Source organism: Lissotriton vulgaris, chromosome 8, assembly GCF_964263255.1.
Source record: "Lissotriton vulgaris chromosome 8, aLisVul1.2, whole genome shotgun sequence".
Lineage (NCBI taxonomy): Eukaryota > Metazoa > Chordata > Amphibia > Caudata > Salamandridae > Lissotriton > Lissotriton vulgaris.
In genome coordinates this window covers 1,264,868,754-1,265,012,932 of record NC_141696.1, presented here as the reverse complement: position 1 = coordinate 1,265,012,932, position 144,179 = coordinate 1,264,868,754, and the positions used below count along the sequence as shown (strand labels likewise).

The window sequence follows — 144,179 nt, the reverse complement described above, 5'->3', positions numbered from 1 at the left end:
TTCAGGCTTGCCCCTACCCCCGCCTGCCCCAACATTGCCCAGCAGCCCGTGCCCCCGCCCGCCCCGCCCCCCGCCTGCCGCCTGGCCTGACCCTCGTGTGGCCTGAGTCAATCCCCGTCCCCGTTCCCCGCCTTCCCCGACCCCCGCCTGCCCCGACATTGTGTTTTGTAACTCCCCGTTCCTCGCCTGGCCCGACACCCGCCTGCTTACCTCAGCCGCCGCTCCTGAGTTGACAGCTCCTCGCCGCTCTGCTCCTCACCGCTTGTCCGCCGCCGCTCCTCCCCGGCGCCATGTCTGCCTCTCCGCTGGTCTCGCACCGCCGCTGGCCTGTCCGCTGCTGTTCACGTGACCGCTCCTCCTCCGCGCCACGTCCGGAGCTCCTCTGACGCTGCTTTGATGCCGCTCCTCAATGTGAGCACGCACGTCGTGGCCGGCACTACTTTGGGGGGGACTACTTTGTTTTTAATATACATTTTTTAAATCCTTCAAGTTATTGCATCTTTCCATATGAATGTAGTCTATCTGCAGCACCTCAAACGGATACGTTGGAGGAGCAAAATGACCCGCTGGAGTTGGGGTTCCCTTTCCAGGATTATGCATCAAGCAAATCATGCAGTGTTTAACCAAATTCTCAGCACACCTAGGAATTCCACCATTCTGCCATACCGGAGTCATCAACTTACATATCCCTTTTGAACTAATGTGAGCAAACCCATGAGCCAAAGTAACTACCGGAAGCACATATGCATCCAGAAACAACCATCGCTGGTGCTCTGACAACTCAACCCAACAGCCTGTTGAATCCAACATTCCCGTACTCTCTCTCCACATACTCAATTCTTTCTCAGTAGCTTCTGCCTGAATCATCTTCACACTTTCTGTTGTATCTTCACACATTCCTCCTTCCACAACCCATCTGGCAGGACCTGCAACATACATCCGGCTCGTCACATCTTTCGCCGTTTCTCTCGCTACTTCATCTGCAAACGCATTCCCTCGACCCACATCATCGGTAACCTTCTTATGCGCACTACACTTCACTATTGCAATTTGGGTCGGCAAAGTAAGTGATTCAAGAAGTTCACTCACTAATTGTCCATGCTGAATTTTCGTACCATGGGAAGTAAGAAATCCTCTCTCTTTCCACAAGCGACCAAAACTGTGAGCCACGCCAAATGCGTATAGGCTATCAGTATAAACATTCACTCTCTTTCCTTTTGACAACACACACGCTCTAGTCAATGCTATCAACTCCGCTGCTTGCGCTGAATTCTGTGCAATACGTGCTGCTTCAACAATCGTGTGCAAAGTTGTGACAGCATATGCTGCAGTCGTCTCTCCATTCGGAAGCTTAAAGCACGAACCATCTACCCATAGGGTACCATCAGGATTCGAAAGAGGAGTATCTTTCATATCAACTCTACCCTTCGTTTCCTCCTCTGTCCGGAGAAAAGAGTCATGCTGTTCCTGAGCATCTGTCTCTACAAAAAGCTGGATTCAATGTGTTGCACCGCTTGATGTACACATGGCTAGCCAAAAGCGTCAACTCATGACCTGACAAACGCGCACTGGTAAGATGTTGAGTCTTCGTTCTATTCAATATGGTATCCACTGCATGTTGGACCATCACAATCAATGTATTATCCAATACAAAACCAGCAGACTGTCGGATAGAAACAGCCGCTGCCGCTGTAGCTCTTAGACAACTAGGTAACGCCCTAGCTACCGGATCTAAAGTAGCTGAAAAATATGCACATAGGCGCTGCTTGTCTCCAAATTGTTGCGTCAACACTGACAACGCACAACCTTCTCTCTCGAGTACATAAAGTGTAAAAGTTTTACTCTAGTCGAGGGTACCCAACACCGAAGCAGAATACAATGCATCATGCAATTCAGAAAAACTCTTCTGACATTCGTCAGACCAAGGAAGTGGGTGTGGTGTGTCCTTAAGAGTAAGTGCCAACAAAGGTTTCTCTAGCAAAGAAAAATTTGGAATCCACTGTCTACAATACGAGGTGATCAAAAGAAGGCACGCACCTCTCTCTGTGTGCATGGCACAGTCATTTGGGCAATCGCTTGAATACGCTCTGGGGTCAATCGTCTTCCCTCCTTCGACAAGAGATGACCTAAGTAGGTCACTTCTTGGCGGCAATACTGCAACTTCGAAGGTGACACTTTATGATGAAGGTCAGACAGGTGCTGCAACAAAAAAAGAGTAACGTCTTTACAAATCTCTTCATCATCAGCAGCAACCAACAGATCATCAACATACTGGATAAGAGTAGCACCAGAAGGCAATGCAAGAGTATCAAGCTGAGTTTTCAAAGCCTGACTATAAATGGAGGGACGCTCACAATAACCTTGAGGAGCGCGCTTAAACCGGAAACTGCGGCCTCCTAAAGAGAAGCCAAAAATATCCCTACTTTCCTCAGCAATCAGAATACTGAAGAAAGCGTTCTTCAGATCAATAACAGAAAACAAAGCAGCTGAGGCAGGGATCATAGTCAATAAAGCAGTAGTGTCCGGGACAACTGGAAACTGTGGCACAACAATCTTATTGACCTCTTGAAGGTCGATCACAAACCGATACACAGGTGGCTGAGAAGAGTCAGTATGCTTAAGGACAGGCAGAACAGGACTGTTACACACATTACCTCTCGTTTCTTCAACCACACCTTTCTCAATCAAATCATAGATAATCGCTAAAAGAGCTCTTTCGCCATCACTGGAACGTTTGTACTGAGGAATGCGAGGTAATTTAGCATTCGACTTAAGGGTAACAACATAGGGTGGAATCTGCAAGAGACCAACATCATTGGGACCTGTAGCCCAAAGTGTATCAGGAAGAGAACGCAGTTCCAGTGGAAGGCGATCCTTAGACAGATACATCGGGGAAATTACTTTCTTACCCACCGTAAGATGTACTCCCGAAGGAGAACAATGTAATGTCGCATGCAATCTTTTCAACAAGTTCAAACCCAACAGATTCTCGCCACAGCCAGTCGTTAGAATAAGGGGAGCCTCGAATTCACAGGGACCAATAGAAAGGGGCAAAGGACAAGAAACCGGGTTACGAACTGGGGCTCCAGAAAATCCTACTGAAACATTAGTCAAGCCAGACAAAGGTGCGCCAGGGTGTTTAGAGTGCATGATAGAACTCTTTGCTGCACCAGTATCCAAAAGAAAAGGTTCTGCCACACATGATGTAATCACTTCAACATAATGCCCACTCTGGTCTACTGGAACTGACACTACTCCCTCCCTTTGTCCATGGCTGTCCTAACTATCATTAAAACCAGCACTCTCCCTTCCAACATAATAATCATCAGTGTAGTACTGAGCAGACTGGACGGTCGGAACATTCTGTTGGTCAAAATAATTCATAGAATTCTGAGGGGAACAGGAACATTCATTCTGGGGAAACGTACCACGTCCCCTACCCCTAGGTACTTGTTGGAAACCACCACAACCTCTCAGACCAGACATACCATTTGCACGCTGTAGCAAGATCGGGCAACTATTCTTGAAGTGACCTTCTTCTTTACAATAAGCACACTGATTAGGGCCTAGCGGGAGTCGCGAAGCAAAAGACTCAGGCTTCTGCAACAGTTTCTGAAACTGTGGGGGTTGCTGAAACTGGGAAGGTTGCTGAAACTGACGCTGATTAGGGCGAGGCGCAAAAGCCTGCTGCAGAAGAACTTTCATTTTTAATTCTCGTCTTCTTCTCTACTTTATCCTTCTCATCTTTATCTCTATTCTCATAGTATTGTGCAGTAGCCAATATCTGGGCCGAAGAAGAAACAGCCCATGAACTCTCAGAGTCCTTTAACTTATTAGAAAGTTCAGGAAGTAAATTAAAAACAAACTTATCTACAAACAACCTCTGACCACCTTCTGTACTCATGTCCTGACCACTAAGATCATTGAATGTTTCCTCAAACCTAGTGAAAAAATCAGACACACTCTTGTCTTTCTTTTGTTTGCATGCTGCTAACTTGTCCCAATTCACCCGCAGAGGAGGCATCATAGTTTTCATTAAATTAAAAATCCTACCAGGTAGTTCTGCAACTAAGGGTTCAGGTTTGGCACCTCCTACCTGCCTACCATCTGCAGCAGTAATATTAACCCACGTATTTCCTAACTCGGGCGCGTGATCCTCGTGATGGATCTTCGCCCACAAGGGTTGAGAAACTACATTACCCATCAACATATCTATGTCAGCTAAATTCATAACACACGCATCAACTGTCTGAGACAACTCCTTGTAATAACCAGCAGGATTTTTACGGGGATCCGGCAAGGTCTGCTCAAGAGCCAGGACCTCAGCTCTCTTCCAAATGACATGCACCCACACTCGCTGAAAATGAGCCGGTGAAGCCGCAATACCATGAGCGGCATCAGCCACAACTGCCTGTCTCCATTCAGGGGGAACCTCTCTCATAGGAAACTGCTTCACTTTTCTCCTAATAGAAGGGTCAGGTTCGAACAATGACCGAGGTGGACGTCTAGACCTAAAAGTGAGTAGTGTCTCTACCTCTTCCTCAACATCGGAACCCACTATCGTCCTTTTAGCAAATTCAGACTGAACATTAAGCAATTCCAGTGGAATTGAACCCAATTCATTATCTTCCCACTCCTGACGAAGGAAGGTACACATGACATCAAAAACATACCTTTGTTTTGGTGCTTCCCACTGTAGGAAGATATCCATAACCACTTGTGGACTGTACTTGGAGGTATTCGAAACCCATCTACGAGCAAACAGATCTAACACTGCCCGCTCTTCAGGACCAGGGAGCTGACTACGTCTCTGCTTACGTTCAGAAACAGGGGTCATATTCAGTGACCCAAAGAAAGGAGACAAAAGACTGCTGACAGTCTCAGTCATTCGTTGCCGAGCAGAAGGAGAAGAAGTTGACATGAGGACAGGAGACAAAGTGTTTTGAGGTGACAGAGATGTAGGGACAGAAATAAGAGAAGTCGAAGATAAACGAGTGTAAGGCAAAGGAGTTTGAGGCAAGGCTGGTGGCAAGGCTGGTGGCCCTGGAGGGGGCTGAGCCGGGGGAGGAATAACCACCTGTGAAGCAACGGGTGGCTGAACAACAACAGGGGGTTGAACGACAACAAGGGGCGCAACAACTGGAGGTAACGGAGGTGCAGTAGCACCCTGCACATAAGGGGGTGGTAATCTCAGTAAATATGACATCAAAGGATCCTTTTCAGGGTCTTCAGACACATTTGAAAGGAGGGTGGCAAAGCTGGGTAACATTTGTCAATGGCCATGCAATGTTGTCTATCTGACACTTCAATCGCACAATCTTCTTCATCTTCCTTGCACTGCCTAGCAGCTTGCATTACCGATATAATCCTTTCCTTTCTATCTCTCTTAGCCTGCTTAATTTCTCGCTGTTTGGTTTCCTTACGCCAAAGGCGGAAAGAGTCAAACATCGCCGGCCAGGCTTTCTTCTTAAATAGCGCAACTTCTAGGTTATCTAAAACATCTGATTCAAAACTACCATGTTGGGTCCATCGTAAAACACCATCTTTCCTTGTATAACGGACCCATACTTCATTAAAGGTAATGGGACCTACACCAAGCTTTGAATAGAGCTCATAAGTTGGAGTTCCAACCGGAGGTATCGTACATGAGTCCTCCAATCGGGAATCCTTATTACAACTACAACAAAACCATTTCCAAAATTTGCTAAAACCAGGCATCTTTTAGCTCACTAGTCTTGCTTCAAACTTCAAGGGGTTATCAAAAATGAAACACTTGCAAATATACGAACTCCTCGGCTTCGACTATTGCAATGGCCGAATCAAAACCAAGAAACAAAACAAAGTCGTGGGAGCAACCCACTTATACTTAACCAAAATGTCTGTTACGCCACCAGAAGACCGTCTAACGTCTCGCCTTACAAATCATCACAAGAGGGTCCAAGACAGGGCGACAGTCAGGGCAGCAGTCCTTCGCAGCAGTCGGAAAGGGGAAGCCTCGCAGAAAAAAACCTTCGGTCCACGTCGACATGCAGGGGTGGATGAAGTGGCGGCCGTCCTCCAGAATTTCCTCACCGGGCTCCTCACAATCTTCGGGCTTGGACCAGTACCGCTGAAGTCGCCCCACGTTGGGCGCCAGTTGAAGAACCGGGGTTTAACCCAGCGGCGTCAGGGGCACGCCTAAGATCTTCGAGTTCACCTGTCTTGGTATACAGAGACACGGAATACAATACTTCTGGATGGCGTCAGAGACTAAGTTTATTAGCTGCAGCTAGTAACAGTGATCCTAGAAATACATCACGTGTAAATTCTCAGGAGACTGCTCATTATACTAAGGCGAGACGTCTCCTTTTATACCCAATATTCACATTATAAATGTACACCCACTGCACAAAATTCTAGCCAATAAGGTACATTTTCAAACAAAGTATCACATAACAAAAACTCAATTTACAGTATCCCAACCCAAACGTTAATTATTAGGAATGTCCCAAATTCAATCTTCACAAGCCGGACAAACCTATAATTGAAAGCATAACCCGTGTAATGAAGAAACATAAAAAAGAAACAGTAACAGATGCTGAACAAGATAAGGCATGTGCAAGAAAACTAATAGTTAACGATGTCCTGAACATTGATTGGCAATCCCAGACAAAGATCGATCAGGGAAATTGGCTTTGCGAGGTCAGTTTCAGGTGAAGAGGTCAGTTTCTTACAGTTCATTTCAGAGTCAAAAAGAAACCTAGTTAATGTATACATTAACTAAGAAGGCCAGGCCACTTTGTTCGCCAGGCTACCTTCACAGGCCTACGTGAGGGCAACACAAAATGGTGGCACAGAACAAAATGAAGTCAGACTCGAGAATTACAAAACCTCAGGTCATATATAAAGCAGTGTTATATTCTCGAGTTAGGCCCATGTAGTGAAGCAGCTTATTTCATACATTGTCCTCAAAATAACATTTCAGCTGTGAACTTTTGCACATATGTGCATGCACGACAAAGTTGGATCCGTTTTCCTGAAATTAAACCTGTATTCACATCTCACTTCACACAACATTATCACAATGCCCTGAACATTATGTACAAGATGTTTTTTCGAACTATGTGCAAATGTCAACTCTATATTCGTCCACAGGGCTATCTACATAACCATAACATCACTAATCTATACGCACATTGCAAGACTGCTTTCTATTATAAAAGATGAGCATCCCAATAGATTGGTAGAGGAGGCACTTCAGCTGACACCGAGGGTCCCTGCATGCTGAGACTCCACCATGAAGCAGTCTGACATCTCGTGAGGAGTGTCCAGTTCATGACCAAGACGGGGTCCTTCATTCTCCCCCATCAGGTAATGGGGTTGGATCGTCCCTGGGTGGATTCTTGGCTCCACACCAACACACACTCTAGGTACACTTAGGGTAGGGTTTGCATAGTAAGAGTATACTCGATTACTGCCTTGTTTTATTTGCCTGCATATATACATTATTTTAGCACCAGGTTAGAACTATATCTACTATTCACGCTTTTGGTGCTCGTAATCACTTTTATTTGGTTCTGTCTATTAATTATTGCAGCACATGAATTTTATACAAGAATTATGTTGGTTCAATAAAGTTATTGAAAACGTCCCACTGTGTATTTTCTGTATACTTCTCTGAGAATAAGTAAGCACAAGTGACTGAGCGAAAGGTTCTGTACTGTTTCCAGGACCCCTGAGGGGTCACAATTGTGATGTTTGTGGTTGCCAGAAACCATTCCCTCCCTGATAAGGTTCTGGGGGCTTACGGTGGCACTGTGAACTAGGTGGTCTACATGCTGACATATTCTGTGGGGATGTCCGGAATCAGCATGGACGCCATGTCCCTAACTTATGTTGTCCAACTTCCGCGCAGATCCTACCATTTAGTGGGAAATACCAACTGGACTATGGGAATGCTCTATATTTGTGACTTCCTGACTATCTGCTCAACAGACTTCAGGTAATCCAGAATATGACAGCCCGCAATTTCTTTAGCCGGCCTCCAAGAACGCACATGTCCTGGCACCTGCATGCTGTTCATTGGCTTCAATAAGGAAGATAAATCTCTTTAAAACACGTAGGGGCATATTATCAAGGCTGGCTATAAAATTATCGTCAATGAACATGGGCTTCTATGGGAATTCACAAGGGCCTATTATCAAGCCCATTATCGCCGCTTCAGCGTCAGTTTCCTGCCGCTAAAGCGGTGATAATTTTATCGCCGGGCTTGGTAATATGACCCTAGTTTTGGTCCACAAGGCACTTCATCATATGGGTGCAGGCTACCTTAGAGCAAGAATCAGCTCTTACATCCCCTCTAGAAACCTGCGGACTGCTCATAGCCTTCTGGCCAGGATCCCTAAGATTTGCCGCATTAAAACTGGAGAACGAGCCTTCTCCTATCTAGAGCCATCTACATGGAACAAACTCTTTCGTGAGCTATTATCAGTGGATGCTATTTCACTACTCAATAAAAAGCTGAAAACCCGGGTTTATAAACAAGAATAGACGGTACAACTGTACTTTGTGGAGTAGCCGATAAGTGCAGCGCCTGGGCACTTCGTGGAGTAGATGTGCGCTATAATAGTCGCATTTCATTTCAGTCATTCATTAATTTCAAGATCCTTTCTTTCTCAGACTCAACCAAATGCAGATCTTGTGCTTTCATGGTTTTGCATCCTCTAACATAATGTCCCCTTTTTCAAAACTGACTATTGACATTTCACTTTAAACTGTTATACGAATATTACAATTGTCCCACAGTAACCAGAATATCAACACAAAAACACACCACTATATAAGATGTATTATGGAACAAGGCACTTTAATTAATAAAATGTGTGCCTATCATCTCTGACAGGCACAAGTATGGTAATGTCACCTGAGATGCGAACAGTGAAAACCTCCAAAATGCCTCTAAAAATCTCTGAAGTTATAGGAATGGTGTGCCTATCACTGCTGACACTACATCAAAACACAAGAGCAACCCATAGGTCCATATGAACTGGGTAATAGCAAATCAGCTTAAGCACAATCGTTCACAAGGAGCTCATGTCCATCAATACTTATTTTTTGCAAATATATCACTTTTTGCAATAACCTTGTTAAACCTAGCAGAAAAGTGTTTCGACAATATGTTTGGAATAATTTACACATTGTAATGTTTAACACAAAGAAGGTAGCTACAAGAGTAGATCATCAACACTCACTTCAGCCGAATTGGGTGATGTTTATTTACTCATACAAATTTTCTTTGATAAAAAATAGAAGAAAAATTCACATAACACATAAATATTGGTACTATACACACATATATCAAACAGTAAGCACGTGACTCAATATAACCCCAGTGAGGTGACCATAACCAACAAGTGATAAAAAAGAGGTGATTGTATAAAAACACAGGTTATTGGAATATCTACGGATGTCCTTAGGAAAATTTAAATAATCTTTTTAGAGCCAGAACTTAATTGTGTTCCGGTATTTTCAGGACTATCATGTATTAGTTGTCACCGATATTTAGAGTGGCCACTGCTCGCCTCCAATAGCTCGCTCAAGTGGAAATGCTCAATCTGAGTATTTACGCTTGAGAGAGATATCGGAGACGAGCAGCGGCTGCTCTAAATATCAGATACGGAACTAAAGTGTAGGCAGCCGGATCAGCGGTTTGCCTTGCTACTCATCCTACCCTGAACCACTGCCCCGATCTATAGGAATTAAATTGGGCATTAGGCTGGTTCAACCGCTAAAGTAGCTATCCATTTCTACTTGAAAATGAGCCTCTTTGGCCGGCCAAACAGTCCTGCGCACTTTGCCTCTTCCTCACCAGGCTGCATTACACAGCCTGGTGAGAAACATGCAAAGTCTCCCATTCCCCATCTGAGCGCCGAACCATAGCACTCAGACAAATCCCAACACTGCATTGCAGCATAGTGATTGGCTCAGGGGAGCTTGGGAGCCGGGTGACTACACTTTGGGAAGCCGGGTGCTTCCTGCTACCTGCTGGGACTGCTGAAAGAAGTAAGGTGACGTATGACAGAGGAGAGGGGGCGGCCGGCCGTTACAGGTAAGTGATTTTTTTCTTCGGTTTTTTTCATTTTCCTCCCCCACCCGCCCCATTACCCAGCTCTCAAATGAGCTTCACTTGGCCTAGAACCTTCCATGCTGCTCGTGGCCCCTCACAGGCACTCCGATTGTCACCTGAAGGTAAGATGAACTTTTCAAGTGTCCGTGGATTCATCAAATCATCCGGTGGTCTCCAGCCTGAAGTATCAGGAGCTCATCGCCAGTGTTATACTCTCACTAAACAAACAGCAGTTTCAGTTCAGGTAAAAATATGTATTGAACATAGTAAGCAATGTTAAAGCCCACCAGGTACCACTAAGCCCACCTCCAACTAACTGCCAATATTAGAAAGTATGCTCCTGTGACATGCCCATGAGTCCTGCAGCAGGCTCTCACCATGGTATAGGCAAGATTCTACAACCAGAGTACTGAGAGGACAGTAGCAGTACAACTAGGTTATAACAGATGTCTTATCCCCGTCCTTCAATAAAACTCTATGGGGATGCTCTTTTGCCCTACTTACCATTGTAAATGTCTCCATTACTCAGGACATCTACACAGAAGTTCTCAACACAGGTCAGATCCTCCCACTCTCAAAAAAGGCATCAGTCGACCCTTATAACCTCGCCAGCTATCTGACCATCACTCACTAAACATTAATGTGCAAGAACATTGAAAAAGCAGTCTATCTTTAATTCCAAGATCAAATCAATGCTAACAATCTCCTGCATGACTACCAGTCTGGCTGCCAATCATGCTGCAGCACAAGGACCGCTACCTTACACATCATAGATGATGGCATTTGACCACAGACGAAGATGACCCCTGCCTCCTGATACTTGATATTGCAAGACCTCTCAACTGCCTTCAACACAGTTGACAAATACACCCTCATAAGCACCCTGAATCTCAAAAAGGGTTTACTGGCAGTATCATTTTCTCGTTCTCTTCCTGCTTTTCCAACTGACACCAGTTTGTTCACATGGGCACCTCCAAGTCACAATTCATCTCTTTCTCCTTTGGAGTTCCCCAGGGTTCAACACTGTCTGCTGTCATCCTCAACCTTTAGAGAACCTCTTGGTGCTCTACTCATAGATAAAACCATCAAGATTGGTTACTATGCCAATGACACACAACTCTGCTTCCAAGCCTCCTCTGCTTATTATTATTATTATTATTAATTGCGTTTTGTTAAGCGCAAACAACCCGGAGGCCCCGTAGCGCTGTGTTGTCTGACTGGAGTGGGCTGAGAAGACCAGGTTTAAATAAAGAGAAGAGTTTTCAGTTCCTTCCGGAATTTCAGACGGTTAGATTCACTGCGAAGGGTAGTAGGCAAGGAATTCCAAGCCTTGGCGGCGTTCCAAGAGAAGGAGCGCCCGCCCCATCTGGTCCGTTTGATTTTGTTCATCGTAGCCAGGAAAGCTGTTCTAGATCGCAGTGATCTATGTGGGAGGTAGGGGGTCGCCAAGAAACAGATCATCGGTGGAGCGGTCTTCCACATAGTGTAGAAAAAAGGTAGGGCTAGGACCTTTCTCAAGTTTTGCCCGGCGCTAACCGCCCTTGTACCATTCAAATTTACCAAGCAATGAGGCAGGCGCCGGAGACCAGAAGGCAGGAAACAGAAGTTTATTCCGACGGAGCAGAACACATCAGATCAGACAACAAGGTATCGTCTCGAGGTGCTCTAACAGCCTCTCAGAGGCCTGGCCTCTTATACACTGGTTTATGGCATGTGACCTTCCTTTATTACAATCACAACTTTGTTAGGCAAGGAAAAGACATCCCCGTAATCCTTGTGTTAATCCCACCCCCATATACCTTCACAATAGAGGTCCTCAACCTGCTGATAAGAGGAGGGGGTCATCACGCAGCTGAGTGTTCCGTCGAGTCTTAGGATGTGTGCGCCTGATCATATCACAGGGGGTGGGGAGGCCTGGATCAATAGAGGGTCCTTTGAAGGAGAGCGACCTCATACAATAAGGGGCAGTAAATGGTATCTCCCGGCTTAGGCAGTGGCCTCGGACCTGTGTGGACAGTCGGACACGGGGTGAGGGGCCATCAATGGAATGGTATTCATGCCGCGTGAATAATCCAGCGCAGAGGGGAGGTTTATCAACAGAGGGGCATTCATGGGAGGAGAGGAGGTGTTGGTCAGGCGCTGGCGTGACTCCCAAGGACAGGGTCATGCAGAAGGGTCATGCTCATAAGGAGGAGGGAGGGGGAGCCAGGGCGCGCGGAGGATGCTTGCTGGGTCACAGGGGCGCGCTGGCGATCGATCGTGGACAGGGAGACCATGATATCTAAAATGGCTGCCGTGCGTGTAGTACATAGGTGACAAGCTGGCGCAGATGATGTTCAGATCGCAAACTAAAATTCCACAATAGCCTTGTGCATAATGCACATAGATTTGAACAATACTCTGGCCTTAATGGGAAGCCAGTGAAGTTTCTTCAAAGCCGCTGTGCCTGATTCTCGCCGGTTAAGGCCCAGCAGAAGGCGGGCTGCCGCATTTTGAGTAATCTGGAGCTTCCTTATTGTAGAGACAGGAGCCCCAAGGTATAAGGAATTCCCATAGTCTAGGCGAGACAAGATAATGGCTTGCATCATTATTCTGCGAGCTTGAGAGGGAAGGAGTGGCAGCACTTTCCTAAGCATGCGCATAAGGCCGAAGCAGGTGGCGGACAGAATGGTTGCTTGCTGTGTAAAATTTAGATTTGCGTCCAGCCACATGCCCAAGCTCTTTATTTGGGTTCTAGGTTGAGGCGGGTTTCCCATGCATGGGGGCCAGTCCGACAAAGGGCTAGAAATAGGTAAATTGCCCAGAATCATAAGCTCCGTTTTCTCACCGTTGAGCTTCAGGTGCGAAGTGGTCATCCACTGATTGATCGCTACCAAACATTTACTAAGGTTGGGGGGGGTGGTATTGGACTGGTTCATAGATACAACCAATTGTGTATCGTCGGCATAGGTCACTATGTCTAGACCGAACGAATGCACTATGTCAGCAAGAGGTTGCATATAAATATTAAAAAGGGTGGGGCTCAGAGCAGAGCCCTGAGGCACACCTCGGTCAAGGGGCCAGATTTTTGAGTGAGTGGTGCCCTCTACTACCTCAGAGGAACGATTCTCCAGAAAGGACTGAACATCTAATGCCTTAAACACCATTTGGGCATCATCCAGACTTGGATGGCCAGCGCCTACCTAAAGCTCAAACCAACCAAGACAGAATTTCTATAATTTGCCAAGAACAACAATCAAAAACAGTACAAACCTGGATCAATTACATAAACCTTGACTGCTTTGAACCCCAACTTTCAGTATATGCCAAGTCACTTGGATTTACCCTCATCAGCAGTCTCAACTTGAAGGAACACATTGCTAAAAATACAAAGGCGGCCTCGTACTCTCACCTCTGGATGGTGCTAATGCCCTGCTCCATGGCCTCCCAGACTCCACCCAAGCACCTCTTCAGGGCATTCTTCATGCTGTAGCCTGAAGAAATGTGATTGCATCAACCCACTGCGATGAAAACCCATTGGCCTGCTCCAACTTCAGCATCATCTGCATCAATTACAAAGCTGCAACGACCTGTATCCCTGCTTATCTTGCAGACAAACTCCCCATCCCGGATGGTTCTCACCCCGCCCGCAGACAGGACACCATCAGAATGCAGACTAAGAAGGATTGTTATCATCTTTGTACCTGGGATCTGGAGTTGCCCCAACGCTGCTCCAATTTAGGAAAGAGTTGAAGAGGCACCTCTTTAAAGCACACTAAATTACAATGCATGAACCACCTCCCACTCCTTGTTGACTTTATGCTCCTCTTTGGCCTCACAGCTCTCTGATGGCCTTCGGCTAGGTTCACATTATAGCAATTCCACGAAAGGAACCAGGTTTGATTCCATCAGGCTGCACAGCCACATCAATATTTGAATCCAATGAACCAAATTCATGTGCTTCACTCTTTTCTTTTCTCCAATATTAAACGTAACTTTTCTTCCATGCTTTTACTTGTGGTGATTCAATTCATTTTATTCAATCATTTTATTCAATCATTTCTTCATGTGTGTATTTCGTTGGTAATCAAAAAGACTCAGGAGGTCAAAGATGGGTTCCACATGCCATGATTTATTAAAAATAACCCAATGCAAATGATGGGTTAATGCAGTATTTAGCTTGGTATCTAGTTAGTGAACAAATACAAAATGAGGAACCCACTTTTTAATTTTGTTTCCTTAGCATAGGCGCATTGTTGGACTGGCCAGGGGAAGCCCTAAGGCCAAGCTCATGAGGATGAATGTATCGAATATAGCACCACTTTCCACTGTTACTATTTTTATACACCGGGTTGTATGCTTTTGTAGTTCAGTTTAACGATAAAATGTCACCTAGATGTACAAAATGCCCCAAAAGCACGAATTGTGTAATGGTGTTGAAGGTCATGTGAGGTTGGGGAGAGTGGAATGATCAAGCAATCCGTTTTGCGAGTCTTTAATAGCGATTCCTGAAAATTCGCTGTTAAGGTCTCGCAAAACATGACTTTGATGAATCTGGGGGTTAATGAATTAATAGCGGCAAAAGTGGATAATATTAGAACTGTTTGTACAAATTTACATCATGCTATCCTTTGGTCTTTTTTAGCTGGAAACTCTTTCTAAACCTAATTGGTGAGCGATACCCTTTCTATTCGAATTTGTTTGGTAATCATTCAGCTAAATGCTTTAAATACTGCTCAGTCACATGATCTTTTTATTTGCGAATCCAATCACGATCCATGTCAGCTTTTTAAGAATATTTACGTATTTTATGACAAATTGATTTCTTCAAACAAAAATGTGCCTCTCTGCTAAACACCACCCAAGTCAATTTCAAAGGAACTACCTTTCCAAGCACATTAACTCAAACAAATTTGGTGTCCTGAAAAGGAAAAAAGCCTAAAGCAGTCTCATAAATTCGTAGAGTTTCAGCATCAATTTAACCCTCCCCCCACCCCTCGGTCCCCCCAAGTTCCAACTCTCATCACTGCCCTTTTCCAGGCTTTCCTGCAGAAACCTTCATCCTCTTGTACGCAGTGCTATATTGATTTCTGTTTGCAGAACTGAAAAGGCCTCTAGGAACTATTCCAGTAGCGTGAAATCTAAACAGTGTGTCTGCTGCAATGTGCACGCTTTTTGTTATCCTCCCGCCTCCGCATCGACTCGCACAATTTTACACCGAATGTTTTTCATATTTACCACATATGTTTCTTATGAATGTACATTGATGAAATCCACTGCATGGAGAAACTGAAGGAATCTGCCAGGCCTTTGGGTGGAATGTATCCATCAATTGCCGGATCTGCTGGATCATTCCACTCTCCCCAACCTCACATGACCGTCAACACCATCTCACAATTCGTGCTTTTGGGGGATTTTGTACATCTAGGTGATATTTTATCGTTAAACTGAACTACAAAAGCATACAAGCCGGTGTATAAAAATAGTAACAGTGAAAAGTGTCGCTATATTCGATACATTCATCCTCATGAGTTTGGCCTTAGGTTTCCCCTGGCCAGCCCAACAATGCGCCTATGCTAAGGAAACAAAATTAAAAAGCGGGGTTCCTCATTTTGTATTTGTTCACTAACTAGACACCAACCTAAATACTGGATTAACCCATCATTTTTTAAAATAGTTATTTTATCAGTATTTCTTTGAAAGTACAAATAGACATTGACATGTAGATATCTAGGTTAGTAAAGACATCTATGTATGTGCAAAGGTAACTGGGCATGAAGCATTCATGTCAAGTTAAGTTAAGTTAGTTAAGTTAAGTTAAGTTAAGTTAAGTTAAGTTTAAATTTGTAAAGCGCACTACTCACCCAGAGGGTCTCAAGGCGCTTGAGGGAGGGGGGGTGCTTTACTTATCTGGTTACATTGTTGAGCCACTGCAGGAAGAACAAACAACGAACGTGTATAACTCGCATCATTGTACACTATCTATTGTACTGCAATAACAACTCCCATTTTACATTGTTAAGTCCCTCCTCTTACATGTCTATATCGATGGGTTAGTATCCCGCGCACTTGCCCAGGCCTAACAACAAAAAAGCTAGGGGTGAGCGGAACTCGCAGAGTTTCACTCCATGGAATAACGCGGAGTAACTTGAAAACTCCACGAGATTCCGTTGAGTTCTGTGAATGGGCGTAATTAGGCTCGATGTGCTGCTCGTGCTGATTCTTAGCGCCAGGAGCTCGTTCTGTGTTGAAAAACCAGTGTGAACGGTATGATGCAGTGCTCCAGAGTTGATTTTCTGCTGATTTTCTGCTCGAGCGACAGCTTTCTGATCCCCAAACGGTTGTGACAGCCTGTGTTTCGGAAATCTCGCCAGGTACCCTCCTAGCAACTGAAAATTGCACTAGGGGATGCCAAATCTCGGTTAACTTTTGACAGTCAGATCAATGTCCTTACGGCAAGGTTCTGGGCCATACTTAAGTTGATAAGAAAGATCCGAGCTTTTATTCCTCCTGAGACCTTGAAAACAGTGGCAATTGCCCTTGCAATATCAAGGTTAGACTATGGTAATGCTCTTTACCTTGGGATCCAAAATCAATATTTGAGCAAGCTCCAACGTCTGCAGAATGCGGCTGCCAGATTGATCTTGAATATTCCTAGGCATGAATCAGTGGCCCAGCGACTGGTGGCACTTCATTGGCTACCTGTCCAGAAAAGAATAGCTTTTAAGGCACTTTGCATCACGTTTAATTCACTTCATGGCAGAGGTCGTCTCTATCTGACCTCCAGAATGAAGTACTATGCTCCTTCCAGGAATCTCAGATCGGTTCAACAGAAGCTGCTTCAAGCACCCAGATTTAAGCAGGTTCGCTGGGGTGGCAGGTGTTTTCTGGTAAGAGTGACTAAACTCTGGAACAGTCTACCCATTACGAGTAAAAACAGCATGAACCTCACTATATTCAGGAAATCTTTAAAAACCTGGCTCTTTCAAACAGAAATCTAATGCACCTGCTTCCGCTCTGACTTTGATCTTTTAGTGTTAGCGCCAAGACGCCTCCGGGCATTCGTTGCGCTGTATACGTTTTAAAATAAAATCAAATCAAAATCAAATCTCTCTCGCTAACTTACCATTGGCAAGTCGTGCGTGACAAAAACCTCTGCCACATAGTGGTTGGCAAAATTTGTCCGGAACTCCGCGTTACATGTATGCATTGCTGTATGTGCCTGGGAATGGATGACATAAGGAGAAATTGGTCACATTGAGGATTTATTCCACTCATTCAAAATAGGACACCTTGAGTAACCTGAATGGTATGCCTAGGCAACAGGGAGATTGTTGTACATAGTAATATGCTAATGTAATAGAAACCATGGTTACAATGATGCCAGTCCAGTATCATGACTATCCTGACATCGTTCTTTGTGTACCTAAATGGTCAGCGGACATGACCCAGCATGAGGAAGACTGAGACACGATATATCACTGCACGTCTGGACTTGATATAACCTACATAGTTAGGCGACATAGTACAGTTACAGACAATGGCGGACACTTTGACCTAACTCCCCTGATGCGTTCCCTTTGTGTTCGGTTTAATAATGAGTCCGGCTGGGTGTGCACAAGCTACTCCAGCACCTGCTGTTGTTGGTTGCCAGCTGCGAAGCAGAAACAGGATGAGCCCAAAATAAGGAGTGGTGCACCACCCGTTAAGTGAAGATAGTTTTTCAATAAAGCATAAAGTCTTGATCAGATTGTCTCAATAGACCCTTTATTTTCATCAGAATCCAAATACAGAAAATTGCCAGCCAGCGCGTTTCGTTCATATACAATGAACTTCTTCAGGGCGAAAAGTGATGTGGTCTACTTGGATAAAGTAGTAAATAGCTTTATTCGATAAAAAACATATCATAAAAGCATTTCTTACATCTTTAAAAAACATTTTTTAACAGCAATCATCAACATAAAAACATTTTATATACAAAGCAGCATATTGGGTGGGGGGGCTCGGTCACTGAATTAACAGTTTTCTTGCAGTTCTTAGACGCCAGGCCCAGCCCAAGAATTTTGCCATGCAAGTGGAAAAGAAGGGTCTAGCATCTGTACGTAAAATACGCAGGGCTTCTAAATGAGAACGAGTTCCCAGACACCTGCAAAGGGGCTTCAACCACCTACGTCTCGGGGCTGCATAGACACTACACTCAAACAACATATGGGACACGGACTCTACCCTTAGGTCACAAAAGGGGCAGTAAGGTACGGTTTGAGCGGGCGGTTTCCAAGTGGACGTGAACTCACATAATGGAAGCACCCCCACCCTAAACTTAATGTACAGTGATCTGTCCCATGAGCTCTGAATGGTGTCTAGATAAGGTTCCCTTAACGGTGACTCTTTGACCGACAGAAACAGGACTACAGATTTACAATGATTTGTACTTCGAACCCTCTCATTGTCTACCCATGCCCAATAAGCCTTCTTTAGCTGTTGTTTCGGGGGTGCAGATTTGTTGGCCCAAGCCTCTCCTAGTCCTAGTTTATGGAGCAGCTTTTTGACTTCCCTAAGCCAGATGATCTTATGTGCACCCGGTAGGGACATAATGTCATTCAAGGCTTCTGCATAACTTCTAAGTTCCTGCACATTCCAGATTCTGGACCATAACAGAAGTGGGCGTAGTTTCGCTTGATCGCAGATTGCCCGGGTACCTGCGTCTACAGCAGTGGGATTGTTGGCGTGCTGTGGGGCAAACCCATTAGATCTTTATGGAAGTTGTTCTCAAGATGAGCCAGAGTATCAACTCTATGAGTGCCCCACAGCTCGGCACCGTAAAGTGCCGCGCTTACAACCCTTGCCCTATAGATATCTAGGGGTGCCCCAATAGGTTTTAGTGATGAGGCTCGCTGTTCCTTGAGCAAGGCACCTGACACCCTTTTGTGAGTCAGGAACACTTTTTGGTGGTGTGCCTTCCAGCTCATGGTGTCACTGATGCGTATACCCAGGTAGTCGAATTCTTTGACGCGATCAAGTGGGACAGAATCTAGGACCGGGGGAAAGACAGATTTTTTGGGCGGGTTAAGGACTAAAAACTTAGTTTTGCCTATGTTTATAGCCAAACCCCTTCCATCACAGAAGGCCTTGAAGCTGGAGAGCAACGATTGGATGCCCATTGGTGATTTCGAGATTAGGAGGGTATCGTCCGCGAACAGGAGCGTTGGGATTTTCCTTCCAGCCAGGGTGGGTGCATCTGATGGTTGTTGGAGAAGATGCTCCACCACTCCGTTAATGTAAAGAGAAAACAGAGTGGGGGCAAGCACACACCCTTGGCGGACGCCCCTGTCCACAGGGATACAAGGTGTTTTCTCTCCCTGTGCACCCCATCTAATTTGGGCAACATTCCTGTCGTGAAATTTTACAAGCAGCGACAGCAAATAGGGAGGGAGGACGTTCCATAAGAGTGCGCGTGGTACCAGGTCGAAGGCAGTCCGCAAGTCAATAAAGACTAGATACAAACTGCCCCCTCCCAGCACCACCACTTTCCAATAGATCATTAGAAGGCGGAACGTCTGCTCGATTGTGCCTGTTCCTGTTCTGAAGCCCGCTTGAAGATCTGACAGGATATGATTTTCATCTGCCCACTGGATGATCCTGCCCAATACCACCTTCCCTGCTACCTTTTGAGAAGAGTCCAATAAACTAATTGGTCGGTAGTTCGCTGGGTCGTCCCTAGAACCTTTTTTAAAAATAGGTACGACTTCAGCGCCCCTCCATGAGTCAGGAAAGACTCCACCCAACAATACTTAATTCAAAAGCGAGGCAAATAATCTACTCCAAGAAGATGGATAATTCTTGATTAGGTCTCCTGGGATTCCGTCAGGACCTGCCGCTTTATTCGAGACAATACATTGGGTTGCTCTCTCTACTTCTAAGCTGGTAAATAGACCATCATAGCACGGGGGGTCAGTTATAGAATTAGGCAATAAACCCATGGGTGGGCAAGCTAACTGGGATGGACCTGGAGGAGCGGAGTACAATTTCGAAAAGTGGTCAAACAATACGCCCCCTGGAATGTTGCAAGTTAGCTGCTGGTCAATGGGCTTTTCCCTAGATCTTAGTAGGTCCCAGAACCTCTTGGCATCCTTCCTAATGCTTGCCTCTACTAGATCTCCCCAGAAATTAGAATCATAATCCTGCTTGGCTTCGGATATGGTTTTTTTGTAAATTTTTCTAGCAGCCCTAATATCAACTGCGTCTTTGGACTTTAATGTGACAACAAGTTCCCTCTTAGCTGCACGACATTTCGCAGTATACCACTTATCTGTCTGTTTAGGTAAGATTTTCGAGGGACCCCTACGAGTGGTTTGAGGAACAATAAATAAGTCGCTCAGTGCCAATACAGTCTCAGTGAATAGGGGTAGGATCTTATTATCAGTTAGACTTAAGGTGTCCATCCGAGGCTCCACTCCTTCCAAAATAGTCCCGGCTTGGGCCATCCTTGTTTCATCGGCTGAGACTTTTGCCCACTTCAAGCGCCTGCTACAGTTTGTGGGGGCTAATTCATGGGAAGATTTCTACTTATAGCCGGGTGGGCCTTGGTTTCCAACCTGCCAAGGAGATGAAATAGTTAGCGATAAAGGGTTGTGGTCGCTATCACCCGACACTATAACCTCCATGTCTAGGTGGTGTTGCCAGAGGTTATAGTTAAGCATGATGAAATCAATCCTAGATGTATGGTCTAGTCTGTTGTATGTGTGAGCACCCATATGGTCAGATTTGGATCGGCCATTTGTCGGTCGCAAATTGTGCTCCATACAAAGTGCATTGATCTCTATTGCGTTTTGCGACCATTTAGGGATCGGGTCAAGGTTCAGAATAGGAATACCTCTCCTGGTGTCCTCCTCAAAAGTGTCCAAGATATCTTCTCTGGCCAGGGGCTCAAAACAGCAATTGAAGTCACCTGCAAGCATTACATGGGAGTCCGCACTGCAGGCAGCCAGGTTGCGGTTTAGGCCTGTAGAAGGTAGATGGGATACACCGCCTTTAGCACCCCTCAGGTAAATATTGAAGACTTCCATGCTTCTTCCCCCTTTGTGGGTTATCGTTAGCCACTGGAGATCAGGTGACTGGGTGTTTCTTTCTTTTACCCTGAAGCCTAGAGCAATACTAATCCATATAATAAGGCCGCCTGAAGGGCGACCTTTAGATCCTTGTTCCTGGGCGGCGGGGATAAAAAAGGTGGAGAATCCCACTCGGTGTCTAGGCTCCAAACACCAGGTTTCCTGGAAAAGACAGATGTGATAGGGTTCCAGAAAGTCATTCCATTCGGGGATGTCAAAGTTGCGACCGAGACCAGCCACATTCCAACATAGAATTTTTAGAACAAAGTCACCGGGTGGAGAAGCCTTGGTAGAGGCAATAGGCATAGGAGAAACAGTTGTGACCACAAGTTTAGGAGACCTCACAAGTGGCTCGGTTTGCTGGTGATTAGAGGTCACATAGGGGGAAAAGCAGGTAGGACCAGATGGTTCAGTAGAAGTAGATGCAGGGGGGGTCATGCAGGGTAAGTGTAACCAATCTTCCCTGCTAGGATTTTCTGTTGTGTCGAATGTGGATGGCTCCCCATCAGACCATGGACTGTTTGGTCGTCCTACTCGGCTTATTGCAGGCTCAGGAGCAGGGCAATCAATGGGATGATGCCTCTGCGATGTTAAGATTTCCCTTCGGGGTTGTTTGGCTGGCTGCGCAGGGAGTCAATCCACCTCCTCTAAGCTCCCGAATCTGTTATAGGTAGAGAGACCATTCCAATGTAGGAGGGTCTCCTTGTGACCCCGGGACTTATTCAGCCATGGATGGTGTTGAACCAATGTCCAATTATCCCCCTGGTTTCGGCTTGGTCGAGGAGGATAGAAAAAGGATAGTGGTTTCGGTATAACTAAGGAGTCATCATTACTGGGCCAAGAGCAAATGTGGTGCGCCGTGTGTGGATCCTCGAAGGTCACTACTATGCAGTCCCCCGGACTGGATTTCAGCGTTGGACCTACCCAGGGAGTTCTGCGAACCATCAGTACGCGACTTCTTCGACCATTGGGGATTGGTCTGTTGACATTTAACCAGTGCATTATTTTATTTTTCAGCGACCAGTGGTTTTCAAATTGGCCATTACCTATCGTGGGAACACCCGTCAGAACAACCACATAGTCGTTTGCCTCTGGGGGAAGGTCAATATAGCCACCTCTAAAGTTGTCTTTAACTGGGGGGACCTGGGTTTCACTGGGAATCGGTCTGTTGGGTATTTCATGTTTGGAGTGTTGCGGGTGGCGTGTGGAGCCCCGTGGGGGAGCCTTTGGTTTAACACGAGCTTGCTCCACCGTAACGGTCCTTGGTTTAGGGACGGGCTTTATTGTGGGTGGTACTGAAGAGGGAGCTTGATTAGTTTGGGGTGCGGTAGGTTGTGGCGTTGGGTCAGCTACAATAATACCCTGGTTTTCAAGACTTTTCAACCCAAGAGTGGCCAGAGCAATAATGCTCTTCTCCATTTCTAACAAGTTATTTTCTATCCTTGATAGTCTTACATCTAGGGGTGACAAAAGTTTTTTAAGTGTGTCCCAAACCACCTCTATAAATTCTTTGTTATTTTTGGTTAACCCGTCTACTTCAAGGTCCTCACCTGCTGGGGTATTAAAGAAGGGAATAGATGAATCCTTTCCCTGTCCCTCACTAGATGGCTGTGCATTAAGAGTATGCTCTGCGCCAGCATTAGGTGCTGTGATGTTAGTCATTGGCAGATCTTTGGGAACAGCAATTTTCGCTTTTTTGCGGAAATAGGCAGAGCGAGAATTGCGTTTCCTCTTTGGTTGCTTGCCACTGGAGATATTGTTAGACAAATTTATCGGAAGAGATACAATGGGGACAGGGTTGTGCACACTAAGTGGTGTCGGTGGAATTACCTCATCTTTACCTCCTAGGGCAGGTTGGAGAGTAGCTGGGGTCGGTGAATGATGGACATCGACCTGAGTGACTATACAATGCGGGCGGGCTGGGCGCTCAGGGGTGACAGAAGTGGCTATGTGGCCTAAAGAGGATTTCTTGGAAAGTGCAATTACTTGGGACACTCTTCTGGCGGCTTCTAATTCTAGCGAGACCCGGGTTTGGAGTTTAGATATCTCTTCGTCTATGGCTATGTTGGTGCGGGTAATAAAGTCATCCATGGGGCCACTGATTTGTGACCCACCTTTAGAAGTCTTACTACGGGTTACCCTTGAATTCATAGCGCTAAGGGCACAGTGACGAAGGTAGGTCTTTTTCCCCTCAGTTATTGATTTGGCTCCCAAGAATATCGAGCGAAAAGGGGTGGGCCAGTCCAGTCCTCTCAGTCCTCGAACGGCCTCAAACTGCCCGCTCTTTGCCCGGTCTTAGCCCCGGACGCTCCCGCGCGCTCCCGCGCTGCGTCACTCTCCGATATTTATGGGCCAGAGACCAATGGGCCGTGTTGTAGGAGGTTGGGGGCGGGGCGTTCAGGGAGAGCGGGGCCAGGTGACTCAGCCTCCGGGACCGGGACTCCTGGGAAGGTGAGTCCCGGTTCACGCTCGCAGCCCTGCAGCCTCACACGCCCCCACAGAAGCAGCCAAGCAGGTAGCCAGAAGGAGGCGGTCAAGCTGATGGAAATCCGAAGCGGGACCCGCGGAGCGGGTTCCGCGAGTCGTAGGTGCAGGCAGCCCTTGGACACTCACAGCGCCGACCAGGTCAGGAAAACAGCGTCCCACAGAGGAAGGATCCAGGCGCCTTTTTGAGTTGTAGGAAGGTGGGGGCGGGGCGTTCAGGGAGAGCGGGGCCAGGTGACTCAGCCTCCGGGACCGGGACTCCTGGGAAGGTGAGTCCCGGTTCACGCTCGCAGCCCTGCAGCCTCACACGCCCCCACAGAAGCAGCCAAGCAGGTAGCCAGAAGCAGGCGGTCAAGCTGATGGAAATCCGAAGCGGACCCGCGGAGCGGGTTCCGCGAGTCGTAGGTGCAGGCAGCCCTTGGACACTCACAGCGCCGACCAGGTCAGGAAAACAGTGTCCCACAGAGGAAGGATCCAGGCGCCTTTTTGAGTTGTAGGAAGGTGGGGGCGGGGCGTTCAGGGAGAGCGGGGCCAGGTGACTCAGCCTCCGGGACCGGGACTCCTGGGAAGGTGAGTCCCGGTTCACGCTCGCAGCCCTGCAGCCTCACACGCCCCCACAGAAGCAGCCAAGCAGGTAGCCAGAAGCAGGCGGTCAAGCAGATGGGAATCCGAAGCGGGACCCGCGGAGCGGGTTCCGCGAGTCGTAGGTGCAGGCAGCCCTTGGACACTCACAGCGCCGACCAGGTCAGGAAAACAGCGTCCCACAGAGGAAGGATCCAGGCGCCTTTTTGAGTTGTAGGAAGGTGGGGGCGGGGCGTTCAGGGAGAGCGGGGCCAGGTGACTCAGCCTCCGGGACCGGGACTCCTGGGAAGGTGAGTCCCGGTTCACGCTCGCAGCCCTGCAGCCTCACGCGCCCCCACAGAAGCAGCCAAGCAGGTAGCCAGAAGCAGGCGGTCAAGCTGATGGAAATCCGAAGCGGGACCCGCGGAGCGGGTTCCGCGAGTCGTAGGTGCAGGCAGCCCTTGGACACTCACAGCGCCGACCAGGTCAGGAAAACAGCGTCCCTTGGATAAAGTATAGCATATACAGTGTGGCTGCGTGGGCCTCCTTGATAAGGGCCGGCATCTGTCTAGTTAGTCACACTAACTAGACGGAGCTAACGGCTGTAGTCTCTCTTCACTTAAAGATTTGTCCTATGCTGGCCTTTATCAAGAAGGCTCACGCAGCCACACTGTATATTCTATACTCTATCCAAGGAGATCACATCACTTTTCGCCCTGAAGAAATTCATTGTATATGAGCGAAACGCATTGGCTGGCAGTTTTCTGTATTTGGATTCTGATGAAAATAAAGGGTCTATTGAGGCATCCTAATCAAGACGTTATGCTTTATTGAAAAAACTATCTTCACTTAACGGGTGGCGCACCACTCCATATTTTGGCCTCACCATGGTTAGGAGATATCTATGACAAATAATTGCTTGACATCTGTAAGCATTTAGCTATGGGGTTCTGCCTAGAAGTTTGATCTAGTGACCACCGACTCATACTCCTGTAGGGACGTCTTTACATGTATATACGTTTTTCTGCTTCTCTTTTTCTCCATAGACCATCTCAAGCATCAAAATAATAAAACAGGTGCAATATCTACCACAGATCCAGGATTATCCTGTACCAGGGTGAGTAATTATGATAATGGGTCTTACTTGTCTGTATAATACCGACAAATGGGTGAATGGCACCACATCCGTAGCATGTGTTTGTATGAATCCTTGAAATCTTGAATAATCACTATTAGTGGATATATGTTATTTATTTGCAACGTTTTATATAGCGCTGGCTAGACCCGGAGGTATCAGAGCGCTTCACATGAGGATCCGCAGGTTACTGGTTACGTAAGTTACATCAGTTACAGTTGCAGTTACAAGTATAGGCTGAGGAGAAAAACATGAGATGACACGATAAAATAAGTTATTAGCGCGTAGCCTAACCCAAGACTCGGGTCATATGGGGAAAGGAAGGAATGGGGGAGGAAAAACAGGTGAGAGGAATGCAGATAGTGTCAGGAAGACCGAAGGGGGGATAGTACTTCAGGGGGAGTAAAGCATTGAAAGCAGTCTAAGAGGCAGACTGATAAAACCGTGAAGAACCGTGAGAACCAATGTCCGCTGTCCGGCTGGGTAGGTGACGGCCGAGGGGGTGAACCATAGCCAGACTCCTCAATAGCTGCGTGGGACAGCTCCACCGGGCAACGGTCAAGGGTATGAGTGTGTAGCAACTGTTCATCTTTTTGTGAGTCATGGCAAAGATTTGATGTGTACGATACACATTATCACTTTGCATAAAGTTATTGTCACTAACACTGAGGTTCACTGTGTTATACATCAATACTTCTTGTTTGGTCCTGATTTAAAACATTTTTAATAATCAATATTAATGGACTGATGCGTGTGGGAGGTGCCAATGTTTTTTTTTTTTGCTAATGATGATAGCATTTTACAAAATATGTCTTTGAGGTGGCGAGTGAAGGTTTGATGTATATTGAGCGATTGTGATGGAACACTCATCCCTAACTTTTATGCCTCACTACTTTGAAATATCACCAGCCACCACTGTTCCAGCTCCTTTCAAAAACACTTCATTCCGTTTTAAACCATTCGGTATCCGAAGTCAAGGCGGTGCCTCTGTGCATAAATCACGAGCTTCCACTGTTTATTTCTTGGCATATTTTAGGGAGTAGGCCATTTAATATGCAAATAAATTAATAATTAGCATTCGATACCAACAGTCCATTTCCACACTATGCAACATGACGATTTTAATTAATCCCTTGTATTGTTAAAACATGTAGACACAAATCCAAGAGTTGGGTAGACACTTAACGGTGTTCGAAAGAGACCAAAAGGAGCAGATTTATAAGGCCTTTGCGCCACTTTTGACATTTTAAAAATGACGAAAATGCTAAAAATTACTCAAAAGTGGCGCATGGGCCTTGTAAATAAGTCCCAGTGTTTGAAGTAAACTAAATGGAGCAACATTTGACGTATATGTATAAATAGCGCTCTGGGGGTTCTAGAGCTGAGCTTAGGGGTGCCGTGTCTGCTCATGAGGGAAACCTCTCTAGGGGTGTCCCCCTCACCCCCTGCCAGCGCTCTCGCCACGGCCCCTCCAGCACGCATGCTCCCCTCTGTGCAGGAGGGGGGAGCCGGGCGCCTATGATAACAGAGGGAAAAGCCAGACAGAGCCACTGGTGTGTAACTTTCCCTGAGCAGGGAGGAAGGAGGGGCGGAGGGGCGAGAGAAGGCCCCGGCTCCTGCACTCCTCCTGCAGCGCCTGGCTGCCGCTCACTCACTCCTCTGGAGGCTCGCAGGCTGCACACCGGCTCCAGCCCTGAGAGCTGTCACTCACACGCCGCAGCACTGCCGGGGGAGCGGCGGCGCCACAGCCCGGGCAGCGGAGCGGCTGGGCGCGCTAGTGGAGGTGGGAACGAGAGGCGCGCACCTCCGGTACACGGAGCATGTGGAATGAGGACCGCGCTACCTGGACTGTGATATTGTTCTTCACGGTGACTATGTTAAGAAACCACGACAAGCTGAATGCTGCTGGGGGTCGAGTTTCCGTTCCTGTGCCCACTGTGGCGGAGAGAAGTGTTACGGAGGCGCCAGGAGAGCAAAGGAAAGTTTTGGAGAACTTGTGAGCGCTGTGCCCAGGAGGAGGCGGCGAAGCTTTGAAGTTCTCGTTCAGGAAGGAGGGACTTGTGTGTGCGCGCCGGGAGGGGATGGCGGGGAGCTCTGCTCCAGGATGTCTCGGAGGAGCCGGTGAATGACGGGTGGGGGCTGCCTTCTGGGCTCTGCTGCTCGTTTCCGGGGTTCCGTCTGTAGGGTCGGAGTAAAATTCTCTGTGGGGACTTTGGGTCCAACCTCTCCTCAGCTAACATGCAAGAAGAAAAGTAACAGAAAGAGAGAGAGGAGCATCCCCAAAGCCCTGATATAGGGCATCCTTCTCAGGGGAGACCCCGAGTGACGTCACAGCTGCAGCGGGGATTTGTGGCGAGCCCAGCACACCCCAGACCCGCATGTATTGAGGGATTACATCAGATCCCTACTCCGAGAGAGAGCCTGCCAGGCTCTCCTGTCGCCCCAGTGCCCTTCACAACTCAAGTTTTACCCCTACGTTGGAAACTGACGCTGCGATCAGAGACCCTACAAGTGTAACTTTTGTGGACCCGCTCACACCGCAGCAACTGGGATTTGTGTTCTGTGTGGCCCGTGCTCAGGCCGCCCTACTATCACCAGGACGTCCGAGGCAGCAGAATCCACTCCCCCGGTGCTCTGCCCCGCTCTTGGACTGCACCAGCGGTGCTACGGACTGCAACGGAAGCTCGTGAATGTCGTCCTGAACCACTAACGTGGGCTTTACACTACTTTTGATCTCATTTCCTGTAAACGCCTGATGATTATCGATCCCTTTAATCGTGTACTACCCCTATCACAGGGAGCGTAGTTTCCATTGGTGCAGCAGGTGCAGTGGCACCGATGCCACGAGGCTTGAGGAGAACAACAACCCTGCATTTTGCTAAATTTTACTATTCGGACCTCAACCAGAGGGACAATTTCCTTCCTTGAACTAGGGCACATGGTACTCTGGCTACTCCACTACCCCGTCACTGAGAGCAGCCTCTAGTCTACCTGTACCGGTGCCAACCTGTGCTGCGCGCCGGGGGAGCAGGGCGTCCTCCCCGCAGCATGCCTCCCCGGGCGCAGGGGCTGCTGATGCTCCTGGCGCTCCTGGTTGTCCCGGCCCTGGGCTCTGGGGAATACTGTCACGGCTGGCTGGACCCGCAGAGTACCTGGCGAGACGGCTTCCAGTGCCCCGAGCGCTTCGACGCAGAGGACGCCACCATCTGCTGCGGCACCTGCGTGCTGCGCTACTGCTGCGCCTCGGCTGAGGCCCGCTTGGACCAGGGCAGCTGCAGCAACGACCGCCAGCAGGGGTCGCCGGAGCACGGCCGGACTGACAAGGACGACCAGGACTCGGCTGCAGGTAAGGAGTTACAGCCTGTCATTTGGCGACTGCAGTACCTAAATCGACCTCGAGATGGCGGGGGAGGACGGAAAACCCCAGCAAACTTTACTGGCGCTGCACAGGAGGGCGAAGCTGTGCAAAGCAGAGCTGTGGTTACATGTTTCCATTTCTGCCTCAAACAGAGGCAAAACTTGTTTGGGTCAAATGCACCTAATTTAGAAAGCTACTGTTAAGGTCTCAGCCTGGAAACAAACAGGGCCGCCTTTGCCTTCTGCGGCAATTAAAGTCCTAAAATAGTTGATCAAAAGATGTTTGCTGCATATCACGTAAACTATACTGAATTATGAATTCCGTAACTGGTTCATTTATAGCTTCAGTCAATAAAACCCACCGAGAGAATGTCCTGATTGCTTTTGGGTACATTTTAATCCGTTTATTAGACAGTTATCAGTAAATAGTATGGCTCTATTTACAGCATCTGTATTACAACGATTGGAGACCCCAGTAGGAGTTAAGTGCTGCTTAAAAGTTTTTATTTATTGACTGGAAAATGCCCCAGGAATTAATACATTATGTTATTTTGGTTCTGTCAAGAAGGGAGATGGGGATTGGCTTAGCCACTTCGTAATTGGGTCTGAAAAACAATAGCCATCTTTCAATTGCACTTGGCAAAGTGTTTTTTAAATTGGCAACCCCAACATCATTTCACATTTTGAAATTTTACATCAATTTTTTTGTCAATAAAATGAGAAATTGAGGATCAACATTTTTGGGAGGATATCCCAAGCCTGCCCAAGTCCTTTGGATGTTTTGTCCCGCTTGCTCACAAGGTTTTCTATTTCAGATTTCGGAATGATTGTGAGAACAAAGTAAACCAATTCCAATTCCAAAAATTCTTTATTTCGGCCACAATGGGCCATAAAAGACACAGTAAAATACAATACATAGATACACAATAAAATGGAATTCATATAGTACAGAAATATTTACATATAAAAGACTAGAGGATCTGCATGGGGTAAGGCACCAATTCAGGGGGTCATTTTTTTCCTTATTAACCAAGCTGCCATTAAGAATTTCGACACCGCAAAAACAATATGTCCCAGGGTATTGGTTTTCATAACCCTGTATGCTTGAAGGTACTCACGAAAACCCAGGTTCCGACACAGCGGAGCAATCCAACGCTTCCTGGGATTCCGGTATGCATGGCAGACAAACATTATGTGCAGGTCATCTTCGTTCTTGGTTTTACAGCAGGGACAGAGTTTGTCACCCCCAGGGCGCCATTTGTGTGTAAATACTTTAGTCGGAAGTGTGCCAAACCTCCATTGCAGAAACAATTTCCTCGCCAACAATGGAAAGATAAAATCCATAAAAGGTTCAAAAAGGTAAGAATTTTTGGACTCCATAAAACAACTCGTAAGGGTGCCGGTGCTGTGAGCATTAACCATATCAGCCAGATTTTTGTTTTTGTACAGCTGGGCAAGAGTTTTGCGTGTGATCCTTTGACACCCGTGAACTGGATCATCCCAGAGGTCTGACAAGTTCAAGCTGGACAATTCTGATTTAATAAAAGCCAGCCAGGGGATTTTGTTACTGCCATTCAACCTCAGTACATGGATAAGGTCCTGCCTATAATGATGCAGTTCTTCGGTGGACCATATCCGATGCCAGAACTTCACGGGTTTAGATAAAAGATCTTCAACGATGGAGTGCAAGCCCAAATCCATTCTTAGGGGGAGCAGTGGCGTTCCCTTCGGAAGAGCAAGCAGGCGTCTCAAAAATGTATTTTCCACCGCTAGCAGTGCCTTCCCTGCTTTGAAACCCCACAGCTCGCTGCCATACATGGCTGCTGCCTTCGCTTGAGTTCTATAGGTTTCGATAGCCGGGCTTACAGGCTTAAAGGTGGATTTATTTGCCACCTTCAGGAGTGCACCCGCTAGCTGGGATAGCTTCAACCTTGATCTTGCTATTTGGGAGTCCCAGGCCAGGTTTTCTTGTAGAGTTACCCCCAGATAGACAAAGGTCGAGACCCTCTCAAGGCTAACTTCCCCCAGTTTTGGGTTGGGTCTGGTTCTCGCTGGGGGATTGAAGATCATAAACTTAGTCTTCTCTGTGTTGACCTCCAACCCATGTTGCTGACAGAAAAGGCCAAAACCATTTACAATCCTCTGGATCCCCATGGGGGATTTGGAAAGCAGGAGGGTATCATCAGCAAACATGATTGCCGGAACCCTCCTGCCTGCCAAAACCGGGGCATCATTGTCCTCAACAGTGTCAAGATGTTGGATGACACTGTTAATGAAAAGGCAGAAAAGGGTTGGCGCCAGGACACAGCCCTGTCTGACTCCTCTGAGGACAGGAAATTTGCCCGAGAGCTTACCATCCCTCCCACACCTTACTTGGGCATAGTTGTTCTCGTGAAGCCTGATGATGGTACTAAGAAGGTGTGGGGGCACTCCTAATTGATGCAGAACCTCCCAAAGTTTCCCTCTAGGGACTAGGTCGAAGGCTGACCTCAGATCCACGAAGACCATGTACAGTCTACCGCCCTCTATGGTGACAGTCTTCCAATAAAGGAGAAGAAGGCGGAAGATCTGGTCCATGGTCGAGGTGTTCTTTCTGAAGCCAGCCTGAAGGGGGGTCATGATGTCATTTTCCTCCACCCAATCCAAGAGGTGATTAAGGATGAGGCGCGCAAAAAGCTTCTGGGGGACATCTATTAGGCTAATGGGCCTATAATTGGCGGGGAGCAGAGTAGATCCCTTCTTATGGATCGGAACAATCTCTGCCCCCAGCCACGACCCGGGGATTGGCATACCTCCTATGATGGCATTAAAAAGAACAAGAAGGTATGGGCCCCAGATGTCCAAATGGTGCCTAAACAAATCCCCCGGTAGCCTATCTAGACCCGGCGCCTTCCCCGGTGGTAGTTGCTTCAGGGCTGCCTCCACTTCCCCCAGGGATAATTCCAGTTCACAGTCCTGCATGCCAGAGAGCGCCTCCAGAGCTGTAACGGGACAGGGATTGGTTTCTTTATAGAGTTCCCCAAAGTGGGCCTCCCAGACCTCAGGGGCAATGTTTGGTTCTACTGCGTTCTTAAGTTCCCCTGTGCCATTGTTGACAAGGGCCCAGAATTTACGAGAGTCCCTAACTTTTAGGGCATCACAAAGATCGTGCCAGTGATTCCAGTCCCAGTCGGTCCTGGCAGACGCCATCACTGTTTTATAGTGTTTCCTAAGGGCGCGCACCTCAGCCTTGCTTGACCCCTCTTTTATTGCAGCAATGAGCTCAGACTTTGCTGCCCTACAAGAAGAGGTATACCACGTGGGAACACGGGTCTTTTTCTTCCTATTTGGCACCAGCGGGTGGAATACCTCAGCCAAATCTCTTACAAGACCCTGGTGGATGTCGCCCAGCTTCTCGTTATATTCCGGGGTTCTTGGTGCGTTTAGCAGTGCATCCACCTCCATAAACCTTGGGATTGCCAGCCCGTATAGTTTGCTAATGGCCTCTTCTGAGCTCACCAGTTTACCCCACTTAACCCGTCGCCTACTGGTTTTGAGGACCAAATCCCCCTCCTCTCCCCCAGAGTTTTCTACCACTTTTCCCACTGCATGGGGAGGCCACTGGATATTTAAGCATAGGGCGTTATGATCGCTATCCGACCTATTTATTACCCTAAAATCGTGGACCTTAGGCCAAAGTGAGATATCCACCATGATGTAGTCTAGCCTCGACTCATGACCCCTCCTATTAAAAGTACACACTGAGGGTGTATCGGAGATGGTGCGCCCATTACATGCCCTCAGTGCGTAGTTCAGGGTAAGGGACATGAGTTGTATTACAAGGGGGGACCAGGCTTTAGGATAAGGGGAGGACGATGGTGGGACTCCCCAATAATCATCTTCAGCCGTGAGGGCACCCTCTAACATACCCTCCAGGGGTTCAAAGTGGCAATTGAAGTCTCCTCCAAGCACCACCTTGAGATCTCCCGGCAACTGCCCCAGAAAGGAGGAGAGGTCGTTTAGGGTGGGGGATTCGTCAGGCGCAGCAACCGGCCGAGAGTAGACATTCACAATGGCCCATGATGGTTTGCCAGGCCATGTGAGCCGAACACACTGGATGTCCTGCGAGGACGTAAGTACCTGTTCCGCCTGACATCCAGTGTGACTCGCAATCCAGATCGCCAGCCCGCCCGACGGCCTCCCCCTCCCGCCCCATTTGGCAGGAATCTCAAATATGTCAAACCCACTCCTGGTTATAGTGTCCCGTGCCCAAGTTTCTTGCAGGAGTAGGATGTCGCTACTGGCCAGTAGCTGGTCCCACTCCGGTGTGCCTTCCTTATTTGCAATACCCGCTACATTCCAAGAAACAATTCTCATTCCCTGATCTATCGGTAGAGCGCCCTGGCCCTCAGTAGGGGATTGCATATAGTCGGTAATTGGGTGGATTCCTGGCTCTCTGGTAGGTGAGCCAGCCAGCTCGACCCCCCCGGGTTGTGGGATGTGGCCAATCCCAGCGTTGTGAGAGGTCCCCTGGAAGCCCAAACCATCACCACTGTTAGGTGGAGCGTGTTCTGTTGCAGGGGCCTCAGTCATTCCCACCCGACTTTGCTCTTTGCCTTTAGCATTGACCAGGGATCCAGGTCCAGCTACAGGGGTTCTGCTCTCATCCGCCCCCCTGAGAGCCTCATCTGCCATCTTCCCCGCGCCTGACGAGGTACCACTGCTCTGTAGTCAGTCGACCTGGTCTAGGCAGGAGAATCTATTATAATGTATGAAACTTGCCTGGGCGTGCGAAGGGTGGTGCCTTGGTCTGTAGCGTGAGCCATCCACGGCATAGCCCACCCTAGTCCACCCCTTCTCTCCCCTTGCCTCTGTGTTGTTTGCATTTGGGTAAAAGTACGAGAGGGGGACTAATTCTATGTTGGACTTATCAGGCCTAGCAAGCCAATTAGAAATATAGTTGGCTACGTGGGGGCTTTTGAAGCTTATGATGATGCAGTCCCCAGCCTTGTTCTTTGGGGTGTAACCAATCCAGGGGATCCTCCTAGCCATCAAGACCTCACCTTTCAGGTTAGGGGGCAACGGTCTGTTGATGCTAAGCCAGCTTATCACTTTGTTACGTAACGAGTCTTGGGGCTCCCTCATATCACCAGTTAGCTCAGGTACTCCCACCATAATTACCGTGTAAGGGACCGCTTCTGGGGGCAGGTTGACCACCCTACGCCTATCACATTGGGGAGCACGACCCTCAGTAGTGCCATTTGTAGGAATCTCGGCTCCCCCAGTCTGTGGCGCTGGGAGTTGCTTCGATCTCCTTGGGGCCGGAACAGGGGGCCTGGGCGCCGAGGGCAACGAGGGGGGCGCCTGGGAACCATGCGCCCCAGCCGTGCCCGGCAGTGCCGCGATAGCCCCCTGAGACGGTATACCGGGCCGCAGGCTATTCACCAAGGAGGCCCGGGGAACTGGAGTAGGATTGGTCATGTTTCTATCTGTCCCGGGGCTTTTCCTTAGGTGAGTGCTTTCCAGGGCCTTCAATCTGGACTCTATGGCGTCCAGTTTGGCTGCAATGGGAGTCAACAAATCCCTCATAATAACAGTGAGTGTATTAACTAGGGAATCAGTGCTGGTAGAAGTAGAAGATGACCCACCAAAGATGAAAGGACCCGTGTGCGAGGGTAGGGGGGTGGGAGCTGGAGAGCCCCTACAAATCGGCCTAGGCCCTGATAAATTAAGGTCAGGAGAGGCAGAAATGTCTATGCTGTCAGTCTGGTTCAGCTCTACTGTGTCCACTTTGGCCCTCTTCGCCTTCTTGGCCTTCCTAACCCTTTTCCTTTTAGGGGGGTGCTGTGCTATGCTACCCACAGCATCTATGGGCAAGTCAGCCTGACCTGCGTCTTGTAGGACTGTTCCTCTATTATCCTGGGTGGTAGCGTGATCAGAGATCCCAGATAGCCGGGGGGAGTTCCTGTCCCTCTGCCTCAAGGGAGTTCTTAATTGCTGAAGGACCGACTCAATCGTCTGATCAATGCTATCCATTAATAACATATGGGAGGCATCCAGTGTGAGCGGTGTACTCGCCTCTGTGGAAAAGGTGTCCCCCTGATCCAGAAACACACTTTCCGGGCCCATCTCAAGGTGGGCCTCAGGGATTGACGAGCATTTGCTAGCTAGGTTACTCGTCTTCGGGAAGAATTTGTCCAAAGTGCTTGTACCTTGTTGGGCAGGCTTGCTTCGTGAGGATCTGGTCGCCATGCTGGAGTATGTAGGGGGAGGTATAGAAGACCCGAGGCGTCAGAGGGGTGGCCCGGTCCGGTCTCTGCCGGCCTCTAACGGCCTAGAACGGCCCGCTCTTTGCCCGGTCTTCGCCCCGGTGGCCGCCCCGCGCGCGTCCCGCGATGCGCGTGAGCAGGTACACCTAAATATGACAAGGGGGCGTGGCACTGGGAGGGGGCGCGGCGCGGCGGGAAGAGGAACCAGCTGGCGATGACCGATGGAATGCTGGTCCTCGCAGTCCCGCTCGCCTGCGCCTCTCACCTCCACTGCGGCCGGACTGTCAGGCAAAGTTTCCCCACACAAACAGGCGTTGGCTCCCAGCCAGGACAATGGCGAGCAGGACAGCAGGACAGAGTTCTCCACACGAGCGGCACCCGCGGAGCGGGGGCCGCGAGGAGTTAAGTGCAGATTCAGGCGGGGGGGCGCGGCACTGGGAGGGGGCGCGGCGCGGCGGGAAGAGGAACCAGCTGGCGATGACCGATGGAATGCTGGTCCTCGCAGTCCCGCTCGCCTGCGCCTCTCACCTCCACTGCGGCCGGACTGTCAGGCAAAGTTTCCCCACACAAACAGGCGTTGGCTCCCAGCCAGGACAATGGCGAGCAGGACAGCAGGACAGAGTTCTCCACACGAGCGGCACCCGCGGAGCGGGGGCCGCGAGGAGTTAAGTGCAGATTCAGGCGGGGGGGCGCGGCACTGGGAGGGGGCGCGGCGCGGCGGGAAGAGGAACCAGCTGGCGATGACCGATGGAATGCTGGTCCTCGCAGTCCCGCTCGCCTGCGCCTCTCACCTCCACTGCGGCCGGACTGTCAGGCAAAGTTTCCCCACACAAACAGGCGTTGGCTCCCAGCCAGGACAATGGCGAGCAGGACAGCAGGACAGAGTTCTCCACACGAGCGACAAAGTAAACGGAAGTTATTTTTTATACTGTAGGTATCTAAAGGTTGTAGCGGCCCGACAGGCATAAGTGCATTTTTTTCTGTAAAAATTTAAATTGCCGAGCTCCAAAAACCCTTAGGATACAACTGGAGCCAGGAAAAACTGTTAGCGCCTGGCCATCGCATATCTTCACCAGGCGCAACAGGTCATGCCCACACCAGCTTCACTCGTAACTTTGCCTGTATTTTATACAGTGCTGTTCAGACCTTGAATGTTTGCACACTGAGTATTCACTGAGAACATCAGCATTTCCCAAAGAATCTCTAAACGGGGCAATGCGCCTTGTACAGAAGTACAGGGGGCCTGAATCTAAAAAAAAGGAGTCTGGAATCAAACACGCGTGAAGGTCACAACATTTTTCCTGGTTATATCTGTGCAAATATCGATTTTGCAGGTATAACTCTGAACAAAATATGAATTAATTTTTCACTAACAAAAATATAATCCCGTACTTTTTTGCATGTGTTAAAAAAAAGAGCAAGTCCAAACGCAATTGCTAACCATTCTTTTTTTTCTACAAGGGGAACTCATTTTCTTCCCCATAGAAAAGTCCTTCCACTACAACCCCACTACTCTTGGGTGTGTTCCTTCTCTCCCCACCCTGGAAAGGGATATACTGACCATTGCCAAGGTTTGAAGGGGCAGAACACGGCTTGTTAATACTTACAAATGTGCACGTCTGTGGGTTCCAGGGCATTCAGGCCCTTAAGCCCCACTCAGCACCCAGTGTAGAAGATGTACTCAGACAGAAATCCTCGTGTGAGGAAATCCTTTTTCGACTGCAAAACTAACTTCTGTGAATTGCAGGTGGTTTTACATTTGTAAAAGGCTATTTGTGCGTGCAAAGCAGACTAACATGTGAAAACAAGTTTTGTGAATGAGGCCCAAGACCTCAGGTAGAAGATACATTCTGGCTTACCAAAGGGTCATGATGGGACCAGAAGGGCTTTAAGATTCTGTTTTCTGTATTCCAGACACTAGTACACAGACACAATACAGTTTGTATTGTGACCCACTGAGCAATTATAGATTAGAATATGTGTACTCAGCTCCCTTTTTTGTGTGCGGGAACCAGGCCATTTCAGGCATAACAACAAGAAGGGGTTTAAGATTCTGTATGAACTTGCCAGTAAGTGTAAAGAAAAACAAATATTCGTATTATAAATTGATTATTAGCGTTTAATGGAAAATTTTGAATAAAAATTGGTTGACTGAGTCATGATTGGTGTGGTGAGTGAGACAAAAATAAAGTGATTGTATACAAACCATAGGCCCTTATACATTAGCACATTTCCCCATAGACTCAGAATAGTAAAACCCTTTGATACATCAGGCCCAAAATCACATATTATAAATTTATCCGCAGAGGCGTGCTGTGGCTGCCAGGGATCGCATTAACCAAATAAGTACTACGTTTGTGAGGGTTGGTTGTGTGTGTATGGCCTGAAGCCATACCATATGTCCAGCCCCCTCGAAGCCGCCAGCCCATGCCAGCTATGCCACTAAATAAAAATCCTGATAAATTCAGATAAAAATAATTCATAGATCCCTAGTGTAGAGTGTCACTGGTTTAAACCAATCTAGGGCATTGGCTCAAGTATGGAGGCCTACAGCAGAACAATAAAAAAAATGTTAATGACTTCAAAGACAACTCTGAGACCACACTTTTTAGTACTGATAGTAACCACAATGCTAGTAGATAGTTTTGCATATATAAATAACAAGGCCTAGTGTTTATGGCCTTCTGTAAAGATCTTTATGCGACCTAAGGCTCCCAAATAGAGCCTTGCTTTGTATGTCAACAACATTTGTGTAACAGCAGGTGAGTGGTTTCAGCTCCAATCACTACCCGGCCAACCCAACACTTGTGACCTCCTGCCCAACATCTTGACCAGTCACCAGTGGTTTCTCCTAGTACCAGGTGGCAACATCAGGGTTTTTGACATTGGACTATCTAGTCCTAATGAGATTAGAGACTTGAGTATCTGCTGCTAAAATCTGTGTGTAATTCGCAACTTTCAGATTTCAAACCCAGCAAGGTAGCTTCTTGTCTTTAGTGCCTGCTTTGAAGATCTACCTGTAACTTGCATCTCACACATTCCAATTTCAGTAATGTAGCTCAGGTGGTTTAGCAGCTGCTGTAGAGATATGCGCAACCTGTAGGCCACATAATCTAATCCTAGCTCGGGTGCACTAACGTTGCAAGGCTATATTTGTCACTTTATACCCAGTGGAAAATAAGGGAAGCCATAGTTGTTAAATACAGAAACCAACTCAAACGAGTATACGCATTTGGAAATAAACTGGACAGTTGGGGCACTTTATTCAGCTTTTACTGACCAGCAGTGAGGACCCACGGGTAGGAAAATCACAGGAGGTCTATTTCAATACCACCGCCAGCCCCTTCTCCTCTCTGCAGGCGCTAAACCTAGTAAGCTATTTTGCTTGGTTTGAAACCTGTGACATTCGGATTACATGTAGATATGGGATTAGATAGTCAAGTGTCAAAAACTCTCATGCTACCAGCTGGTTCCAGTAGAATCCATTTGTGACTGGTCAGGTACAATTCTGGCCTAGAAGTGGCAAGCGTGAAGCTGGCCTGGGAGTGACCACAGCTGAATCCAGTCACATTCACTTACACAAATGTTGTTTATGTAAAAACAGGGCTGTATTTAAGGGTCTCGGTTCCGTTTAGGTCTTTAAAGCAGGCCATACATACCTTATGCTGGTCTATGTATATATGCAACTTGACTTACTAAAACCGTTAATATTAAGAAGCACAGTCTAACAGTTGATTGTGAAATCACAATTATTTTGGGTAAATTGTTTTGCAAGCAGGCCCAGCACCTTAACCAATGTCATACAGAGAACACCCATGTGCTTTTAGCTACAACGGGACACTGACAATGTTAAGTCGCCTGCATTGGATGCGGACATTTGATGAATTATCTATGAGGAATATTTTAAAATATTTTTTCGTCACAGCTCTGTCTCTCTTCTGAAATGCCATTAGTGGGGTCTTTTGGCTGGTGTAGCGATAAAAAAAATACCCATGGCCACATTTGGCATGCAATTAGGCACGGCCGCTCAGAGAGAGAGGACAGGTGCAGGCTGACTGTCGAGCAGAGGCAGCTGTGGGGGGTAGGGGCGGGGCGGGGCTTACTGACGTATGCAAGAACTGTGACGTCAGAGCAGGAAGCCGGCCAGACCGTGGCTCACCAACCAATCCTCTGCGATTTCAGATTCTTCACCATAAAGTAACGTGTACAGCTGAAACTGGCGTGAATTAAGCACGACCACGCCCATTTTATTCATTACAAATGGCAATCGGAATTCTCAATCTAGGAGAGCATGTGAGATATTGATTTAATATGTACTCTGCACTAAATAGTCAAATGCTCGCTCGCTCAGAGGGTTGAGTGCATGCTGCAGAGTTTAGTCCGGAATTTACAACTCACCGATTGCAATCTCAATCAAGCTGCTCTGTTGGTTGATCACTTGATGCAAGGATGTCTGTTACTGTCCGAGGCCTTGCCTTACACTCTCCATAAGCTCAACAGGTTGCACTCATGCTGAAGAGATTTGCGTGTAACCTCCAAATCCCCAGTTTGAACCAATCCTTCCAGGTCGCTAAGCATGTTCAGCCCTTCTTCAAAGCTAGGTTGAGCAATTGCATAACATCTGATACCAAAGCGCCAAACTTTAATTTCGAGATGTGTGCTATATAATGGTCGATCGTTTTCAATTAGTATCCCAGGAAGTTTTCCAAGCCAAAAGTGCCCCGGCACTGCAGTTTCTGCGAAGCGCAGCTCGTTTCTATACTAAGGATTTTAGGTCTTGAGATCTGTACCAATCTCCGTGTACCTTGTATTTTCCCAGCATCAGAATACAGCATCAGTCTTCTGTCTTTGGTGGAGGGATTTATTGTAATCTTTATAAAGTGATACAAACTCTTGCGTTGCGTTCATGACATGCATATAAGCTATGCGTGCCCTCATAGTGGGTATGAACCCTGCACTTGGTGCTGCGTGTGGGAGACATGTTTGTGTCCTGCTTAGTCTCACCTAAGTGATTGAGAAGGTGCCCCCCCCTTCCTGCACATAAACAATCATTAAAAAAAATGCTCTTTGGAACTTATATGTCTGCTGCATTAAGCAGTACACACAGAAGTTAACAAAATGGCATTTAAAGATTGTTTATGTGCAGGGGACCTTCCTCCCCTGCACGCCGACACCCTTGCACTATGGTGCAAGGGTGCCTGCGTTGGCGCTAGGCTGCCAAGTGTAGCGCCAGCGCAAGAGAAAGGCAGGGCTGTACCATATTCTTGGAAATATGGTGCAGTCCTGTGTTTCTGAAGTGGCGATTGCAGCGTTAAGCCAGGAAGGCTAACACCTCACTCCGCCACTTCCCTTGTAAATATGCCCCTGAGTTTACCACTTCCTAAGAATGTGAGTTTTTAGATCTCTCCTGAAGTGAGTGGGTTCTTAGATAAAGTGCACCCATCCCAGTAAACGAGTTCTGGATTTTGAGTGGGGCCTCCGAGAAGGATTACTGAAGTGTTGCTGGAGTTTTTTGATGTTTATCTCTCCTGGTACAGGACAGTCTTTCCGTGCAGCCTTTTTGCTCCCACCATGGAGGGGTGTTGGGAGTTGTAATGGGAGCCGCTTCAGATACAGCAGGGCACCTTCAAGATTGGTTGTCCTTCAAAGGAGAGCTAGTGGGGGGGACTCTGGGATTGGGGTGATGTGATCTTTGTGGTGGGTTGGGTGCCCGAGATCTGGGGCCGCTACGCTCTCCACTGTTTGGAAGGGCACAACTGTGGTTTTGGTGGGGTGCCCCAGTGGGGCATTCCCACAGTTGATTCTGGTTAGGTTAGAATTTGTTTCCAGCCGTGATCTGATGGAGTACAGAGCCCTGGTCGAGCTGGGTGATCTTGGGCAAGTTCCTGCATTCCCGTGCCTTTGATTCTTCATGTAGAAATGTGAGAGAGGGACTTGAATGGCCATCCTCCCTGCCAATACTGTCATCCTTTTGTTGCAGGTGCGCTGAATTTGCTTTCAGAGGGCTGATCAGTTCCTCCCAATTAATAAAAATGATATTTATACAGCACAGTTTGCTCTTTGACTTCTGTACACCGACATGTAAAATGTAAATGTGGGTGTACTTGTAAAGCGCACTGCTACACCATCGGAGTGTCCTGGCGCTGAAGACTGCTGGGGAACCCGTCCTGGCTTTCCCTGTGAGATGGTCCCTACTGGGTATCTCCAAGTTGACACCAGGCATCCCCAGCGTCTGTGGGGGGCCGTTGTAGAGATGAGGCAAGCTAATGTTGCCCAGAGTTGCCGAGTATTTTCCCTGGTTAGAGTAGGCACCGAGGCGAGAATTATCGAGTCCGTTGACCCTGGTCGACGACCCTGCCCGTTGGGAATTGAACCCTGGTCCCGAGCCGTTCTCTGCTTATGGGTCTGCCTCCTCTAACCAGTGAGCCACACCACTGTGCACATTTTCTCCATGGTCACCTACTTGCACATTGGACAGGGAGCTCTGAGACTACTTTTCACAATGGGTGGGCCAGGCCAGGGTGGGTCTCGGGGGATGTATTTAGATGCAGAAGTTTGACAATTACCTGTGCATGTCACTTTTGCAACTCGTCTGTATGAAAAGTGGGTCACGCTGCCTTTGAAATAGTTTGCCCTGGATTTTTCATTGCTCAGGGAGCTGTCAAGTAAAAGAAACAGATCAGAGGTGCTTCAGCTTAAAAGGTACAAGCCCTGCACTAACAATACAAACATGCTTACATTCCTGCCGCTTACTTCTTTATTAGTATTGCAAACTTTTCACGGCATCTGGGTTTTTGCTTTTTTTCTCTTTCTATTCCCATGTTTTTAGGGCCTGAATTTTTTGTATAGATATTCGGCACTGGCCGCACCTGTGAGTTTGTACTGAAAAGACAAACCTTAATTTTTGAACACTTATATCCACGAACCTGTGAAACAGATTTGCACCAAACTGTAAGCTATCTTATAATTTGCAGCTGCAGGGTAAGATCTAACGATTTAGACGAAACCATTTTACAACTGTTATAAATGCAACAGCACTCAAATTAGGGGTGTGCAGACTGTTTTTATTCCTGAATGAATTTTCGCTTAAATCCTGTGTGTCGTCCTACTCACAATGCCAGAGTTTTCATCTTTAATCCTGCTAGGGACTGGAACAGACCACCCACCATACAGCAGAAAAATGTCCTTGCAACTGCTAGTTACTTCTGAGAATTGATGTGTCTTTTTCGGTTTTTTATGTGCTAACACATTTGATATTGTTTTGCAAATGAGGTTTGGAGCCCGCCCACTGCTTACCATTCGCAGGTTCATTGTCATTCTCATTTTCTGCCTCCTAATTGGGCAGCGTGTGCTGGCTTCACTTCCTCTTCTTTTGTCTGGAGCATGGACCAAGTACTGATTGCTTCATCTTGATTATGATGATCCTTCTGCTGCTGGTACTTTGATCGAGGTACTATTTTTCTTTCTTGCTAGTACAGTCGTCATTATTACTTATTCCCTCCCACCCCCTCTATTCGTGTTACTTCTTCCCTCCCATGCCATACCCCCTTTGCCCATGTTGCTGCTTCCCTCCCAACCCCCACTCTCCCATTGATTGTGTTGCTTCTTTCCTCTCACCTTAACTGTGCCCCTGTTGCCTCTTCTCTCAACCCCCCACCCTCCCATTGTCCGTGGTGCCTCTTCCCACCCATCCTCTACCCGTATGTTGTGTGTGTTGCCCCTCACCCGCCATAAGGGTAAAAAAGGTGCTATGACGTGGCCAGTGCTGACCACATCATATCTCTTTCTTTTTTTAGCTTCTTGTTACTGCGTCATTGCATTTAATTTTTTATTTTTTTTTGCCATGCTGCATAACAGCCATGACGCTCTTCACCGTGACTAAAAGACATTGGCAAAGATAATAGCTCTCATATAGGTGAGAACGATGGACTTTGCCAGTGCTTGTTTCTCACATGTTAAAACCATTTTGATTGCGACTATGAAAGTGGTCTTTGTTTCTAACATCTTAAAAGTGGGCCTGAAAGCACTGATTTGTTTTTGGTTGCGCTCAATCTAAGAACCCACTCACTTCAGGAGAGATCTAAAAACGCGCATTCTTAGGAAGTGCTAAACTCAGGGGCATATTTACAAGGGAAGTGGCAGAGTGAGGTGTTAGCCTTCCTGGCTTAACGCTGCAATCCGCCACTTCAGAAACGCATGGCTGAACTATATGTACAAGAATATGGTGCAGCCCCGCGTTTCCGCCTGCACTGGCGATACACTCAACAGCCTCGCGCCAACGCAGGCACCCTTGCACCATAGTGCTAGGGTGTCTTCTTGCAGGGGAAGATTGTTTATGTGCAGGAAGGTCCCCCTTCCTGCACATAAACAATCTTTAAATGCCATTTTGTAACTTCTATGTGTGCTGCTTAATGCAGCAGACATAGAAGTTCCAAAGAGCATTTTTTTAATGATTGTTTATGTGCAGGAAGGGGGACCTTCTCAATCACTTAGGTGAGACTTAGCAGGACACAAACATGTCTCCCACACTCTAGTTTTCTGCTCGTATTTACCTCATCATGTGAAGGAACAGAAATCATAGCAGTGTTCTATTGCATAATGACATGCCAACCCACACTGTGCCACCACGTGTCATATGATATCAGAACTCTTGGTGAAGGGTCGATGCCACATGGCAAACACAGCGTAATCTGGAAACCCCTGCATATAGAGGGTTTCCAGTTTGTGCGTGAGGGTTCTACAGGGTTATAAAACCTTCCTATAACCAGGGCCTTTGGAACTATGCTGTAGTAGAGCCCCGAAGTACGCTGCAGGGTTGAATAAATTATGTGCCATGAAAAGGCAAATTTTGCGGCATAATGCGCCTCGTTTTATGATAGTATTACTTCCTTATGTTGTCATTTTTTCCCATGTTAACAGTGCCTTGGCCAAGGTTTCACCTCATTTGTGCCACTTTAACATCTAAATGCGGTAATAAGCTACTGAAAGATGAGAAGTCAACCTTTACAAACGGCTTTCCATTGCACAGCAACAAGTGGAACTGTTTTTTTTAGGAAACTTTGATCAGTTAGACATATTTCTGTTAGTTAAAATCTGTAAATTATCCAGCAGATGATGAAGTATGTGAAAAAAGTGGCACATCCATAATTATGCGAAATTTGCCGCAGAATTGCGCGTCTCTGTGGCTCTGCCTATAACCTGCAAAGCTGTGTTTTGGGGGACAGTAGGTGTGTTTGTATTGCCACACAATGCCCCTCCCCTTGTCCATGGCTACACCCCCATGTCCAACAATGGCTACTCTTGCATTGATGGACTGTAAGCCCCACCCCTAACTGGCCCCTCCTCTCTCACACGGTGGAAATCTGACCATGGTTGGCAGGTCTGAATATACATTACTCACTCTTCCTGGCAAGGGCTGTGCAAAAAGGTTTATTTAGTTGTATATGCTTTTTTATAATTCCAAAAAGACACATGCTTCTCCCCTTTATACTTATGAAGTAATTTCCCCCCAAAACAAATGTTTGTTCTGCTTGTGGTATGTGTGTGCCACTGCCCGGTTGTGTCGACACGCATCTTTAAGAAAATCCTAGAGTGTGTAACAGTGACAGTTCTAAAAGTAGACAGCCTTTGCAGACTCTTCAAAATATCTATAACTAGCAGCCCGCCCCAGCGTTACCCGGGGCAGAAGGGGGCTGGGGCAGCATTTGAGGCTTGCGTGCACTAAGAGCTCCTGGCCGTCCCTCTGTGCGCACCCGCTCTCGCTCCCGCCCCGACCCCCTCCCACTCCGACTCCAATGTGTGCCTTTACCTTACCTTAGCCGCCGTTGGGGGCTGGGGGCAGCATTTGAGGCTTGCGTGCAGTAAGGGCTCCCGCCCGTCCCTGTGTGCGCACCCACTCCCGCCCGACCCCCTCCCGCCCCGACTCCAATGTGTGCCTTTACCTTACCTGAGCCGCCGCTCCTCCCCGCGCTCCTCACTTCACCGCCGCTCCATGTCCGCCGCTCCTCCTCGTCATGACGCACCTGAGCCGCCGCTTCTCCCCGCACTCCTCACTTCACCGCCGCTCCATGTCCGCCGGTCCTCCTCGTCATGACGCACCTGAGCCGCCGCTTCTCCCCGCACTCCTCACTTCACTGCCGCTCCATGTCAGCCGCTCCTCCTCGTCATCACGCACGTCGCGGCCAGCGCTACATCGCGGCCAGCGCAGTGTCTCGGCCGGCGCTACTTTCAGGGCACTACTTTTTTTTAAAACTTATATTTTTAAATTCACGTTTATTTTACATTTTTTATAGCCTATGTCCATCTGCACACCCTGACAATTTCTACGATGTATCGAGTGTGTGGATTGGCGCTGTGGTTCTCGAGTTTACCTGGCTCAAAAGTTTGTGTTCTCTTTTTATATTAATAGTATAGATTATAAAGATTCATGAGAGTACGGGGCTTCTTTTATGCTGGCCTTTCCCAACCCCTAGTCCAGTTTGCAAAAAGTAAGAGAGAGAGAGAGAGAGAGAGAGAAAGAGAAACAGACAGTGAGAGGGAGAGTGTGAGAGAGAGAGAGAGAGAGAGAATCCAATAGTGGCCACATTTTTCAGTCTTACTTTTGGGGTTACTGATGGAAATATTGGGGTCCTTAGGAGAGGGGTGGCTAGCAATTGGGAATGTAATGGATACCCAGAAAGTGGGAACTGTGCGGATAGTCACTAGCCTTCCTAATGATTAATTATACTCGCAATTGACTGTGAAAGGGTGTAAAAAAATACAGATTGTGGGGAAAGGGGAGAGAGAGTGGGATTTTCCTGTGCAAAATATTGTCCTTTGTAGGATAAAATAATAAACGTACATACGCTCAAATACATGCCAATCAATACTTAAGTCATGCTACCTGCGATCTGCTATCCAGTGGTTTATTATCAGTGCAGCAGGTGCAGTGGCAGCAAGAGCCCTAGGGACAGACATCAACCCCCTATACCTATCATTTACTACCCAACTGGGTCAGGGCAAATGGGGTGTTTTTTGTGCATGCATTAGTGCCCCTGGGATCCTTGCTATGGCACTGCCGCTATCACGTGCTACATTGGCCCTCATGCCAAAGTGCTTTGACATTATTATACAAAAAAGAGAGTGGGGGACCAAGGAGCTATTTAATAGGTCCAGTGTCCATGCTCCTTATTTTAATACTAATTTCCAAAAAAGGGACACTGTTCCTAATGCAAGGTGCTGAAAGTCACCAAATGCATGGGGGTGCAAAAGTCACCCATATGTGAGAAAAGGAAAGTAAAAGAAAGAGAAAAACAGAATCCTTAGGTAAGTGGACCCACAAAAAAATGGGGGAAACATTTTGTGTCCTCTGTTGCCCTCACACACCTCGAAAGATGTCATGCTTCATCATCGGGCAGTTGCTCCTCGTAGGGCCGGCGCTGCAATTCCCTACGGGCCCCCCGAAGGGTCTCTTTATCGGAGATCTTTTATAGGACTGCCGGATGGTGCATGCGGGTGTGCGGGGTAGTGGGTTAATTGAGGGAAATAAAAGGTGCGTGCAAGTGTAAAGTGAAATTCATACTGGGTAACCATGCAGCAATTGACACAAAATGTTTCCCCCATTTTTTGTGGGTCCACTTACCTAAGGATTCTGTTTTTCTCTTTCTTTTACTTTCCTTTTCTCACATATGGGTGACTTTTGCACCCCCATGCATTTGGTGACTTTCAGCACCTTGCATTAGGAACAGTGTCCCTTTTTTGGAAAAAAGTGCTTTGACAATCACCATGATAATACTATTAATATGGTCATCACGCATGACAGGAAACACTTCTTACACAGACCACACTACAAACCACCACCCTCCCAACCATACACACTCGAATGGAGTAGTGTGCTACCCACCAGCAAAGAGCTTTGACTCCTCACCAGATGTTTGAAGCACTATATAAATATAGGTATAAAACAATAAATGAATGCCTCACGCGTAAATCAAAATTATTGGAGGATGTAGCTTTACCAGCACTTGTAAACTTCTGTAGACCACGGGCAAAGAAGTCATATATGCAAACATTCCATCTGGTCGTTTTAGGTCTGGCTTGACCGTGGAGCTTCTGACTGCCCTATGGTTTTCAATGATTGAAAATGTATACAGGGGCTTATTTAGAAGCCCCTTGCGCCATCGGTGCATCACTTTAAATATGGGCAAAAGTGACGTACCGGCGGCGCAAGGGGCTCGTAAATAAGCCCATAGAGTGGCTTTTGAGTTCAGCCAGGCGAGTACTACTCTTTCAGGGGGCTCTTTTGCTTCTGAAACGTACAATAATTCATCACACTGTTCAAAAACATTCAATTACTTATCTCCTATGTGTATTATGTACAGAAAGCAATCCTTTTTTCCCACTTTCTCCCAGCAATGGAAAAATCAATAGAACAGGATTTAATGCCATAAAAACGTGTGTACATGCTACTGACCGAGTAAACTGCATGTGTGAGCGTCTTTGTCTTGCTTGTGTTGGCTCGTGAAAGCCACCCCTGCTAGCTTTGCTAATGCTGTTTATCTCTATCCTGTAAATAATGTTCCCAGGAATGAGGGGTTCGGGTGGCTTCTCGGATTTATGATAAATAGTAATAATAGTGCGCCAGACTGGACCCACGCGCACCAGCAGGATCAGCTGTCACGCGCACATGGCGCGAGCAGACTGGGCCGCGTGTCAAGCACGGTTGGTTTCACTTAGCGGCCTGTCCACCCTGCTGTCAGCGTCAGCATTCTGTAGCACTACGTATATATAACTTAATTGCGCAATATAATTGGTTCAAGATATTAACCACGACCCACGTACTCTCCTGAAAGTGCACACTGATCTAATTTCTGGAAGTGCTGGACTCCCGAAGGGAGGCTAATGAGGGTTCGTGTCTGCCGCAGGTCACACCGCGTGCACTAGGGTGACAGGGAAAAGATCATTCTCAGCGAGGCATCTGCCTCGTCCTCCTCAGCAGAGTCACTTCATACCCAGCACGGGGACGGAAGTCATTCACTCCACCTGACAGGCCAAACCACGGAACGTTTGATCTTGGGCCCCAGCAGTAAGTGCTGCTTGGAGGCCCCTTTCTGTAAGAGACGCCCCTCACAGCCCTGTACAGAATTGACAGCGAGTCGGTGACAGGGAGGCCACACACGGATTTAGAGGTTTGGAAGAGACAAAGTTTGGACACTAGCGGCAAAATGTAGGTGAACTTCAAACACTGATGGACTGTGGCACGAATAATCACATTCTGGAGATGCTCGGATTTTTTTTAATGTTGCATAATCACCATGCACGTCATACAGTTTTAGGTTTGTTGTGTTTGACATCTTATTATTGTGTTAATGAGCGGGTGTGAGTCGCCAGTCAGCATGTAATGCTTTCCCTTAGTGTGGCAATGACTGGGCTTCTGTATACCCATAAGCAGGATTTGGGCCTAGTCCTGCAAAATTGGCACTTGTGGTCAAGAACTGGATTGGAGGGCGGGGGAGGGGGCTGTGCAGTTCCACATGGCTAGCAGCAAGTAAGCTTTTAGAATGCTAGCCTGAACGCAGAGCTGGCTCGTGCATGAGAAAGAGTGCTGCTCCACAGGAAGGCAAAGTGTGATTGGGGGGGGGGGGGGGGGGGGGGAGGGGTCTGAAGTCATCCATCCATCCATTCATCTTTTGATTGGCCCCAAAAGTCTGCCAACCATGAAGTGAGCGCAGTAAAGTGTTTCCTGCTTACGAGGTACAGGAAGTCTTGAATTGACACCAATGACCCTAAACACTGTGAATATTGTTCAGAATCAGAACATCAAGAGTTATACACACAAACCGGGCTGTTTCTGTTTCCTGGTATTGCAGGGAAGCCTTTCTCATACATGAGTGGGAGAACCTTTTTTTTAGCAGCTTTTCACACTCCCACGATGAAATCTCGGCAGGATTTTTTCTGAGGGTAGGAGGTTTTTCTTTGTATTAGGGAGACCTATTTGGCACTAAAAAAAGACTATCCTCGCCAACCATAAAGGCATCTTGTAAAACACCTCTCTAGTGTTTCAGGATAGAGAACGATTTCCAAGGCCTCGTGTGTACAAGGATGGGTGTGAGCCGTCTAGTTCATCTGTGCAAGTGCGAATGTTTGACCCTTCCATTTTAGTCTGTTTATGAAAGGGTTTGTTTACATCCGTTTAGGTGTAGACTGCTGTGGCTAAGCCGGGCAGCTAGTGGCCAAACGTTTTTCATGAGGGAAATAACAAGTTGGAGGCACAGCTGCAACATGACCTAGGTCAGTGTCAGAATTTTCTCCTTACTATGGTGGAATATGGGGTCAAATGTTGTACTCCCTCTTTATAGGGACCCCAATCACTGGCAAGAGTTGGGTGAAGGAGGCACAGACGGAGCCAATGTATTCCTGTTGTTGGTAGAACGCCAGAGCCCTTAAAAACACATACTTTTAATTGAGGCCTAGGAGAAAAAATAGGTATGTATTTTGGTAAGCCCCCTCCAAACAAGCATTGGTGCAAGCAAGCATTGGTTGCCTGGAGCGCTTCAGCAGGCTGAACATGGCATTTGCGCCCATTATTGACTCATAAGTGCTAGTGACCTGGGCTGTTTGTTTCCTTGAAGGGCTGCCTTTTATTTGACGCTTCTTTTGGGCGTATAGTTAACATTTTTACTGACTACAGTTCTTTTCCATCCAAAAATGTTCCCAATAGATTCCTGTTTGCGCCAATAAGAAACATAAGAGTGTTTTTTATACTTAAAAGTGCAACCACCCTGTGAATGACGTGTCTCGGCGGCTGCAGCGCCAGGTTTCCAGTCATGGACGGATTACCTCTGGTGCTCCTTCAGAGGTAGTCTCTTTCCCAGGAGTCTGACCCCCGTGCGCTCAGTTTGTGCGTTCAGCAGAGTCTGCCAGGGGCGCCTCTCCGCCCGCCCTCTCGCTCTCGGCCCCATCGGATGCCGGGTTGTTTTAAAAGCGGCTGCAGTTGTGGCGCGAGCTCTTTCCCAGGAAAGCTGCGACCGCAGGCATAATGGACACTCGCGCGGCTCTTTCATGTGGTGAGGCGGGCATGCTTCAGATTGTTGAGGCGGGGCCGCGCACTACCGACCAGCACGACCAGGCGAGGGGAACATTCAGGAAGTCGCTGCTTGTAAACAGGCCCCCCACCCCGAAAAAAAGCAAGACGTGCTGTGATAGGCCCCGAAAAACAAGAAGTGCTGTGAAAGCACACCCACCCCAGGGCTTTAAGTGTGATGAAAAAACTAGGGGGGTGGGGGGGTCTCTCAAAGGGGCGCGGCCGATGTAATTACGGGCGTGCGTGGCTTAAAAACACATAAACTAAAAAATCTGTGCTTGCCTAGTGCGCCGCCCGCCTTGTGTTTTGCTGTTTCTGTCATTGCATCCAGAAATATGATACAAGTTACATCAAGGCAGGACTATTGGCTTTGTCAATGATTGTTAGTTGCATAAGCTAAATAAGCAGCCACAATGGCTTGTTGTATATCATATTGAAAAAGTTTCCACTTAAAGCCCTGCTGACACCACGACAATGTTGCTGCTCCTGAGTTTCAAAAAGAGAAGGGAAATCTAGAGAGAAAATGACTCTCTTAAAGGATTTCCCTTCCCCTACAACGCTCACCTGGCATGACGTCAGGCCGTAACTTCTCCAGTAGTGAAGTGAGCAGTGTGAGCACTCGCTCATGGATTTGTCTGCTGTCCAGAAAAAAACAGACCGCCTGTGCCAGGGCACAAAACAGAGCCTGATTGAGACCCACTTTGAGGACCCCTTAAAAAAACTGCCGGTGCTCAGACCCGGTGAGACCCGGCCCACTTAAAGCCCTGGCCTCGCCACCTCCCGTGCATCCTGCTGACTTTCACACAAGCACCTATACAAGGACTATCGGCCTGTACAATAAACATACTGTGCCGCGCGCAAGGCATTCTGGGCATGTACTAACACATCTGAATGGTTCTGAATTTGTATTAATTTTGTAACTGTGAGACGCTGTGGCAGTGTTAACCTGGAGGAACTCTCCATTAGCCCAAGATAGTGACAGTGATCTATTTGACACACAGACTGCATGCTGGCCCAGTGCAACTGTACCCCCTCTGCCCTATCTAGAAACGGAGGGCCTTTAATCTGGGTTTAAGAAAGATGAAAAAAGTGGGGGGGGGGAAGTTGTGTTCTTTAGAGGGGTGTGGCTTAAGAGCACCTAAGCTGAAAATCTATGCTTAGGTTTGTGGAATTTCGTTACTTCTGTATATATATATATATAATACACCAAGTAGCACTACACTTAGAACAAGCCAGTACTATTGGCTTTGTCAATGGGTGTTAGTTGCGTAACATGAATAAGCAGCAACCATGGATTCATAGTATAGAATATTGAAAATGCTTCAGTTCTGAAATGGTGAGACTGTGAAAGAACTATAAGGAGTCTCTTTGAAGTTACTTCGCAGGTAGTGAAGTGTGGCACGGCTGCAGGGATAAGAGACTTATTTTTTCATCCTGAGGCTGAAGGCCAAAATGGAGTGTCTGATAAGGACCCGTCTCATCACCTGCTTTTTAGAACTGCTGGTGCTGAGCACTGGCAGGACCCGGCCCAATTAAAGCCCTGCCTATAATGTCAGTGAAAAAGTACCCCCTCTGCCCTACCTAGAACCAGTGAGTAGGTAACACCAAGTTCAAGCGTACCCATGACGGAGTACCCCCTCTGCCCTATTTAGAATCTGGTAAGTAATGCCAGTGGAAGCGTACCCCCGCTTCAATAGTTGGAAATAGAGGACAGGTAATGTCAGTGAAAAAGTACCCTTCTTCCATATTTGGAAAAGAGGGCAGGTGATGTCAGTGAAAGAGTACCCCTCTTCAATATTCGGAAAATAAATAGCAGGTAATGTCAGTGAAAGAGTACCCCCTCTTAAAAATTTGGAAATAGAGCAGGTAAGGTCAGTGAAAGGATACCCCTCTTCAATATTTGGAATTAGGACAGGTAATGTCAGTGAAAGAGTAACCCCTCCTAAATATTTGAAAATAGAGCAGGTAATGTCAGTGAAAGAGTACCCCCTCTTCAGTATTTGGAATTAGGACAGGTAATGTCAGTGAAAGAGTAACCCCTCTTCAATATTTGGAATTAGAAGACAGGTAATGTCAGTGAAAGAGTAGCCCCTCTTAAATATTTGAAAATAGAGCAGGTAATGTCAGTGAACGAGTACCCCCTCTTCAGTATTTGGAAATAGAGAGCAAGCAATGTCATTGAAAGAGTATCCCCTCTTCAATATTTGGAAATAGAGCAGGTAAGGTCAGTGAAAGAGTACCCTCTCTTCAATATTTGGAAATAGAGGAAAGACGATGTCAGTGAAAGAGTACCCTCACAGCAATATTTGGAAAGAGAGTACAGGTAATGTCAGTGAAAGAGTACCCTCTCTTCAATATTTGGAAATAGAGGAAAGGCGATGTCAGTGAAAGAGTACCCTCACAGCAATATTTGGAAAGAGAGTGCAGGTAATGTCAGTGTAAGAGTGAGTACCCCCTCTTCAAGTATTTGGAAATAGAAGACATGTAATGTCAGTGAAAGTGTACTCTCTCTTCAATATTTGGAAATAGAGTGCAGGTAATGTCAGTGTAAGAGTGAGTACCACTCTTCAAGTATTTGGAAATAGAGAGCAGGTAATGTCAGTGAAAGAGTACCCTCTCTTCAATATTTGGAAATAGAGGACAGGCAATGTCAGTGCAAGAGTACCCTCTCTTCAATATTTGGAAATAGAGTGCAGGTAATGTCATTGTAAGAGTGAGTACCCCCTCTTCAAGTATTTGGAAATTGAGAGCAGGTAATGTCAGTGAAAGAGTACCCCCTCTTCAATATTTGGAAATAGAGGACAGGCGATGCCAGTGAAAGAGTACCCCCTCTTCAACATTTGGAAATAGAGGACAGGCGATGTCAGTGCAAGAGTACCCCCTCTTCAGAATTTGGAAATAGAGAGCAGGTAATGTCAGTGAAAGAGTACCCCCTCTTCAATATTTGGAAATAGAGGACAGGCGATGCCAGTGAAAGAGTACCCCCTCTTCAACATTTGGAAATAGAGGACAGGCGATGTCAGTGCAAGAGTACCCCCTCTTCAGAATTTGGAAATAGAGAGCAGGTAATGTCAGCGAAAGAGTCCCCCCTCTCTCCTATCACGAAGCAGAGCTTATGTAATGTCAGTCAAAGATTAAACCCCCTGCTCTACCTGCAAACAGAAATCCGGGAATGCCAGCGAATGAGCACCCTCTCTGCCCTCTCTGCAGAGAAGGTGATGCCTGTGAAAGCATACCTCCTCTGCCCACAAGGAGAGTGTTAGACGGACCGGGAGGGTCGGCCGAGGATAAGGGGAGAGGTCTCCGGGGAGAGCCGTCTCCAGCGATCGTACAGACAAGTAACTTCCCCCCCACAGACGGACACCACACCAGGTTAAGGTTTAACGATACTTTATAAGCAATTCTCTAAGTACGGTGAAATGATACAAGGAGGTCTGGACTCAGGGGTCCCCTCGATTCTGGTCTCTGGATGGGGAAAAGGGGTAGCGGGACAGTCTTGTTACCAAATAGATGGAATAGCTCTCAATCCTCGAGCTCGGCGTTCTAGATGGACGGGCCGCGGCGGAGCCAGCAGGTCCCGAGATGGATGAAGGAAGCGACGGTCCGCGGCGGAGCCAGCAGGTCCCGATGAAGATGGTGGTTACAAACGGTCCGCGGCCACGCCAGCAGGTCCCGACGACGATGAAGGTTTACGAAGGTTGCGGCAGCGCCAGCAGGCAGGACGATAGTTCGCAAGGCAGAGCTACGGCAGCGCCAATAGCCCGTCAAGGATGAGTTCTTCTCTGCGTCTCTCGACTCCAAGATACAACTGCCTTCCTGCTCTGGAGCTGCCCCAGTTATAGGGCTGGTGCCCTTTGATGTCCGGACCCTCGCACTTGGAGGTTGGGGGGTCCGGGATGAAGGAGTCCAGACACCCAGCAGGGGGTTGGAGCCAGCGCCCGGGGAGGTTGTGGCCGAGCGGTACCTGGCGGGGGAGAGCCATCGACACCTCTTTCTCCCATTGACCTGCCAAGTAGTCCGCTCACCTCCTGGGTGGATGGTGGTGCCGGGATGTCTGAGGCCTGGCCAGGCCCAGGGTTGGGGTCGATCGGGAGCCATGCGGCCTCGTGGTGGAGGGTCCAAGATGGCGCCCAGGCTGGGTGCGCGGGCCGGTAGTGGATCGGGCCCACGAGGTCGATATGTTCAGAGGCAAGGGTCCCGGAGGGGACGGAAAACGTGAAGTGGTGGTGTGTGACACTTGAGGGGCCGGGCTCGGGCCTGGTCGGGCAGAGGGGGAGCGGCCCTTCACGTGGCCTGTCCAACATGCGTCCCCCCCAGCTGAAGGCGGGGAGAGTCACCCATCCTCTTGGGGACTCTCCTCGTCGAGGCGGAAAAAGCGGGACAGGCCATCCGCGTTGGCGTGATCTGGCCCAGGCCGGTGTTCAACAGTGAAGTCCATCCCCTGTAGGGAGATGGACCAACGTAGTAGTTTTGGGTTCTCCCCCGCATCTGCATCAGCCACTGCAGGGGTCGATGGTCGGTCTGCACCCGGAAGTGTGTGCCAAAGAGGTAGGGCCGGAGCTTCTTGAGGGCCCACACCACAGCGAAGGCCTCCCTCTCGATGGTGCTCCAGCGTTGTTCTCGAGGTAGGAGTCGCCGGCTGATGAAGGCCACTGGCTGATCAAGGCCTTCGGTGTTCAATTGAGACAGGACCGCCCCAATGCCGTGGTCGGAGGCATCCGTCTGGACGACGAATTCCCGGCTGTAGTCGGGGGCCTGGAGCACAGGAGCGGAGCACATGGCGGCCTTCAGTTGTTCGAAGGCTGTTTGACAATCTGGGGTCCAGTTGACCTTCTTGGGTTGATTTTTGGACGTGAGTTCTGTGAGGGGCCCCACGATGGTACCATAGTCTTTCACGAACCGTCTGTAATAGCCCGTGAGTCCCAGAAAGGCGCGTACCTCGGTCTGGGTGGTGGGGGGCTGCCAGGACTGGATGGCGGCAACCTTGAGCTGCAGAGGGGCCACCAGGCCGCTTCCCACCTGGTGTCCGAGGTAGGTTACGGACCCCTGACCAATTTGGCATTTGCTGGCCTTGATCGTGAGTCCAGCTTGCTGAAGGGCCTGTAGCACCGCTCGGAGGTGGTGGAGGTGGTCGGACCAATGGTGGCTGTACACAGCGATGTCGTCTAGGTAGGCGGCGCTGAATCCTTCGAGCCCGGCCAAGACCTGATTGACGAGCCGCTGAAATGTTGCTGGGGCATTCTTCATGCCGAAGGGCATGACCTTGAAATGATAATGGCCATCAGGAGTGGAAAATGCAGATCGTTCTTGGGCCCGGGGTGTGAGGCCGATCTGCCAATAGCCCGCCGTCAGGTCGAAAATACTGAGGTAGCGGGCAGCTCCCATGCGGTCGATTAGCTCGTCTGCCCGGGGGATGGGGTGTGCATCCGTTTTAGTGACCGCATTCAAGCCCCGGTAGTCGATGCAGAACCGGAGTTCCGGTGTGGTGCCGGGAGGGGCTGCTTTGGGGACCAGTACTACTGGGCTGGCCCAGGGGCTGTCTGAGGGCTCAATGACCCCGAGCGTGAGCATCTTGCTTATTTCTTCCTGGATGCAGGCCCGTACCCGATCTGGTACGCGGTAGGCCCGGTGGCGGATAGGGGGGCTGTCCCCCGTGTCCACGTCGTGCACACACCAGGAAATGACACCTGGGGTGAGGGAAAACAGGCCGGCGAACTGCAACAGAAGGTCTCGACATTCTTGGCGTTGTTCCAGGGTGAGGGCCTCCGAGAGTCGGACCCCATCCACAGAGCCATCTTGCTCCCGAGTCCGTAGGAGGTCAGGGAGGGGTTCGGAGTCTCCTTCGGCTCCATTGTCTGTGGCCATCAGGAGGCTGAGTTCTGAACGTACAAAGTGGGGTTTCAGTCTGTTAGCGTGGAGGACTCGGAGGGGGTTCCGTGAAGATTCCATGTCGATGAGATAGGTGACGGGACCCTTGCGCTCGACTACTTTGAAGGGCCCCGTCCACCTGTCTTGCAAGGCGCAGGGTTCGGTGGGGGACATCACCCATACCTGTTGTCCGGGTTCAAATTCGATGGAGGAGGCATTTTGGTCATACCACTTTTTCATGTCCTCTTGACTGGCCTCCAAGTTTGCTTTTGCCAGCTCTCTGAACCGGCGGGTCTGGTTGCGGAGGGTTAGGAGGTATTTGAAGACATCTGGAGGGTTCTTTAGAGGGGGCATTTCCCAGCCTTCCTTGACTAGGCTAAGCGGCCCCCGTACGGGGTGTCCATACAATAGTTCAAACGGGCTGAAGCCGAGGGACTTCTGGGGGACCTCTCGATATGCGAAGAGGAGGCACGGCAGCAGCACATCCCACTGGCGACGGAGGGGCTCTTCCAACCCCCCAATCATCCCTTTGAGCGTGCGGTTGAACCGCTCAACGAGTCCGTTCCCTTGAGGGTGATAGGGGGTCGTGAATCGGTAGGTGACCCCACACTGTTGCCAGAGGGACTTCATATACTTAGAGATAAAGTTTGTGCCTCTGTCGCTGACGACTTCTCGGGGGAAGCCCACACGGGAGAAGATCCCCATCAGGGCCCGGCCGACCACCGGGGCTGTCACGGTTCGCAGGGGAACAGCCTCGGGGTAGCGGGTGGCGTGGTCCACTAGTACCAGGATGAACCGATGTCCTTGTCTTGTACGGGGGTCCAGGGGCCCCACAATGTCTATCCCGACCCTCTCGAACGGGGTGGTGACCACGGGAAATGTTTGCAGGGGGGCTTTTAGTTTGCGGCCGCTCTTTCCACTGGCTTGGCACGTGGGGCAAGATCGGCAATGCTGGAGTACATCATTCCTCATTTTGGGCCAGAAGAAGTGGGTCACTAGGCGGCTGTAGGTTTTATCCTGACCCAGGTGTCCAGCCAGGGGGACATCGTGGGCCAGGTTTAGCAGGAAGTCTCTAAAACGGAGGGGCACCACTAGCACTCGGCTGGCCCCCAGCTCAGCGATCCTTTGCTCACTGTATAGCAGATCATTGTCCCAGTAAATCCAATGTGTTCCGGAGGTATCCCCTGCGCTCTGGGCGAGGGCTTGTTGGCGGAGTCCCTCGAGGGAGGGACAGGTCTTCTGCTCTTGTCGAAACTGCTCCTGAGTGGGCCGTGGTGTTTTTTTCTACTGCTGCGATGCTTTGGTCGGTGGTTCCGATGGCCCCGGTTTCTGCCCAGGACTCTAGGGCATGCTTGAAATCATCTTTGGTACTGAGACCGGTGGTAGCGATACCTAGTTCGATGCAGAATTGTTTTAATTCACGATGGCTGTACTCGTCCAATTTCTCCATCTGAAATTTCTCGGTGGATCCGCTTTCTTTGGTTGTCATCGTGATTTCGTCGTGGGGTGAGCTACTTTCTGTACGATTATGCGGTGATTCGGATCGCGCCGCTGGCCACCAATGTTAGACGGACCGGGAGGGTCGGCCGAGGATAAGGGGAGAGGTCTCCGGGGAGAGCCGTCTCCAGCGATCGTACAGACAAGTAACTTCCCCCCCACAGACGGACACCACACCAGGTTAAGGTTTAACGATACTTTATAAGCAATTCTCTAAGTACGGTGAAATGATACAAGGAGGTCTGGACTCAGGGGTCCCCTCGATTCTGGTCTCTGGATGGGGAAAAGGGGTAGCGGGACAGTCTTGTTACCAAATAGATGGAATAGCTCTCAATCCTCGAGCTCGGCGTTCTAGATGGACGGGCCGCGGCGGAGCCAGCAGGTCCCGAGATGGATGAAGGAAGCGACGGTCCGCGGCGGAGCCAGCAGGTCCCGATGAAGATGGTGGTTACAAACGGTCCGCGGCCACGCCAGCAGGTCCCGACGACGATGAAGGTTTACGAAGGTTGCGGCAGCGCCAGCAGGCAGGACGATAGTTCGCAAGGCAGAGCTACGGCAGCGCCAATAGCCCGTCAAGGATGAGTTCTTCTCTGCGTCTCTCGACTCCAAGATACAACTGCCTTCCTGCTCTGGAGCTGCCCCAGTTATAGGGCTGGTGCCCTTTGATGTCCGGACCCTCGCACTTGGAGGTCGGGGGGTCCGGGATGAAGGAGTCCAGACACCCAGCAGGGGGTTGGAGCCAGCGCCCGGGGAGGTTGTGGCCGAGCGGTACCTGGCGGGGGAGAGCCATCGACACCTCTTTCTCCCATTGACCTGCCAAGTAGTCCGCTCACCTCCTGGGTGGATGGTGGTGCCGGGATGTCTGAGGCCTGGCCAGGCCCAGGGTTGGGGTCGATCGGGAGCCATGCGGCATCGTGGTGGAGGGTCCAAGATGGCGCCCAGGCTGGGTGCGCGGGCCGGTAGTGGATCGGGCCCACGAGGTCGATATGTTCAGAGGCAAGGGTCCCGGAGGGGACGGAAAACGTGAAGTGGTGGTGTGTGACACTTGAGGGGCCGGGCTCGGGCCTGGTCGGGCAGAGGGGGAGCGGCCCTTCACGTGGCCTGTCCAACAGAGAGTAGATGTCAGTGCAACTGTACCAGCTTTCATATTTGCACAGAGAGAGCAGGTATTCTCAGTAAAGGTGTACCCACGCTGCATATCTGCACACAGAACAAGTAATGTCAGGGCAAGGGTCCCCATCTGCCCTAGCTACAAACAGAGAGAAGGCAATGTCAATAGAAGTGCTCCTCCTCTGATCACACTGACAGTAGAAAATGTCAGTGCAAGTGTACCCACGCTGCCACATCCACACACAGAGAGCAGGTTTTGCCTATAAAAGTTTACCCACTGTGCCCTATCCGCATAAGAGATGACATAATGTCAATGCAGGTGTACCCAGGCAACTCTGCAAACAGAGGTCGGGTAATGTCGGTGCAAGTGTACCCAGGCTGCCTTATCTGCAAACAGAGGGTGGTACCCACACTGCGGTATCTACAGAGTGGGCAGATATTGTCAGTGATATTGTACCCACACTGCCATATCTGCAAACAGAGCAGGTACTATCAGTAGTGCAATCTCTTCTATGCTGCACTACCTGTAAGCAGAGAGTGCACAGACACTGCCCCCAATGCACAGGCAGTTCCAATCCATAGATGCCTCAAAGCTTTATGTACAAGAAAGCAGAGGGAGTGTCATTGTAAGTGTACACATCTGCCTTCTTTAAAAAAAGATCAAATATGAGTTAAAACGTGCCATTTGCGGTATTGCACCGTTACAACGCAACTTTTACAACGCACTACCATTACATCGCAACTTTTACAACGCAAATACCATTACAATGCATGCCATTACAACGCATGTCATTACATAGCAGATACTATTACAACGCATGCCATTACATCGTAAGTATAGGTAAGTATATAATTTTTATTTAATTTTATTTTACATTATTTTATTAATTTAAGTAATATAAAAATTAAAATAAAATATTAATATATTAATTTAAGTAATTTTGGGGTATTTTTAGGTTTTAGGGCTGGGTTTGGTTTTTGGGGTACAGGGGTATTTTTAGGTTTTAGGGCTAGGTTTGGTTTTTGGGGTATAGGGGTATTTTTAGGTTTTAGGGCTGGGATTGGTTTTTGGGGTACAGGGGTATTTTTAGGTTTTAGGGCTGGGTTTGGTTTTTGGGGTACAGGGGTATTTTTAGGTTTTAGGGCTGGGTTTGGTTTTTGGGGTACAGGGGTATTTTTAGCTTTTAGGGCTGGGATTGGTTTTTGGGGTACAGGGGTATTTTTAGGTTTTAGGGCTAGGTTTGGTTTTTGGGGTACAGGGGTATTTTTAGGTTTTAGGGCTGGGTTTGGTTTTTGGGGTACAGGGGTATTTTTAGGTTTTAGGGCTGGGATTGGTTTTTGGGGTACAGGGGTATTTTTAGGTTTTAGGGCTAGGTTTGGTTTTTGGGGTATAGGGGTATTTTTAGGTTTTAGGGCTGGGTTTGGTTTTTGGGGTATAGGGGTATTTTTAGGTTTTAGGGCTGGGTTTAGTTTTTGGGGTACAGGGGTATTTTTAGGTTTTAGGGCTGGGTTTGGTTTTTGGGGTACAGGGGTATTTTTAGGTTTTAGGGCTAGGTTTGGTTTTTGGGGTACAGGGGTATTTTTAGGTTTTAGGGCTGGGTTTGGTTTTTGGGGTACAGGGGTATTTTTAGGTTTTAGGGCTGGGTTTGGTTTTTGGGGTACAGGGGTATTTTTAGGTTTTAGGGCTGGGTTTGGTTTTTGGGGTACAGGGGTATTTTTAGCTTTTAGGGCTGGGATTGGTTTTTGGGGTACAGGGGTATTTTTAGGTTTTAGGGCTAGGTTTGGTTTTTGGGGTACAGGGGTATTTTTAGGTTTTAGGGCTGGGTTTGGTTTTTGGGGTACAGGGGTATTTTTAGGTTTTAGGGCTGGGATTGGTTTTTGGGGTACAGGGGTATTTTTAGGTTTTAGGGCTAGGTTTGATTTTTGGGGTATAGGGGTATTTTTAGGTTTTAGGGCTGGGTTTGGTTTTTGGGGTATAGGGGTATTTTTAGGTTTTAGGGCTGGGTTTAGTTTTTGGGGTACAGGGGTATTTTTAGGTTTTAGGGCTGGGTTTGGTTTTTGGGGTACAGGGGTATTTTTAGGTTTTAGGGCTAGGTTTGGTTTTTGGGGTACAGGGGTATTACGACTTTGAATAAATTAAATTAATTAAATTAATTTAATTAAATTTAATTAAATTAATTACAATATTTACAATTATAAAATTAATTGAATTACATTACTTAAATTAAATTAATTACTTTTTTTATTTATTTAATTTATTATAATTAAATATTATTATTTACAATTTTTAAATTAATTAAATTCCATTAATTATATTAAATTAAATTATATTAAGTATTATTTTAAATTTAATTAAATTATATTTATTGTAATAAATTACATTATATTATTTACTATTTATAAATTTATTATATTTCATTTATTATATTATGTTAAATATATTAAATGAATTACAATTTTAAGATTAATTATATTACTATAATTAAATTAAATTAATTACTGTTTTAAAATTTTTTAAAATATATTTATTAATTTAAATTAATTAAATTAAATTAATTACATTTTTAAAAAAAAGATATACTTACCTATACTTACGATGTAATGGCATGCGTTGTAATAGTATCTGCTATGTAATGCCATGCGTTGTAATGGCATGCATTGTAATGGTACCTGCGTTGTAAAAATTGCGTTGTAACGGTCTGCGTTGTAAAATAACGCGTTGTAACGTCATAGATCCGCCATTTGCTGCTTTGTCTATAAAGAGCACAGGTAATAGAAGCCCAGTCATGTCTTGAGTGTGCTGTCTGCAAACAGAGCACAGGTAATGCCATTAGAAGTGCACCAATAGTGCATGCTCTGCAAGTAAAATACAAGCACTATCAATGTAGGCATACCCCCACTGGGCTTTATGCTGGGAGTGCACTGTCCATGTTTCTGCAAGTGTACTCAGAGAGCAAAGAAAAGGTGTGGACATCATTTAGGGGTCGCCAGGTATTATTTTTGAGACCCCTGGAGTCAGCAGTGACAAGATCAGTGGCAGGAACAGAAGCAGCTCGTCCTTATGGATGTCGGTGGGGGCTTCACTCAACTCGTTTTTCGACAATTTTTTATTGTACTAATAGTGAAAAATATTACATTATATACTATTAATTTAATAAAAAATGGGGTACAGAGCAGGAATATGGCTTTCCCTGGCAGATGGTGTTATTCTCAAAAATGCTTTCAAATGTATGTATGTTGTGTGCATGCTTGCCGTTTTGAGTGTGCTTATGTAAGAGAGAGTTTATGCGTGAATGTGTGTGCTTGTGTAGGCAGAGTGCGTGTGTTTGTGTGAATGTGTGTGTATGCATGTGTATGTAGATGCATATGTATGTGTGAGTGAAAGTGAAGGTCAAGGCGCATGTGAAGTCACTTCCGCTACCGCTGGCATTTTGATGAATTGACGTCCATGGTGTGGTACCACAGTATTGACATACAACAATATCGACTTGCACAATATCGTCAAGGTAGGTAATTATGGCATTAGAATAGCACACTTATACTCCCCTATAAATGTTTACCTTGATGACGTTGTGCAAGTTGATATTTTGGAGTCTATATTCTTGAAGGTTGATATTTTTGTGGTCAATATGCTGACATACAACCCAACAAAGCAGACTACAGACCCTTAACAAGCTGTCATTGGTTGCATGACATGGTTGATTCTAGTTTAATATTGTCTTGTTACTTACCAGTAATCTTCATTACCCCAATTAAGGTCCTGCTCGTCTCAGCCCTTACCAAGTGAGGCAATCCTGCCTTACGACAGCCAATAGGAACACCAGTATTTTTTAAATTAAATAAGCCCCTCTCACCCACCGCAATGCCTCATCAACAAGTCCAGACACAAACACAGCGGGAGGGAGGGAGGGAGGGAACAGGACTGGGATGAGGAGGACCTTAATCGGGGCAATGAAGATTACCAGTAAGTAACAAGACATTACCCCTCATATGTCCTCCTCGTCCCAGTCCTTACCAAGTGAGGAACTCACAAGCAGAAAAATAAGAAGAAAAACAAAAACTCACTGCATTGTAGAACCCCTCTAAACAGCAAACACGGCACAGCACACCAGAGCACTGACCGACGTGTCGAGAGAGCAAAAAAAAAACAGGCATTGTGGTGGGTGGGAGGGACTTATATAATAAAAAAAATACTGGCGTTCCTATTGGCTGTCATGAGGCAGGACTGCCTCACTTAGTAAGGATGGGGATGAGGAGGACATGTGAGGGGCTAATGACCTTAACCTGGTATCTGTCCCAGGAGAGCCAAGGACCATAGCTTGCTCCTAGAACAGTGAGGCCCTCAAAATGGCTGAAATAGGTAACTCTGATGTGGTGGTCAGAGAGGTGAACTAACTCTCGTCAGGGTGGGGCCTTCCACCAGGTGCCTGGCTCTGGCTCAGCTCAGTCCCCCTGGAGCCTCATGCCCAAAACGGGTGATGATGTAGCATAGCAGCTACAGGTGCGGACAGTGCAGCATGGGAAGACAGGTTTGAGTCCCGGCCTCGCCTCACGATCCTATACATCTTCCTGTGCTGAAAAAAGAAAAGTGTAAGTAATCTAGGTCTGTTGTGAAATGCTCTTAAGTCCTTGGGGTTGTGCTGTGTAAAACTGTCAAAAAAATGTGCATTCAGTCTGTCACCCACACTCTAATCTCATCTACCAAGAGTTAATGTTTCATGTCAGAAAGAGAATGCCACCTAGTGGCTTAATTTGAAAGTGAAACTGGAAATTCTGGGATCAATCCTGGATTCACTGCTTGACCAAACTGTGTGAGCCTAGGCAAATATTATATTTCACGAGCCCTCTATTTGTTCATTATCACATGTTCGCAATAAAAATACTTTGTTTTGCTTGAATAGCCTATAATGTTGCTCCATCTATTTTAAGAATCGAGGCCACATAAAGGGTGCACAAATGACTGAGTAGAAGACGGAGGAAAAGAAACACAGAATATCCATCAACAAGGGAGAAAGCAGACACCTTTAAGAGTGAGATAACGTGGCAGGGAGTGACAGGCAGTGAATTAAAGAGGCCTGAGGTGGATTCGGGACTGTGCACCCTTGCTAGTCACGCTCTGACATCAGGGGCAGCTTTAGGCTCATGGTGGCCCTGGGCAGGGAGCGTAGGTAGGGGGCCCCGGAAGAGGGGGTCCTGGTGGGACGGAGCGCGGAGGCCAGTGAAGAGGGGGGGTCAGGGTGTTTGGAAGCGGAACAGAACCGGAGGCCGCCAAATCCCTGCCAGGGGCCGCCACGCAAATATGTATCCATCCTCAGATGATTATTATATTAAGGATATATATTGGTGTGGTGGCCCCTGGGGTTTGGTGGCCCTGTGCAGGTGCACAGCTTGCACATGCCTAAGGCTGCCGCTGCTGACATTTCCTAGCGCCTGCCGCGGGTGTCTGAGCCGCGCTTTGAGCACTAGCACCTATTATTTCACATATAAAACACTGCAGAGAGCCAACATAATTTACAAAGAGTATGTGAAGATTTGTTCATTGGTTTTTTGAGTGAGGCTGGGTTTTGCTGACTGACAGAGGGATGTTGTTCAGGACCTGGGATTTTTGTTAGAAAGGATGACAGAAACATAGGTTGTGCACAGCTATTGCACAATGGGTGATTGTAACTCCCTGACTATGACAGTGCCAGTTCCGCATCATGAGGAGGACATACATTGTTTATCGACTGGGAAGACTTGGGGGCTTATTTACAAGCCCCTTGCGCCGCCGGTGCATCACTTTTTATGATGCTCTGGTAGCGCAGAGTGTGGACCCATATCTGCGAGGCCACTCGAAGCCACTTTGCAGTGCTTTCATGGCCTCGTAGATATGGGGTAAGGCAACACAGTGCAAGTCGCTGCTTTGCCTTACACTGCATCAGGGAGGAGTTCCGTGGGTGTTGCAGTGGGTGTTCCCAGGCAACACCCATGGGTTTTGATGGATTCCCAGATTTACATGGATCTGTAAACCTGGAAAGGCATAAAAACGGTACGCCTCCCCAAACAGGACCGGGCGGGCCGCAGCAGGCACCGGGTATTTTCCCAAGAGACTAGAAGGGTGGGGGCCGCTTTTGGACCAGTGGGGGCCAGTTTTGGTATAGGGGGCCGGTTTTGCAGCGAATAGCAATATTGCTCCCCCTTGTACCAAAAGCAGCAGCAGTGTTTTCCACCAATCCCCTCTCCCCCACTCGGGCCGGTCAGACTTAATTGCCAGGGCCGGTTTGCATTCCCAATCCGGCCCTGTCCAGATGCAGGTGTTATGAGGAGAAATATCACACCGAAAGAGGAAAACACATCCATGGATTGTTTTTGTGCAGTTTTGTGGTGTCCCTTCCTGCATAAGAAACACACTGACAACAATGCAGACACCTTTGCACCATGGTGCAAGGGTACCTGAGTCGGTGTTAGGCTCCAAATTGCGTGGACAGGAATGCTCCGTATCTCGTAAATACAGTGCATTCCTGCCATTTCGATTTGGCATAGGGCAGCGCAGCAAAAAGACTTGCGGGGCTGCCCTACGCCAAATCATTGTAAATGAGGCCCTTAGTACAGTTTGTTCCTCATCTGTGCATATACATATGCATCCGTGCTCAGCTTCTACACTTTACACTTTTGGGGAACTCATGTTTTGCCTTGTATTACTACGCTGCATCTCCACTCTTCATTATTTGCCAGTGATTCTAGCCTGTGGTCATCTGCAAAGCTTTTTTGTCTGATTATTTTATGCCTAAAGCAGTGTGATGGATTTTCATTGCCAAATATTAGGTAGGGCGCCCTTACAGTATTCTGAGAGGGTTAGGCACCCAGAGGATATTTTGTCTATAGTGCAAGCACCCCCACTATGTCCTATCTTTAAAGGAGGCATAGTACAGACACTGCAAGCTTTGCCATACTGCCCTGTGTCCAAATAAGACACAAGTGCAAGTCCAGGCTTATCCGCTCTGCACAGAAGAAGAACACACAGTGTGCATGTTAGCATAGCCTCATGTCTTACAAACAAATATATGACTACTGGCTCATTTAGAGTGCCAAGTTACTTCTCGGTTTAGAAATGTGTGGGGAAATGTGGAATAACAAGCAGTACCACCGTTACCTTACACTTTTGCATATTTACCCCCCCACATAATTGCATTTTTAATTCTGAAGTTAAAGGAAATTGTGTTTTTTGTATGCTTGATGCAAGTTATCCACTTCTCTAATGTGGGAATACTACAGTACCCATAGCAGTCTTACTATTATAGTCTAAATGCTTGAAAATTGGAAAAGAGCTGGGTAATCTGGTTACAGCATATTTTTCCCTATTAAATTAGGTAACTATTTTAGATGAGATTGTGGGGATGATAGTACAGGTTAATTCTTAAAACTATTAAAACCTAAAAAGAACAGGCCACCCTATTCACCCACACCGTCCTATCCCTAAGTAGGATGCCACAGGGGCATTGTTGGGGCAAGCTTACCCATTCTGTATTCTAAGCCACCAAAGTGCAGGCAGTGTCAGTACAAGAGCACCCACATACCCAGTCCAGCCCTCTCTTGATGAAACGATCACGTAGGCGGTAGGAGGGAAAGTAGGGTTCTCCTGCTGCTGATCATACCATCGTTTACATGGTAGGAGGGAAGGTTGGATTCCTACTCTTGATCATACCACATCTTAGGTGATTGGAGGGAGGATAGAATTCCCCACTCTTGATTGGATCACCACTTAGGTGGTAAGAGGAAGGTAGTATTTCTTGCTCTTGATTGGACTTCCGCTTAGTTGATTGGAGGAAAGACAGGCTTCCCTGCCCTTGATTTGATCATCACTTGTGTGATTGGAGGGATTGAACCACCCCTTCGGTGTTAGGCGGGATGGTAGGGTTCCATGCCTGCTCAGTCTCTATTCTCTCTTCTGAGGCTGCCAGCTAGGGAAGTGGTGGGTGCCTATTGGGATAGACTTTCTTGTGAAATCTGTTATATTCAAAATTAATTGCATATTGTATTTTTCCAATTCTTCCCCTTCTTGAGCAAGATAAAAAAACATGCAGTGTATTTTTAAAAAAAATAGTTAATAAAACATTGGAACTCTCTAACGCCATATTAGGATTAGAGTTACAGTCCGATGACAGGGTTCTGAAAGCCCAATGATCCTAATGTGTTATCAAAGGGAACAATTTTAGAGGAATTTTCTTTATTCTACATGTTCGTTGGCTACTCGAGTCAAAAGATATCACATCTGTCGCGTGCCAGCTCTCTGCTTGAAATTGCGAGGAATCCACAGACTCGCCACAAATGCTGGCTCAGCACGTCATTGTAATATGTTTACTGGAAATGTAGTCTCCCTTACGTTTGTCTACTGTCAAACTTCAAAAGGCTGAGGATTCTTCGACGAAGTAAACTTTGCCATCATTTTGCTTTGAATTCACAGTCTTTCATCGCTGTCTTCTGTTTAAATTAGCAGCCTGGCCAAAGATTAGAGTTCATCTCAGCAATGTGACTGCTGCCAGACATCCAAGATGGCAGAAAGCGTTATTCAGCCGCATTGTCCTTATGGTATGGAAGTCCTACCCCACCTCATTATGCTCTTCTGCAAACGTTATAAGTAAGCAGAAAGAAACACAACGCTAATGAATGAATATCACATTTTGCAAATACCTTTGCCTGCCTTTGAAATAGTTACTTTTATGTATATTGTTTGCAGTTCTATATGAGTTAGATATCGCCCTTAGGCGCAACGTAGACTCAAAAGACGACTAAAATGCAAAGTAAATATCCTAACACTGTAGCCTTCAGCAATGTACAGAAGTACAGTTCAAAAGAGTTTGAAAGATTAAACTTAAGACAGTAGCCGACAAATGTGCATACATTTCTGAGCAGGTCAGCCATCATAACTATCATCAGTGGGGATGGGCTGTTGAACTCTACTGTTAGGGTATGACAGATAATCGGGGCCAAAAAGAACTGCTTTTGGATTTTTGTCTTCCTTTTTTGGGAAGGCAAATAGAAGTACAAGAGTGTCATTGGCTCAAGGATTCCCAGCAGTAACAATTAAAAACCTGTTGCTCAGGTTTAAATGTTGAACTGCTTTGTACACAAGTTAATAAATTGGAATAGGACATGCATTCACTTGTGACAAGTGCACATACTGTAATGCTGGGGAGATGAGTTTAAACAAGGAAGCATCCAAGACCATTTGATTCACAGAATATTGAATCCCGATCTTATCCGAAGAACCAATGCTAACCACATGGCCCATCATCGTCCCAGAAGAAACCGCCACCACCATGACATCCATCCACGCCGGGACCCCATCGGACCCCTGCCCCACCACGACTACTCCAGAGATCGACAACCCATAGCGCCATGCTCAGATCCATTCTAAATGCTTCAATCTCTTCTGCGACCTTCCCTGATGCTTGGAAAACACAACTTTAAGCCCACTGCTAAGCAAACCCTCTGTGAACCATTTAATGCTTGCCAACTACAGACTTATCTCCCTGCTACTAGTTCCAGCCAAGTCTTAGAGAAAATTATCAACAGACACCTCACCGAAAACGTCGGCATATACTTTAATTTTAGTCATCTCACTGATAAGCAACTCTATACTACTTTCTGCACTTAAGTCTATGGCTAAGGGCCCTATAAAAAAGGGCAAACCGTATAGGTGAAAGGGAGTAGCCATGTCTCGTTTCCCTATTATCCTTACAAGAACTAATATCAATGGAATTAATAATCAATCCAATATCAACAGAATTAATAATCCATCAAGCTTCACCTATTTACAATTGAGATATAATCTGTATAAAGCCAGTGTGGAAACTGCATTCGGTTTTTAAAGCCTGGTCTGGAGAATCAGAAGAGGGTTTTTGTATATTTTCCAAGAGTATCATGCTGTGGGTGGATATAATATTAATTGGTTAAAAACCGAGATTTTATTATGTAACTGCACGTTGGACACTTTATCCTCTGAATTTCCCCCTCTTGTTAACTCCAGTCCAAAGTGCTTCTTAAGGATTTATATGACGGTGAACATTAACGATCTATATGCACTAAAGAACTCCCCTCTGATTAGTAAAATTAAGGCGCTTTATATGAGATGGGTCAAACTACCAAATAGATAATGGGGCGTATTGCACTGATGCGTATGTCGATTCTACATCTGCGCAATTTCTTGTTTGATTCAATCCCATGTGCTTTTCAGATTACGTTTTTTGGTCTCAGGTATAATGTATGCATGGTGGGCGTTCCCACGCAGGAAAGCCTCGTAGAAGTGACGCAGTGAAATATACAAGATTTCACTGCACGACTTCTAGGATGTCACTATGTCAAAACCTTAAACCTGCTTGAAGCAGGTGTAAAGAGTGACGCAGTACAATGAGTATAGGCCTCCCCATGCATTGCTGGACTTGCGTCATGCTTAAGACGCAACTCCAGCAATGCGTGACCTTTATGCCAATAGATGTGTCAGAATTTCTGACTCATTTGTCAATCCTTGCGTGAAGGTGCGCTGTATGGTAAATACGGCACATCCATGGTGGCGCAAGGGTATCGCAGGCTGGCGCAGGGAAACTGACGTATCTCTACAAATGCATCTGTTTCATGTTAATCTGCCCCATATTATCTGGTCTGAAGTTTCCAGCCAGAACAGTAAAGATTTGAACTATCTCTGAAAATGGAAAGTTGTTCCCTGCTAAGCATGGGCGAATTTTGCGAATCTGGCGTTTGCAAATTTGCGTATTTGCGAACTCGCAATCTGCAAAATCCGTGAATTCTCGCGAATTTGCGGATTTTTTTGTTTTTATAGTGTTCGCAAGGGTTTCTGCCAGTTCGCGAGGATTTTGTACCAGTTCGCGATTGCGAACTTACTTGTCGGCACGCAACGGTCGCGACTATGTTGTTTCTACGTCTGGTTCATCATCACAGGTTCACAGCACCCTCTGTTTCAACACTGCCACCCTCTGTTTCACCCATGCCACCCTCTGGTACATCAATGTCACCCTCTGGTTCATCATCATCACTGTAGATTATGGGGGGAAAAAGCAAGCACACCTGCCCTGCTTCAACTGACATGAATTAATTTGGGGTTGATTTATTAATGTGTCACTGTTTTAAAATTCCAGTCTGGCACCTGCTTCCTTATCTGTAATTTGCTTTCTGTTGCAGTGCAATTTTTTTTTCCAGGACCTTTGGGGCCTACTTGTAGCTATTCTATGATCCGGCTGTGAGGGTCAGAGCAGGGTCATACAATTGTTGCAACTAGCAACTGAAATCTGGAGGGGCCCCAGTCAGGAAGCACTACAGGGAATGGTTACTAATGATGAATTTGAACTTTTGCACCTGCTGCTGAGTGCTTTCAGTTTAGCAAAACTCGTTTTTCTGCAGAACAGCAAATGTAATGCCCCAAACAAACTTACTTGTGAAAGTTTATTTCTAATCCAAAAGTGATCCAAAGAAAGTCAAAAGGCCTCAAATCCAAAAAAGGGCAGGCAAATGTCAACCTGAGGACTTATTCTGATAAAAATCATCATTTTCAGAAGGTCTATGCTGCTTGCTAGTGGATTTCTTGTGCAGAATTGCAAATTTTGTAATTTCGCGAGTGCGAGATTGTTGCTGCCCGCCACACCTACAAGTTCGCAATTGCAAACTTACACCGCACGCCGCAAAATTGTATCACCAAGAAAAAAAGTCAGCTGCGTGCGAATTTGCGGATTTCCGGTAAATTCGCGAGCGTTCGCGGATCGCGAATTTACCGAAAATCCGCAAAATCCGCGAGCGTAACGGATTTTCCGCCCATGCTTATTCCCTGTTTTAGATACAGAGAAAAACTGGGGCTTCTACAGAAAGGTCTTTACCTGGGTGATGGAGAACCCTAGAGGCTGGATGGGCCGACACTGGTGTCTAGGCCACTATCAGAATGCCATCCATAGAGCAATAGACATACACTCTTCTGGCAATACAGAAGCTCTGCCATCAGCAGCAGGACTTTACTGAAGAGCCTTAGGCAGCCTTCAAGTGACAGACATTTATACTGGTAACTCTATCCACCTCCATAAACATGAGGAATTTCTGATGAACGTAGCAAATGGAAAGATGGAAATAAATGTCCAAACAATCAGTCCACAGTGTGTCCCAGACCTTTCTCTTTTCACTGATGTCCCAAAGCCCCACTCAGAGTATCAAGGTAAACAAATCACAGAAAGGCTCCCTAAACAGGACAAGTACTTTCTAAATAAGAGAAACCATCCACAGCAATTCCCTTTGAACAAAATCCAAACAAAATTGTGTGCAGATTCTGGAATCACAGCTTCCAGGTCTAAAGAACAGAGGGAATGATCAATGGGAGCATAGGTAGCTCCACAATACCAGTGACGTCATCCCTATTATGTAGAGAGCAACATTGCACCTCCTGTAATATGTGATGCCCAAGATCAAGCTGCATAACAGTTTCTGAATTCCATTTGTGCACCAGTAAATATTTCAATTTGAGACTATTATCTTACAGGCAATTAACTTTGAGATGTAAGAGTTCACAGCAATAGCAATGCCAGTACCCACTCAAGCAGTTGAATTAAGTAGGTGTATACTCGTTTAGTATCTGTCAATGCTTATGTTATCTGGGCTCAGAAAATGGGGAAGGCACAATCCTCTCCACACTCTTGCAGTCAAATAAATATAACTATTGGGAGCAAAGGCAATAGAAAAGAACTAGATCAGTAACAGGAGATATGTTCTGCTAGAAAAGCGTTGTGGGCAAAAGAGATCCGTCATAATGCAACCAATCAGGTTTGCAGCTCAGGATACAAAGAAGGACACCAGGAACAGCAGCATTCTGTAGGTAAAGAATAAAACAATTTAGCAAGCACAGACAATTACGGTATGTTTAGCTGTATACTAACAGGGTTCATTCACGCACACATGGAGAAAATACGCTAGCAAGGAACATGTATCTGACAATTTTCAAAAGTACCCAGAACAATAACAAAAAAGAAATAGCAGTTATTTACATGGAGCACACAGATCACGACTTGAAATTGTATATGGAAACACCAGCATTATGGTAGGTCTTTGGAAGGCAGCCCATTGATGTGATTACTAATTAATAGGAACAAGGTGGATAAATAGATAACATAAACAGTAGAAGAGAAAGCTCCACTGGGAAAGAAAGTACAAATGTGAGTTACAAATGTGCACGAGGCTGCAATGAATTAGAAGATTGGGCGGCGTAGCCGGGCTGAAAAACACCACAGGAATTCAGACCACAGATTTAGACAACTCTGTTTCTCAGGGAATCTGTGCCACAACTGAACTCATGGCTGGCTGGCTAGACTGCAGGCTATCTCAAAGGCACACATCAGAGCACTGGAAAATAGTTACAAACAGACAAAACTGCACATAAGCAGTACAAAGGCAAGGGCAAAAGTTCACTGCAGATACAGAGACAGACACTGTATACAAAGGGCTCTAATTTAAAACAAGGCACACAATACAAGAACCCCGCAATCAACGCTAGACCACTAAAGCAGAAGCAAATTAAAAAACTCAAGACAAAGCTGACAGATTTTACCAAGCATTTTGACTCAAACTGTTTTTCCCAAGTATTATTTGCTGTCTCCATTAAATTCTATGCGAATGTATTACATTATCTATGATTGGCCACATGTAGTGCTTGACTTACTCCAAGGCATTTGAGCTTGTTTTGTTACTATTAGAATTGCCGCAGAGGTAAGCGTGCATCCTGTAAATAGCAGTCGTCTTAATTATTTGTAGGTGTGTTTTTGTATTAATATGTCCCTACCTATGCCCCTCTTTAAATTTCAATAAATACCACCCATTTGCGAATACATTTCTGCCCATTCTCCGGCTGCTCCCCTCGTCCCTTCACTAGAAAAAAGTGTACCTATATGTGTGTATATAAATGCACATGAGCAGGGCTCGAGTCGGGATACCACGCAGGTGGACGGCGTCCCCCCTGCCAAACAGCTGGACTTCACTCTTTGGCCTCTCTGGGACGAGGAGCTCAGAGCTCAAAGCACGCTGCTCAAGCGCTGACTTCGCAGATGCAATCGCATCTAAGGGGTGAACGAGGGGAGGTAATGAGCCCGATGGTGCAAGGCACCTTTCGTGACGTCACTTCCTGTCGTGACGTCACTTCCAGTGACAGCGTCCCCCCACTTCTTTTTTTAGGACTTGTGCCCTGCACATGAGGCAGAGATCTCTGTATCGAAAAGGTAGGAGAGGTGTAGGTAAAGGTGTCCAGCCAGCGGTATGTGAATTCAATTTTGCAGAAAGCAAATAGAACAACCGGAGAACTGCTTTACATACTACAAAATGCAGCTTGTCAGTCGGACCCAATGTCCATAATTCTGTGTGAGAAAATCTTATTCTGAATGTTATGCCTCATTTTCAATTTGAAAACGCCGTTCAGGATATATTTAAAATGTGTGGTAAATACCTCACCCTGAGGCAATGATATTACATGTGAGTGGTAAATAACCCATCCCATTCTGCCTGGCCCATAGTGAGGGCCTTGGTGTGGGCCCTAGTGTATACTGCTGGTAGAAAACACACTGAAACTGGGGGATCACCTCATTTCGTCAGCTCAAAACGTTTTTTAGCTGTGTCGTGCATGCCCTAAACCCTAGAAAAGAACAGCCCTCTCCTTTTGAAAAATATTAATTAGCACTTGCAGTATTTAAGGATTACCTAACATGCACACATGCATTGGTTAATGGGATCAAACCCTTTCGATAATTATGCATTCCAAGCTAAACAGGAAATGTCAATAGCATCTATGTAAAAAGCACAGGAAGGAGGTGGCATATTGTCTGTGTCAGAGAGAGGTTTGACTTCATGCTCATGTTTGCACTGTTTATTGTTTTTGGTCACATCTCAGTTCAGATCGGTTATATGTTCATCACAAGACACGGTGAGCCTGCTTCTTGCTTCCACCTTCATGAAAATGGGTAATAATATGGAGTTTACATTTGCGTGTCACTTCTTTGTGTAATAATGTCAATAAAGACATCAATTCATTGATGGACTTTCCAAGAGATGTCCTAGTTTTGGTCTTACGAAACATCATGAGAACTGTGGCCCACATTTTCTAACACTTAGGGGCTTATTTACAAGGCTCTTGCGCTACTTTTGCGTCATTTTGAACATGAAAAAGGTGACGTAAAAGTGGCGCAAGGGGCTTGTAAATCTGCCCTTAGTGCTTGGTATTTGATACTGTAGTAACACAAACCCTGCGCAAAGTGTTGTGGTGGTATTTACTTCCAAAGCAAATCAGGATTTGTGTGGGAAAGCTTGCCAATTTTTGTCAGTGGGCATTCCATTGCTGGTACATGGGTGTTCCCATGCAACAACACATGGGGTTTCACACAAATGTCTATCCACTAACATTGATAGACAGGGATTTGTGCTTTAGGCATGATTAATAGAGGGAAAATGTTAACATTTTTCCATGCGTTTCAAATTTTGCATGTGTGCTGTATTGTACAGCACACATACAATGTAGGAAAAGTATTAAAGTATATATATATATATTCTTTTTACTGGAATGCTCCGTTTATGGTAAAAACATATGCCAGATAGAACACAGACACCCTTGCTAGGGTGGTCATGTTGGCGCTTGGTATCTTAACTCCGTCCCTGCGGGGGTAATTCCCTCACGGTGTGTGTGTGTGTGGGGGGGGGGGGGGGGGGGGGTGAGCGCGGTGCTCGTAACGAGACCAGCTCGTCATGAGTCACGGTGGAGCTGTGCTCATGACGAGCTAGTCTCGTCACGACCCCGCCCACTGATTAATTCGCCCGCACCGGCGGGGAATAATTTGTGTGTGGGCGGAGCGCAGCCGTTATGACGAGACCAGCTCGTCATGAGCACATCTCCACCGTGACTCATGACGAGCTGGTCTCGTCACGAGCACCTAAAAGGTTAAAGTGCGCCAGACCTGGAGAAGAGAAAAATAGTGTCATAGCTTAGTAGATATGGCACAGTTTTTCACTCTCCATTTGATGCAAAACAGCGCAGTGACTTTGGTTGCTGAGCAGCGTTGCATCTTATTTTGGTAACGTTCCCTCTATGTAGCTTTCTCAGATTAATGCCAAACGAGTGTGTGGGAACCTGAATGTATTCTTTCATGGGTGAGAACGACATACCATGGATCTGCTGTTCACTGTGATGACCTATTCCTGAAACTACATAGCAGCCTCTCCCTTTTGAAGTAATTGACCTATATAGTTTGAACCCCTTTTAAGATATAATATAAACAAGCATTGGCAAAGCCAATAGAGCTAGATTTAATATGCTAGCACAATGCAACAATAGCACATGAGAGAAAGCTAAATTGGAGGGAACCAGAAGAAATGAGAGACAGCTTTAGCTGTAAAGTAGTGCTGCATGTGATTCAATGCAGGCAGTTGAACGAAGATGGAAGGATACAGCCAATTGCATTGAGTGGCAGAGGAAGGTTCCTTTGGGGTGTGCCAAGGCATGATTGACGTTGGTGAGATGTGGACGGACTGATTTTAACGCCGTGGCAGTTACCCCCGAAGAAGGGCTTTGTCAGCCCGAAATGCATTGGGTTTTTAATAAACACTGCCTGGATGAATTTGCATCAATTCGTGTTTTTGTTAGAGGCCTGGAAGGCACACTTAAACATGGGAAACTTTGGAAATGGCAACTATTCCTGCGCGTGGATTGTACTGAGCAACTAAGAGTATAAAGATGATCATTTAACAATTTGGAAAACGTTGATGAACATGAGTAAAATGAGTGAAATTATAAATTGGAGCTAAAGAAGCTTAATTAGCAGTGCAACTGGGACAGGGGCGTATTGTCGCCCCACATATCGTAGTAATGATTGACAAAGCTTCAAGCCAGTGGCTGAAAGAGGCTGATTCAAGAATGCCAGTGGTTAAAAGTTGTGGAGCCAAAGCCTACTCTTATGCATATTCGCAAAAATATGTCTTTTTGACAGCTGTGCAGTTAAGACCCAGCCATCAAAATGTAATTCGAAGAATGCCATTTACTGACTCCCCCTAATGATTACCAGGTGAGAACAGTGACAGGCGTGACTGTTTTCATTACTAGAATGGATGTTACTTGAATCAGCGTTGAAAGTGGAATTCTTCACTAATAGCATATAATCAATGCCCCACAACCCTTCTTTAACAAAGATGGGACACTGCAAAAAGACTTATTGTCAGAAATTTCTATTCATTAAAATCACTTGCTACAAAAAACCAGGGCATAGTCAACTCATAGCAAGGCTGCTCGTGTGTCAGTAATGAACAGCGAGTGCTGTGAGGAGTTTTAGCAGTTCTTTAAAAAAATTACTTGATTGCAACATGTGACGCTTCACTGTCACAAGTGTTCAGTGAGTGCTGTCTCCCCATCAATGTATGGCATCATCAGATTTCCATGCATTATTGGAGAATATCAGCCCTTGAGCAGTGCTTAATGTGTAACAAAATAAGTGCTAGGGCCCTCGTCAGAAAGCCACTGCAGCTTGAGCCACCCATTGCCCTGCCGGTGCTGCCAATACCACTACCAATACCAACAAACTACTAACGATCCCACCCTACGAGTGTGACAATTCAGACTAATATTCCAGGCTCCCAAAGGTAGAAGAATGGCGTGGGCAGCAGGTATTAGTAGTTTTTAATGTATATTGATATAATAAATAACTGCTGTTGTGCTCATCAATAAGTTAGACAAACAGTGCCACCATGTGGCAGACTGTCATAAGTGACAGTGCTGACAAATAATTACTGGTACTGGGCACCAGAAACCACAGCCTCAAATTAAGCACAGCCCTACAGTGTATGGCATATGGCCATCTGGAGGGCATATTATCAAGGAACAGCGTTAAAATTATCGCCGCTTTAGCGGTAGGAAACTGCAGCTAAAACGGCGATAATGGTCTTGATAATATGCCGTAGAGAATTCTAATAGAAGCCCATGTTAACACCAGAACATGAGCTTCTATTGGAATTCTCAAGGGCATATTATCAAGCTCATTATCGCCGCTTTAGCGGCAGTTTCCTGCCTCTAAAGCGGCGATAATTTTAACGCCGTTCCTTGATAATGCCCCTTAGTTGGTAAAATATTTAGCAAACAGAATGGGGTCCTGTGGATGACCCCTGTTTGGATGCAGCTGCGACCACAGTTTGGATGCAGCCCTATTTACCCTGTACTGAAATAGACAACTTTAAGGAAGGATTTATATCACCAACTGAGAACGATCCTGAGTTACAAGACTGGGTCTTCTGTAAGCCACAGACAATAGACCGTTTGTAATGCTGGCAATGATGAATCTTTCCCACGGCTATCGACGTTGCACATCTTGACATACAGATAAACCACCTGAGGCAGCAGTGTCAAAGGCTTCCATTGGCAGGGAGCTTACCTCCTCATCCATGAGTGGGATTTGATTGATTTGGTGAGTACATGGCCCTCTAGTATTTCTGCCTAATCATTTGCTGTTCCTTGGACCCTCTGCCATCCCTCCTCTTCCTCAATTCCCACCAAAGGTTTTTTAGCGTGCTACCACCCAGCAGTGATCACTGATATTTATTGCACAAATAAAGTCTCAATTTTCTCTAGATCCAGATAGTAAACTGCATCCCAGTGTGTGTCATTTCAGTGAAGAAACTGCACACATTCTGACAAGTCCTCTGCTTTTGAACCAGGAGCTGTGATGGTGGTCCGGTCTCACGGGAAGTATAAGTTTGGCAAGGGCCGGTCGACATGCTATTAAATTAAGTGTTAAACCAGTGATCCAGCCATCCAAGGAAAGCAAGGCGTGGGGGCATTTGCCAAAAGCCACAACACTTCTTCATCTCTGCACTGAAAAGTACCACCGCGTCTGGGAATCCGGTGGTGACTCAACAACACAGAGGGCGATGGACAAACGTAAAACTCATTACCAGCATTTTTGCAGACATACCCACAAGGGTCATGTTTACACTACATAAAACTTTATAGATAAAATTAATAAATAAATCCTCTTCCAGCAGTAGCCAGCACTAAAAAAATACTGTGTTCTCGTATATCACTGTCATCATAGCGAACAATATTAATTGTCAGTATAAAAATATGCAACCTTTCTTTTATATTAAGTTGAGGCTGCTTTAAATCTAGATTATTTATTAGATTCTGAGTTTGCGCCCGACATGGGATTATTATTCATGTGCACAGGCGCATGGATTTTTCCAGTGCAAACCCTTCTAGCCATCTTACCTGGAAGAGTAATAATCACTTTTGGTTTTACTGTTTTATAAGTCCCAACATTGAAACTCAGGATCGGGTGCATAGCTGATACCAACATACAGGGCAATACACCATTTATTGTATGACTCAGTGAGTAAGTAAGTCAGAAACTACCTACTCAAAGCCAAATGCAATAATAGAAGGTTGACAAGTTTTGTACTGCTTCTTGGTTCTATGTTTAGGTTATTTAGGTGTCCTGTCAGCAGAGTGGTATTTAAGGAAGATGCAACATAATACGACCCTCAGGTCTTGCCAGGAAGCTCCCAGAATCATTGATGGATAGAGCCGAGACATTGAAAGCTCCAGGGAAACATGCAAACGGTGGAGGTGTATTACATGAATGCTGGCAATCATATAACATATCACTCAGGCATGTTGATCCATGCAACGTCCAGTCACAGGCAGAATTGTTAATTAATGTGTATTTAAGAGCCTAGAGTGCTCATGTTACTTAATTCTCACAAGGAAGTGGTGGGAAAACGTTTTGGTTAACTTATGGTGCCGTGTTTGAAAATTGGACCCCCTCACTGCTAGTCATGCAGAGGGAATTATTGCATGTGACTGTGGAGTTTTCTGTAGTATATATATCATATCTCTAATATACATTTTGAAAATATAGCCTTTATTTAGTAACTTTTGATCATACAAATAGTCTTGACTCACTCTCTTGACTTGCAAGTATTGCTTTTAAAAATATGTTCAATTGTTCTTCCCTGTAACGTTTAAGGGGGAAAGGTACTAACATATGATGCTTAACAAAGTTGCTACTCTGTGGTGTATCAGAGGGAGTGAGAAACAGCATCATGTGTACTAAGATAAGGCAGCACTTTTCCCTCCCTTTAGGCTGCCAAGAGCCAATGTACAAGCCCTCGCCCCATACTGCAGGGGTGTGTGTGCTCTGGCAAACATAGGTTTTGTACTTCCAGTACAACAACTTTGCTATAATCCTTTCCCCTGTTTGTATGTATACTTTATAATGCAGCGCTCATGCAAAGTTTTAGATGCATGAAGAACTCAAAGCCTTTCTTCTACATTACGCCTGCCTCATGGAGAAGAAAGGTTTTGGTGCAAATCTCATCCTTCATTTGTTAGCAGATAGGTAATTGTGTCAAAACCCATGGGCGGTTGCATGGGAATACCAATGTACCACCCATGGAGCGCCTACTTGTGACAAAGTAGAGCTACTACTAGTTTAATTTGGCCATCTTTCCTACACAAATCCTGACTTGTGTTGGAAAGTAAGTACCACCACAACACTTTGCATCTGGTTTGCAGTACAAAAATAACACAAACCCAATGCAAAGTGTTAACAAATCTGGTCTAAGGAGCCAATGATAACCAGATATTGTCATTAGCATCTGATGTGATGCCCATATTGAAAAGAGCTCTACAGAGGCCTCAATTATGAGTGCCCTAGAAGCGTACATGGTAGCTATTGCACTGTGAAAATCCAATTTCTCTGGGTTTGGCATTTAATAAGTGAAAATAATGAACACGCTTTTCTAGTTAAGACCTTGAAAGTGGCATATAACATGGGGATTGTGGTACCAAATTCTGCATCTCTGCATACTAGTCAGACAGTTAAGGCCTCATTGTGGGTGCCAATTTTTTTAAAGGTTGATCCCAGTAAAGTAAATGAAGTCAAATGCTTTTAGAGAGGGCAATGCCAGCCAGTAGTGTGAACCTAAGTACATCTTTGGGCACTGCTAGTTGTTTAAGATGGAGTCTGTTTTGGCAATGATCAGTTTATGACATGCCACAGCTAACTGTTACACAAAAGGTCCACAGGGAAGGCATTCTGAAACCTGTTGATGGGGTCCCCTGGCTTGTGTTAATTTCTGAAAAATATATATGTTAGTAACATTTATTTTAGTAGCATTTTAATAAACCAAAGATTAATCGAGATTCGTCCCATAAAACCAATGACGAATTGGAAACTAATATCGCTTACATTGTTCCATTTTGGTTGTCACAGTCATTTGGAATAGGCTTGTAATTTTGTGCTTTCGTTTTTTCTGCTGACATGCTGTTTTTTATGGTCTGGCTTGAAATTGCAGCTGTTGCCAGATTATTATGTGAGCCTTACTAGAAATGGGCTATAGCTCCCCCACATGTTGGGAGCCAGAAGTACATGTATTGATTGGGCACAAGTTGTGCGTTTCCACAAAAAAGGTGCTTGTCCTCCACTAGCTTTGGTCATTTTGTTTATTTAACTGACTAGAGGATTTTGAACTTTCAAGGGTACACACCTGGTCTTGTAATGCTGTAAAAGTGTCTTAGAAACTAGGGGCTAGATGTATAAGGCATTTTTGCATTCGCAAACAGCCCGATTCATACAATCGGGACATTTGCGAATGCTAATATGCTCTTTCTGATGTCTAAATTCATGGACATTCAGTAACTTGATACCGAATCACAATTTGGGTTTTGTGATTCGGTATTTGGAAAGGGCGTGTTGAAGGCATCTCTTCCTAATACCGAATCGCAGAGTTATATACAAATGTTTTGTGACTGAAATGCAGTCGCAAAACATTCACAATTTACTGCCAACTCAAAGTTAGTGGTATTCCATTCGCAATTGGGAAGGGATCCCCAAGGGACCTCTTCCCTTATGAGAATGGTTGGAAAAATATTTATAAAACATATTAAACTTAAACGTTTACTTTTTTTCCTGTTAAACAAAAATGATCTCCATTTAAAAAAAAAAAGAAAAAAGATTGCTTTATTTAGAAGCAGTCTTTACTTTTTTTTTTTTTTTTTTTTAAATATATTTTTATTGCAGGAAACACGTATGAGTACAACATTGGCACCTGAAATGTAATCCGGGTTCGAGTTGGTTACAGTAACATTACGCCTATACACGGCCATTCAGCCCACAACCCGGAGGTCGGGCGGCGTGTGCCATTCTGCTGTTGTTGATTTGTCTCTGTCCTCACCGGTTTTCATAGGTGATAGAATAAATCACTTGTGCTTTTCCAAACACCCCAACCCAACATATCCCCCCTCCCTCCTATCGCCTTGCCCCCTAGAGGAAGAAAAGTGTCCTTCATCATGGTACAGGATTCTAATGTTTAACGGAAGTGATCGTCGCTCCTCCCCCCCTATCCCCCACCCACCTCCCCCCTCGTCATCGGTAGTCTATCTCGAGGTTGCATGTCGTGTGCTGTTAGCTGTGATTGTCTATGTCGGGGGCTCTCCAGCAATAGCATCTTGTTGGGAATCAGGCTGCCCCCCATCAGTGCTGTCTGAATCGGTGAGTGTGTCAATGTCGCGCAGGGCCTGCACTATCGTTTCCCAAGCCTGCGCCGCCTCTAAGGCCCGCTCATCTCGTCGCCGTCCCGCCTGCTGGAATCTCAATGTGCTTTCGCTTCCCGCCCACTTGAGGAGTTCATTGCGCCATTTAGCGCCCGTTGGACCAACTCGCGCCTTCCAGTTTCTGGTAATTTCTCGTTTGGCCAAAAGTAAACCCAAATCGATGAACTTGCTAGTAAGTTTGTTTTTAGGGGTGTGTGGGAACCAGTGTAGTAACCCTGCCGCCGCATCTATCTGCAATGATCTGTCGGTCACCTCTGTCAGTGTATCTCCTACAATTGACCAAAATGGGGTCAGCCTTGGACAGGACCACAGCATGTGGAAAAGGTCCGCCGTGGCTGTCCTGCATCTAGGACAATCTGCCGTCTCCAGGCCGAAATATTTCTGCAGCTTCTCCGGGGTCAGATAGGCTCTATGCAATACATAGAAGTGGACCAGTTGAAACCGGGCGCTTCGCGTTCCCTTCCATGCCCGTTGCAATAGCTGGGGCCACGTGGTCTCTGGAATTTCCTTCCCCAAATCCGCTTCCCATCGGGTCTTAAGAGCCGTTAGGGGGGTTAGTCCCTCATCGATCATTCTAGAGTACAAGCACGACACTGCCTTGATTGTCCCTTCGTCGATCCTTCCCCCTCCCCAGTACAAAATCATTTCACTGTCATCCCCCCCCTCACTCAGGAATCCTTTCTGTCGATTCTCCCCAAAGTTAAATCTGGGTCCCCGGCGGATGTCTGCCCCGCTCGCATCCTACAGCAAATCTATTCTAGCTGCCCTGATCCCCCGATTGCCTTCCTCAACAGCGTTTTGGCACAGGGTGTGGTGCCCCCGGTACTAAAAGCAGCCACCATAGTACCCCTGTTGAAGAAACCCGGCTCGGACCCTTCTATCTCGTCCAACTTTCGCCCCATCTCCCTGCTGCCCTTTCTGGGCAAGGTGATGGAACGCCATGTTACCGCGGCTCTGAGCACCCACATTGAGGCGAATGGGGGGCTGGCTTCTCGTCAGGCAGGATTCCGCCCCAGGCACTCAACAGAATCGGTCGTAGTCGCCGTCCTAGACAACCTCAGAAAGGGTATGGATGACAACAACCACCAGGCACTGGTCCTCCTCGATCTTTCCGCCGCCTTTGACACGGTGGACCATACCATCTTACTCACCCGTGTCAAGGCGGCTGGCATTGGGGGATCAGCCCTTGTCTGGCTCTCCTCCTTTCTGAGGGACCGCACCCAGGCGGTCCGTCTAGGCGACTTCACCTCCACTCCCCTCCCTGTCACTTGCGGTGTTCCCCAGGGTTCCTCTCTCTCCCCCCTTCTCTTCAACCTCTACATCTTTCCTCTCATCTTTGCTCTCCAGCAGCTGGAGGTCACCGTCTTCAACTACGCGGATGACCTCCAGCTCATCTTTGATCTGTCCCCCTCCTCTCTCTCGGTCTCCAATTTCCAGTCTACTATGACATTCATCAGGGACTGGATGAATCACAACCACCTTAAACTGAACCCTGACAAAACTGAGCTGGTTCTCACTGGTGGTTCGTCCAGTCCCTGGAACTCTCTTTTCTGGCCCTCTTCTCTTGGCCCTGCACCCTCCCCCTCCACCACTGTCAAAACACTGGGTGTTAAAATGAACAATCAGCTCACTCTTCACTCACACATCAGCTCTGTGGTCTCCTCCTGTTTCCTCACTCTTCGAACCATCCGCTCTGTCTCCCGCTTCTTCACCCCTCAGGCCCTCAAGACCATCATGGCCGCCCTGGTAATCTCGCGTTTGGACTACGCCAACGCTCTTTTCCATGGCATCCCTGCCTATAGTTTGCGTAGACTCCAAGCCATCCAGAACCAGGCGGCCAGACTGATATTTGGCCTCCCACGCTATCACCACTCCACCCCCCTCCTAAAGAAACTCCACTGGCTCCCCGTGAAACAGCGTTCCCTCTTCAAAATCGGGTGCATGGTTTTCCAGGCCCGTCAGGGCACTGCCCCCGCTTTCATCACTTCACTTATCAAACCCTACGTCCCCGCAAGAAATCTCCGGTCCTCTTCCAAGTCCCTTCTCCTGATCCCCCGTTTCTCGCGCAAAAAATGGGGTGGATCCAATTTCTCTACTCTGGCCCCTTCCTTCTGGAACTCTCTCCCTGATAACCTCCGCTTCGCAACTCAGTACCTTTCTTTCCGTGGAGACCTGAAAACCTTCCTATTCAGTCAGGCTTTCCCCGCTTAAATTTTCTCCCCGGTCTTCCTTCCCCTCAGTCACTGAACCTTCAGCGCCAAGAAACCGCAAGGTGTATGCTGCGCTTTACAAGCATTTTAAATTAGAAATTAGAAATTATAGTATACTGGCAGGTTACCGATGTCTGTGGTTCCTCACGCCCAGTCCTCCAGTGTCCTCGGAGTGCCCTCGTGATCGCCGCGTGGAGCAAAAAGTCACCACTAGGGACGTCGTAGCGATCTCGAAGCTCCTGGAAGGGCAGTAGTGTTCCCTCTTCGTAGAGGTCGCCTATGGTCTGCACACCCATTTCCTCCCAGACCCCCAGCCGGGACCAATCTCCGCCGTGGGGCAACGCAGTGAGCATTCCCAGAGGAATCTCCGGGGCATAAGGTCTCGGTCTGCCCAATTTGCGGTACACTCGGTTCCAGCACGAACGTATGGTACTTTCCTCCTAAGTGAGGCCTCTCAGCTCGAGCTTTTGTTGCATCGCAATGAACGATAAGACATGTCTGGGTATGCCATTGCCTCGGGATTCCTCCGGACCTCGGAACTCCCGCGCCACCTCCTGGGTGTAGAACTGTAGTTGGGCCGCCAAGAAGTACTTCTCGAAGTCAGGCGCTGCTAATCCCCCCTCCGCTCTCGGCCTCATCAAGGTCCTAAGCGCCACTCTGCGGCGGCCCGAGCCCCACAAAAACGACACTATCATAGAATCCAGGCTTTGGAAGATGGATCGGGGGATCCATACCGGGAGTGTTCGAAAGTAGTACAGTAGGCGGGGCAGCGCCACCATTTTTAACAGTGCTATGCGCCCTGCCACCGATAAGGGGAGGGTGGACCAAAAGGACATGCTACCCCTGAGCGCCCGGATGGCTCTGGAGATGTTACCCTCTAGTATATCAGCAGGGCGGTGGTAGACATACACCCCCAGGTATTTAAAACAGGCCGGCTCCCATCTAATCTCCCTATGAGTATTAGGCTGGGGGCAACCCCTGCGGAGCGGAAATAGGCAGGTTTTAGCCCAATTCACCCGGAGTCCCGATACCTCACCAAAAGTCGTGAATACCGTATCTGCTCCGGTCAAAGCCGTTCCAGCGTTTTCAAGGAAAAGCAGTAGGTCGTCAGCATACAGGGAGATGTGTTGGTAACCCGTTGGAGATTGTAGCCCTCTGTAGTGGGCCCCCGTACGAATCGAGATAGCCAGCGGCTCCACCGCTAGGGCGAAGAGCAGCGGGGACAGTGAGCAGCCTTGTCTCGTGCCTCGCTCCACTGGGTATTGCTGGGATATCAACGGACCCCATTTCACCCGAGCCACCGCCGAGGCGTACAACACCGTGGTCCATCTCAGGAATCCCTCTCCCAAACCAAATTTCTCAAGGACCCTGTGAAGATACCTCCATTCCAGGCTGTCAAAGGCTTTCTCCAGGTCTATCGAGAGAATCATAGGATCGGGAGCATCTGCGTGATCGCCCTCCAGGAGTCGAAATAAGCGTCGGATGTTCATCGTGGTGTTGCGTTTCGGGATAAAGCCCGCCTGATCGATATGCACCAGTGAGCTCATGTGGTCAAGCAATCGTGTGGCCAATATGCTGCTCAGAATCTTGTAATCGACTGTGAGCATTGAGAGCGGTCTATAGGACGCTGGGTCCACTCCCTCCCGATCTGGCTTAAGTAAAGGAACCACCAGGGCCTCGCGCATCGAGCCCGGTAGCCGACCCAAGGTCTTCGCCTCTTTGTAAACCCTCACGAGCCTGGGGGCCAGGATATCTATGTATGTGGAATAAAACTCTACAGGTAGTCCGTCAAGGCCCGGTGTTTTATTACGTGCCATGTTTTTTATCGCGCTCCTGATCTCCCCCAGCTCTACATCTCGACCTAGGTCTTTCGCCTGTTCTTCCTCTAACGTGGGGATCGGCAGATCCTCCAAGAAGGTGTCTGTCGTGGTAGTGTCTGGCGGCAACCGACTGCGGTACAGCCTCTTGTAGTACCTCCAGAAGCAATTGAGGATTCCGGGTTGGGTGTAGACCTCCTCATTGCCTGTTGTCCTCATTGCCACAATTGGCGAGGTCCGTCTCGTAGGGTTAGCAAGCCAGGCCAACAGGGCACTCGACTTGTCACCCTCCGCCAGCGATCTGGTCATGTAAGCTTTGTGGTCATAACTGCGCAGGCGCTCAACCTCCACAGCTACCGCCTCCTTTGCCGCCAAAGTTTGCTGTTGAAGTTCTGGATGGCCAGGGCGTGAAAGTTCCAGTGCACGGAGGGCACGATCAGCTTTGGCCAGGTCCTCCAGTAGCACCCGGCGCACTCCAACTTTCTGCGTGATACAATAACCTCTAATCACCACCTTAAAGGCGTCCCATTCCATGGCCTTCTCTGCAGTCGTACCTTCGTTAACCTCAAAGTACCCAGCGATCTTGTCCTCTAGGGTCCCTCGGAACACCGGGTCCTCTAGCAGCTCGGGCCGCAGCTTCCAGGTAGGTACTTGCGGTGTACACTGGAGCCACCTGAGATCAATCAGTAAAGGGTTATGGTCGGAGAGAGTCCTCGACAGATATTCAGACCGCACTGCCGAAGCAACCACCTCTCCCGATCCTAATAGGCCGTCTAGTCGCACATGTAGTTCGTGCATGCCCGAAAAGTGGGAATAATCTCGAGTGTGTGAGTGGTGCGCCCGCCAGATGTCTGTCAGTCCCCAACTAGTCTGCCAGTGTAATCTACCCTTGGCCACCCTATGTGTCGGGGAGTCTGGGAGGGGAGGATGAGACCTGTCAAGGCCAATGTCCAGCACTGAGTTAAAGTCGCCCCCTAGTAGGATGGGACCTGAGAGGTATCGGGCCAAGGATCCCGACAGCCCATTTAGAAAGGCGATTTGGTCCACGTTGGGCGCGTAAAGACAGCAAATGTTTAGATCCCGTCCCCCTAGTCTCCCTGCTAATGCGACATATCTTCCTTCCGGGTCTATAGTATGGCTAACTACCTGCATGGGTACCCCCGCCCTTATCCATATTAGTGCGCCTCTTGCGTAAGCTGAGTAGGTGGTGCAGTATACCTGTCCCCGCCATCTACGCTGCAGCGCTATACCCTCAGTCTTGGTGAGATGCGTCTCCTGCAGCAGCGCGATCTGCATTCCTCTGCGCACTAAGTAAGCATGGACCTTATGACGTCTGGACATAGTGTGCAGTCCCCTGACATTCCAAGTAACACATTTCAGATTCGATAGGTCAGCCATTGTCCCATTCCACATCCTCCTGTCCCTCTGAGCCCCTTACAGCTATGGTGAAGTACCCACTGAAATCGGTACCGATGACGAGTTCCCCCTTTAACAACTGTAAAACAACTTGCAAACATAAGCCCTTGTCCAACCCCCCCAGAATAGGTTCCAAACAGTACCATCCAGTCCCCATCCAAACTGCGTTCTCTATATCCTCCCCTCCTATGAACCTAACGGTAGCCACCGTAGGCATGCCTTAAGGGCAACGTGGGGGCCCGAGCGACGACGCGGGGTCCCACTGCTAGCCGCAACGCGGCCGAGCCCGATGGAATCAAGCTCCGTCTAGAGAGCGCCTGCGACCCCTTCTAGAATCAGTGCACAGACAATTCCCCTTAAGGAGCCTAGTCCTCCCCGCATTTCCTCCCTCAACCCGTAACCCCGCAATCAGCACTGTCTCACCCGATAGCTTCATTGTTCGTCAAGCAAATCTTCGGCCGTCCCAGGGGTGACCTTCGGGAGCTTCACACTGTCCAGTTCAGAGCCCTCCGTGTCCGATTGTCCTCCACTCTCTCCAGGTTCCGATTGAGCATTTCCCTTGCCGGGCTGGGGACCAGACATGGATGAGACCATGACCAGCGCGTCTCTTCGTTCCGCCGCAGTCTCCGTCGTGGAGGGGCGGGCAGACCTGCCCCTGCGATGTCTGAACCTCTTAGGTTTCCGCTGCAGAATGTCCTCCCTCGTGGATTGAGAGGAGGTTCCAAATCCGTCTGCGCCCGCCCTGTATAGTTCAAGCCAGCTGCACACATCGTCTGGAGTATCAAAGAATTTGGTGGAGTCGTCCACGATGATGCGGAGGCGCGCCGGGAACAGCAGGGAGTACTGGATGCCTTCGGCTCGTAGTTCCCTCTTGACGGCCAGGAAGGAGGAACGACGTCTCTGTGTCTCGTAGGTATAGTCCGGGAAAATATTCACTCGGCTGTTGTCCACCTGGTAAGGACCGTTCTGTCCGGCCGTTTGCAACAGGAGGTCTCTGTCGCGAAAATGGAGCAGCCGCGCAACCACCGGACGGGGCGGTCGGCCCAGTAGCGGCGGCTTGGCCGGCACTCTGTGCGCACGTTCCAATGTATAGAAGGGGGATAACCCCTCTGGCGCCACCGTCGTCCGCAGCCAATTTTCAAGGAACGACACCATGTCCCCACCTTCACATTTTTCCGGAAGGCCAACGATTCGGATGTTATTTCTCCTGTTGCGCCCTTCCGCATCCTCCGCCCGCTTCTCCAGTGCGTCTATGCGGGTTAGAGCGTCTTTCATTGTGGCTTCCAAAGTTTTTTGCGCTGGTTCCAGTTGTCGCACCGATCCCTCCACCTCTTTCACTCTGTCGGATAACTTGCCATGATCCGCTCGGAGCAGTCCCAGGCCCGTCGCGACCTGTGCAATATCGTCTCGGAGGGCTGATCTAGTTTCAGTGATCGCCAGCAGGATTTTATCCAATTGTTCCTGAATTTGCGGGCCCCCTGGCCCCTCCACGTGCAGTCGCTCTTCATTGTCCGGCGGCTCCGCGTCAGACGCGGGTTGGGTGCCTCCCTTAGCGCCTCTCGGTTTCCCCATGGTGGGCAGGGCCTCCAGTTAGGCCTCAGCAGCGGTGGGGTCAAGCAAGTCGAGGGCCGGTACCGCAGCGGTGCAGCCCCCAGAACCTCCGCTCCCAGGGGCCCCCAGAGGCCAGCAGCGGTCAGGACGGGCGTCCGTCGGTAGGCCAATCCAGGAGCAGTGCCGGTCGACAGGAGCCCCGCACGTCCGGGCGTGGCGGCAGAGCCGGGGCCGTCCAGCCTCCACAGCCCCCCTGGGTCGTTCACTTGTCCCCCGGCTCCTCCCGGAGGTTCCGCAGCTGCAAAATGACAGCCCTCTACGGGGCCGGTGATAACGCCGGAATGGCGGGTCGCCACACCGAGTTCCCCCCTCAGCAGCGCCCGAGCTGGCACTCCCTACTCCACTCAGCTCTTCCACCCCAGTGGGCGCACCCCGGTCAGGGCTCCCCGCAGCAGTCGCTGTCTCTCCCAAGGGGCGCCGCACAGCCTCGCCTCGTGGTGTCAAAGGCTGCAGTCTCTTCGCGTTGGGGGAACGCGTGGGTGGTCTGCAGTGTCTCTCCGCGCTGCCAGGGTGCAGTCCATGCACCCCCAAGCTGTCAGGACCAGTGTTGCGGGCCGTCGTCGCAGCTAGGAATCCTCACCCCTCCCCCACTCCGCTCCAAGAGCGCGGGTGGCGTTGGTCACCTTCAGGGGTCACCAGGGGTCAGGTCGCAGGGTGCCGCTCCAATGGGGGGGGGCACGCTTGGTCCGTCGGGGGGGTCAGGGCGTTCGGTTCCCCCGGTTCCCCGTCCGTCCTCAGCTCCGAGGAGGCGAGAGAGGAGCAAGCGCCATCTTGGGCTCCGTATCGCCGAGCGTTCCGTCCGTCTACACTCGGCTCTGAGGTCGCCACGGACCTCCTTTCACAGGCGGGTGGTGTCCGGGTCTCCAGGGGACTATTCCCGGGGTGCAGGTGTCGCAGGGGCCCCCCGGTAACAGGATAAGTGAAAGCTCGGCCGCGGAGCCGAGACGCTAGGCGACCTCCGTCATCGGCGCTCAAGCCACGCCTCTTAGAAGCAGTCTTTACTTGCTACATGCAATGACAGCACATTACATTAGGACGACATGGGCACCACAGCGTGGTGAGCCTCCACAACATGACTTGGTACACTTGCTTTATTACTTGGGGAGGGGTGGTCACCTAGTGAAATGGCTGTATACCGGAATCCGAGCGCAGGCTTCCATCTGCCTCACGGATCTCCGTGGGAAATGGGCAGAAACTACTGGCACAGTAATCACAGACAAGGCATGGGATAGCATTCTGGAACACCCCAAGCGGGTCTCCCGAAATGCCAAGCTCCAGTTCATAAAGTATATGGTTCTTCATAGGGCGTACTTAACCCCGAAACGGATACACTGTATGTTCCCGGAGGCCCAGAGCTACTGCCCGAGATGTAGGGAAGAGGAGGCGGGATTCGTACATATGTTATGGACTTGCCCACACCTTAGGGACTACTGGGGACACATTTGTGCTATGTTGGGAGAGATCACACACCTCACACTGACAGACAATATCTTAGAGGGCCTGCTGGGCCTACACAAACGCACCAAGGCCCAGAGGGTTCACCTACGTTTCTTAGATCTGGCACTCATATTGGTGATTAGAGCAATTACTATGAGATGGAAATCTCTGAGGAGCCCCCCACTGAATTTATGGAGGGAGGAGGTAATCAGTTCGGACAGCGCGGAAAGCGCAGCACTTCAACAAGAAGAGGCGAGGGGTTTAAGAAAACGTCCCATCTTCATGGAATGGGATATCATGCTAGCAGAACTCACTCAAGTGGACATCCCACTTACATTTCCGGATCCACTCCTCTGATTAGTTAGCCACCTAGCACATAGCCGGCGACAAATAGGGTAAACGACGAGGGAAGGCCCATGGTACGCCAGAGATATAGGTTGGAATTTAAGTTTGTTTAAGACTATGTTACGGAATACCTGGAGACACACGGACAGACCAGGAAGAGGGGAGGGAGAGGAAGGGGTAACTAACTTAGTTAGGGAATAAAAGTATAAATACATGTCAAGGTACATTAGATAAGTAAACGGTTCATAGGTGAGATAATGCACGTTACATTCATTGCATTGTAATTTTCAAACCATGTAAATAATGATTGGCGAGGATTGGAATATGTATGTCTACTTATGGAGAAAGATGTGCTGATATTACACCTAAATTGAAAATGCCAGGACTCATTGTTATACTGGAATGTACTTTGAACAATGGCAAAATAAAGTTTGTTCCAAAAAAATAGAAGCAGTCACAGACATGGTGTTCTGCTGACCCCAGCATGCACCATCCCAGTGATGGCAGCAAACCCTAGTGAGTCGCAAATTGCTACTTACCTCACTAATATGCATGAGGTAGGTCTATTTGCTAACCACTAGGAACCGCTAATAAAACTCAGAAGAAGGAAATTGCAATTAGGAAATTGTTATACCTAATCTTCGTAAATCTATCCCTATAAAGTGTATGCTATTTCACCCTCTGAGGCGGAAAGCCGGAGGTTCTCACGCTCTTCTCCTTTCCTGACTGCCAGCAGCGCTACGCTTGATGTAAAACCATTTTATGTTCGTTTTAAAGGTAGTGTGTTAAAAACCTTGTCGCTTGATTTTAATTAGCGCTTGACTTGGGAATTGTCTCCTCACCTCCCTTTGCCGCCTGGGCCACTCTCAGCTGAGTGTTGACGCTGAGAGTTGGTCCCGGGGAGGCGAGGGTAGGACAGCGGCCATATTGGGTCGGGCTGCGCCGTGACGCGCTCTAGCCTTCCTTTAAAAGGGCTCAGTTCCTGGGCTCAGACCTGTATTTTCACCCTCTGAGGCGGAAAGCCGGAGGTTCTCACGCTCTTCTCCTTTCCTGACTGCCAGCAGCGCTACGCTTGATGTAAAAGCATTTTATGTCCGTTTTAAAGGTAGTGTGTTAAAAACCTTGTCGCTTGATTTTAATAAGCGCTTGACTTGGGAATTGTCTCCTCACCTCCCTTTGCCGCCTGGGCCACTCTCAGCTGAGTGTTGACGCTGAGAGTTGGTCCCGGGGAGGCGAGGGTAGGACAGCGGCCATATTGGGTCGGGCTGCGCCGTGACGCGCTCTAGCCTTCCTTTAAAAAGGGAAGGGCCTCTCCGCGTAGCGGACGCGTTTGCGGACGCGCCGGATGCCCGCCGGAGTCACGCCAGAGTCCAGCCCGTCTGCGCCCGTCCGCGCTAAGGTAGCGCCAGGCGCCAGGCATACTGTGCGTAATACCTGTAATTAAGGCGGTAAGATGTGCTACTCTAAAGCAGAGTTGCTGGGCCTCCAGCACCTCACCTGTTCTTGTGCAAGACGCAACCCTGCCCATATTTTACATCCTCTACTACACCCCTCCCAACTCTGCTCCTCTACCAAAATCAAATCCAAATCACCCCAGGCCCAGACTCTCAGGCTAGGTCACCTAAATGTTAGATCTCTGCAGAAACATCATTTAGAAATCCATGACCTCCTAAAAGATCACTCCCTTGATGCCCTGTTCATGACCGAGACGTGGCTCCTTGACGACATGGACTCGGTCTGCAACCTAGCTACCACTACGGGTTATACCATACACACTGTGAACAGGAGCACGAGAGGGAGCGGGTTAGCGCTCATAATTAAATCTCATCTTGACTGCCAATTAATTAAAGTGGACATCAAGGGCAGCGAAAGCGCTCGCTTTTCCATCAAAGCCAACCCACAGTTCTGCGCAACTGGCCTTCTGATTTACAGACCCCCTGGCGCAGACGCCCCTTTTAACAACTCACTCTTACAGTATTTGGATACCAACATTACCAAAACGGCTAACCTTACGATCCTAGGTGATCTCAATTTACATCTTGATAGAGACACCGAGCCCAAAGTTGCCACTTTTCTTGCGGATCTCGCTGCCTTCCAACTCAATCAACTCGTAAGTGGTCCCACCCACAGAGCGGGTCATCTTCTTGATCCCATTTTTTCTAACATTACGAGTGGATCCGCAGGCCCGCCTATTCCCATGACCTGGACAGACCACCATCTAGTAATACTGTCTATCTCCTGTAACTCGAGTCCCGCTGCGGTGCCTACTCCGTCAGTTAAAAAACGGCCATGGAGAAAACTTCGCCTTGAAGACTTACAAAACCTCCTGGTGTTAAATCCCCCTCCCCCAAGTGAAGACCTGGACGTAGGGTATGACCAGTTTTGCCTCTGGATCACCCAGGCACTTGACACCCTGATCCCCGCTAGATGGACCAAGGCCCGTACCCATACGGCTAGTCCCTGGTACAATTCGGAATTAGCAACTCTGAAAAAGGAATGTAAAAAAGCGGAGAGGGGTTGGAGAAAGAATTACGATGCCAACCTCAAACAGGAGTATGTTCTACTCCAAAAAACTTACCACCGTAAGGTTTGCAGAACGAGAGCGGCATACTATGCAAATGAAATCAGCAATAGCTCTAACACCTCGAAATCTGTCTTTAAAATCCTGAAAGACCTTACTGCAAAAAAAACTGTCATCACTACCACTACTTCCCCTGACCTCTGCAATAATATGGCTAATTTTTTCATTAATAAGATTAAGAAAATCTATGACACTTTCCCTAAACTCCCGCAGTCACCGGCCACTTTGGATCCCACCAGGCCCTCTCTCTCCTCCCTTCCTACACTTGAGAGAGAGAATTTTCAAAAAATCGGCAGAAAAATCAAATCTGGCTCCCCGGCGGATCCCCTTAAACCGGATACATTCTGTGAAGCTCACAAACTTATCACAGAACATATTCGGGACATCATCAACTTGTCTCTCTCTACCGCCAGAATTCCTTCTAAATGGAAGCAGGCTTGGGTTTCCCCCATCTTAAAAAAACCCACCTTAGACCCTACGCTTCCGGAGAATTTCAGGCCCATTTCCCTGCTTCCCTGGCCTGCCAAAATCATCGAGGCACATGTCAACAACATTCTGACAAATTTCCTTCTCACCAACAACATTCTGGATGACTCCCAACACGGGTTTAGCGCTGGTCATAGCTCCGAGACAGCCTTGCTCAGTGTTACAGAGGACCTTCGTACCATTCTTGACACCGGCGGAACGGCAGCACTGGTCCTGTTGGACCTCAGTGCTGCCTTCGATACGGTGTCACATGAGGTCCTTCTGAAGAGACTGGAGGAAATTGGTATTACAGGGACAGCTTTGGGATGGTTTAGAGACTTTCTCTCCAACAGGTCCTTTAGAGTCTCCACCCCCGTACATCTCTAAGGAGCATAACATTGGACAGGGAGTGCCGCAGGGTTCTTCCCTGACCCCTACTCTGTTCAATGTTTATGTCCGCCCTCTGGCAGAGGTGGCTAGAAAGAACGGACTAACACTGGTATCCTATGCTGATGATACCCAGTTGGTGGTGGCTCTTAAGAACAACAGTGGTCTGGAGGCCCATCACTTTAAACAGACACTTACGGACATCACCAACTGGATGACAGCAAATTTCCTTCAACTAAACGCCGGGAAAACAGAGATATTGCTCCTGGGAAAAAACACCTCGTTCTGGGGAGACAACTGGTGGCCTGAAGTATTAGGCCAACCTCCCGAGCCAAAAGAATGCGTCAAAAATCTGGGAGTCTGGGTGGACTCGGCTCTGAAGTTCACTCATCATACAAAAAAAGTAGCTGCCACTTGCTTCAGTATTTTACGTAACATCAGACCTATTCTGAAGTTCTTTGACTGCCGCACTCATCAGCTAATTGTTCAGGCGACCATTCTTTCTAGACTGGATTATGCCAGCTCTCTCTTACTAGGGGCAAATCTCGCCGAAACCACCAGACTACAGAGGGTCCAGAATGCGGCAGCCAGGGCCCTGGTAGGTCTCCCCCGCCATTCTTCGGTATCCGGAACCTTGAAAAAATTGCATTGGCTTCCGGTGGGAAAAAGGATCCAGTTTAAGGCGCTGTGTCTAGCCTTTAAAATCCTTAAAACTGCGTCCCCCCCTATGCTGTGCCCCCTCCTGTCAGAATACATTCCGAGGAGGTCGCTCCGCTCAGAGGGACAAAACCTCGCGAATATCCCCCGCACCAGACTGGCCAGAGTAGTCGGCCGATCTTTTAGCCTCCTAGCTGCCAAGCTATGGAACAGCCTTCCCGAAGCTATCCGCAGTATGCAGGACCTTTTTGCCTTCAGAAAGGCGGTCAAAACCCATCTCTTCCAATAATTTTTTTTCTTCTCTCCGCATCTCTTTCTTTCTGCATTCTGTCTGCTTGCAGCGCCGGGATGCCCCTTGGCTGGGGCAGCCGCGCGCTATACAAATCACCATAACATTAACAATAACATTGTCTTTCTCTGACAACAATACAGATACGAGGAGGCCAGTCCTTAACCTACATTGAGTTTTAGGTCTGGCTCGACAGTGCAACTGTCACCTGACCTTTTAACATACACCAATATTATTTTACAGTTATGTGCTTCCACACAAATACATATCTATCCACATGTTATGTACTTATGATGCTTCACATTACTATGCAAAATTCCTTTAAAGCCCGACCCAGCACAATTTTCAAGTTATACATTTTAAGCCTATATTAATAATAAATTATATGGACCAACCAAACTACAAAGATCTACCACCTAATATCACTGTAACTTATGAAGAAAATGCTGCCTTTTTTAATACATCCATAATGCTTGGAATACATTTTCAGACACGAGTCCCATAGGATACACCATTCCAGAAGAGCATGTTCCTGTCTCAGATTCACTCTGCCTAGTCACATCCTGAGGTATTATTTCCGGAAGTAAATGAGACTTGCTTCTCACAAGAGTTACATGAGACTTTTTAAATAGTGCTGTGACGTGCACAGCTGTCTCTTTACATCTGCCTACCACTGAATTCATGATTTTTTTTTAGCTGATTATTAAAATATCGTCCTCTTAATAAAAACACTGCTGCCAAGAATATTGCATCAAAAAACATAAATCAGAGACAATGCGCCAAAATTATGTTAACTGTAAAGATCTGTTAAAGAGTTGTGCTCTGGTAATTTTCACTGTAGACTTTTACACTGGATTAGGTGTGGCCTTTTTATCTTCAGTTTTTTTGTGCTGCTTGCAATATTGATTTTTGTAAAATGTTTTTGTGTTCAGATTAAGTAAGTATATTTTTTAACTTAGAGCAGTGTTGTTCAAATTTTAGCCCATTCATTTTACTGAGCACTGTGTAATGAAATAAAAAATATTACTGTGTTGAATAATAAACAAAAACTCACACGGAGAAATTTTGAAGATAAAAATACATATATAATGAAAGGCAAGAGTACTTGCAGGGAGCAGATCACGTCTTTTGCTCAAATCAGAGTTGTTCATGTGATCTCACCACACCGTCCTATGATGTGATACCGAGGGGCATATTTACAAGGCCCCTGCGCCAGCTGAGATTCATCTTTTTTGACACCCAGGTGGTGCACAATGCTCACCCATATTTACAAGGCCGTGCAAAACCACCCTGCATGGTTTTCCATGTCCTTGAAAATATGACCCCCTTTCATGCAGTACTCTGAGTCAAAGGGGCGTTCCATGGGTGTTTCTATAGGTGTTCCCACTCAAAACCCATGGATTCTGATGCATTCCCAAATTTACGAGGTTTCGTTAGCCTGAGCATGTGTTAGATTCCAACGCCCCCATGGGAGGCGTTAAAGTGGTGCACAGGGAGAAATATATGTATTTCTCCTTGGTTTTTGCTCTTTCTTTGTGTGCTGCATTCTCCAGCACACATAGAAGGAGGGGAACACCATCAATGATTGTTTTTGTGCAGGAAAGTTGCACTTCCTGCACAAAAACAATCATCCCTGCAATGCAGCCGCCCTTGCTCCATGGTGCAAATGCGCCTGCAATAATTGGCGCTAAGCAGCCAATTGTGCACCAATGCAGAAAAAAGCACAGGGATGCCTCGTATTGCTGTGAATACGATGCATCCCTGCACTTTCTTAATGATGCAGCTCAGCACAGCAAGATGGCTTGCAGCGCCGCACTTCATCATTTTCTAGTAAACATGCCCCCAAGTATCTGTGTTATCATTTTGTTGGCGAGAGTTTGAGCTTTCCGTCTGACTGGGTCGGTAGGGTGCAGTGGTACAGCAATGGTGTCATGGGTGCTGGTGCAAGCAAGTAAAGTGGAGGCTTGGATGCAGTGTGCCCCTAAAGCCTTAGGACTCGCTGTACCTACGGCACGTCTCAAGCAACCGGATATCCGAACCATCCCACTGTAGAAACCCATAAATGGCGCAGATTTTTAGGACTGACGCAGAGTCAATGTCAATGTGGTGATAGCGGAATGGGCCGGATGCATTAACCCCATAAGCGCTGCCGTCGGCCAACGGTTGTTGCGAGCACTACCTTGCCAGTGCTGCGCACGACCGTTGGCCGACGGGCCAGCGCTCGTTATACGTTCGACGCAGCTAAAGTGTTAAAGGCTTTGAGCCCACTACCCTCCAGATTCACTCCTGCGTCACTTTAGACATTTGCGTTCCTCTCAATTAGCATCTCCAAAGGTAAGGGCAATCCTAAAGCTGTGCTGTACAGGACACTCTCTGTGCTCAGCTTCTTCTAAACAAACTTCTGAACCAGCACAGACACCTGTGCACATCTCATGACCACAGCTTCGGACGGCTTGGGGGATATCAAGCCCTGGCCCCTTGAGGCTTCTCAATCCACTCTTGATTCAAGACTACTTAGAGACGGTTCCTTCTTTAGAATAAGCATTTATACATGTTCTCATTCATACACCGAGCAGCTGTGCTTTGTAGTGGACGCCCACTCATGCCTTAACCAGGAAACTCTATCTCCTGCAGTTGGGAGTTTAAGAGGGAAAATAACAGGACAACTGTATTGTGTGGCAATTACTGTGGGGGCTGCTGTGTTGTGGTGGAGATCTTTCAATCCCTCAAAACAGGTGCAGATTCTCAGCAACTGGGGAAATGTTGAGAAGTGCAGCAAGCAATCTTAAGGAAAAACTCAGATGTCACGGCAACTTGCAACAACCGTGATGGTCTATCATGCCATGGGCCACATTTAGGGACAAATTATCAAGCACGGCGTTAAAATTATTGCCGGTTTAGCGGCAGAAAACTACAGCTAAAGCGGCGATAATGGGCTTGATAATATGCCCTGGAGAATTCCAGTAGAAGGCCCATGATCCACACCAGAACATGGACTTCTATTGGAATTCTCAAGAGCATATTATGAAGACCATTATCGCCGCTTTAGCGGCAGTTTTCTGCCGCTAAACTGGCAATCATTTTTAACGCCCTTCTTGATAATATGACCCTTAGTTATTCTGTGACATTGCAGTCCAAATAAGTCATGATTGGATGCATGGTCTTGCAAACAATTATTAGGCTCATCTCTCACAGGCAAAAACCACAGTTGATGGACAGAATGCAGAACAATGTCATACATTCACCCCAGTACAGAGATCTGGGCCTAAATCCATCGTTTTTTTTGCACTCCACACCACCCCAGTTCAGACATGGCCATATGCAAATCAGTCTGACTCTGTGCCTCATGGAAACAGTCCAGCCCGAACTGCCAAGCCATGCCTTCCCCTGACCGGAAACAAGCTTCTGAGGACCGGTTTCTGGCATTCCAGCCGTCTTCAGCCCGGCTTGCTTGAATCCAGTGGTGTGGAGAGCATGAGACTCACGTCTGAGCATACCCATCCCTGAATTAAGCATCCTAGGACCATCTCTCACAGGGCCACCAGATCACATGCTGTTTACTATCTTGAGATATACTGTGAAATCTAAATATATCACATACTAATACGCAGACCTTTGTCATATTAAACACTGCAGGGAAATACACATTACTTATGAAGTGTTTCCTTGATGTGTGCCCTATGTATGTGTGTGTTTCCACGTGCCACCATGTTCTCACTCCCCTTTGTACTGCCAGGTCCATGTTATGCCATGCCTCTGTGTGCTTGAGGCATTCCTTGTCCCTGTGCTCCATTTGCACTTCATTGCCTGTTCTTCAATGCTCCCCTGTCCTTGCATGCTCCACTGTGTTCCCGTACCCCAGTGTGCTCCCATTCCCAAGCGCACCCGTACCCCTGTGGACACCCCCCCCCCCCTCATTTCCTATTGCGGCATGCCTGAGCTGGCAGATGTGCTTACAGTGCATTACTAGCTCCTGCTACATTTCACTCTGGAGCCAGAGACCCCTTCTGAGAAAGTATAATGTTACTGGAGCTTCCTGACCACCTGCTCAGTCCATGAAGAGGACAGGGAGGCGAGGAAGCCGAAGCCTCAGCGGATAATGATGGAGATCGGAGGGAAACCTCATGGGAAGTTTCTGCTGCAAGTAGGGTGACCCAAGTGTTAACCTAATTAGCATAACATGGGGATTGTATCACAGACTGCAATGTGATACTATGTGTATGCCTTTCATGGCTAAACTCACACTTCCTGTCCCCAGTCACAGCTGGCTAGCTAAGGTATTGTAAAACTCATTTGACTTCTGTATGGTTCATCCTCCTTTATTTGGGTTTGACAAAAAGATTAATGAAGAGAATTTAGCTAACTCAAACTTGTGAGTTAGTTGCTTCCTTGGTGCAGAAATGTCACTAGTTACTATCAAAAGGTCTGAACCCATTAAGTCACTCCACTTGTCCCATGATTTGTGTTTCGGTCTGTCCCCATATTTCATGTGACCAAAATGGTTCTATAAGCACCCTACATAGCTTTTTAATCCACATCTGGATGAAGAGTGCTAAAGTAAACCTTGCCTCCTGTGGATGCCAGCGGTGTGCTGTTGCAGGATCCATATTATGAAAAGGCTTTTCCACATATATGTCTATCTGGCCAATTTTGTTGGGTAGCCCTGGGTAAAAGGGAGTAATGAAGCCTAGATATACCATTTGATTTAGTAGGCCAAGGCAGCGTAGTATTATACGGTTCCTACAAATTTAGTAGAACTGTTTATTAGGTCAACAAAACTTCACAATAAAGAGACTGTTCTGCTCATGTCATCAATAAATGTTGGTTCAGCTAGCTCATAGTATGGCATCTAAACTCCTGTACCTCCAGAGTTTTAAATGCTGTTGATAACCCTGAACAATTACTATTCTTATTCACAAGGAATTAGTGGAAACAGATCTGACCCTTTCATTTGTCACTTTTGCATGTCCAAAGTTTTCAAAAGAAAAGAAGCAATAATACATTTGAAAATGTTTATTGAAAGGTCCAATCCTTGTGATTAAAACATGAGACAGATTAGACACACCATTGTCATAAGCATTATTAGAATGGTGGGGAAAAAAACAATTCATAAATGAGTGCTAGATTTTACAAACATTTTAAGTGGTTTATGAGCTGTAGATACTATTCATGCATTCACATATACTAGTTCCCGTGACCAATTTTTAAAGATCATTTAAGATGTTATGCTTGCCTACGCATGTGTTTACTTAATCTCCCTTTTCCTAAACAAATGTGAAATATATTAGTGAAATCCCCATTTGATGTGCACAAGCTTGTGAATCAACTCCCAACCCCCTCATGCAGTGTACAGTGTTCTGTTGCTTCCTACCTAGGTTTTCGCTGCATGACTACTAATACATACAATGAAGACAGTCAACTATTCCTCCAACTGTATATTTGCATTCTGTAGGTAATGCTTATATCACTCATGTTTAGGGTTGTTAGGAAATGTCACCAACTTCTAAAATATTTACAGTTTAGTGGTTTCTCCTTTAATAATCAATACTTTTGCACATATTCTCCCACCTGCTCACATCCTATCAATATTATGTAAAAACGCGATATTGACTGGTACACGTTAGTGCTATTTTGTGAGGTCAGTTCATGTGTAAATTAGGTGCTCTGAGACGTGCCTTGTGAATTTCTTTCTAAATATGATTTTGTAATGCAGATCAGCAGTTCTTAACCTGTGGACCGGGGACCACCATGGGTCCATGGCACCTATTCAAGGGGTCTGCAACTGCTTAGAAAATTAAATATTATTTACAGATTCATAAAGTGTATGTAAATAAAGAAGCACAATGTAAACCTTCTTAAATGTGAAGAAATTTGAAATTGGAAGCTAACAATTAAGTTGATTTGTGGGAGCAGAGTAAGTGCATCAAATTGAATAAAGTGCAACCAATGGGTGGCCTCAATTGAAAATAGAAAAGCACCAGCACTTTTCATTGAAGGGTAGCACTTCAGTCCTATGTCGACTCTTGCCTTTTTACTGTATGCTCCTCCAGTGGCTTAAAAACATACGTTATGGCCACTGTTTTTAACACAGACTTACTTCTTCTTTGGTTTTGGCCTTGTTTTCCTACTAATGTTGCTCACAGTTGAGTCTTAGGTTGTTAAAGTTATGGATTGTGTAGCCACCACATATACACAGTCATATCAGAACCAGATTAGAGTGCAAAAGAAGCCCTCCTCTCTCTTCTTTGTCCCTCCATTTCTGTCTCCTCTCTCTCGTCTAAAGCACTATCTGTTTCTGCTGTAATAACCTGGGTGAGCTGTGAAAAGTGCAAGAAGTGCCATTAGTGGCCCACTGGAATAAACGGCCAATCAAGCCCAGGGTCTCGTGCATTGACTATATATCATTAAAATGTATTTTAAAAGCTTTTCCTTGTGGTTTGAGTTAATTCCTTAGAGAAGCATGAAAGTCTTCTCGTGCCCTTCAAAACTCTTTTAGTCTTTGTATACTCTGTGCTTAACTCCCTGGGGCATATTTACAAAAAAATGCAGGAGAGCGGTGCTACGCCAAATTTGGCGACATCTTGCTCTGACACTTTTTCAACGCATGGATGCGCCATATTCACAAGAATATGATGCACTCCTGTGTATCCCCTAGCACTGGCACAAAAAAAGCTGCCCCAGCCAGCACAGGCACCCTGCTGCCATGTTGCAAGGGTGCCTGCGCTGCATGGGCAATTGTTTATGTGCATGGAGGGACCCCTTCCTGAACATAAGCAATCAATAATGCCGATTTGCTCTTTCTGTGTGCGCTGCAAAATGCAACACACATAGAAAGAGCAAAAAACGAGGAGAAATTAATAATTTCTCTTCGCATCGCCATTCTAAGACCCGGTATTCCCTGGCTCTGCCTCAGCCTTGTAAATCTGGGAAAGCGCCAAAAAGCGATGGGTGTTGCGATGGAACGCCCCCTTGCAACACCCATTGCAGGCCCCTGTGCTGCCAAGACCTGCAGCACAAAGGGGCATATTTGCAAGGTGGCATTAAGCCACTTTAAGTGGCTTAGCGCCACCTTGTAAATATGGGAAATGGTGATAGGCCACCGGAGCTTTAAAAAAAGGGACGCTTCGTTGTAGATAGGGGCTTGTACATATGCCCCCCTGCTTGTTAGATTTGGAGTTAAGCTCTATGACTGCTCTGGCAGGCTCTCTGCATGCTGGCTGCATCACCTCTCTTCCCTGGGTCCCTTTGCATCCTTACTTCTGAAACGAAGCACTGGTGAGCAGCTGCTATTTTTACCCTCGACCCTCTATGCTTTGCTCAACATGTCCTAATGTTCGCACCGACTTCGCCGTCCTAACGAGCATGAGGAATGTTTCTTTTTTTTACTCCTCTCTTTAACAAACTTAAAATAGCCTCTACCTCCTCGTTTAACAAGCTTCAGTGTTTACCTCCTGGTCTAGTCTCACATTTGCTCGCCTGACCACCTGCCCTGCACCTCTCTCAGCATTCCCCAGTACACTGCACTCCCCCTGCTGCTGCCACTCACGGGCATCTCAGCTGTTGCCTGCAGTTTTTTTTGCTCTTTACTTATTTTGCTTTCTTCTCAGTGTTAACTATGGGAAACCTCGACAGTGGCTCCTGTGCTGATCTCCCATTAAGTCTCTCTTCTGATGCATTCAAGCACTTTCCTACTTCCAGGGCTTGCTTCAACTTATCCACTGTAGTGTTTATTCCTTGCAGTTACAGGTTTCTTTTCCCCATAAGCCAGTGTTGCCCTTTTTAAAAAATTAAAAACAACGTTCTGTTCCCTCTTAAACCAGGTACAGGGGAGGCTGGCACAAAAAACAGGCCTGGGCACCAAAGTAAAAGTGCCTTCCATTAGTGAATCCGAGAGCTACAAACCTGGGCCATGCCTGTACATCAGACTAGTTTAGAAATTTTATACACACTATATATTGCTTGACAATCTTTGTCTTATGGTGCAGTAATTGATGAGTAGGCGTTGTGTTTTACAATAATGCTTTCATCCTTTCCCCAGTCTATATCAAGTTCAGGTCGTACTCTGTTGTTGTATATAATAAACATAGATATGATATACATGTATCAATATACATGTATTAATCTTGCAAATTCTGCAAGGAGGGGAAATGTGTGAAATTCTACTTCAGTGCGTGGCAGCATGACGCATGTGGAGGTTCTAGAATAGCATGTATGGAGGCTTCCAAAATCACCCATTTTGCCAGTCAGATGTAATTTCTGTTCCCAACCAGTTTTACATGATACAACTTTTCCCATACCACTGCCTTGTCCTTGTTACTTATAGGTGTTTTACAATGTATTGGAGACTCCCTGCGTGTATGCTTGCTGCAGGCAATGCTTGCGGTAATATTTGTATTATAAACAGTACAAACCGGCCAATCGGACCATAGCACCACATATGGGCAAACAACTGGTCTACATGCTGGCCTGTGAGACCAACCCTTCTGGCACTGCCATACTGTCCTGTAGGCCACCCTGACCACGAATAGGAACAATCTTTCTAACTATTTCTTAACGTTGTACATGATCACATGACCAGATCTAACCGTACCTCATTGCATTAATAGTGCCTCACTTCATGTGAGCTCTGTAACAAATTCCCAACAGGTCACCCCCACAAACAGACACTGTGGTAGGGGATCTACATAATCTCTTCCCTTGGATGCGGAAGGCCCGTTTATGCTTTTATCAGTGTTTGTCAAATAAACGTCTCTTATTATGTAGCACCCCTATTTATGTTTGATGTGTAATGGTGTTTGTGGCATTTGTGGCAAACAAAATGTATTCAATCCATCTATAAGGGGCTTTGCTTCAGCCTTCTTCGGCCATTGGCTTCTCAGGTGCAGGGCCCTCCGGCTATTGGCTTTAGACATAGTCCATCACATCTTGGCTCGGCTCACAGGAGTATTTTAGTCTCTCTTTCCTTTGGCTGTTTGGATGTATCCCATCTCCTCCATTGTCATGCCCTGCAGACATCTGCAAAGTACACCCTGTCATTACATATTTTAGGTCAGATGTGTAAAGCTTATTTGAGGTCTGAAAAGAGCCAATTTTCAGAATCAGGCTATTTGCAACCGAAAAAAAGCTTTTAGTAATGTGCAAATATCAAATTGTGATTTGGTAACACGTGAACGAATCACAATTTGTTTTGGCTACCAAATGCTGATTCAGTATTTGGAAGGGGTGTCCCTTCCAAATACCAAATCAGAATGGTATGTATTAATGTTTTGTGACCAAATTCTGGTCACAAAACAGTCAACATTTAACACCAATTCAATGGGACACCTTGCCCTTTGAGAATGTTTACCAAACGTTTTAAGGGCAGGCCCACAGAGCACTGCTTACTCTTAAAAAATAAAATGCAAAACTTTTATTTTATTTTTTTAAAAGCCGCCCATTTTCCTTTAAGGAAAACAGGCTGCATTTAAAAAACAATAGGATTGCTTTATTAAAAAATAATCCCAAACATGGTTGTCTGCTGACCCCAGCAGGTCCCCATCTCTGTGATGGTTGTCAATTACTAGTGGTCGCAAATTGCAACTTGCCTCATTAATTTTCATGAGGTAGGTTGCTTTACAACCCACTAGGAATAGTTAATTTAAAAATAAAATAGTAACGCATGCGGAATTGCGATTTCCAAATTGCTATTCAGTCAGAATCCCAATTTGGAAATCGCAGTTCCTAACGTTGAAACATCTGGCTTTTCGTTCTTTATCTCAGCTAAGCAACACTCTATATTAGTTTTGAACTGCAGTGGGCCTTTTCTATTACTTTTGCCAGTGTGCTAGTAAGAATGTGAACGCTATTGGCTTTATTTTAAATTCTCACAGTCCTCACATCGCCAAGAATAACCCACATATAAGTAGTCAAATCAGAGGCCGCCGGGGCATCTGAAGGTGCTGGGGGACCATTGAGGGAGGAGAGGTCTTGTAGATCAATGCTGGAAATATTCCACTGGCACTCTTTCTTAGCACCTATGTACCAGGCCTTTCAGAGGCTTGTATCAGCAAATTATCAACACACAAACACCCCATACTTTCCCTCTGGCTAGTCTTGCCCAGCAAACAAATTTAGTTATTTCCTCCTACACCAAAGCTTTAGTGATTTGAGCATTTGAGAAGCAGTGGATGGTAGGGAATGAGGGTGGAGCGGTTGGGGAGGACATATAAAAAATATGAAAAATACCACTCACCTCATCTGCCGGTCCCTCTCTCCTCTGCTTCTCCGTCAACAGCGGTGAATCCCAAAACCAGGAAGCACCCAGGCTCCCCATGACAATGGCAACTCTGCAATGCAGCATTGTGATTGGTCTGAGCACAGTGGATCGGCACTGAGATGGGGACTGGAGGCCTGGGCATTTTCCCCACCAGGCAGCATTACACAGCCTGGTGGGTCACATGCAAAGTGTGCATGACTATTTGGCTGGCCCGAGATGGCCGGCCAAGCAGTCGTACACACTTGGAGTGTGCAAATCTCTCCTCTCCCTGTGCTACTAGCCCCGCCCCACTCTAACCAAGTCCTGAACCTGCGAAAAATAAAATTATAATAACCGAGGGCCATATTATCAAAAAAGGGCGATACATTATTGCCGCTTTTATCGACAGGAAACTGCCGCTAAAGCAGCGATAATGGGCTTGATAATATGCCCTTGTGAATTCCCATAGAAGCCCAGGTTAACACCAGAACCTGGGCATCTATGGGAATTCACAAGGGATATTATCAAGCCCATTATCGCCGTTTTAGCGGCAGTTTCCTGCCGATAAAATTGGCGATAATGTATCACCCTTTCTTGATAATATGTTATTTTCATTTTATTTTTCCTTCTCAAAGAGCAGTGGGGCGACGCTGCTTGGCCGCCCCTGCATTTGAGACTACCTGTTCTCGGGGAAAGACCAAGCCTTTTCGTGTGAGAAAGCAAAACAAATTAAATGTTAGAAGGACACATGAATACGATTGTATAGGCATGAGTTTCTCATACTGTGATTTAATAATATACAAAGGAACCTAGAAAGAATATCAATTAGTGAAGTGTCTTGCAGGATATATAAATAAATTAATGCTACCCGTAATACAGAATATTTACGAACGTAAAAATGCTACATTTACCTTTTTGCACTATGTGCTCACAAAATATTCCTGATCACATAAAATTAATGCTTTATTGATCTTTTTCTATTCCCTTCAGTACCCATCTACGTGCCATTCCTCATCGTTGGCTCTGTCTTCGTAGCCTTCATCATCTTGGGATCCCTGGTGGCCGTTTGCTGTTGTCGATGCCTGCGCCCCAAACAAGAGCCTCAACAGAGCCGAGCCCCTGGAAACAACCGGATGATGGAGACCATCCCCATGATTCAAAGCGCGAGCACCTCACGCGGATCCTCCTCGCGCCAGTCGAGCACGGCTGCCAGCTCCAGCTCCAGCGCCAACTCAGGAGCCCGACCGCCTCCCACAAGGTCACAAACCAACTGCTGCCTGCCAGAGGGGACCATGAATAATGTATATGTCAACATCCCCACCAACTTCTCTGTGATGAACTGCCAGCAGGCTTCACAGCTTGTCCCGCATCAAGGGCAGTACCTGCACCCGCAGTTTGTTGGCTACGCGGTGCCACACGACTCTATGCAAATGACTCAAATGACTCAAATGCCGACATTTTTGGATGGGTTGCAAGGCGGTTTCAGGCCAATGCAGTCACCCTACCCCCACAGCAACCCTGAACAGATGAAATACCCACCGGTGACAGTATGAAGTATTAGGTAGCGTCTGATCACTGAAAAACAGAAGAGCACTTTGGAGGAAGTTACAGTGCTTAGCGCATCAAAGAAAGTGAACTTCTGGCGCTTTGGACAGCGCCTACTAAGCTTTTCTTGTTTTCATTGGAATGAATTGCTAAAAAACCCGGTTGGAAAAACTTCCTGAGTTGACATTACCAGATAGGCTTTCATTCCAGTGGATTCAGTAGAGGATTAGCTACAGGGCAGAATTTATTGTGCTCAAAATGGCGGTGATGCCTTTCAAATGACTGAATGTTTGCTATACGGTAAAAGCCCGAGCCATTAAGTATCCCTGCGGTACGGCAAAAGTAATTTTTTCCAGGTCAATGCAAGTGTTTTTTTTAGTGTACATGAACTGACAAATATTTAGATAAATAAATCCCCACACCTGTTTAATTCTTAAGACAATCATGTGCAAAGAGTAGAATAAACAAAGGAGTTATTGGCTGAAACAAATTTCCTTCCCAAGAGGAGTTCTGTGATTTAAAAAAAAAACAAAAAAACTTAATTAAAGTGAAGCCATATGTACTATTCTTCTTTGTATTTGTATGAGCAGGTTGTTCGGTTTCTTTTTGAGTGCGCTTGTTTTGTCATTTTTTAGCACCTGCCACTAAATTCATGAGCAGGGACTAGAACACCTGGATTATGTGGGCATAGAGATGTTGTGTGATTTGTCCAAAAAAAAAGTTCCCCTTAATATGGAAAGATCCCGGATTGTCGGAGTGGTGGGGTCAGTAACACCGATTGAAGCGTCAACATATGTTGTTAAAAGAAATGACAAATTCTGATATCTGGGTAGTGAAAGCACCACTAGAATTAGCAGGTGTTAAAATACAAGTAGGCTTTGATTTCTCATTCCACTTCCCATTGGAAATTAATTCCATGTGCCTTCAACAGTTCGAATGTGATGAGAGGGAAAGGCCGATAATTACTACTCATAAGAAGGTTGTCAATATATTTATTCATGCCTGTCTCACCCCCTTTTAGGCTGAAAATCATAACAACTGTCCAAGGCAGCTTTAAGGTCTGTCTGGATACCTTCACAGCACTTACAGTCAAATGTACAAAGTCATTTTGCAGTCACAATTTTCTAAATCACAGGGTTTGCAACCTCAAAATATGTTTTTTACAATGTACTAAATTAGCATTCGCGATTTGGAAAGGAGTTGGTAACTCATTTGCAAAGGGGAAACTGTTCCCATTGCACACCTTCCTTTTTGGGAATTATGTTGGACAGGCTCAGAGGGAACAGGCAGTGATCAATAGGACCATTGCCTTCTTCCCTCATGTCTTCCTAAATGGGAAACTTTTTTTAAAGCAGCACCTGTTCCTTTAAGGAAAAAGGGCAGTTGTAAAAACAAAAGTTTTCCATTTGGCAATGTAAAGTCCGAGATGGTGGTCTGCTGTTCTCTGTATGCAGTGCTTAATTTGTAAAATAAGTGCCGGGCCCCAAAGTTGTGCTCAGGATCTCTTAGGCAGCACTATCGAAGGTTGGAGTGCCGAATACCAAGGATGCGTAGTCTGGATTCCGCCTCATGCCTCTATAACGAATCCACCACCAGACACTCAGACTCTGTATCTCACTCTTAAAGGTTCTTATTCATTCCTCCTTTCTTGCTTTGCCACTGTCTTTTTGTCTTTCTCTTCCTACACTTCCCCCCTTATGTATTTTTCTCACTTCTGCTCTGGATCAGTATGTTGCGGCAAAATAAGTGCCCGTCCCCAAAAAATGATGGCAGTGGGCCCCACCTGCAACCACCACCTCAAATTAAACACTGCCTGTATGCCACCATCTGTGTGTTTTTAGCCAAACATGTAGGCTCAGAAATGGGAACCTGCCTACTTAATATTTATTCAGCAGATTGATCTGTGATGGACATTTTGTGACAAGGCCTGTTAGTGCATAGATCACATTGCAAAATTAAAGCAGGTCACAAAAAGTCGTTGCAAAAGTTTGCAGACACTATTTGCACCCTGCATGTAAATACATCTGGCCTACTGTATGTACACGAATAGCAGCCGTTAAAGTTTGCATTGCAAGCCTTCTGATTGGCGAGACAATCTCAGAATTCACATTGGTTGCAAGTACACATTATGAGTGATTGAATTAGTCGCCTTTCTTCTCAGTTGCACAAGGTAGTATGAGACTGGCGGGGCAGAGATTCAATATTTCATGATGGGAGAAGTAATTCTTGTAACCCTAATCACTTCGGCTTGCGTGCCATGCATTGCCCTGGGATGCTTGTAAGAACTGGGAGGCTTCATTTGCCACTTACCAGCATGACGCAAAGCCCACTTTGAGAGTTCCATTGTACCATATCTCTTCATGAGCTTGAAGATTGCTCAGTCATGCTTTTCTTCCACAGTGCATAATGACAAATGTAATTGACGAACATACTCCTGTGGGACATTGGCTTGTGGTTCCATGTACGGATTCCATCCGACCATCAGTGTGTTACATGGTACTACACCAATCTCAAATCATCAGATTCCCACAGAGAGCCTTAGGTCTCATATCAAACAGTATCATGAATCTAATCATGCATATCCGCGAACTCTTGAGAAGAGTGTTGGTTAATGAATGATGAATTACAAGTCTATTCCTCAACACCTTCTCCCAATGCACTTAGTAGTACTTTAGCCACCATCATTATTCGAAACTGGCCTCCACGACTGAGCGCATTGCAGTAGGGTTGGCAAATCACTAGACTTCGATGACGCAGTGCTCAAGACTCACTATCACGGATGTGGTTTTCTGCCCCAAAAACTGGGGTGCTCACAAGCAAGCTCCACTCCAGTTATACATAATGTACAAGAATGAGCATTTACATGTTTCCTTGAAGCAGTATGGAGAAGGTGTCAATTTCAGTGTCACAAGTTCATTTTTTGTCCTATAACTTCCACATATGCCGTATGAAGGAATGCCACATCAGAGGTAGAAGACATGACAGTAACATGTAAATAATGCAGTGGAATGTGGACTGTATAAGGTGTAAGAGGCCATTGTCACATCACCCCGATAATTATTGGGCGATTCGGAACTGAATTTGCTATTCTGTTACTGTCAGACCTGAGTTTTGTCCTCTAAAACACACGTCGACCTGAAAATTATATCTCATAACTTCTGATGCTGAGAAGCTATTCACTGTTTATCAGTTGACCAACCGACCATGTACAATATTCCCATTTCCATATAAATGTTTAGAAGCAAAAACGACATGTATGAATTACACTTCTTAGACCCTAGTCCATGGAGAGAGTCCATTATCATTTATGGCACTGCAGTATGCTTGCTTCTGTTGCTTCCAGGAGTAGAACAGAACACATTTTATTGAGCAAAGAGTTTCAGCTGCATCACTGGCTAGAATCCTGTAGGTAAAGGAATATCTCTTTTCCGACCCAGAGTCACTTGTGCAATGCAAATTTTCCCATCCAAGCTAAGAAAACCTTAGTACAGGCACTCATCCTTACCAAGATAGACTACGGTAACGCCCTTTATCTGGGCGCCCCTAAGTATGTCTCCTCAAAACTGCAGATTGTTCAGAACTCGGCGGCAAGAATGCTTACAGGAACCCAGTATTGCTGCTCAGCAAGACCGGCACTCCGCGCCCTCCATTGGTTACCGGTGCAGGAAAGAATCAAGTTCAAGGCATTATGTGTCGCCCACAAGTCCCTGGGGGGAACTGGACCTCCTACCATTAAATCCATGATCTGGCCCTTTAAGGCGAACAGAAGCTTTCGCTCGGATGAGATGCTCCTTGCGGTATTCCCAAAAATCAAGAAGGCCAGAAGTGGGGGCCGGCTCTTCTCGTACAATACATCTAAATTGTGGAACGAACTGTCTTTGCAGTTACGTAAATAATCCAATCACTTAGCCTTCCGCAAACAACTCAAAACACTGCTTTTGGCCTAGAAGGTAGGCCACTCTAGTGTCTTCTCAGCGCTGGGATGCTCCCGGGTAGCTATGCGCTATATAAAAATCCTTCTATTCTATCAATACGGTATCCCTGTAACTTGCGCAATGCACTGTCCTCATTGCACCAACCTAGTCACAAACACCTCCTCGGCTGACAACATTCAGGTGAAACGGTTTGTATATTGTTTACTTGTAAAAAGAAATACACATTTAAATATATCGAACATGTGCTACAGCTGATCTGGGGACAAAATATTTTAAATTGTAAAAAAAAGGTTTGTAAGAAATGTGGTGTTTTAAACGTTTTATAATTGTAATGTATAATAATGTAAAACAAATGTTGACGTTTGCTATAGTTTTTAATTATTATAAAGAGCACTTGTGGCAAAGTGTTTTTTTAAAACCAAGAAAAACGTCTCCAATTCTTAATAAATATTTTATGGTGTGATTTGTTTTGTCTCTTTAAAAAGACGGGCCTTATTCATGTGAAAAGATTTTGTCAAACGAACCATCTGAAAGTTAGGGGAGATACAATGACAACATTGTCATTCTTTTCAGTGGTAGTGCCCAGCCTGTCTGCTTCTATTACCTATTGCTCCTTCTCCTATTTCAGCCTCCAGTCTTCTGTCACAACTTTCTCAAGTACCCACAGAACACTCTTCCTGTCAATCACACCCATTCTCTTTCCATTTTCTCTTTCCTCTTTTACAACACATTTCCAACCATCATCAACACTGCGTCTGCCTAAGCATATGCAACCCTACCTTCCTGTCCTCATACTGAACTGCACTTGACCTTGTTGGCCAATTGGGGCTTGATAAACCTAGATACTCCTTTATGTATCATTCTGCCTTTTTAAATCCTAAGCCAGTGGTTCTTGACCTGTGGTCCGAAGACCCGTGAGGGCCGTTGAGGCCTACTCAGGGGGTCAGCGACTGCTTTACACAATTAAATAATATTAACATTAATAAAGTATATACAAATAAAGATGCAAAATTGAAATTCTGAAAACTTATTTTTTATATTTTGATAGAGCGCATAGGTCACCCAACTAGAATTTGTAACAATACTCACCTGGGCCCATAATTCCAAATTGTATACCTTAACATTTATTTAGGTAACTCACGCTCTACTACCAGTATATTGTAATTTTATCTCTAATTCCTATACCAGTAACTTACCAATCCTTGTCACTAGATACCTAAACACGATGAATCAGGGAGTTAAATTAAAGGAAAGGCACTCAAAAATACCATAACATTTGTATTTATATAATAACCACAGTCTCAGGGTAGGTTCAAACCTTTTCTCTAATCATCATCATCAAAAGTCATAAGCCACAGGTTAAATGCAATTAAACTATCAATAACCAAAATCAGAAACAGCGTATAGCTAAGTAAAAGATAGATTATGCCAACCATTTAGCAAACTTGAAATAAAAGATAAGGTAGAAACAAGGAACACGCTAAATTTAGAAACCAGACTTTCTCAACTTGATTAAAGGAGGGTAAAGAAAGGGAACACACTAAACCCAAAGACTTTCGTAACTCATTGGCAGTTGGAAAGGAGAACAAAACTTATGCAATTCGATTATTCAGATTTTAGCTCAATAACTTTAGGGAAGGTAAGATTTGGAACATACTATTAAATTCAGCTTATCTCCTCAAAGGGGAGGGTGAGAAAAGGAAAATATACTAATATAGAAAAATTTAGCGTTTGACTAAAGGTGGGTTGAAAAGTGGAACACACTAATAAACAATAATACTTGAAAATCTCATTACTAAGGGACGGGAAAAGAAAAGGAACATATGCAATCAAAAGCTTTGCAAAATCAGGGAAAGTAAGAAAAGGGATGCAAGTTATTTAACAATCACACACACAGACTTATATTTACCTAGGATAGTATGAAGATCAACCCTGGCCACGGGTCAGTTGGAAAAGACAGGAGGAACCCCAAAGACTTCAGTGCCAGTAGGCGAGCAGGTGCAGCTCATGGACAATCAGAACAGGATAACCCCAGAATTTGGATCAGGACCGGACCACCGAAGGTTTAGACCAGCACCCGCAGTTTCAGTTGCAACGCCTGCGCTACTCCCTCTCTGTAAGGAATCTGCCAAAACCACGATTGGGTTATACCTTTTATCAGCAAAGTGCTTCCCCAGCACTTTCACTTCCCAAAAACCCGATTGGGTTCTCGAACCTCCCATCAGAGTGCTCCGCAGCGCTCTGCTTTCAGTCACCTATTGAGTGCGTTGGGTCAGTGACAGGTCAGCTATTCAGACAAGTCGGAAAATTTCTCTAGCTAAACCTACGCTCATTATACTGTTTTCAGGTCAGCGTACCACCCCCTAATGTTGCAAGTGTAAGGATCCCCAATTTTGATTGGACAAAGGAGGAGGACAGGCCATCACACCACCTAAATTTTAGACTTTCTCCATCTCTTTATTCAAATTCCGTCTACGCCCCTTAAATTTCAGGTTCTCATGGCATCTTCAGTCCTTCAAACAATGGATGTTCTATTTACGAATACAATGTATTTGTCCAGGGCAGCTTCCCAGGAGCATCTTCTAGTCAGTCAGCTCCTTTGCAATAGTCCTAAGGTCACTGCTCCGGAGACTTGCGGTTCTCGCGCCGTCGCAGTTTCAACAAAGATGGAGTACAGCATTACACCACAGGCCAAGAATCACAGTGTAACTTGAAATGAAAGAGAAACAGTTTTAGAGTACAAAATAAATGATTATACTGTATACCATGAATTTCTACACTATACCCATTACTTTATAATGAACTATAGCATTAGGATTAAGCAGAACGAACAGCTTAGTAAAAGCAGCGATGCAAGCCTCTCGCATGTGAGAACACAGAACAGACATTTTAGCACTAGTGCGCAGATCCGAAAGGCTTCCCTCCAAAGCTGCGAGTATGTCATGTCACATGGGTATGACAGACACATGCGCAGTAGAAATTCCCGCGTAGCAGCAGCCATATTAGATGCAAGCGTATTAGGATTAGAAGACACATAAGCAAGCTTCTCTCGGATTCCCCATGTAAGTGTAAGATGTACGAATTTAGTAAGACAGGTTGGTTATTTCGTTATTTGTTATTCGAGGTTCATGAGTACGAGCAAGTCGCTTCGTATGCGAATCCTTGCTCCATCAATTTCATTGTGAATCAAACAAAATATTTCAATATTTGAGTATTTGTTTGGTCTATACTTGTTTTTGTATTTTTATGTATTGTTTTGAGGCTCAAATCATAGAAATGTCTTAGGATGGGAGTCCCCAGTTTCCAATAATGACTCAAAGGAGTTCTGAGACTTCAGTAAGGAATCAGTGGGGGTCCACATATGCCAAACTACTAAGAACCACTGTCCTAACCCATTGCCATTGTCAATTCTCAACCTCTTTCACTGTTATAAGAATCCTTATATTTCCTCTGGTCATATACCATCATCTCCTTGACTCACTCCTTGGAGCATTTACTCCTTTCTGAAACCTTGACTTAACTAGGGTTCAAAGTAGGATTTCTGCCACAATCTATTTAAAAGATGAAGAACATGGAATAGTGTTTCTAGTGGTGTGTTACACCCATATGGTATCCATGACCTCTGCCCGCCACTTACATCCATAGACCCAAACCAAATGAAAGTTCCCCTCATCACTGTTACAACTTGTGTGTCAAACCATTATACATATGATGGTACAGTGTTGTAAATTATTATTCAATGCTAAGCCTCGCTACAAAGTCTCACATTTTATCAAAATCTGTTTATACACCAGTTTTGCTCATTAAACACTGTGGTGCACTCTTGCTCAAGCACCTCCTGCAATAACTGCAATAATATCATGCTCTCTTGATTGACAACACCTAATTCACCAACCTTACTAAAATGATCTAATAAATATCCTGTTTATATTCATGTATCTTGATATTGCGGTAGTGTTTACTGGGCCCTTACAGAATTTTCACTCGTCTTACGCCACTCATATATTGAATTGGTCCTCCGGTGGATCTTGCTCTGTGCTGAAAGGGGTTGGATATTCGGTGAATGGACACTTACCCAATGAGGACCAGGAATAGGATAATTGTATCTAAACCCAATTTCAACAACTCAAAGATACATTTTCCCCAATACATAGATAACTCAATTAATGTTCACTCAAGGAGTGATGAGACAGAACAGCAGAATCAGATTAAATATTAAAGTTTAGTTATTCAATCTAAAGGTTGAACAACATTTGCATTCAATAAAGTGGCATACAGCTCTAAAAATCAATTAGTAAAGGTTTTAATGAAATGTACTAAGGGCCTCATTTATGAGAAATTAAACATCACTGCGTGAAAGCAGCGATGCGTCACTTCTCAGTGCGCACTCCTTGCGACATTCCTGATGCGTCATATTTAATGGATCACTGACATAATATCGAGGGACAGAATATCGACTTGCAAAAATATCGATGACAAAATACAGACAGACAGAATATCGGGTTTGTATCTACAAACAGGTAAGTACAAAAATATCGAGTACAAAATATCGTTTACAAAAATATAGTTTATAAAAATATCGACTTTATTAAAAACAGTGTGATATTAAATTAATATTAACAATTAATTACTAAAATATACTTAAAAATACTTAAATTAACTTATAATAATTAAATAATTAATGAAAGTTATAAAAAATGTTTTTTACAATCATATTTGTTAAAACATATATATATAGTAACATAATATAATTAAATAATATCCAATATTATTACCGTACGATAGCAGAAGTGTAAAAAATACTATTCCCACTCCAGAGAGTGCAACAGTAGGGAAAGTGTTGGATAGCGTAGGGGTTAAAATTACTATTCCCACTCCAGTGGGTGCAACAGTAGAGAAAGCGTTGGATAGCGTAGGGGTAAAAATTACTATTCCCACTCCAGTGGGTGCAACAGTAGGGAAAGTGTTGGATAGCGTAGGGGTAAAAATTACTATTCCCACTCCAGTGGGTGCAACAGTAGGGAAAGCGTTGGATAGCGTAGGGGTAAAAATGACTATTCCAACTCCAAAGAGTGCAACAGTAGGGAAAGCATTGGATAGCGTAGGGGTAAAAATTACTATTCCCACTCCAGTGAGTGCAACAGTAGGGAAAGCGTTGGATAGCGTAGGGGTCAAAATTACTATTCCCACTCCAATGAGTGCAACAGTAGGGAAAGCGTTGGATAGCATAGTGGTAAAAATTACTATTCCCACGCCAGAGAGTGCAATAGTAGGGAAATTAAATACTTCATATATTATTTCAATAAATATAAATTAATATCTTTAAAAATTAATTAAAAGTAATTACCAATTTTATTTAATATAATAATTAATCAATTAAAATTACAAATTAAAATTAATTATTACAATTATTTACCTATTAATACAAATTAATTACAAATTAACAATTAATATTTTAACATTTAAAAATTAATTAACAATTAATTCAAATTAAATACAATTAAATAAATTGATTTATTTAATTAATTATAAATAAATTACTTCCCACCCTATTTCCCTATAAACCCACAACCCGCTACAGAAAATAAATTATTAAAAGTAACATAATTAGCAATTAATCAATTAATTAAAATTAATTGCCAATTAAAATTTAATTAATTACCAAATATAAATGAATTAACAATTCATTAAAAATGAATATCAATAAAAAAAATTACATATTTCATTAATTGTAATTAAATTACTTCCCACCCCATTCCCCTATACACTCACAACCTGCTACAGAAAATAAATTCGTAAAATTAACATAATTAACAATTAATCAATGGGTCTTTCAAGCCTCTGCGGCGCATTTCCCGCATCCTCCGGGCCGGCGGTGGCTTCCGTCGGCCCGGAGGATGCGGGAAATCCGCCATCGTAATGACCCCCTAAGGGTCATATTCACAAGAAAGGACACATCGCTGCACTAAGGCAGCGATGTGTTAAAATTTCTTGCACCTCCATCAAAAAAGCTTATGACGTCATGGTTGCGCCGTATTTAGAATACCCGGCTGCATGGAGCAAGATACCAAGGATGCATCAGAAATTCTGACTCCTCCATGGGTAGGATGCCGCAAGGCATCCAGCCCAAAAGTGGCACATTGCTATAGTTCGTCATAAGACTGAAACAACTACAGCAATGCATCAGAAATCAGATGTGATGCATCAGTTTTGACTGACGCAAGTAGCCTCATGTGTGGGGACTAATATAATAGAGTATGAAAAGAAGAAAAACTTACCTTGCACTGTATTACATTGGTCCTGAATGTCACGCATACATATGGGCATAGTATGTGTACCACTATGCATACGTAGGTTTGACATATCATGTGAAAGTACAATGTGAGTGCATGCATTCAAGTCTGTGATGGTGTGTGATATGATATTTACTTTGTTACCTACCTTATGTGTTCACTTACCTGTTAAGGAGATGTCACTTAATTGCAGATTTCACTGTTTCAAGCCACTTCAGCTGGTCAGATGCCTATGCCACATCCACCAATGCATCATTCCTACGCCTGGGTTTTAGAGGCATAGGAATTTTGATGCATCTCAAGCTCAGCAGTCTGCTTGCCGTAGATGTGTCCCTTTTGCAAAATGTCATAAATACCACTGCGTCAGTTTTATGGGGTGTTTTAGGTGGGAACGCCTACTTTGAATATATTAAAACTAATGTGACTTAGCCAATTCAGACGAAGGTAAAAACCAACACAGGCAGACGAAAAGTAAAGCATCTGCCTAAATGGTCACCTGATAAAAATGGAGCATAGAAAGCTCAGCCGATGCATAAAAAAAAGCAGCAGCAGTGGTGCAAGCTCTTTGTATATATGCACCTAAGTTTAACTGTGCTCACCCTCTGGTAGCTTGACTCAGAGCAGTCAGGCAAAACTAAAGAGGCAAAGTATTTGTGCTCACAGACAAACACGCATAGTAACACAGTGAAAACATCACAAAATTACTCCACACCAGTTTAGTAAAATAGCAAGTATTTATCTGAGTTAAACAAGACCAAAATGACAGAAATCCAATATACACAAGTCAAGATATTAATTTTTCAAGATTAAATGGAGCTATAGCACTTACAAAACCAAAAGTTCCAGTTGGAGTTATCTCGACATGCTTGACAGGGATGAATCCACATGTTCAGGCAGACGCGATGGAGTGCGGGCCGGCTACGGAGTCACTCAGACCCGAGTACAGTAAATCAGAGAAGTTGAGAATCAAAGACAAGGCAAGGCACTGGGAAGGTGAGGCATCGCAGAGGCAGTTGTGGCGGTTCCTTACTGCTATGCCGGTCATTGGTGCATTGGCACTCGGAGACAGTGGTTTGTACAACGGAGGTGAGGTTTCACTGAAGCAAGAGAGGTGTCAGTTCTTGGTGGAGGTGCAGTCGTTGAGCCGTTGACAGTCAGGGACGATGCGAGGAGAAAGGGAAGTGATGCGGCGGTTCCGGCGAGGTGTCGTTTCCAATGGCGTTGCCGTGTTGAAGAAGCATTGTGGGAAGACATCGATTTTGTGGCATTTGTGTCACACCATGGGGCCACAGGTGCTGCGGCGGAGTCAGAGTTGGGCATCACAGACTTCGGTGAGGCAGTATTAGAGACTCACATGGTAGGGGTTCCTCGGAGGTCCTGCTGCAGCATTGCCGCTTGTGTTGTAAGTTTGCGAGACCATGGCTTTGGTGCTGGCTTCGGTGACGGCTCCAAAGTGACGCTTGAAGGCACCGCTTGCCTGGTAGGGCTCTCAGCAGAGGAGACTAGGTGCTGCACGTTAGGTCTTTGATGGCCCTGAGACTTCCAAAAGGAGTCAAGCTCAACTCAAGCCCTTGGAGACATTTTAGAAAACAGGATGCAGAGAGCAAAGTCCAGTCCTCTCACTCCCAGGACCGAAGCAGCAGACTATCACAGCAAAGCAAGCAGCAAAGTGTCAATCCCTCCTGACGCCACAACCGCTCTTCTCTTCTTCCAGGCAGAATGTCCTCAGTCCAGAAGTGTTCTGAGTATATGGTTTCAGAGATCCAGTATGTATACCCATTTTAGCCTTTGGAGTAGGAAGACTTCAAAGAAAGGTCTTTGTAGTGCACAAGACGCTGCCCTTCGTGCCGCAAGCCACTGTACAGGAGGGTATGCTCTTTGTGTGAGGACAGGCATAACCCTATACAGGTGCAAGTGTCAGCTCCTCTCACCACTCTAGCTCAGAAAGTCTCATCAGCCTGGTGATGGGCCATCAGGATATGCAGGTCACATGTCAGGTCCCTTTGTTTGGGACTGTCTAAAGTGAATTCACAAAGTCCAACTGTCATTCAACTCAGACATGTATTCTAGGGACAGGCAGAGGCACAAAATGGTTAAAATTAAGAAAATGCCAACTTTCTAAAAGTGCCAGTTTCAGACCTGCAATTTAAAAACCAATTTCACTAAAAAGATTTGTTTTTAAATTGTGAGTCTTGAGACACCAAACTCCATTTTTCCCTCTGCTCCCAATTGGAAGATACACTTGTAAGCTCCAATGTTATCCTATGGAAGAGATAGACCTAACTGTAATGAAAAACACATTTTTAGTTTTTCACTACCAGGACATGTAAAACTCAAATCTACATTTCCTACCTTTTAAATACATTATTCCCTGCATATGGGGCTACGTAGGGCCTACCTTACGGGTGCCCTACAAGTAGTAAAAGGGTAGGTTTGGGCCTGGCAAGTAGATGAATTTGCCAAGTGAATAAGGCAGTGTAAAACTGTGCACACAGGCTTTGCAGTGGCATGCCTGAGACAGGTTTGAAGGGCTACTCATGTGGGTGGCACAATCAGTGTTGCAAGCCCGCTAGTAGCATTTGATTTACAGGCCTATGGCAAATGTAGTACACTGTACTAGGGACTTATTACTAAATCAACTATGCCAATTATGGGAAACCAAATGCCATTACATTTTAGGCACAGAGCACATGCACTTTATCACTGTTTAGCAGTAGTAAGGTACCCAGAGTTCTAAGACCAGCAAAAGCGAAGTTCAGCACACAGTCAAAAACAGGAGGTCAGAAGCAAAAAGACAGGGGAAAACATGCCAAAAGATGCCAGGTCTAACAATATTTAACTGCAAAATTACCCTTTATGCAAAGTAAGCAGGATTGTGGTATCATATTCCCTAGTACTATCCCACCTACAATTACATTAAAGTGGTACAGTACCAGGAAGCATGGGGCAACACTTGCAACAACACAAATTACAATTAGAAGGAAACATATTTATGTACCAAATTATATTTTAGCGCCAAATTACCCCTTGTGCAACACCAACAGGAGTGTGGAACACTTTTAGAAGCATACATATATTTAGATGCAAAATCACCTTTGTACACCATCAGCAGGAGAATGAAAATATTTGTAGGAGCAAAGATTAAGTAAAAACAAGCATTTACAATGCAACGGTATTGCCTTTGCAACAATTAGAGCTATTGGCATAGTAAATGACAACATTTTTATTTATGTGTTGGTTTTGAAAACAGATAAATAAATGGCATTGTCATTTACAATGCCAATAGCTTAATCTCTCGCAAATGCGAGACCTATTGCATATGCACACACACAGAGCCACACACACACACATAGAGCCACACACACACAGTCACACACAAACACACAGCCACACACACACAGAGCCACACACACACACACAGAGCCACACACACACACACACACACACACACACAGCCACACACACACAGAGCCACACACACACAGAGCCACACACACGCACAGAGCCACACACACTCACAGAGCCACACACACACACAGAGCCAAACACACACACAGAGCCAAACACACACACACAGAGCCACACACACACACAGCCACACTGTAACACAGAAGCCTCATGCAAGAAACCGTGAGTTAACAGCACTAAAGACTATAAAACACTGAAGAAATGAGTGTGCCTGCAACACAAGTACTCCAAGGTAAACATTGAATTTAAAATCACTACTACAAACTTCTAGCATTCTTGTAACCAATCTGTCTAAAACACTATAGTTGGCTCCTGAGTTCGCGCCACAGTTATTTTTCATACCAGAGAAAAAGCACATGATCAAGATTTTATCGCATCCTGGGAGTCTTTTGTCAGATATTTCCACTAATGCAGACACATTATTGAATTTCCTACAGAGCGGTTTCACCTCTTATTATCTGCTACAATTGCGTCTGTGGGTGTCGCGCTGCCAAAGTGCCAATCATGTAACTCCATGAAGTGCAAAATGTTGCTGCCTGCCTGCCTCTTAGCTGAAGGTGAATGCATGACAGGGTGCCTGCAGTAACGTCACTGTGTGCATGGGTGTCAGTTGGTGTTCTTTGCATGTTGGACCTGATTAATGTTCTGTGTGAACTACCATGGCTATTGCCCTTTGTGTGCACGTATGGTTTTATGTGTGTTGTTTGTTCTATATGTGTTCACACGTGCGTGAAGTATATTGCTGGGTGTATGGATACTCTATGCATCACTACACAAAGGCCAAACCTGTTTACTTTGTCATTCAAAACCTATTTGGCTATAGGTCTGTTCATTGTGATCCAAAATTAAACGCCGTAGAATTGTAGAAGCCCAAGTGAGTGTAAAGTTCAACTGCTTCTCTTTTCACTTTTGCTACCCTGTAGTAGCATGAAGACGAATTCTCGCCTCTTACGTCACGTACTTTATGTTGTGTGCACTGAGGGAAGAGGCATTCCTAATGTTTTAACGTATGTACTGGCATTCTTAATGTTACTATGGAACGTAGAATCCCGGGGCTGGTTAGTAGGACTTTGCCAGCAGGTGCCAGTTGTGTACTTCTTGTCCTAAATAAACTTAATACTCCTTGTGCATGGGCCTATAACTTCACACTTGTCTTGAATTTCGCAATATTAGTATTTCAGCTCCACCTCAAAGAAAAATTATGTCATAAATTATGTAAAAAAAAGTAAAAAGAGCTCCCGGATCGAATAGAGAATCTTCGATTGTATGTGACATTCCTTGTGATGTAATAATATATTGTTTGCCTTTAATGGAAAAACAGATCTCACTTTGGGTCACTCCACATGATGCACTAACCTTTTTTAACCATCACCCTCCACTGTGCTTGTTTGTGCTCCGGCTGAAGTGTGCTCCCCACCCATCTGACACGAAGTAAGCTGTTGCAAGAGTCGGACGCGCTGGTGGGGAGTCGCGGAAGTTGGGCAGAGGCGAGAAGAACGCATGCTTCCTCCCGCAATCCTGACCCCTCAGAAAAAAAAGAGGAAGCCTTGACAGGCTTCAAGCGACGAGCATTCCCTCGTGCAGGGCATGGACGTCGAACCTCTCGTCGGCTCAGCCACGGCACACCTTACGAAATGCAGTGGACATACTCCTGCAGTGTCGCCAAGGCCTTGGGCACTGCCCTCCTCTGGCTGTCGGTCCTGCTCAGCAGAGCACGGTGCCACGGAGGGGAATCCTTCAAGCCAGGGTACCCGATAGCCAATGTCGCCATCAGCCAGAGGCATGTTTTCATCACCTCTGGGGATTGGCTGTACTAGCTGGACACCCGGCTGCAGCTAGAGCGCAACGCCTCAGCTGGCAAAACAAAGCAACACCTAGGCCAACAACCTGTTGCTGGTGTCCCAGGAAGTATGCGTGGTGTACACGGACTAGACCTGGGATGAAGGCAGGATTGAAAAGCGCAACCTCAGCGATGTGGGGCAAGTCTTAAAGACACAAACAGAAGCGGTGTCGGGCACCGCAGGCCAGCCCTCTCACGGCAACGTGTTCAAACTTGAACCAAAGACCTACTTGGCCATAGCAGCACTGATCAGCAGTAAAGTCAAGTCAGAGGCGAAAAATGCTATTGTGATCTACGACGACCTAGTTCAGTCTGAGAACAACTATGTAAAATTGAATAACAACGAAACGTTACATTTTGTTGATGCTTTTGTGTGGAAAGAGGACATATTCACACCTTCCAGCTTCAACAGTACATTCCTGTCTAAATGAGAACAAATCCCTCTTTAAACAGGAGCCTTAGCAGGAACCAGCGCTCGGAACAAGCGCCTGACTTCCTGCTGACGTAAAATCTTTCTTATCTTCTTTATGGGGCCATCTGTTGGACCCATAAAGAAGATAAGAAAGCTTTTATGCCAGCAGGAAGTCAAGGAGCCCCGTCTGAAAAGGACGGGGCTTAGCGAGAAAGGATAACGTCACTAGGACCTCTTCTCCAATGGCTGGCCACCGTTTAGGAGGCCAGCCAATGGAGAAGAGGGGCAGGGTTTAACCTTCGCTAGTGAAGTACTCCTAAAAACATAAAATCTCGCAAGCTCGACTGCGTATGTGTGCAATACGCCACGCGAGACCTAAAAATAGGCTCATAATCATCTTTAGTCACAAAATCGCATTTAGTTGAAGAGACATCCATGGTGCAACATTGCATGATCAAGAGTGTAGATAAACTTTTAAACACATTTAGTTGCAAAATCACACTTAGAGGCAAAATCAACTTTGGCACTAAATGAACAAGAGTGTACAGCCACAGTTAGGTGTAAATCACATGGATTCAGAAGCACAAATTGCATTTACGTAATAAAACACCATTTGTGCAAAGCTAATAGGAGTATGGTATCATTTAGGTGCAACCGCACAAACCACAGAAAGAAAAAGCAGAAGAATGCTCACCCATTAGTTGTAAAAGGCTTGTATCACTGTAGTATCACATTTGTTTGACAGCACTTTTTTTTTATTTATGTTGAGCAGAATCGAGCACCAGTATACTTGCAAATGCAATTAATACAATATGAAAGACAGAAGATACACAATAAAAAGGTATAAAGTGTCCCATCAGGGCAAAATATCTACAATAAATATGGAAAGCCCGTACAGATGACAAAAAGAGGAGGAAGATCATAAAAGTTAGGATCAGGAAAAGTGGATATGTTTGGAATAGCAGAAATCAAATGAATTTTACTCAATAGACATACAAACCATAATGTGCGGTTGTGCCTCATAAACTCTCATAAATTAAATAATCCCAATGATATACAATGAAAGTAGGATAGCAGCAATGAATAAAACCAAGCTTGTAGTACCAAATTAGTAAAGCATGCCTGTAGCAGGAGCAAAGCATCCCTATGCCCCCTAGATCTCAGAAAACAGATAAAACAATTACAGTACCATATAATGAGCCTTGCCTCTCTACCCATACATGAGAACTTGTGGATATCATAGACCTTCAACACCACCCACACCCTCAAGTTTATCTCAGGTTGTACTAGAAGAAGGTTGGGCCCGCCTTTTCAATTAAATCCAAAAACTGCCATGAGGCATTATCTCTCTTTAAGCCCCCCAACCCGATTTACATAAGCCTCCAAAAACATTTTTGTTTTGAGCATTTTATTAAGCCACTCTTGGTATGTTAGAACCCTACATGCTCTCCACTTCTATAGAATCAATGAGAGAACAATTGAAAAAGCTATTGATATAAACACCTGCCCCCATTTGCCAAGCTATAGCCCTGGCTCTGCTTGAAAAGCCCGAAGAGTACCAAACAAGCTTCTGGGTCCATCTTAACCTGGAGTCTAAACCTAAGAGCGGAGAAAAACTTTCCCCAAAAATACCCCAACTTGTGGCAAGTATAAATTTTATGAAGCTAGACCCCCGGCCCCCACTGCTGGCATCAAAAGCAGCAATCCTTGACCAATGGGTACATTCTATGAAGGGCTGCAGTAGTGTAATAAGCCATACACCGGGATGAAAAACACATCCTCTTAATATTCGCAGCTTTAAGGGGCATATCAGCAACAGCCAGTGATAATTATCGCTAAGCGCGCTTAGCGCGAGGATAATTATTGCCGGCTATCGTTGGATTATATCGCCAGGATACTACGCTATCAGCAACGCGTATGTTCAATGCGATACAAAATGCAGCGATAGCGGCAAAATGTGAGATTATCGCTGGAAATCCAGCGATAATAGCACAGGGATAGGAGAATCCTTGTTAATAGGGCAGGGAGGGCTTATCCTCACAATCCACCTTCCGTAGGATACAATGGCTAAGTAAGATTAGAAGCAGGCGTAATGAGACCTGCGATAAGCGCGGTTAGCGCTACTATTATCATCGCTACGCAGGTTAGCGAGCAGACTGATAATAGGAGAAAGGTTCGTTAGCGACATTTTTCACGTTATTTTAGTTAGGTACGCCCACTTTGCATATCATTAGCGTTGCAAGGCGTATCATTAGCGTTGCAATGGCGTCCAGGAAAGTGACGCAGAGGCATAGAAACACTCGGTAGCGTGTCCTTGCTGATAGTGCGATAAAATTATTGCCACTTTTCGCCTGAAAACGGACGTTAAAGCGGCGATAATTTCATCGCGGGCCTTGATAATATGCCCCTTAATGCCTTATAACCTGTTACCAAGATAGTCTGTCAGTCCTCATCAGAGAGGTGATTGTGCAGACAGACATTTAAAAAAAATATCTTACCACGTACTGCCACACCCCCTGATTACATAATAACCTATACAAATTTCCAATTCCCTGGAACTTTTTCTTAAAAGCGAGCGTATAGCAGGATCAGTGTATTGACTTCCTGGCAATGGTTCCTCAAGAAAAGGATGACCTGCTGGAAGCCCAGGAAAAATGCTTACAGCGATCACCGCACTGAGCATGACGTTCTTGCCATGTAATGCATTTAAGTTACCCCTTAACAAAAAGTGCACCAGTTCCTTAAATCCACAAGCTTTCCAAACTCTGATCTTGGCCTATGGTATTGTCAGGCCAGCATAATGGCACTCCTGTGAGATACATGTAACCTAACGGAATGTGTTTAGATAGGTATTCTGCATCATTTAATCTAGGGCGAATGACTCTGGAATCTGGGATCACGGTTCGATCCCCGGCACCGGCGGCAGATTAGCCCAGCACCATGTGACTCTGGGCAGTAGCTTGTTTAATCTTCCCAACGGCCCCCAGCGCCTAGAGACCCTAACGGGTGATTGTGCGCTTTACAAAGGTGGATTATTATTATTATCATCCACCTTCCCTCCAATGTTCCTGCCAAAGCATCTAAAAAAGACGCTTCATAATATGTCTGAACATGGGGAAGTTCTAGCCCTCCCTGAGAAATAGCTCCAAACAAAATGCTTAAAAAGTATGTCCAAATCCCTAAAATAGCTCTTAATAGCTTAAATGGGAACATTCTAGAAAATAAATGAAAGAAAATAGACTTTTTAATAAGACCTACCTTGCTGACCAATGTGAGGTGAAGGAGTGCCCATCTAGCCAGAAATCCCTTAAATTTCTACAACATTGCTACATAGTTTATTTGATAGAACTGGGAGTAGTTCTTCATCACAAATATCCCCAAACAACCTATCGGGGCTATGGGAACCGGCTTGCTGCTGCAAGGAAATGGGATTACTAGCTGAATTATTGAAAAGAAGCAGCTCAGTTTTATTCTGATTTGCTTTGTACCCTCTCCAATCCTTTTAAACTGCTCAAACTCGTCCAGGACCCCCTTGGACAGTCTTCTTTTCAGGCTTCAAATATAGGATAATGTCATCAGCAAACATCTTTAATTTTGCCATACCAGACTTGGGGGGCCTTAATCACCTCATTACCCCGAATGCCCAGCAAACATCATCCGGGTAATGGAAACGTGAGCATTTACTGTTGTAAAATGCTCTGATACCTTCGGGTCTAGCTAGCGCTATATAAAACTCTCAAATAAATAAATAAATAAATAATGTGCAAGTGCCCGTAGAAAATGCATATAGAGCACTCACACCCTGGTGAGAAACCTGGCGGTTCACCTAAAGAAACCTCTCCACACACTGAGTCTGTCCATGGCTGAAGTGGCAAAATACTGTACGCTCTGTTCTGGTCAAAAAAAGACTCTCGTCCAGCGACTAATCATCCAACAGTCACCGTATCCCTCAGTCACCAACCAGCCCTCCGCTGTCGGATTACCGCTGCTTCTGCCGCTACATTTGCTGAGCTAGCGGCATTCTCGGGGGTCATGTGGGATCCGTCCACTACAGGCCAGCACATTGAAGTTCAAAATCACCTTTCGTCCAGGGCTCGAGTCGGGGTACCACGTGGGTGGACGGCGTCCCCCCACTTATTTTACCGAGGGGACGCCATCCCCCCTGCCAAACAGTTGGACTTCACTCTTTGGCCTCTCTGGGAATTGGAGCTCGGCACCTGTCGTAGCGTCACTTCCTGTCGTGACATCACTTCCGGTGACAGCGTCCCCCCACTTCTTTTTTCAGGACTTGTGCCCTGCTTTCGTCCAACATCGACATGAGTGTGGCCAACCTGCTTAAATCAGATTTAGATGCAAAAACACTTTTATCTGCAAAATCAGGCTTTGTACATTGTAAGCAGCTTTACTGCGGTATGTGTAGAGTCCGATCACATTTAAATGCAAAATCACATTAAGATGCCAAATCAGAAATGGTGCAATCGGCAGAAGTGTGGAAAAACTTTTAGAAGCACACATAAGATTTAGGAGCCAAAACACATTTAGGTGCAAAATCACATTTAGGTAATAAATCACCCTTTGAGCAGTGTCCATGGGAAAGTTCCTTCCAATACAGAGGCTTCAAACGGTAAAGTAAACTCCCCAATACCATAACGCATAAATAGAAAATAAATGTAATTGACTTTTATATGTTAGTAAGCAGTTTATTCATGCAGAAGAGACTAAGAACATTTTGCCTTGGTTCATCCAGCATATTGTATTAAAATACAAAAGGTAAAATATGGCAGTAAGGATGAGAAAGAACAGATAGAAGTCCGCGCTGTGGCAGGGAGATTCAAACGTACTCTAGAGTTCATGAAAAAATCTGGAGGTCATTTTCTACTTGTGCAAGTTTGCCTTTTGACCTGCATCAGATTAGTGGTACAAAAGGAAACATTGTGTGATTTTTAACATCCTTATACAAACCTCTTTATCTACACAAACCCTTGAGTTGCAATTAAAACTATTTGCAGAGATCAACTTCCATTTCAGCAATTGTCTTTATTTATTACGTTTTATTCAGAACAAAATATTTGTAATTCAGTGTAATATGTTGGGATCCATTCCTAGAACATACCTACTCTTCTGGTATCAGTAATAATAACTGAAGAAGTTCAGCCTGGATATTTGAGTAGTAGAGAAATATAGAAATAGAGACATTGAGAGAAATTGAGAGAAAATTGAGAGAAAATTGTAATCAAAATAAATGTTGGCAGAGGATTGTCGGTGCTTACAAATGATTATCAGTCAGGGATAGAATCCGCTTTAAGCAGACTTGCCAGGTTAACTCATGCAATTTATTGCAATGAAATGTTACTGAATCATTCTCATTTTCTGTCAGCTGTTCAATTCCTTATTTATGACTGGGGGGCAGGGGTGCATTTATTATCAAAGACAATCTCTGACACAATATTAAGCAGCTATTATAATGCATTATACATATAAATACCTCTTATAAATGCAAAATTCAGCATTCCACTTTCTGCTTTCACTATACTTTAAAACAAAGACAGATAAACACGTGTATAAATCAGTCACACAATTAAATATACTCCAATAAATGTCATTCGGATTCTTGCCTTTTGGAAGACTTCAGATTCACCACTATGCAGAAGTATTCAAGAGAACTGTAACATGATTCTGCACCCCTCTGGTTCCTGGGTATTCCTAACTTCACAGGAGGCATAGAAAACTATTAAGAGGCAGGTAAGCATACAGACCATAATATGAATGTACAGCATAGGATTAGTAGCAATTCTTGAAGTGAGCTCCCATGCTGCCTGAAAAGCAAGACTCACAATTGTTATAGCCTTTGTCGGCCCATAGTATCACTAAGGGAGTATTGAGTGGCCACACTATTGTGAACAGAATACCGGGGACCAAATATTAAAAATAGCAAGTCTGTATAGATTTTCGATATGTATCTTCAAGAAGTAAAATAGTAAATCATTAACTTGCCTGCCTAATATAGCACATCAGTTCCTCCTTCCAGCAAGATTACATCCTTCAGGACACATATTCACAGACTCTAGGGGTTAACTTTAGCTATTGCACTGGTCTTAAGGTACCTTCTGTACTCCACTTAGGCAAAGGGATTTTCCCCATCATTCTTCTAGTGTCATGCACTACTCACCTTTCAGAAAGCAGGCTCCACAGAAGGAGTCAAAGTGCTGTCCCTGGGGGTGAAGCCTTAAGGCCATCTTCAGCAGTGCCTTTTCAGGTCTTTTCTGAATATGAGGTATGCAAAGGTCAAGACAGCTCTCTTTGTAGTTCTCTTGGCCGGTTAGGTGGGTATTCATGCTTGAGTCTGGTAAGGCACCAACAGGTATTCCTCAACCAATCCCTAGCTTTGCTCATGTGTCACATACACCCTTTACTTTAAGGTGATATGGCTCAAACTGAAATTAAGTCTATTTTGGGAAGCTTCTTAGGCCACATCCCATCCAAACAAGATGGCAGAGTCCCTTCTTTCAGAGCAAAACTTCTCTTTTCAAAGCAAATCCACTGACATGTTAGAAATAAATTTCACAACTCCATGAGACTAGTATGCAGGCTGTTGCTTATGGTTCATGGAGCCACAGTGTGCACAGTGTGCTGAAGTGCACAAATGGCACAGCCTGAATTTCAGCTCACATCTGCTTCACAGACTTCAGGCCAGGCCCTTGAATCCCCTCTGACTAATCTCTCTATTGTGTGGGAAGTTCTTTAAAGCCAGCCGTGAAGGCAAGTGCATGCTGAAGGCTTGGCTATTCCTTAATGGCCTTCCCTCTCCATTGTATTAATGCAATTAAACCCCCATCCCTTCTCATTCATTCTCTGGATACAATAATTAAGCATATACCTCTGATCACTATCGAATATAAGGCAATGTAGAGAAATGCCATATATTCCACAGCCATGAACGGTAGGTAAATGTAAATTGATACTTGTATAGCGCACTACTCACCCGCAAGGGTCTCAAGGCGCTTGTACGAATACCGCTGTGGAACCCATCCTGGCTTTCCCTGTGAGGTGTCCACTCCTGGGCACCCCCAAGGTGGAGGCCAGGCATCCTTAGCGTTGTGTGTGTTATGCACACAGGAATGATAGTCAGCAAAAGAAACATTTAACATCCTCTCACAACTTTGTGCATTTTTCTATGAAGTATAACCATATTATTTTCACCATTGACTGTGATATATAAGGATGACCCTTAACCATATTGTGAGGAATTGGATTGTTGGTTGACAGGAGCGTGAGCCCTGGTCAAGCAGCAACGACAGTCCCTGTCATGGTAAGACACAAACAAAGATCAACTTAACCTGTGCCCAACCTCTGGTAGCTTGGCAAAGAGCACTTAACTAGTGTCAATGTGTAAAGTATTTGTGCAACACCTCTAACAGAAAAAACAGTGAAAACACCAAACAATAAGATCTCACACCAAGTTAGAAAAATAGAGCAAAACGTAATAAATAAACCAAGACCACAGAAACAAAAATTCAAACAGTAGAACCGGAGATAAGATTTTTTTTAAAAATTTTTTTTATTTTTGAAAACCTTTATTGCACAGTATCATAAAACAAGTACGGGCCTACAACCATCCGGCCGGCCTCGACAACTTTTGGAGCACATCAGCAACAATACAGCAACGCAGTAGTATCTCAAAGCAAAATACAGTCAACCTGGGTTACACTGGAGATATTTGTACTACTGGGAAGCAGGAGAAGTTAAGGTTTATTTTAAAAGTTTTTTATGAAGAATATTAAAATAGTAAAGACTAGAAAGGATCAAAGACCACACGCTCCGTCCAGAACTGAAGTGAGCGACGCCCATCAAAGAAATCCAGCGAGCATTGAAACACAATCAAAATGGCGGCACAAGGACATCATAAAAGGATTGACAATCGCACAGTAAGTTGTGTGCCGGTCGCTACCCACCCCCTACAACCCACTCCATTGACCCAAGGAAGAAAGGAGAAAGGAAAAGAATGCAGGAATAAAGAAAAAATAAGGCCCATAGAAACCGAAATGGACAAAATAAACCCCCCCCCCCCCCTACCCCCCACCCTACACGCATGCAGAGGCTACGGCCTACCCCCCCTAGCAGTGTGCCTGTCGCCCAAAAAAGAGTACCCGAAATAAAGAAAGAAAAGAAAGAAAGAAAAAGTAGACATGTAAAACCGGAGGAGGGCCAAACGTGTGTGCCCGAAACAACCAGCATGCATATTATCGGCCGCCCCACCCCCGACCCCGAATCGAATCATAGCCAACGTCCAGCTCCCCCGTCCACCCATCACAGTCCTAGCAATGCAAACAACAGTAAGTAAAAAGGAAAAGCATCTTCAACCTTGTCCCTTGCGATCCAGTGTGCCAGCGAAGTACAGTAGTAAAGTAGCCTTCTGGAATAGGATAAACAGCCAGAATGACCACAACGGGATAAGGCACCGTCCATCAATATCCGCCCAACTCAGAGCCATGTGAGCTACAAATGTACAAAAAGGGGCAACACACAGCAGCAATCCTCCAAAATTAAACAACCAAAGCATAAGCAGCATGCCCAGAGTAGAAATGCAAGACTCGCCAACAGATCCCGAAGGAGTTGCCAGACATGGAGTCCAGAGGCGATCCCCCAGCCGCTGTACAAGTCCAGGAGGCACACTCCTCTCCACAGCTGTAACAGACAGTATCGCGGCGATGTCCAGCTCTCTCACCCTCAGCGCCTCCATGCATCTCTGGAGAGGCAGTTCACCATGATCGAACCCAGGGTGTGGCGAAGTGCTCCGCACGGGAACGCCAACTCGGCCAGTCAAGGAGAACGGGGGCAGAATGGCATCTAGTCGGCCCCCCAGGTCCTGGGCATTGTCGCACAAGGCAGCTCGCAAAACGTCCAGGGCGCTTAGAACATCGCCGATCTTCAAGGGCGCCTCAGGAGAGGAGGATGCTGCAGCTCCCTGCACATGGGGCTCACAGGCGTGTGGCAATCCCCGAGCCTGGCCGCCGGTATCCCTTTCCAGCAGTTGGTCATCGCAGCGGCGCCCTGACGAGCACAGCCAGGGCGTGGGGACAAGGGCAGCACACTCCATTCTGACGCCGCACATGGTTGCAGAGCAGCATCGGCCGTTGTAAGCACCCTCAGCAACAGACCGGATCGTCAATTGCAAGCGCTGAACGCTCCGTCCAAAATGGCCCCCTTCACTTCGCTTGAGGATGAAAAGACTCTCAGAGTCATCCGGGGGGGAAGGATACAAATGTTTCACTGGCAACAGCGATGCCGTGGAAGCATAAAGATCAAAGGATTAAATGGCTCGTTACTGTGGAAAACTCAGCGTGGCAGCCGCTTTCCACCGGCCGACTCCGCCCTGCCTTCAATGGCCGTTGTTGTCATAGTCAGGCCGGCCGCATCGGAGAACAAAGAACCGGTCACCGTCGTTGAGCACCAGCAAGGAAACAAGGGCGCTCTGTCACTTCTGTCGCAGGGAGACCGTCGGGGAGCACACCGTTGGAACCAGCATCACTTCCCAGGTCCGATACCTTGATGCAAATACAGGATAGCTTGCAGGATGAAGCGCGGTATGGTAGGAAAACGAACGGGTCGGCGGAGCCGAGGGTTTAGGCGGCCATCATGGTTGCAGGCTAGCCTGAAGACTCGAGATAAGATTTTTTAAAGAATAAAGTGTACAATAGCACCTAAAAGCAGAAAACGACAACCGTGGATATCTGGTCACCCCGGACCTGGTCAAAGTCAAAAGATCAGGCTGGCACAAAGAGCAGGCTGGGCTTTGTGAATGTGCAGGCTGGTGCTTCACGTTGGTGGTCACTTGCAGGCGGTTGATGCTGATGTGCGAAGAGACTGACAGGCAGTGGCTCGCACTAGATTTCGGTGTGAGTGGCACGGCCTCAGTGCAAACGGGTCTGTTTGTGGTCATGAAGAGCCCAAACACTTGATTTAGGAGCCACACCCAGGGTCCAGGAGCTGAGAGGCACCACTTGGGAATCAGGAAGCTGCTGCATCTGAGTCCAGGAGCCTTTTATGTCCCCGAGACTCAGACCAAGAGGTAATCAGAATAGCCCTTGGAGTCAATCTGGGTTCCTGGATTCAAGATGAAGTTGCAGTACCAGTTCTTCTTCCCCAGGCAAGAGGGCAAGAGGGCAGGAGTCAAACAGAGTGGCAGTCTGTGTAGCAGCACATCCACAATTTCAGAAATGTACTAAAGAGTTGGTGTCTGAGTTTCTTCTTTTATCTGTAGCTGTGTCTTTGAAGGGGGCAGAAGCTTCTACAGGCATGCCTTTAGAGTGCACAGGTGCTCTGCCTTCCTGTTCCAGGCTCCAGACTAACTACAGGGGGTATACAGCCTTTTGTGTGGCGACAGGACACATCCTAATCATGTGTAAGAGGGGCTGGGCCCAGCTCCTCCCAGCCATCCTGTCAATGATGGCCCATCCAGTCACACCTAAGCTCCCCATTGTGTGTGGCTGTCTAGGAGGAATAACAAAGCCCAACTGTCAGTTACACACAGTCATGTGACTCAGAGACAGGCTGCAGGCACCATATGGCAAGAAAATGCCAACTTTCTAAAAGTGGAATTTTCAGAATAGCAATTTAATATCCTACTTCACCATAAGTTAGCATTTTAAATTGTGATTCCAGTGGCACCTCCACAATTTGGCCATCCAAAAAGAAAGATAACTGATGCTGACCATTGATGACATTCTGGTGTACTTGAATGTCACAAGATAGTTCTCCAGACTGGACCTTAATAGACTATATTATCAACGTCAGCTAGACGAGTCCAGCTGGTACATTACACATTTTTCCACCGGTTTAGGGTTCCAATGATACTGCAGTCAGAACTTTGGCATCTCATCCATCACTGATGTGTTGCAGAATTCTACAAGAGTACTGAGAGACTCCAAGAGGTCATGAAAGTACTTTCATGCACCGTATCTCAAAAGCCACTTGTGGCAGCTGAAATAATTTCTTCTGAGGATATCCCACTGTGTGTTAACCCTAGAACAGAATATGTGTGAATTCCTAAAAGACCTAATACAATTGTTTGGATATATGTTCTCAGACCAAGGGGTAAAGGCTAAATGCACAAAAAATGAAGGACATGAAGATTGATGATCTTCCTCAGACCACCATAGATGACTGAAATTTCTTCAGGATTGCCAATGATGTTTAAGGGTTATTCCCAACCAGGCCATCACCACAGAACCATTATGCATCCTATGAGTAAGATGTCGTGGGTCGGAACGCAAAGTCAAGAAAAGGCATTCCAGCACGCCAAGAATACCATACTTTAAGATGTCATGAAATATTTAGATCCTGCTAAACTCACAGGGCTAGTGACTAACCCTAACCTATATATACTGAGTGGTTCTATGGGACAAGCAGTCACCAGAAATATTGATCCAATTGCATTTAATAGCTGTGCCTTACCAGTACAACATCGTTGTACTACTAGATTGAGCTGGAGGAATTGGCCATCAAGATGGAGTGGCTACACTTCCTCAAGTTACCATCACAGATCACCATCTACTTCTACTGCTATTTCAGGGCATAACACTTAGTCTACACCCTGAATAGAGAAGGGAGACTTGCAGCTGCAACAATACTATCTCAACATCCACTGTTGCCCTCGTATAAGTAACCATACAGACTGGGGGCCTCATTTTTTTTTTTAAAACGCATCGCTGCGAGGAAACATCGATGTGTCACTTTTCATTGTGCCCTCCTTGCGACACCAATGATGCGTCATATTTACAGTATGACGCATCATGTCACAAAAAGTTACAGATACGTCCGTATTTCGGACGTATCTGTAGGCGCAAAAATTACGCATTGCTGGAGTGTGTCACAAAAGTGACGCAACTCCAGCAATGGGTCATTACACATGGGCAAGTCGCTTGTGAAATGTGCTTGCGTCAGTCTTACTCTTGCCATGAGGCAGGCGTAAGATATTGAAGCATTTGCGTCCTAGAAGTGACGCAGTGAAAACATTAGATTTCACTGCTTCACTTCAACGATGCTTACTTGCGTCAGAACGCCCACCCTGCATACATGATACCTGGCGCAGGTATAATGTGGTGCAGGGGTTTAAAAAGTGACGCATCTACCTAGATGCGTCACTTTGTAAATATGACGCACCATGGTACATTTTTTACCCTGCAGGCGCATCACAAAAAGTGACGCACAGGCGGGCCAAAAGTAATGCAAGGGCTCATAAATAAGCCCCTATGTACCCAGGAACCAAGGACCATCACCGAAATCTGGATACCACAAGCAATAAGCAATGAATAAAATATCAACCTGTGGCTTGCCAAAGGCCTTGAGCCTTGAACCTTAAGCTTTGAAGGCAACAACTGACCTTAGAATGCTCTTGTCAAGCACAGGTCTGCTGAGACATGCTTCTTGGCACATTTAGGGCCCAATTATAACTTTGGCAGCGCGGCACTAGGCCTACCAGATTAGGCCTTTCCTACTGTCTGGCGGGCTGGTTTTTGGCATTCCCATGTCAATGCCTCTAAAAATGGGCACCACAATTGCAACGCCAAAAATTATTCCTGCACGGCATGGACAGAAAATACTATGCAATGCAGAAACTGTTGCGAATGCACACAGGAGGGCACATGTTGTGGCCCCCTGTGTGCATCCCCATGCGGAGGAGGCTTGGGGGTTCTGCAGGGCCCCCTTTGTTTCATCTCTGCCATGGTGTTTATCTAAGAGGAACTTCAGTGAAACCTCCGGCGGAGAGGAAACTCGTAATATGCTTGGTGGGACCATGGCGTTTCCGCCAAGCATATTGCAGCTTCCTGACTGCCACAACACCACCAGGGAACTGTAGTATCCTAGCGGCTGCCGCTGCGGGCCTAAATCCACCGTTTTTTTTGCACTTCACACCACCCCAGTTCAGACATGGCCATATGCAAATCAGCCTTGACCCTGTGCCTCATGGGAACAGTCCAGCCCGAACTGCCAAGCTATGCCTTTCCTGGACCGGAATCAGGAATACTAAGGCCGCTTTCTGGCATTCCAGCCGTCTTCAGCCAGGATAGCTTGACTCAAACTATCCAGGCTGATGAGGGCTGAAAGCCCGAAACCGGTCCTTGGATGCTTGTTTCCAGTACAGGGAGGACCTGGCTTGGCAGTTCGGGCTGAACTGTTCCCATGGGGCACAGGGTCAAGACTGATTTGCATATGGCTGGGTTCAAACTGGATTGGCATGGTGAGCAAAAAAACGATGGATTTAGGCCCATATCTCTGTACTGGGGTGAATGTATGACATTTTTCTGCATTCTGTTCATCAACTGTTGTTTTTGCATTTGTCACATTTTCATGCAGCATTTTCCATTTTTTAACATGGCAAGAACTGAGGATGCTACCCTCTAGGAGGCTGGTGGCACTGATAGAGGCGCTGTCCGGTAATGTGGCAGAAGGGAAAAGTTAATTCTAATGAAGAGGAAAATTACATTTTCATTTCGGAGGTGACAAAGCAAGAAAGGTTTCTCTTTGTCACTTCAATTACCCTTATCTAAGAAGCATACTTTTTGGAAGCAATTGTGGACAAAATGAATGTTGTGCCACTAACATGAAGCCTTTAGTGGAATGCAAGAAAAGGTGGCATGATTATAAGAACAGGACTAGGAAGAAACTTCCAGGAATCTGAAGTCTGCAATTGTCACTGGAGGAACACTAGGACTTCATGTCAACTTGACCCCAATGGAGGAAAAGGTGGCAGCACTCATTGGACCAGAGTTGGTTGCCAGTGTCGAGGGCACTAACACCACTGATCCTGAGACCATGTCAACAATCAGGGTAAGTGTAAAACTTTTTTACTACATACTGGTAATTGTAGGTATTGGCTCTCACCATAATCTAGAATGCTTTAAAATTGACACTTGTCAAAGTGCTGTAGAAAGGTTGTTTTTTTTACGTTATGTTTGGCTTAAGGTAGCTATGCACTGCCTGCACTATGCTGTCCTTTTATAGAACAATGCACCAGTTTCTAAGGATATGTTTTAAAATATCTTATTGGTGAATGACGAAATTTGTTTATTTTGTCACAAAGTAAGTGACAATTCAATTACTCCAAATGTTTTGTAAGTTATCAATCTAGCTTTAAAGTGTGCGGCTGTATTTCAAGGTGTATGTAACATTTCATACAATGCTTTAAATATCTGTTTAACATTTCTTCCTCATTATGTGACCTGTTCTTAGTAGGGCAAAGAGCACATCTGAAAAGGTACAAGGTCAAAAATGTGTTCTTTTTTTATTTTATTTGCAGGAAGTAGACTGTAGGCCACACTGTGCAAATCAGTCTTTAAAGTATGCTTCCTTAGACTTTATTTTAGAATATATTTGTTTTGTTAGGTATCACAAATAAAGCCTTGCCTGTTACATATGTGTGATACTAATGATATATGTACACATGTCTTTGGAACTAATACTATAATTATTTGGTCATCTCAGACTCATATATTGTAAATCTTTCACATATCTCACAGCACACCTTCGAGATGTTTTTCTAATTGAGACTGGTAAGATATTTCTAAATCATGTATCTGTTGCTACAATGTTTTTCTGTGAACATATGTTTTGTGAATAATATGCTAACTGTTCTCATAACCAACAACACTTTTAATATTGAGAAACATTTTTCAAATTAGGAATTTTAACTGAATGATGTTCGGCCATTCCATTGTTATAAAGCTATTTGTAAGTCATTATTAAGTCTTTTCCTTGTGCTGCATAGAACCACCCTCGTTGTATGATGCACCTTTCATTCACTGACCAATCTATATACCATCAGAGGTCGAAAAATAACAAATACCCCTGTCTTTGCTCTTTTTCTATTGCACATGTAGTTGAATAATTCCAAATACGTGGTGCAATACTGTAGAACACGCATAGTTGTTGCTGTGAGTTGTGTCACCTGCGAAAAGTTAAACTTTGCAATATTTTCACAAAAATTGTGTATTTCTGCTCTCGCCATTCATTGCAACACTTTGTGCCAGCTTGTGCCAAGACAGGCACCCTTGAGTCATAGAGAAGGTTTTTATTTTTCAAATTAGGGGCACCTTTCCTGCCCAAACATATTATTTTTGCCTTTCCCTCTATGGATGTAGTTATTTTCAATTAGTGGAATAATCTAACATATTTTCGCCCCAAAACAATTACATCTGTAAGTATTGATAGAATGGTTGTGCATATATCTTTATAATGTTGTCCTAATTTATGGAAATCCCAAAATAACAATTTAATCATTGTTATATTTCAGAGGAAGAACATGGTTCTCCTGAGGAAAGGTCTAAAAATGGTGTGCTTGCTGCCTTAACTCCAACCTGCCCACCATGGACACAGATACCTTCCCCTACCTCATGGAAGTTCTGGGCAGTTCTCCTCCCACCTTGGTAAAGGACAACAACGTGGTTGTGTCTCAAAGTGAACCGAGACAGATTTCTTTCCAATCAACATTTGCTTTGTATGCTCCTGTAGATCAAGAAGACCTTGAAGTCAACTTCAAATGTAATGGATGGTGGAAGAGTTCAAGTCGTGGATGGAGACGTTGACTTACACTCTTGAAGTAGTCTGTAATCGTCTGAGCCTCAACAAGGCATTTGGCTCAGGTTGTCAAAGACTAATTCTTGGGTCCTTGGAACTAATGAGTCTCTAGCTGACATTGCTCAATTCATGAAGGAGAAGAGCGAACAACACCAGCCTTCTCCTTCTGTTACTAGTGACCTAGTAAAGCAGCTGGAGCTCATCAATTCCTCTATCCAATCTTTAGAGTATAGAATGGAGGTCAAGGTGGAGTCCTTCATTTCTACCAAGAGCGTCCTCAACAGCAATGCTGTCACAGTTTCAAAAACGCAGATTTTGCCAAAAATGTCACTGTAACGTTCAGTGCACTCGCTGATGTTTTAGCTAGCATGCAAACTACAGTTTTTCCTCTGGGGATTCAGAATTAGTCACACATTGTCCTATGTCAAGATGAACATGAGGAGGAGGCTGAATAATTGGAGAAGAAGGTGTAGGAGTCACTATTGCGCATCGCAGGGTAGCTAAATGAACATTCATGACTTCTTAGTGCTCAGTTATTCCCGTAGTCGGCATTTCATGTGCAGTCCTGTGTTGGTGTTAAGGTGTATATTTTGTCCAGACATTGTTTACATAAAGCTTCCTTTTTAGATAATAGTAATTTGAAATGGTATGTTTTGTAATTGTTTTTGAGCACTTGGGCATAGATTTACAAGGCTTTGTGTCGTCCTCGCGTCGCTCAAAGTGACTTAGGGCAACGCAAAGGCATATTTGGAATTTACAAAGCCACGCCTGATTTGCTTGGCCTTGTGTGACTTTGTAAAGAAATGTAACACAAAGTAGTTGCTTGAGCTGTGCTATGTAGAATTCAATTTGGGAGGCGTGTCATGGGTGGAGCATGAAACGCCCTTGTAATTTGGTGCATTATCAGATTTACCAAAGCAAGTAAACCATGGATTGCCTTCCCCAGTGAAGCGTAACAAGGTAAAATATGCTTATTTCTCTTAGTCATTTATTCTTTCCACATGCCCTTAGTTCCACATCCCTTAGAAAGAGGAAAATACCTCTGAGGATTGTTTTTGTGCGGGAAAGCGTCCATTCCTACACAAAAACAATCCTGCCTGTAACGCATGCACCCTTGCACTATTGTGCAAGGGTACCTGAGTTGGTAGTAGGCAGAACACAGTGCAGTGCACCAGTGCAAGGAGAGAGCAGAAATACTACTCTCATGCAACACAGTGCAGCAACTTTCCTTTTTGCCTTGCGTTACGTGAATGGTTAGTAAAGAAGCCCCTTGGTGTTATGGCAAGCTTTCATTTATCTTTCAAAACTTTTCCTGTTCTCTAAAGTTGTGTCATTTTTGTTTAAAAAATTACACTGTTCCTTACCTTGTTGAAACAAAGAAAAGAAATGAACACACATTTATTTACTGAATTTTTATTTGAGCTCCATCTTTACTGTTTCCCAGCTATCCAGGAATAATTTATTTATAGTAATTTAATTATGTTAATTCCTAATATTACGTGCGTATATACACATTACATTAATGCCACATATAATGCTTTCAATAAGGCAGTTAGGCTAATGTGAACTTTCTTATGCAAATAATAATAATAATAATATTCTGAGCATTAAGCATGCCAAGTTTCAATTCAATTCAATTCAATTTCATCTTTATTTGGGCCAATTTGACCATCAAAGATATGCAGTAAAACACAAATAATACAATATAAAACCATCAAGGGTATGCAGTAAAACACATATAATACAATAGTAAACCTTTCCACCATAAAAGATAAAAGATAAGTACTTCTTAAGTAAAAGCAGATAAAAGGCCATACATTAAAATTCATATTCTTGTAGTTAAGTGGTCAACTGCGACTTTAAAATACGGGTGCGAGTATGCCAGACATTTGTAAGGAATTTGGCTAGTGCAAACACCGTTGGTCCCGAAACATCAGTTTTTAAAATTCTATACATCGGGAGGTATTCCCTACAACCAAAGTTTCTGATAAGGGGTAAAAGCCAGTATTTCCTAGCGGCCTTGTAAGTTGGACAAAACAAGACCACGTGTAGGTCGCTTTCCTCAGCACAGGTACATGCCGGGCATTGCTTGGTAGAGGGCGGTGTAGACCAGGAGCTGGTATATGACTGCAGAGGCAGTGTGCCATATCTCCATTGGAGAAATAGCTTCCTGGCCAGCACGGGAGTCATCCCATCCAGGACCCTCTCCAGCCTGTAGGAATCCTTGCATTGTGTAAATACAGATGTTAATGACCCCTTGCGCTGGCAATCTAAGACCATAGCCAGTTTCTGTTCATAATAAGCATTGGCCAAGACTCTTAGTGGGATCCTAAGTGACGCATTAGCTGGATCGGACCATAGATCTGGGAACCCCATTCTCACACAGGACTTTTTTATGTATTTTATCCAGGAAATCTGTAGGGCTTTGGGGTGGGTTAGAAACTCCCTCAGTTCTGCCTTGTAGGAAAAAAGTTCCTCACTGCTCCATAACCTTCGCCAGAAGGCTATGGGTCTGAGGCCCAATTCGTCTGCTATGGGTCTCAGGCCCAAGTCCATCCTCAAAGGGAGGAGCGGTGTACTGGACGGGAGTGCAACTATCTGTCTAATAAATTTGTTCTCAGTTATAGACAAATTGTGGGCAGGTGTATGACCCCACAATTCCGCCCCATATGTGGTGGCACCCCTAGCCTGTACCTTGTAGATCTGGATGACCGGCCCCAGTGGTCGATATGTAGAACTTTTCATCATCCGTAGGATGCCACCTGTGGTCTGCACTAATTTGAGGTTAGCCCTAGTCTGGTGTGGACCCCAGGACATGGTTTCATTCAGTGTTACACCCAGATATTCAAAGGTGGAGACTCTCTCTAAACGTGATGATCCCAGCAAGGGGTTCGGGCGTGATCTTTGGGTTGGGTTCAAGACCATGAACTTAGTTTTTATAGCATTGATCTCTAACCCCCTTTCCGTGCAGAAAACCACAAAAGAATCAAGGATCCTCTGTATCCCCATGGGGGTTTTGGACTGCAGCAGGGTATCATCTGCAAACATAATTGCAGGTACCCTGCTGCCGTTCAGTTTAGGAGCATCGGTGTATTCAATGCCATTGAGATGGGCGATTACCCCGTTGACAAAGAGGAAGAACAGGGTCGGTGCCAGTACACAACCCTGCCTCACCCCTCTGTCAACGGGGAATCTGTCCGTTAATTCCCCAAACTTCCCGCACCTAACCCGGGCATAGTTGTTTTGATGCAGTCTCTCTAAAATTGCCAAAATGTCCGGGGGGACCCCCATCTCGGCCAGAACACTCCAGAGTTTTCCTCTAGGCACCAGGTCGAAGGCGGCCCGCAAGTCCACAAATATGGTGTACAAGCTGCCGCCCTCGAATATCGCCGTCCTCCAGTAAATAATGTTCAAACGAAAAACCTGGTCCACTGTGGAGACTTCCTTCCTGAAGCCCGCCTGGTATGGACTAAGGGCGTCGGTTTCCAACAAACCTTACAATCAGCACCATCATGGTTCTGTAAACATCACATTACATAAGGATATACCCAGAATATAAATTATGTAAACATTCCGTATAAACACATTATCTACAATTTAAAGTATGTTATAAATAGGAATGATAAATTAAGTAGCACACATGTGAGCATGCCATTTGGCTGACTATTAACATGTTCCTTCTTAATGTCTCGAAAAGAGTATTACATGACATATTTTTTGTATACCAACTTTGATATCTCACTTATACATGAGGATGTAATTTGTGCAGAATCTATTTCCACAAGCATTTAGATTTGCTAGTCTACTGTAAGTAGATTGTGTTAAATGTAAGCCAATGCATGTTTTTAATAAAAATATTCTTTGCTTACAACGTACACACAAGCATCAATTAACCCCTTCGAAGCTAATGACGAGCTGGGCTCGTCATGGCGCTTACCTGCCGTGCGCGGATGACAAGGCCAGCTCGTCATGAAATAAAGTAAAACATCAATTCCCAGCGCAGGACGGGAAAACGCCTAGCAGCCATGTGGTTAAAACTGATCACAATTTAGTTATACTTTGATATTTGGGAAATATCTATCTACAGGAATTAAATACGCAGGCAAATGAAACTTTCTAGCCATGCCATGCCAGAGAAGTTAAAAGAAAGTTAGATTTACATGTACTTGGCCTAACATATTAATGTTTGTATTTTATAATCTTATAATATATTTTGTCACTAATCATATCATTTAATGTTTCCATTGAAAGGCTGCTTAAACTATCCTTTTTACCATAGCCTTATTAAGCAACATCTGTGTGTTTTCATGTTCATAGTTTAATGTACTCTAACATGTACATATATGTGTACAAATTAAATTAAGTAACACATATTTGATCATTTAGTTTTATATATTGACTTACCGAGTTGCATGATTTTGTTAGTCATTTGCGTAATGATGCATCACTGTTTTCCTTTGCATTGTGACACATATACAGATTTCACGGCATTGTGCTCAAAAACTCATGCAGAACATCGCAAAGTAGTAAATTATGCAAAGGGAAGCAACACATTTGAGCACACATTTTAAAGTAGCTTTCACTCTCTCTTTTTTTGTGCTGGCGTTTTGGAGGTTTTTGAGTGTGGTGTTTGGTGGTTATTTGAGAGGGTTAAAGTGCCTTTATAGCAGTGATTGTGTTTTTGTTGTGTACTTTCTTTAGTTATTAGAACATTGGCATGTTGTGAGCTCCACTGAAAACAATGGAGACTCTCTGGGCTTTATAATGGCTGGTATAAGTCCGGAGCACAAACATTTCAATGCTTGTCTTCATGATTTTCCCTTTTAAATTTAGAACACTCTATATTTAGCAGGTAACATGTTCTATTAGCCCTATATCCTTCTGCCTCTGGCTAAACCAGATGTTAAAGGCCCTTTTCATATTATAGCTATAAGTGTGGTTCAGGGCTTGTAACAACAGGTATAGCCCTTGGCAGTGGGCTATAAGGCTATATATTTGTCTCCTTTGTCGTTTATTTTGTGTGTTTTTGTAGTTGTCTGTTAGTCTGTCTCTATCTTATGTACTAAGGTAGTTTATAGGCTTGATAGTGTAATTGGGATGTATAGGAGTTAGGTTTGGGTAGTTTATTAATTAGCTGTGTGTAGGAAGCTGGCTCTGTATATACTATACCAATGTAAGGTATAGTGTGCACAGAGTCCAGTGGATCTCGAGAAGTATAGCGGAGGCTAAAGTAGATAATACCATACTCTTTTGTGGTAGTGTAGTTGAGCAGTCAGGCTTATCAGAGGGTAGTGTTAAGCATTTGTTGTACAAACTCAGACAAGAAATTATGCCACACACTCAAAGACTGAATCCAGACCAACTGTTTTTATAAAAAGTTGTTACTTTGATATTTTTATTACTAGAACCAAGATTTACTTAGTAGCAGGTAAGTGATACTTTTAATACAATAATACTTTTAATGATCCAGCATGTACTGTACTGGTTTTGTATAAGCATGCAAGTTAATTTGCAGTTGAGAAAATGGCTTGGAAACTCTTTAGAATACTTGTCATTACTTTGTATTACTTTCTAGTTACTTTTTAGGTACTTTTCTAGTTTAAGTCAAAACAAATTAATAACACAGTTTAGGCATTGCAGTACATCAGCAAGCAGGTTAACTAATTTGAAGACACTAAGGGGCCTATTAGGATGGCGGGCGGACTTTCGTCTGCCCGCCACCCTAGCGGTGCTGGGACCGGCCACCAGTGGTGCAGCAGTCCCACACTGGCAATTAGGATGCCACTGCCACAGCACTGCCCGCCACAATGCTGTGGCTGCACTGTGTGCATTTGCATGCACAGCCTGGCAGGTACCGCATGGTGCCTGCCACGTTGTGCATGCAAATGCTGGGGGGTACCATGGGTCCCCCCCATGTGCACCCCCCAATACCCTGGGGGCCCACAACGGGCTACCAACTGAGCTATCCGCATGCCTTTCCATGCTGCTTCCCGCTCCCATTGTAATATGGATGGCGGTGTCTAGCAGACATCGCCACCATATCAGGCCCCTTTTCCGCCAGGTCACCTGCGTGACCGGTGGAAAACCGGCGGACGGTCTTTCCGTCTGCCGGGGTCCCCCGCCATACTAATATGGTGGGGGAAAATGGGATGCAGGCGGATGAGCATGTCGGGTGGATCGCCACCGCCATGCGGGTGGTGGCGATCCGCCCAACATTCTAATAGACCCCTGAGTTACTGTGTTGCAGTACAAGACAGAGTCAACACTTAGAAAATGTTTCTGAGGAAAACCCTATGGAGGAAATAAGCAGTGTTAAGTTTACAGGTAAATAAAGAGTTTCTGTAACTGAGTTTTGGGGGTTAGAACCAAGGTTCTCCAAGGTTCAGGTTAGCACTTCAAGTGCACCACCAGTGGCACTTGGGCGGCTGGGCGCAGAGTGACAAGGTTAGACAATGGGGCTAAGGGGACATCTGTTGGAGGCTGCTCAGGGGCTTGCCACTCGGTTTTGGGAGACAAGCTCCTAGGGTCAAGGTGAGGGCAAAGGG

At 46.0% G+C, this 144,179-nt stretch overlaps 1 protein-coding gene across 1 annotated transcript; it reads left to right on the top strand.

Annotated features, from left to right (window-relative positions):
* The first annotated feature begins 27,018 nt into the window (after window positions 1-27,018).
* On the top strand, window positions 27,019-106,675 carry SHISA2 (shisa family member 2). The gene is made up of 2 exons (XM_086935179.1): window positions 27,019-28,718; window positions 105,556-106,675. Exons 1-2 carry the CDS (start codon window positions 28,421-28,423, stop codon window positions 106,116-106,118), a joined length of 861 nt encoding a protein of 286 aa, XP_086791305.1. The 5' UTR covers window positions 27,019-28,420; the 3' UTR covers window positions 106,119-106,675.
* The last annotated feature ends 37,504 nt before the right edge of the window (window positions 106,676-144,179 follow it).

Excerpts from the sequence above, each read along its gene's own strand:
- SHISA2 (XM_086935179.1), top strand. The coding sequence starts at position 28,421 with ATGCCTCCCCGGGCGCAGGGGCTGCTGATGCTCCTGGCGCTCCTGGTT. Across the intron at positions 28,719-105,555 it reads CGACCAGGACTCGGCTGCAG|TACCCATCTACGTGCCATTC; the intron begins GTAAGGAGTTAC and ends TATTCCCTTCAG.